Source organism: Grus americana, chromosome 1 (assembly GCF_028858705.1).
Source record: "Grus americana isolate bGruAme1 chromosome 1, bGruAme1.mat, whole genome shotgun sequence".
NCBI classification, from domain to species: Eukaryota; Metazoa; Chordata; class Aves; order Gruiformes; family Gruidae; genus Grus; species Grus americana.
This window is the reverse complement of record NC_072852.1, coordinates 41304455-41448633: the sequence shown is the minus strand read 5'-3', so window position 1 is coordinate 41448633 and position 144179 is coordinate 41304455. Positions and strand designations below refer to the sequence as shown.

The 144179-nt window shown below is 40.1% G+C and overlaps 2 protein-coding genes across 3 annotated transcripts; both read right to left on the bottom strand.

The window, feature by feature from the left end:
• Positions 1–41267: 41267 nt before the first annotated feature.
• Positions 41268–90957, bottom strand: TPH2 (tryptophan hydroxylase 2). The gene is made up of 11 exons (XM_054843474.1): positions 90848–90957; positions 87444–87596; positions 84448–84631; positions 84239–84339; positions 80996–81063; positions 75507–75703; positions 74280–74415; positions 68646–68772; positions 48692–48787; positions 41530–41663; positions 41268–41442 (listed from the first exon to the last, which is right to left on the bottom strand). The coding sequence occupies exons 1-11, from the start codon at positions 90950–90952 to the stop codon at positions 41268–41270; spliced, it is 1476 nt and encodes a 491-aa protein (XP_054699449.1). The 5' UTR covers positions 90953–90957.
• Positions 90958–102543: 11586 nt separating this feature from the next.
• TBC1D15 (TBC1 domain family member 15) lies at positions 102544–139466 on the bottom strand. 2 transcript variants are annotated; one of them, XM_054802435.1, is made up of 17 exons: positions 139332–139466; positions 128314–128412; positions 127985–128059; positions 127101–127239; positions 125285–125495; positions 119473–119575; positions 118325–118522; positions 116691–116819; positions 114601–114704; positions 114212–114306; positions 112663–112779; positions 109753–109853; positions 108943–109042; positions 108487–108584; positions 104228–104344; positions 103574–103660; positions 102544–102908 (listed from the first exon to the last, which is right to left on the bottom strand). In XM_054802435.1, exons 1-17 carry the CDS (start codon positions 139353–139355, stop codon positions 102702–102704), a joined length of 2004 nt encoding a protein of 667 aa, XP_054658410.1. In that variant the 5' UTR covers positions 139356–139466; the 3' UTR covers positions 102544–102701. The 2 variants fall into 2 exon arrangements, with proteins under 2 accessions (XP_054658410.1, XP_054658487.1); XM_054802512.1 differs by lacking the exon at positions 139332–139466 and adding an exon at positions 131691–131801.
• Positions 139467–144179: the final 4713 nt, after the last annotated feature.

Below are 144179 nucleotides of genomic sequence, written 5' to 3'. Positions count from 1 at the left end.
TCTTCTTCTCCATCAAACAGTGATTGTTCTTGAGATATCTCCCTATCTCAGGGAGATCCCCTGTTGCCATTTAAGCCATCTTCTTGTCTAACATGCAGAGGACAAATCTGAGGCCAAAACTCCTCTATTTTTCAATGTAAGATAAATATATAACTAATTTGCATCAGCAGTCACTATATGGAGCAGAAATTATTTCAGATTCCTTTAGGAATTCTCCAAGCCTAAGCCTATCAGCTCAGCAAGGTATTTGGACATCCTAGCTTAAAGTATATGAGCTACCCTAGGATTTCGTGTGCTTTAGGTAACTTAAGTTCACTTACTGAATCAGGCTGGCATAAAACACTAATCCTTCTCTTGCCTGCCTCCAACATGTATCACTGTGGACGGTAGGTACCCTGTTTCATAAGCAGGCACAGAATTGCGACAGTAGTTGTGGCTTTCAAGGTCATGGCATTAAAAATGATGCTCAGGAAGAATTTTACCTGTTGCTGCATTTAAAATGGGGACATACAGTTATATGATTAATACCTAGTGTAAAATTGTACATGCATTGCGTGTTAGTAGAAGAGATCATGTTCTCTAGCTATTCAATTATGAGTCACGTCAAAAGACCTGCTATCCATCCAGTGTGGACTGACTGCCTCAAGTTATCCACAGAGATAGCTTCAATTTATGGCTGAAGCAACTCTTAAGACCCCACTGTTTTGGTAGATCCCTTAGACCACAGCCTTGCTACCTTTTTTCTTTGGTTTTCAGGTTTGTTTTGGTTTGGGTTTTTTTGTAGCAATTATGCACCAAGCCCTCACTGTACTGATACCCACGGAAAAAAGCTGTGATGACGGGCGCAGGCTGGGTGTGCCAGTAGCCCAGCTGTGGTTTCTGCAGGCACAGCATGCCTGGGGAACTAGGCTGACATCTAAAAGGTGAATGATGCTGTCACTGGGAGACTGCTGCCTCCTCACCCGGCCTGGGTGTCAGACAGGCCCCTCTGGGTGCTCAGGCTGGGACAGGCCAGCTGAGCAAAGCTGCAGTTAAGCAGAAATATGGTTTTTTTGCAGGGGTGGGTGGCCCTCGCTTATCACTATATTTAGACACCTGTTTCTACACATCATTTTTTGTCTATAACCTGTGCCTGCCTAAAGGTGTTATCTGTAGGATATTCTTGAGGTCATTAATGATTAGATTTTCTTGTGCCCACGTATACCCACTTACCAGCCCCTGCTATACTACCGTGTTGTTAGAAATCTGGAAGACGTGCAAACTAACATTCCCCATGTGTGATATTTTATACTATGTTTATCACAGCATCAGCATACCAGCTGAAATAATACTGAGAAAAATGAGGAAGAATCATAGTACACCTACTCCATCTCTGTTTGTGCATTAAAGTATTAGAACAATATCCCCAAAAAGGCTAACTGCCACTGACAGTTTCTCACTGTGCATTGGAGGCAGCAACCTCCAGTCCCTATGAATGGTCTGTTCTACTGCGACAACTGAATCTGGCCCAAGACCTGATCCTGTCCTCTCTCTTGGGATATTGAATTGTTTTGCCAGCCCTGCTGCCCTCTTTCCCTGTAGCCCCACATCATGTCTTCACATGGCCAGAAGGAAGCACCTTCACCATATAACAAAACACCGAGGCTGGCTGGCAGGTGCATGCTGCACTCCATGGCCAGGACTGCTTGGTGTCCTCTCATCTGGCTGGAAACACAGCACAAGGTAAGGAGAGTACATGGGTGAGGTTCAGGTACCTTCCTGTCACATGGGGAGATGACCACCAATGTGCCCACATGATGGAAACATCCTGGCCTGTGATGACAAGTGGCTGGAGTATTCCCCCCGAAAACCTTATCCGACCTGCTCCAGTTGAAAGATTCCTGCCAGTGATGCAGATCCTGATGTATTTTTTATTCTGTTGTCAGCTGCTTCCAAGCCACTGCTTACCACATACTTAATATATGTTCATCAGCTTGATCCGGCCCTCAAAAGCACATTCTTACCTAAAAATCCTTATTTAGCCATATGGGAATCACTCACACGCTCAGTTCCTTGGGTGAATGAGATCAGTTTATTCACAGAATGGCATGACCAAGCCCTACAGAAATAGATGTCCAAGTCACCCTTTCCAGCCTTCCTCCTCCACCCATTTGTCCACATATTTGCGCCACAAGTGGACGGGCACCTCTTCTCTTTTCATCAATGGACATAGCACTTAAGCAGAATTCCACACAGACCACATGCTTCACGCCATTCCCTTAACAAGCGCAGACCACTTAATGGGAGAGTTTAAAGGATAAACTAACTGAAGCGAATTTATTAAAGCAAAAGCACAGAAATTCCAGTTAATGATGGTTGGCATCACACGAATTGCTCCTTTTCTGAAATACACGCTAAAAAGTGTCTTCAAAGGAATTATTTGACAGTTTCATTTATACATTTCTATAATTATAGCCCCCAGACTTCTCTCTCAACCTTCTTTATTTCCATTCACACACACACAAAAAAAAAAAAAAAAAAGGTTGTAGAGCTTTTATTTTCTGCAGAGGAATAGAGTTTATATCTCAGAGTTTATTTTGACAGAATAAGAATCAGGGCAAGCCTAGTAAACAGTACAAAAGAGCCTTGGGTTTTGTTCATAGAAGGGGAGGAGGTTCCCTTGCTAAAAAGTAACGATTATACACCACATGAATATATTGATTCTGGACACACTATGTACATCTACCTTGTCAGATACAAGTTAAGTGCCTGCTTCTTCATGCACATGAAAATCTTAAAATGTTCACTTTTAGCAAAAGAAAATAATCTTGCTTCCAAAGCAGGTGGGCTGTGGTAGTCTAAAGTAATCTCTAAAGCAGAAAATGCTTCAGTATTAAGTCTTTTGTTATTCCATGCATGTGCAGTTTACAGTATGTACTAAGTGCATAAATATTTATTATAGTTTTATAATTGTGCTTTTACTATGTGGTTCACTGACATGGGGCTTAGAAGCTTTCCCTGTTTCTCGGTTTTGCATTTAATAAAATGTACACCAAAGTACAATCCTCAGATCGAATAGTGCCGAATGAACTGAGATGTACAGACACTTATGTCTGGCTGTCCGTGCACTACATAACATTGCCAAAGTGTATTTACAAGACAGAAAGAGAGCATCTCCAAGGAGCTACTCTCTCACGTCTTCTAACAACGCTGCAGATTTGTTTCAAGTTGAAAACTTCCTTGCTTGATACTTCTTCAAGAACTGTAAATATAAGCAAACAAGTTTATGACAAATGTTGCCTTCCAAATTCCAATCATATCTGTTCTTAGTTACAGCAATTTCTACCAAAAAAAAAAAAAAAAACCCCACCACAAACCATTGGAGCTATTTAGACACTTATCATTTTTAAGACTTAGAAATACAGACCTGGAGTAAAGCCAGTCACTTGAATTGTGGAGATGTCCATTCCAAGTATATCTTTTATAGCGATCATTGCTGACTTGTCGTCAAGATCTATTGGCCTTCTCCAGTTTCTTTACTGCTGAAAAATAATTTTATTTTTCAGTATTTATCCTGATCCTTTTATAAGCTTTCTGCTTTTGTTCACAGTATTATTTAACTTGTCCTCTTAAATAAATCTGGAGGAAGCTTAGCCTCAAAATCACAATGCCAATTTTATCTCCTTTATCATCCTTTCAGCTGGAGTACATGCTTTCGGACCCAGTGAGTCAAATTCCCAAGTTTCCCGTGGCACATTGAACCAAAAGTTCTTAATGAATCTCTTCACCAGCAAGTGAAAAAAGGACTTTAATGCAATCCACTCTGATAGGTATTCAGAGAATAGTGACTGTGTGCGCTCACTCAGCTCAGAACTGGTCTGAAAAAGGAACCTGAAGCGCATTAAGCAGCTTCCAATCTTTATATCTGAGTCCGACAGTTCGTGATTAATGACCAGTTGCAAAAAGGCCTCTGCTTTGCACCTGCAAAATGACAGCGAGCAGGAAAGTGTCCAGGCGTCTGGCTGCCGCTGCAGTAGCAGGAATGCCTGCCTTCCCTTACAAGTTATAAATCGCTAAACAGTTAAGTCTCAAAATTACTCAGTGAACAAGAAAAAGGATGAGGAAATGCAAGCGGGCGCGGTGGCGGAGGATTGATATAGATTGGGACTCCTGGAATGTGGAGTCCATGTGGATGTTTAAAAATGAGAGGCTTACATTTGCTGTAAGGCAAACCTGTGCATGGAAATTGCTGTTTGCCAAATACAGAGAATATATCTTCAGCCTCTGCCTTGATTTTCTTTTAAATTAATGGAATATATTAAGAAAAAAACAGAAAAAGAAGTAAAGACTTAGGGGCAAAATACATACACTGCATCCAGAATGCTCTTAAAAATTAAAGATTTACTAGAAACAAAATCATAGCAAAGCAGAGCAACAAAAACTCTCAACTCATTTTGAAAAGTTTATCGACCGTGGTATCTCCTTCCATGCAAATACACCTACTCCTCCTGAGAGGGGTCCTGTGTCAGTGAAGGAGCCATCCTCTTTGACAAGCCAGCTATATTCTCGACAACAGCGTGTCAATGAACATAACTTGCTCAACCTTCTTTAAACATTTTTATACACAGCTTTACATTTAGGCACTGTGTAAACAGTGCAAATGAATGATTCCTCTGCAGAGGGGTGCTGTGATACTGCTGGAAGTAGTACCTCCTTTTGCTCTGCAGCCCCAAATCCACTAATTTCACTTGAAGTAGCATCCAATCCAAAGCACACAACTGGTACTTATTCCATAAACCAATTCCATCTGGGATGCTGTCCACAACTCAGAAAAATCTCCAAAGGCTCTGGGTATTGCAAGGTCTGTTAGGCCAGAAAGAAGGTGCAAGATGGGGTGTGACAGTGGAGCCATGCAATAATGCCACTGCGGGAGGAAATTCATGGGTTTCATGGGCTCCCACACTTTTTCTTTTACCCTATCTTTGCATGATACACAAACTGTCACCCCCTTTTCTGTGCACACAGGTGGAGAATAGCAAGTGGGCCAAATAACACATCAAAGACAGAACACCATATAAAAGGCAGGTACAGATTTTTCTCTTCCTTCAAAAGTTTGTAAAGCTAGGCAATGACTGTGACTCTCCAGGAGATCATTAAATCAGACTACAGCCATTAGCGCAGCCTAAATAGACTCCAAGCAAGTTCAGGGTAAACAAAAAAAATACAGGATTGAACCCAAAGAGAGAAACTAGGCTGCAGGAGTTCGGGTGCCATCAGCTACGAAGAAAGGGAGCTCAGCTACGATGTCCCAAAGGGAGCACAGCTCCCACAGTGCCTTAGCCCTGAGTGGAGAGCGACACACAGCAGCTGGATCGCCTTCTCTCTGGCTATAGCTGACTATATATATAACAGTTTGCTATACTAATTTCCTGCAGGTCCACCTGGATTTTATCAGCTTATATATTTTCCCCAAAAACATTTTTTACTTTATCTGTTTTACTAACATTATGATTTGCAGCAAGTGGCTTTGTTTTGATCTTGGGATTTCTTATGGTCTTAACTTTTCATGCTTCCTCAAATATAGATTCAGTTCTACAACTGAATAAACATACAGGGAGTGCAGCTTGTGGTCTAGTGATTGTATTGTCACAAAACTATTTCTAAAGAAAACAAGGAATCACTGAAATCATCTTTTCCCTTTGGAACCAGTTATTCTTTCAGCTCTGCTCAACCCAGCAAAGAAAGCTTTTCTATCTAACATGAATAAAGTACGTGCAAACAGCATGAGCTGGCCATGCTAACTACGTTTTTCACTGACATGTGATTACAGAGGGCATTTTCATCCCTTCTCTCTTTCCTTAGTGTTCTCTAACAGTCTTGTTCAAGACTAGCACCAACTTTACTTCAGTAATACTACATTAAGAAGTAAATGAGAGTCCCACTCAGTGGTAGAAAATTGATGTGCAATACCATCTGACATGTTTATAGCAGCATTTAATTATTTAATCAATTTAATAACAGAATATTTAAACCAGCATAAAAAAAAATCACTGGGCATAACCAATTCAGTCTATAAATCAGACATTTTGCTCTTCTATTTTCATTCTTCAATTACATTCTGAGAACTTATCGGCAATACTTGATGGGAATATAGGATGTAGACAGACTATAACAGGTGGAGCAGTCAGATCTTCACAAGAAAATTAATTTGTACAGCCACTATTACTCTCTTATACACACACATTCAGATTTGCACACACAGCCAAGCAAACAGCCCTGAGTATCGCTAATTGCGATTACAGCCAAATGTCATAAAACACATTTCACTATATTCAAGGGAATGGTAGCTGTGCTCATTCTTTTACCTCTTTATTTTCTTTGACATTATCTTTGTAATCTTGAGATATGCTTTTCTTGGTTTTCTTCTTGATTTCCGAACAAAATAATTGTCTTGTATCCCAGTATTCATACTGGGTTTATGTGAACTTCATTAAAACCATTCTGTTAATTTCTGAATTGAATAGAAAGTATGTCAAAATGTCTAACGATGGTTCTTATGAGACACAATGAGACACTTCAGTGCGAAAAGTAATAATAAAATGTTTATAAGAATATTCCATCAAGACTAAATTTCTCACATCATGTATCCTCCTTTCAACCAGCTAAAATTCTTACTTTCAGAAAAGGAAGCAATTCTAGCTCTGGGAAACTCTGTTAGGCATTAAGATTTCCTCTCTGGGTGGGGTGTTGTCTTTCTGAAGCCCCCAGATGCTTCACGCTCACGGCAGGTACACCGCTCGGCTCCTCCAGCAGGAGCTGGAGCTGGTGACTCTTACGGAATCATAGAATCACAGAATGGTTTGGGTTGGAAGAGAACTCAAAGATCATCTAGTTCCAACCCCCCTGCCATGGGCAGGGACACCCTTCACTAGACCAGGTTGCCCAAAGCCTCATCCAACCTGGCCTTGAACACTTCCAGGGATGGGGCATCCACAACCTCTCTGGGCAACCTGTTCCAGTGCCTCAACACTCTAACAGTAAAGAATTTCTTCCTAACATCTAATCTAAATCGACCCTCCTTCAGCTTAAACCCATTACCCCTTGTCCTGTCACTACACTCCCTGATAAACAGTCCCTCACCATCTTTCCTGTAGGCCCCTTCAGGTACTGGAAGGCCACAATTAGATCTCCCCGGAGCCTTCTTTCCTCCAGGCTCTTGCCCATAGATGGGACCTCCTCCAGCAAACATCAAAGCCTGGCAGACCCTGGCCTGTAAACGGGGCTTGGGAGGGTTCAGGGAGCTCAGAAGAAAGCCTGTCCCAAGGCAAACTATAATTGAACCTCTTTTTCAGAGAGCTGTTAAAATCAGCATACGAAAGATAGTACCATGTACAAGGTATCCCGTGCTGCATTTGCTGCTCCTGGGGACCTAGACTTCTTAATGAGCTGAAGTGGGAGTTGAAGGATTGTATGGATTACTTAAATTGTAGGGATGACTTTAGAAGCAGAGTGTTTAGTTAAAGCACCTTGAGCGCCTGCTGCGGGCTGGCTCCTCAGAAGTTCAGCATGAGGAGCTGCCAAACAGCTGTTCAGCATGGAATTAACAAGAACGCTTAAATCTCTGTATCCTGAATAAAAACTAGATTTCTCCCTTGCGCGGCATTGCTACTCTGGAGCAGAGTTGCAGCAGAAGTCTCAAAGGAAAGAACAGATACAAGGTGTATGATTGCAGCCCAGATGAAAGGACCGGAAGCCACTCATGGTATCTAACACCCGCCGTCTCTTGTGCTCCCAGCATCCCTTCTCAGCTCATCCACGCTGTGCATCTCCCACCCGTGCGGGGACTCTCTGACAGGAGGGCTCGGTGGGACTTGCAGACACCCAGAGGGACAAAATCCTCCACATCCTGCGTTTGGATACTGTTTGGTCCCCTGCATCACCCAAACACGTCTTGTTTTCTATTTATCATCACTATACTGGAAAGAAGGAAGCATTTACCTTGTAACTGGCTGATTGGAGAACAAACAGCCACATCATTCATCAGTTCTGTATTTGGTATTCCAGCATAGTTTGAATCGCAAGACATTGCAAGACACTCTGGGGCTGCCTTTATTGGAGTTTATCTTTCATTCTTCCTACCTGCCATTAAGTAAAAGAAAATGGAGGGATACTCTAATACTCTGTGGGCAGAAGGAAAAAAAGAAAGCAACAGAAGGTGGGTGACCAGCACTCCTCTGACACAACAGGAGGAGCAGGAAATCATTTGCAACAGAGCTGGGAAAAACCCAGCCCCTTGCCATAGGTACGTGCCTGTCCGAGTTCCCAGCAGAGTAGGGATGTGTCACCAAAGGGGTGGGGGTGTTTCCCACCCAACTCTGAAAGCTCTGCTAGTTGGTAGAGGTAACTCGCATTCAGACACAAATTTGTTACTGCCATAGCTCAGCAAGGTGCTCCGTCTTCCTCTCTCCCAAGCCACCCATTTTGGCTGACATGACTGACATTTCCAAAGCAGTCAGAGCTACAGACAGAGCCTGGCTGGTAGTCGGCTCCACTTCCCAGAAATACCTGTGCTGCCGAGCACTGTCTCCCAGAGGGTACTTCCAGTAGGGCCTTCTCAGCATCGAACGTCACTCTCCCATCATTTGGTGGTCAATAGTTCATTGTCCTCCAAAACATAAAGCAAAGCCCATACGTCCACTGTCAGCAGAAAAAAAAAATTACAGAATTCTCTGGTGATACCATCCAGATCACATCCATCCTCGTGACTATTTTATAATACATGCAGGTTACTTGTTAAGAAATAATCAGTTTTTATGAATACACTTATAACAAGTGGTGGAGCACCTACAGCAGAGAATCGGGGCTGTCTTTGTTCATTTCATGAGTGTGCAAAGGCAAAGGAATACTTCTGGAACCTGAATTTACAGCAGCTGCAATAAAGGCCTTTTGTTTTCACTTTCAACTAAGCTCAAAAGGGGATGCAGAACAGCCAAGCTAACTTGCTAAAATAACTTTTGTACTTAATTAATAGCAAACAGAATGGCTGCAAGTGATAAATCATCCAGAGCCAGGAATGCAGAGTGAAGTTTGACATGGTGTTTCTGCTTCACACCATTAAGTTTTTGTCACAGCTTTGGGGGTTAGAGACAAAGCATCAGTCTTAGCTTTAAAATAGGAAATGTGTCTCATCCTTCATATTGTTTCGGTTTAGCCTTTATATTTAATTGTAGATTACCCTTCTTATGCAGAGAGCTTATTACAGTTTTCATTTTCCCTTGTTTACATTTTGATATCAATTTTTTTCCCACCAATCTGCAATTTAGAGGCTGCTCAATGACACTAATGTTAATGGCATATATTACACTTCTGTTCCACAACAATGCGTGTTTTTTAAAAACATGAAGTGCCCATTTTGCAGATGCTCTGACAGTCTCATACTCTTATCCCTGCCTCCACTCTGCAGTTATACAGAACCTTGACTTACCCAAAAGGGACGTCAAGAGACCAAAAATATCTAAATTAATTCCATCCAAGGTCTTCTCTCACAATCTCACTGCTCAGACAGAGAGTGGTTATCCCCAGTCCTGTCAATGCAAACAAACAACATCCAAAGAGCTAAACAGACATGGAAGAGCAGATGTAGGCAAGAGAAATTGTTCCCCAATTTGTCATTGGGGAACTGTCTGGTTTCAGGATGTCATTGGAGATCACAGTGGGGATCGTGAAGGGGACAAGATGTAGGCAGCACATGTGTCTTTGTAGCTTAACGTTCAAGCACGGCCAGGTGGGGAGGGCTGCAGTGTTTTCAAGAATAAGGAGGTGCAGGTCTTCCCTACTCAACCTGAGTTGAGTGTTTTCCCTAAACAAGCCTGTGCAAACACACAGCCGGCAATCCCACTGTGCTTTATACACCAGAGTGAGGGCTTTTGTCAGGCGCTCACAAAGCGTTCTGAGAATTCATAGAAGTCATTTCAGAAAAGATCCTCATTTCATGGGATTTTTTTTAAAACCTCCATATGAGGCCAATACAAAGGGTGTACCCGGTGCTTGCTACAGACAATAACAAGGACAAACGTTCATCTGTCGTGCTAGCAATTATGGGAGAACCATTGCTGTTCTTACTGCTGAGCAGGAAGATTGGGCCGGCTCACGCTGAGAAAGTATTCAGAACCTGTTCCGAGGAAAATGGATGTTCACCTTTATTGTTCTTTTCCTGGAAAAGTAACTTCTTGCGTTCTCCAGCAGGAGTGGTCACAACTGTTGGTCAAGCTTTTTGTTCCTTCACAGAAACTTGAGTTTCCACATAGATGTGTGTAAAAGGGTGCGGGAGGGAGATGTTAGGGGCTGTTGTGAGGAAGAATGTGCCAATATTTTAATAAAACTGTTTTTCATTACAAACTTAAACTCCTTTATTTTGTATCCAAAACACTAAAATAAAAGGTCCATTCTTCTGTCCATGCCTTCCATAATGCCTTTCTTTTTTGTCTTATCTTTATAGACTACATAGATCTCTCCCCTTCCCTCCTGATGCTCATCAGAATAAATGGGTCCACAAGAGACAGATTTATCCCTTGGCAGAGGAGATGGGATGCAGTTTTCCTACTGCTGAATCTGGGAAACAGTTTGTCTTATGTCATTTGTGCATGTCACCACTAATATGGGGTACTTTGGCTAATAGTAGCTAATTACTCTCTCAGAAATATGATTTTTTTTTTTCCCCTCCCATGAGGAAAACTAGTGGATTACATCAGTGGTTCAGACTGTGACGTATAACACTGTGGGGAAAGGGATGCTGAGTGCATGGACAGACCAAGTGTTCTCCAAAGACTTGGTCCTCACCTCTCATGAATGAAAACAAAAGATCCCAGCTGTGCTAGCACTGACCAGGTCAAGCAGGAGAAATGCTATTTACTGGTTTACTGGTTCAGTCGCAGATTTTTCAAAATGTTGCTTGAAGTATGAACAGCTGCCTACGTACATTCACAGAGGGCTTGACTCTGTTTCTGAGTTTTCATAGCTACCTGCAGCTGTGGAACACCAAGCTACTGATTTTACTGTAACTTCGCACTAAACTGTCCCCTTTCATCCAGGCTGTTTCTCACTCTTATTTATTTTTTAATTAGTATTGAACTTGATGAAGCCTATTAGAGGGAATAATTAAGATGGTCTTATTTTAAGGTTACTCCAGATAACTGGCAGGATTTTAGTTCTTTTAAAATACAATTCCTTGTACTACTACAGTTGAAAAAATGTTTACTGTCCCAGATTTTTTCAACCCTCCATCTTTTTTCTTGTAAAACTAGCAAAGGCAAAGACAGGAAAGTGATATAGTCTGGTCCACCCACTACAGCAAGATATAAACACTTGATTGTGTCCTGCCGACACAGGGCTATTTTAGGCTTTAATCATATGAGTTGTCCTTGCTCATTAGCTGTATACTACTGAAGTGCAACAAAAGTAAGTGATTCATTGCTGACACATGGCATTTCATGTGCAGCCATTAATTAGCGAAGTAGCACTTGGATATAAATTGGCGAAGATCATCAGTAAATGGAACTTTAATCAGGATCTCCCTTAACCCTCCTCTTCTCGCGCGCCTCTGTGGCGTTCAGTGGCCGAGCTCCCGCAGAAGCGCAGCGCTTCCCCGCAGCGGCACAGCGCTCACCGCCGGCCCGGGCCAGAAACCTGCCAAGGTGGGGAAAGCACACCCAGGCAGGAAACAGAGTGTTTTCCTCTTGAAATCAAGAGGAAAGGAAGTTTGTTCCTAGTCTGAGACCCTGCAAAAGGCCTTTGCGTGAGCGGAGTTTGCAGGCTGGGTAGGAGACGTGCAGGGGGTTAGCCTGCTGCACGCGGGGCTTTGCTCCTCCCAAATCTATCTGAAGGCAGGCAAATGTTTTCATTCCACAACACTTGGTGTGTTTGCAATTTTGACACAGAGTGCATTGAGTTCAATGGGCGAGAACAAGTAGAGGTGTTTATAATCTACCTCTCTAGGTTCTTTACAGCTTGTATAACAGTCCTTTAAAAAAAAAAAAAGTGAAAGTATAAAAGCGAGAGCATGAGAAGTGGGCTTTCCATGCTATGGCATGTAACCTTTTTTGCTAATACAAATGGACTTCAGTTTGATAAACTTCGCTGCCGTGAGAATCAATGGAATTAATGATTTGTCGATTCTGCCACAAGGCTAGGACAAATCTGTATTTTATTTTCCAGTCCCAAGAAAGGGAAAATCAAACTTTTACAACAACAAAGCTTTGTGGTCCCCTCCCGGTTGGTAAATGAGGCATTTATCCACATGACAGATTACAGAACTGGAGAATGGCATTTACTTGAAAGCACTACCCTTTCAGGGTATGTTTTCAGAGCACTTTATAAGTTCATGCGGTGATTTCTATGTATTGCTGTAGTGCAAATACCCTTCTTAGGAGCTGTACTTACAAGAGAGACGTGACACTTGTGCTGGTTTCAGCATAGGCTGATTATGTATTCAGGATATATTTGCAGATACCTAAGGCTGCTGGCTATTAAACCAGAAGAGTATAAAAATCAAATTCTCTTTTGAAAGTTACTGTTATTTTTCTCAGCTGGAACATCAATTTAACATTTTAGGGGAACTGCTTTCTTTTTAAAGTGATGCTGTGAAGAGAAATTTCCGCTGGTAGGTGACTGAGAGCAATTTATTCATCCTGTCGTAGCTATGCTAATTTCTATCACAGATAAAGAGTTATTAGACATCAGATCCAGGCGACCCCCTTCCTGGAGTGGTCCTACAGTCTCTGCAGGAACGTACCTGAAATACTCTACCGATTTTACTCATGAAGATGTTTTAGAGACAACTTATCACATAGAAAATCTCAGAAAGACTTTTGAGAGGAGTTGTGAGGAGCAGGCATTCCTTTAGAAAAACCTTCAGGTTCCACTAAAACAACAATAAAACCAGGAGAAAGCTCCTAATTTGTGTAGGGACTTTTGGTGATTCCTGCCCTCAGCCTACCTGTACACACTACAGTATTATTCTGGACTCACAGGGGAGAGCAGAAAGTATTTACAGGTACCACAGCGTACTAAGTCTACCGGGAAAGAAAACTTCTGTTTGTTATTTGAGAATTCACACTTGTAATGTTAGGGCCGTAAATGTAACAGGAGGGCTATAAAGCAGGGATACGCAATACGCAGTGGCTCAGGGGTGACAAAGGCAGCCCCCGGGGGGCATTTCGGAGGAGAATGCGATGTCCAGGAAAGGTCAGAGGTGGTGAGGCCTAGCTCCATTAGCTGGATCAATTCAGATTCATGGCAAAGTTTAGCATTCACCATGAGATGTGGCCCAGCCTGGGGTGCTCAGGGGATCGATAAGAAAATACAAAACCCTTTACCCTCAGGCAACCAGTTAAATTCTTGTTCCAAATATTGCCATCAGTTGACCCAAGCCCTTCATTTGCCTTCTGAGCCGGAATGAGGGTGATTTGCATTCAGCTTCACAGACAGCTGCAATGTCATGGCTGCAGACCCTGAATGGCAATTGTAAGACCGAGGCCATCCATTTAACAAACACAAAGACATTTCACCTTCTATAGTGGATAATGAAGAATAAAGGTGAAGTTTATACAGCCAGGCATGGATTCAAATTGGGCTTCCTTGCACTGTTACCTTTCTTTCCTGAACTGTGTTGGAGTACAATTTCTCTTTTCTGGATGAAGAGAACAAACAGGCCTCCGTTGATAACTCTCCAGTATCCCCTACGAAATCCAAAGCTAGATAGGAAACACGGGTATGTAACTATGCAAGACTTTTATTTAAAACAAACTGCCTGAAGAGTGAAGTTGGATTACTACACATGCTGCGATGATTCATCAAATGGCTGCTATTTACTGGTATGCAAGAAAAGAAATCTTCATTTTCTTGTGTATTATCAACTTTTAAAACTAAATAGCATGCAAGAAAAAGATACTTTTTTTCTCCAACATGATGATCAATCCTGTGAAAACCTGGGGAGTGTTATCATTGGAGTTCCACATTAAATGAAAAGTGTACTGCCCTTTGATATAGCCTGAGATATATTTAAAACATTAATAACAGAAGACTTCATTAGTCTCACCACTAAAACAGACCAGGAGTACGATCAGGTCACTAATTATTTAGACAAAGTAATAAAAAATATACAATTTAGAAGACATCAGAACAGGTCAGTTCTAAATTTGCACTAAAATTTTAACAAACAGCTAAGTTTAAACCTCCATGTTTTCTAAGAAGGACACAGAGCAGCCTTTGTAAATAAGAAATACACTATATACTGAGTGAATTTTTGTGCACATACGTTACAAAGTCTGTTAGTTTATGAATCTATCATTTAAAATCATCCTTAGAATAGCTCTAAGAATATTTCTACCATTCAGACAAACAAATCAATTCCAGACCTTTTAGAGGTGACAACTGTCTTGCTTGCTTCTAGTTTGTATGGGCTTCTAACCCATGCTGCTAAATTATATTTGTGTTTTGTTCTATGTTTTATGTATTTCTGTGTCACAAGAACCAGAAGACATTTTATAAAATAAAGACGACCACAGAAATTCAGCATTTCAACCTGTAATTGAGGCTAAGCATGTACCACACCATAAAACATATTCTTTATAACTATGTAAGAGTGTTATGCTGAACATACTTAAGGACAAGAAGTCAAATACCCTGCTTTAAGGTCACGTAGATCTCTTTTGGAGACTTGGATGAAATATCATGTGGGAGCCAAGTCCCACACCTGTTTGCTGCAGAATTGCTTCACCTGCTTTTGAAGTACAGGACACAGGACTGTAAGTCTGCTCCAATGCTCTTATGATCCTATGAAAATCATGAATAGATTCCATAGGCGCAATGGATTATCTTGTTATAAACCAGTCTTCAAACACACGCACGCGCTAAACCGGAAACATTCTCATATTCTGCCCTGGTTGGTTGCTAGCCCTTTCCGGCAAAGACGTGGCAGGATTGTCTCGCATTTAATTATCTACCAGAGAAGTTCAGTGCAGCTCCAGTTCCTATTGCAAACATCACATGTGACCTTAGGGAACTCATTTACTCTGCCTGAGTTTCAGTTCTCTGTGAGACTGAACGCAATATCCCACACTGACACCTGGAGACTACAGTCACTTAAGTGCTGTGTATATTATGAATATAAACATGAAACAGGGAATGGGTAGATTTCAATCATCCATTGCTCTAAAAACCATGATATATTTTAATAAAACATATTAGAAGTGTGAGTTTTAGGTAAAGTAGGATATGCAGAAATGATCAGCTTGATTTGTTTTTCTTCTTTTTTGGTAAAATTTATGATTTTAAGATTCAATGCATCAGTGTCTAATCAAATACTGTAAGTTTTAAATCTGTGATTACAACATAATTTTTCTTTCTTGACTACACACGGTGACAGTATTGCTGCACTAAAGGTGAGTGTGCTGCAATGGTCATCGGTGTGATGGTATAATTGAGCTGCAGCAGCACTTGGCTAATGTTTGGAAGCACCTCTAAGCAAGAGCCCTGAATGCTGCCTCAGTTTAGTATTTCTTTGCACTTTAGGGTTCGTGGTGGTGTCAAGAAATGTACTTGGGCAGCCTTAATTCTCAGATAAAACTGTGTGCACTGCTTGTCTGTCTGCAGCAGTTTGATCACGGATGAAGTTACGGGTGACCCAGCTCTCCGTCCGCAGTCCTACGGAAGGCATCAGTGCACAGAGGGACTGCTTCTCCAGAAGATCAAATGAAATGAAAAGAAAAGCTGCCCATATCTAAACGTGGCACTTAGATAAGTACATAAGCCATTGTGGCCACGCTCCTGAAGTTAGCTGATAATAAACATAAACAGGCAGGTGGACAAATATGTCTGTAAGAGCCACATTTTGATTTCTAGACAAATGGCTTTAAAAGACAACTCCTTCATAAAATTTTGAAAGGTATCATGCACATCTTTGCTGAAAAACTGGGCCAGAGTCCTTGTACTCCTCGCTGACATGTCTCCCCCAGCCCCGCGGAGGATGAAATGATGTATTAGCTCTGCGCTCGCCGTGTCTCGAACACGGTGAACTCTGTAGTTACTCAGCCCAAGCTCAAGCCAGAAGTCACAGCAGGTGGAGAAGGAGACTGAAAATGTGAAATGGGATGAAATTACAATGTGAGCAAAAATTGTGCCAAGAGTTCTGCTTCTGAAACGTTCCTCATCCCTATGTCTGAGCTAAGGATGGTGAATTTCAAAGGGAGAAGCACAGCTACTATGAAATCAAATCAGAGTAAACCCCAAAGAAAGGAAATATGAGACCTGCGCTGATACATTATAGATTTATCTGTTTTATTTCTCTGATGGAAAGCTGTATTCCCTGAATGCATAAAGTATTTTTTAACTTTCTTGCAGACAGCTGATTTGGATTATACAGAGGTCTCATGGGTATATGTATTGTTTCTCTTCTTTAGTTTTGATGTTTATATCCTTATTTTCATCTGTGATATAGGAACTTATGTTCTGAGAAGCCAGATTTGCCACTAAGGGTCTATATATTTACTGGCCATATCCTAAGAAACTAGCATATATTCCCCCAGTCTCATATTTAAGAGTGATTGAGTATGTGTTGTTATTCATTGGTCCATTTTGGTTTTTTCCTGTTTGCCTATTTTTATGACATTGTTTTGCTAAAAGAAAAAAAGGATACCACACTCTTCCAGCAGTAAATCATCTGTTACCATTTACATATACATAGTATAGCAGCAAATATGTCTTCCTTTCCCTTCTGGGTCTCAGATTTTATCTTCATATAACATCTGTACATTCTGAATTCAAGATACAACATGACCTTTATTTTCTTAGTCTGCTGTGACCTCTGGGATAGAACCAATGGTCTTTTTTTTCATAAAAGCAAATTCAGATGTTAATTGAGCTGGAATCAGCAATTGGCCAACTCATATAAGTGAAGTGAAAACACATAGCGCTCAGTCAAGCTCATTTTATGAGTTTATAAAAGAAAAAAATATGAAAAGAAAAATTACACGTCATCTACTACTAAAGCAAGAACTGCACTCAAGCAAACAAGTACAATGAACAGATTGGATCCCAGGTTTAGGAAATGTCCAGATCCACCAGACATGGCAGTCTATCTGGAAGCTCTCACCACTGGCCCACAAAAAACCTGACAGATGCTCATCAGAATCATTACAAAATTTTCTGGCTAATCCCTAACAATTTCAAAACAGATGCTAAAGTCCCTACTTTAACTCACTCTGAATTCAACAACTGAGGACATCATAAAACTGGATCAGGTGGGTATTTTTAAGTATAAATCATACATGTCAAAGTGCTATTTTCCCAGCGATAAGAGAATAGAAAAATATAATAGCAGATAAATGGGCTGTGTGGGAAGAAGATACGACACACTGTAGCCAGCTCTCCATAGGTGTTAAAAATTAAGGGCATCAAATTTAAAGGAGAGACAGCAGAAAATGTATCTTAGAGGGTGTAAATGGCACAGTCCAGAGACCATTTCATTAGCAGTTTTGAATTATCCACAGTTCTTTTTGCCAAAGTTTATGACTAAAAAAAAATAAAAATCATTTACGAAACCATTATTAAAGCATTTCAGCTCCTGAAAACTGCTTTTCCAGGGTATCTCTTTTTTTTATTTTATTAGACCATAAATATATCAATACAATTTCATTAAAGGCATAATGAAAGACATTACCAGCAACGGTGGGAAATGGGTTCATCTGACATCTGCAAAACAAGAACTGTCAGTATTCCTCCAGCTTTTCCAGATGCTGCTTCAGGCTTCGGACTACCTCCCCAGGGGAAAAAGCAGATAAAATGAATAAATGGCTTCCCCCCAGAGATGTGAGAAGTCTATTAAATGGATCTGTGACTGTGCGCTTTCTAGGAACAGGCGCTTGGCACAGCGGAAGGCGCCGACCTCTTCTGAACTAAACCAGGTCGAATTCAGGCCAAAAAAGGGGCTCAGTTTCTGCCTCCTCCCCCTTCAAGGGGGAAGCACAGCAGCACATTTCTGAAGGCATGAAAAGCTCCTGGGTAGGGTCCCCATGTCGGCAGAGGAAAGGGGGGGTTGGTGAGGGACTGCGAACCCGAAAGGCAGGTGTGCACAGGCAGAGCAGCTCCAGGGGAGGAGAGATGCTCCCTGCGGCGTAGGCAGAGCCCCGGGGAGCTGGGTGCTGGCACAGCTCCCTCGGGGCTTGTTCGGTTTCTCTTGCTCTCTCCCCAAGGACCTGGTGCCAGCCATTAGCAGAGATGGGATATTTGGCACTCTTCATTTCTTACCACACCATGCCTCGGTAAGGCAGGCTGTATTTTTTCTGTCTCTGAATCCAGAAGCCATACGGCACAGCAAAAGCGGCGCAGAATTGCTAGACGACGTATTTGAAATCATGTCTATTGAATCTATTGCGTTTCAGGGGTCTTAGTTTGTCAAGAATTAAAGAGCATTTTGATCAAAGCATCTCCTTTTCTAAATATACTCCTTCTCCCCACTTCCAGTACACCCCGAGGAGGAACCAGTCTAGGATGTTAAACCACATGAACTGAAGCTACCGTATGGATATACTTTTTACTACCAACAGAAGGAAATGAGAGGAACACATATTAATTCACAATTCCCTTAGGAGAAATAGCTCCAGCCCCAGCCTCCCCATATATACTATTACTTCAAAGGTTGTCTTCATTAAAGAATACTTCCACTGTAAACAAAAAAGTCTGTATTTCCTCAATACTGAAAAACCACGTTTTAGCATTGGTTTAGTTGAATTCTTCTGCTTGCTTCTAACCAAAGGAAAATCAAGCAAGAAAACAGCAAACAAACAAATCATCCTTTGTGACCTTTTACACTACACATTTTAATCTTTCAATCACCAATTTTTTGAAACCTGCCACATGATTAAACACCACAAAAAGCCATGCAGGACAAAAATATTGTATCAGTAGAGTTATGTAGCTCAAGCACAGTCTCACAAAGGAAAATGTTTTTTCAGCGTTTGCTGAAAAATCCAAATAATTGGATAGCCTCTACAGTGGAGCTGCCTCTTTCCCTGCTGGGACTGAACAAACCTCTTCCAGCAAAGAATTACTTGGTGCCTGGCAGCAGGACCAGCAATAGTCTCTCTCTGTGTCATTATGACTGAGATTGGACACGGCACTCATGTTGACACATCTTGGGTTTGAACTCCTACAGACCGCAGTCAGGCAGTTTTTGTGTTTGAATTCATTCATGGAAAGCGCAGTTTGGGATGGTTTAGGGTTTTCTTTATGAAAGTTTTCTATTACCACTTACTATGAAATATATAGGAATTGCCTCAGTGCTAGTCAGATCGTTAAAGAATTGACTGTTCTTTCTCCATGACCTTAAAAGTGGACCTATTTTTGAGAGCTTTTCTGGTCACATGCAGGGTGGACATTAAATGAAATTGGAGAGCCTATCTGAAGTGCCAGCAAAGAGGGAATGTGAGCACTTAGATTGTGCGAAATCTTGAGAGGGGCTTCAGAATTTTTTTAACATGCTGTCAAAACAAAAATTAGTCAAAAAATACCACCCTCTGCAGCCTGCAGTGTGCCAGTCAATGCATCTCAAGCTTTTGCTTGACCCAACACAGCCCTCTGAGATCAGTCATCCTTACTGCTGGCACACCTGCCCCAGGCTGGAGATGCTGGAAGCTGTGTGGTCCCTCAGCTGGAACCAGTCTTCTGGTGGATCCCCCCAGAGCCTCATTTGGTGGCAGGCGCCAGCATCTGCTCAGGGAAATTGGCATCGCTGCCCATTTGTGCTGGAGGTGGCAGTAAAAGTGACAAGAACATCAGTCTCACTGAGCTGAAATGCCCTGTCCTGGGAGCTTGTCACTTGGCACAAAAAATTTTGAAATCAGAAAAATGCTTCTACTCCAAATAACACTGAGATCAAACCCAGAGAGGGAGGGGAGGTTATTTCATATTATGGAAGCTTCTCTTTTAGGGTAGCTCTTCTCGAGGGTGACGAATAACTCCACAGTACCTGTGGTTCCACAACATGCCTGGCCCCAAAACTGCCACACCATCTTGCAGTTCCACCTTGCTTCCCTCCTCCAAGGAGCCAACAGTTTTCCAATATGTCATAAAATCAGTCTTGGCTCTTCCAAATTAGTTTGGGCACAATGCATTTCAATTAAACAAAGCTTCCAATAATGTATTTCAAGGACTTCTGATTGAACACTGCAATGAGTAAAAATGGTTGGGAGGAATGACAGAGATCTTCTTGGGGAATTTCTCCTGCAAAGGAAATAAATAGAAGGTTGTTAGATACTTTTGTGCTGCATAATCAGTTTGCACTCTTAGTATCCCCAGACAGTAGCATGTGTATAGAGGGTGCTGCAGCTGGGATCATTTCTCCTCGCCAGCAACCGCTGCAGCAGCGTCTTTCTGACACCAGTTTCCTGCAAGAGACCCAGAGGAAAGAACAGCAGTAGACTATAAAATTGCCATGAGCATAAAGTTACTGTCCTCTCCCCAGAGTCGGACCTCCACTAGCAAAAGCCCCCTCCCCAGGCCCTGAAGGCGCAGTTAATAAACTTCAAGTCTCTGTCCTGCTAGTGAGAGTGCTTTCCTGGAAACGGGGACCTGGATCCTACCCCAACTCTAAGGACCATCCACAGGTTTTGCATGAAACAATCATTGGGTAAAACACAGAAACAGCCAGCAGGCAGAATGATGAGGTGCCACCAGCAGTGAATCGCCAGCAGTCCCCTCTCATCCCCACACATCTCCCTCCTGCCCTGCAGAGTAACAAGGATCTCCCTGCTGCTTCCTCCTCATTTCACTGCCAGTTTTGAGCCTCCTCCTCCCTGGGAAGGTCTCTTCTGCTATCATACCCCCTTCTGCCAAGCTCCTTTGGGAGCAGGAGGTGGCTCTTACAATGAACATGTGCATCCTGAGTCCGTAGGAAAAGTATCCATATGCTGTAGCACAGCCTGAGATTTCAAAGCAGAAGCTCTTTCTGCGTCAGAGTTGAAGCAAAGCTTTGGAGGCTTTTCGTGGCGCAAGATTCCCCACTAACTGGAAAGCACAGAATGAGTAGGAGCTGGGTCCGAGTCTTTTACCAACATGCAGCAAAATGAAACCTCTGCAGAAATATTCCAGATCTATGATGTCATTTACCTACCTTTGAAAACTATTCCCACTTCATGGCATTTGAACTACATCTGTCTTCATAACAGAGACTTCCCCATCTTCCACATCAATACATTTCGTTCTTTAGTGTTCTGGTGTCAGTAAGGTCATTGTTTAAAGCTGTTGTGAAACACATCAGTAAAACATATGCCCATTACATAAACTTATATGAACACAGTGGAACTAAAAGCTGTGCCATTATGTTAATACTACTGAAAACACACATCTATGTGTGTAATGTGTGCGTAGCTATATCGATACAGTAAGTGTATGTGTGAAATCCAGCCTACTGCTTTCAGTAGCAAAACTCTCTGTGGATCCAAAATTATGTAGAACTTTGTCTTATATAAACTAAACAGATTTACAGGTATTCTAGCTGAGATTTTGAAGACCACCAGGAGGATTTGGCATCCAAATTCCATATGCAACTTCAAAAGTCTTTGCTTTGCCTTGAAAATTTGTGTCTGTGTAGTCAACTGCATTAATCAGTTGTCATATACAACTGCAGGTTGCTATCAAATTATTGTTTATTAGCTGCAAATAATTGCATGTGCACAGTTATATGAGCTTTATTTATGAACACGTTTTCCCAAGAAGCACACCTGTGGGTGCAAACGTGCACATCGCATCCTGACAATTCAGTCCTTATTCTGTACCTGTTATTTACTCCCTGAAAAAAAAATAATCAAAAAAACCAACTAAACAAAAAAAGAATTAAAAAGGTTTTCCCCAGACTTTCCCTGGAGCAATATCCAAAATATACTGTTGGTTTTATCCCTGATGAAGTCTTGAAATAAAACAAGCAAACCCCTCAGATGAACTCCCCAAGCCTGAGAGGATTTAGTTTAATTTGCCACAGTCCTTTGTGGAGCTGCTGTTCCAGGGAAAGCAGCAGGTCTTGATCTTGGACTCTAACAGATGGCCCCAACAATATGACAGTAATAGCATCTGACATGTGTTGTTCCAATGATCTCTCTAACTCTCGGAGAAGTATGCAAGCGTTACATACCGTGTGCTGCTTCAGATTGTTATTTTTGGCATGCTTCTGCTGGCATATGTTATGATGAACCATTCACAACATCTTACATTTTCATCATAAAATAAAGGGGAAATAAGAGAGTAGCTTCATAAGCTTGTCATTTAACCTTGTTCCTGAGGTAACATTTCCTTTGCATATGGGTCAGCTCCACAGAACCCAAAACCCAAATTGCATTTTGAGGGATTAGCTGTATCGCAGGAAGTGGAGTCCTGGGGATGGTAGCGAGACAAGTTGATGGAAATATTTATGGCCCGGCTCTCGGAGTATTTCACAGTGACACATAATCAGAGTTTTCTACAATATGCATTACACAGTGGCAATCTACAATCTGAATGGCACCTGGTGATTAGGGAGCTGTGAGGAGGAGAATCAGGAGGGACTGCGCCACATTGAGGTGGAGCTTTCCTGCTAATTGCAGGGGTAATGAACACATCCCCTCTCAAGCCCGGAGGATTTTCCTAAGAAACTTGTTAAGCCCGGCAATGAGTAAAATCACAACACAGGATTTCAGGCAGTGAAATGCTTTCAACTGCAAGCAGCAAAATCTAGCTAAAGCAGAAACATCAATGATTCTCACTGAGTGCAAGTCATTGAAATGTCTTAGCTTCATAAACTACTCTTGATTGCTTTTTCACAAACGAGCTGCTGCCAAATAGAGGACAGACGGCAACAGGGAAACCCATCTCAGCTGCTTTCCTCCTCAATTTGCAGTTACACCCCCTACCATTTTTCCCCTTAAAAGCTTATCTAGCTCCTCATAAAATTATTTATTGTTATTGCTATGTGGGTTGTTTATTCAGTCGATGAAGGACAGGCTCTGGCAGCCCTCCCTCCCCATCCCTCCAGGCCCTTACCTCCCCTTGACTTCGGCCGATGCTGCCTTTTTCTCTGGCGTGGCTCAGCCTCGCTCAGCTCACGTAGCCCCATCTCCCCTTCACAGTCCTGTGCCTTTTCAACCACCTCTTCTCCAAAGAAGCAGGGATTCCTTTTAGTGCATCTGAAGGGGCTGTTAAGTGGAGAGGTGTGAAAAAGCTACAGCACAGAAAGAGAGGTGAAAAAAAAATCATGGGGTTTGGTTGTTAGGTTTAAAAGAAAGCCAAACATTTTGCAGCATAGCCTTGAATTTTCCTCTACATGAAGAGGAACATTCATTACGTGCATTTGTTACAAAGGTACCAAAGCTTGAGCACACAAAGCTACAAGTATTTGCACCAGAAGTGTTAGAGAAGAGATGTTTCAGGAGTCGTAGCCTCCAAAGGTGGCCACTTCTCTCTCATTCCAGCTACAGACCATGGGAGGGGCTTAGAAAAAAGGGAAAATAAATATAGAGAGTCCCATCCAAGTGACATGGAGAAGAGCAGCCTACTGCAGTTTATTGAAAACCCACTGGGAAAAGGCAAGGGGAAAAGCAGGGAAGAACGAGGAAGGGGAGCTCTTCTGCAAAAGCACCTGAGCAGGGAAGGAGCCACAGTGATGGAGACAAGGCCAAACGCAGACTGGTGCTCTTTGGATACAGAGCAGACGGCAGACTTGAGCCTCCACGGAGCTGCTGGGGTGTCAGTGCCGACATCTCCAGTTAACAGCACGCAGGATATTTACACATACTCACCTGCACCGGTCACCATGATGGCTCAGATTACTTCAGTAGAAGGAGTGGGACAAGGCAGAAGGACAAGAAGCAATCAGCCTGCTTTGCAGGAGGGACAATCTCAGCTGGCTTTGGGAAAGATTTCCACCTTTGACAGCAGTGCAAGACATGAAGGGGCTGCCCTCGGGGCAGGTTGCAATGGGTGAGCCGGCCAGAGCTCCAGCTCCTCTCTGCTCTGCGGTCACCACAGGGGCCCAGTCCATCACCCACATGTAGAGGACAGCTGATGCTGCCTTCCTTTCTGTATCATTGCTCTCAGTTCCTGTGCTTTTCCTTCCCTGCATGTCCCAGCCTGTCCCTTCCAAACCTTCAACAAAACACTCAGCAATAAAGCAAGTGGCACTGACATTGAGTGAAACCAGGGAGTGTGAAGTTGGCACTTCACTGAGATGAATGGGGTTCATGGAAAGGTTCACGCTTTTCTGTTAAGGCTGTCTGCAGACTCATACAGACAACACTACATTAATTAGACTTTGGGAAGATTTTCTTGGCAAACAACACAGTTCGAAATTCACTTGTTTTAACAGAAACTTAGATTTGGTACTCTATGACGCAGTCATGCCAGTTTTGTTAACTCATCAAATAGCTGAGTCTTGGACACAAGGAAGTTATTTTACATGCAATTACAGAGAAAAACTGCAATTTCTCCCTAAACAAAAGGAACTTTTCCAGACAGCTCCAATCCATGCTTTTGTCTTTACAGTTCAGTACCCATTTAAGAACAGTTCTAATCTGAGGATTATCTTTGCATTAAATGGCACAGTCAGACTCCATATTCACAATTTTTCCAGAGACTTCCAGATCAAGTCACCTTGTGAAATGTAAAAAGAACATAATTTCTTTTTCCCCCCACACTACTTGTCCTCCAAATTCAGCCTGGAACCTAAAATTTTTTTAAAAAAGGGCTACTGGAGCTTCGGTTTTCCACTATTTCAGAAATCATCATTAATAAGTATCTAAAATATAGTCAGGAGTTTTAACCATCTTAGTCATCGCTGTGGTGCCCCCAGGGTATGCAGGAAGACTGCAGCCAGCCTGTAGGTCCTTACTGTATGGTTGCAAGGGCACGCGTGTGGTCCCGCTGCTGCCACTCACCTGTTAGCACACGTGGTGCCTGGCACAGGTAGAACCATGGAGCCTGCCCTATCGACAGCCACGCTCTTTTTCTCTGACCCTCAGAATAAAGGGTTACACCTTCCTCCTTCATTCCTGGCTGGTCACAGGGTGGGCTCACCCACCTGCCAAACTGCAAATATCTCCATGAAACTACATACAGAATTAACTTTTTTTTTTTTTTTTAAATCAGGGTAAGTTAGCTTTCACGCTAATATCAAATTCCCACTGTACCTCTGGGAGGAAGGTACACTGCTCACTCTAAGCGGTGGCAGCTAAGCTAAAGGAAAATAAGTAAACCCCAAGTAACTACATCCTAACACCAGGCTTCATCTTGCCCCCTCTTGATGCACAGAGTCAGAGATGGGCCGTGCATCAGTGGCTGGGATGCCTAGCCCAGATGAGAGGTGCTGGGCTCTCTTCTTTCAGGCAGAAAACCTCTTATGTCTTTGGTCAGTTCTGCTTCTAGCTAGCTACTGTATTTTGGAGAAGAGGGAAAGGACTTTCCCTGCCTGAGTTTTAAAAGGGAGAGATCACACACTCCTAATTTTGTGAAATTAGTCCTCCTGGTTCCAATCAACTTGTTCATGACTTTCAAGAGACTTGCTCTGATTTCCTGATTGGAAATCACAGTCAGGCGTAAGCAGTCGCCTAGTTCTGACAATGGCACTTCTGGGTCTTTCCAGAGATTTAGGCACTGGGAGATGCCAGACTCAAGCCGTGTGGGGCACTTCTTAAGGAATTCAAATACCTCCAGGGTGCAAGTGGGAAAGGAGCTGGCATTTTCCATGCTTCTCGACTTAGGTGTCTACACTTTGCCTAAACTACACTTTTACACCCTCTATTTTGGCACTGATACCTAAATTCAGGAAGAGGCCCGTTGAAGATGCAGATAGTCTCCTACCAACTGGCTACCACTTTAATTAACTGCTACATGAACAGAAAATTGACAGCCTGATGTCACGCTTGATGTCAGTGCTGGTGACATTAAGGTTGGCAGCAAGTGCCTCTCCATTCTGTAATGAGACTGATACTTTATTCAGTGCCTGGTGAAAGCCAGAGAACAGGCAAGATTAGGCTGGTGGAAGATGAAAATGTTACTGGGAGAAGCAATCAAGGAACATTATAAACAATGTTTGGGTAGAAGGATCATTACTTTGGTTTGCAACTGAAAGGGCTTGGTTAGATGCCCAGCCAGCACCTGACAATCATGTAGCTGCATTAGTTGGCATGGGGTCTCTCAACTCCAGCTGGTCAGGAGCTTGCAAAACTACTGTCCATTACATTTATTATCTCCTGATTATTCTATTTACAACACGCTCTCCCCAGGGAGTCCCCCGGAGCCCACCGGATGAGCTGCTGCAGAATCACCGAATGCAGCAGTTGTACTGTGGAGGCTCCTACTGTAAGCACACGCCTTGGGCACTCAAGAATCTGCACTGGCAAGCTGTTAGTTTTCACCTATAATTACCAAAATGGCTTGGGATCTGCCTGTCTGCAAGACACTTATCTCCCCAGGTGATCAGACTGTCACAGTGGCACTCAGCGGATGCGCTCAAGCTGTCACCTTGCCAATTTAAGAAAGAGCAGGACCTGCTTGCAATGATTTTACTGAAGAGGGCTCCGAGCTTTGAGATATTTTCCCTTAGCTTGAACAGAAAGGTAAAATTCCCTGGAATCTCTGGACTTTTACAAATACCCCATAAAATCTAACAAAGCTTTTGCAGTGGTAGCAGTAGTAAAGAGGGGGCGTGCAATCAGTATGAGTTGGACAGATTATAGTTTATCTACATTTCACTATTCAGCAATTAATCTGTAAATAAAAAGGACACCACTGGATTATGCATCCAAATCAGCAAAAATGAAGGACTGTATCTTTTTGGAGAACTTTAAGGAGAGTGGGGGAGGAAGGGAACACAGGTCACTGATAGAAATAAACCAAATTAACAGTAAAATTTGCACTGGCAAAGAGATTTTACATTTCAGAGTGGGACATGAGAGCCCTCCACATTTTCATTAACAAAAGATCTCACGACCCACTATTTCCAAACAATCCGCCCACAATGTTCAGATCAAACACCCAACTATCAACACCGTGAGAACAAAAAATGTAGCTTGAGCTTAATTTGGTTAATTTTTTCCTTTGTAAAGCACCACACATCTCAGCCTGATACTCATTTTGCCTACAACTCTCTACCTGATTTATATTCACATGCCAATATAGCTGCTATCAAATTTGCTCACACCATTTCCTCGTAGACCCCAAGAGCTGAGCATAGAAAGTTAATGTTGGTAGCTTCATGCCTTGAGAGGGAGAATTAAAAGCTGTTCTCCCGGCATCAAATTAACCCCAGCTTGTTTGAATATAAAGTATATAGCAAGGGGTGAGTCCCTTGATCCTTATCAGAGGGGTGAAATATGCCCACATGTGCAGAGATTGAGATTAGCATGAATTTACATAAAACATTACAGACCTGTGTGGAAGAGTGGGCTGTGTAAGGGAATACAAGTGTGCGCGTGCGCGCACACACACACACACACTCTGCACGTGGGCAATCGCTATTCAGTAAGAACAGTCACGTTTGTTCCATGTGATGGATGAACAGCAGATTAACTGACTGTCTTTTGACACTAATTTTGGAACAGAACTTTGAAATTAGCTGAAGTCTAGATAATGGGCTCAAAGAGATTGAGGATATGAACTTATGGACTCCACATAATTTTCTCAGTTTTTACCCCATTCATAAAGCCATATCCTTGGTGTATGACCTACTTCATCACCTCCAGAAGTTCAAGAGAATGAGGTCCCACCTGTGGCTCTCTGGAAGCTGCCTTAACCCAAGAGATTTCCAACACCTTCAGAGCAGGGCAAAGTAACCTGGTCTTTGGACTTTGACACCCAAAGCGCTAAGAAAATTCTACTAATCTTTGTCAGCAGTGACAGATCTTCACAGGATTTCTTTGCTGAGCTGTAGGGGCTGTTAGACTCTTAATGAAGCTGCCGCTCACTCTGAGTTCTTAGAGGAATAAGCCAGCCACAGGCTTACAAACTAAATGAGCTACAAGTTGCTGCCTTCTTTTGCAACATTGCGTTCCTCCACGCAAAACCTTGTTTTACTTTACCTGCTTAAGTTTGCTTTAGCCCATTTATGGAAGATCAGAAGAGATCTTATTCTGTCAGGAACAGAGCTTACTGGTTAATGTCTCAAGCAAAAGCATGGAATATAGTCAGAGAAGAAAACATTATGCAGACAGCACTGTGGACCCTACTGCAAAAATAAGATGCAATCTGCAAGATTATCCACATTTGGCCTAGGAAGAGATGGCAAAGCTTCCGATGGAATTATTATCACAAAGTATTAGCAGCATTTGTGAAATGTCCTGGTCACAGTGTCTCCCAGCTCCCCAAGATGAGCTTCCCGCCTCCTCCTCCTCCCTCCAGGACCACGTGGCCGCCAGCCACCAAAGCAGGGGTGTCACCGGGACAGGGTCGGTGATCGCTGGGAGACACGCTGCGCTGGAGTATGAAGGCATCCCCACGAGAGGGAGGAGAGGAGAAGGAAGTCCTGGTGCCACCCTGTGCTGTGGCACCTGCCATGGGTGTAAAACCCGGCCTCTCCTTCCCCTTCCTGCCTGACCAGACCAGACAGGGAGCAGGAGCTAAACGCCACCCCTCTTTCGTGCGGGTATGGCTGTATTTGATGGTTTCACGATACCGAAGTACAGCCCCTGGCTCTGCCTCCTCACACTCCCGCACACGCTTCAGCCCTGAGACGCCACTTGGGCAAATACTTTCCTGGCCTTGCCCCGAGCCGGTGACTGGCCTCCAGGGAGTCCCCCCGGGACAGCCCCCGCACGCAGCCCGAGGACACAAACCGCTCCTTGTCATCAGTGGTTCCCTCGGGTTAATTACCCCTCCTTTAACATAGCGGCTGTAATTTTTTCAGGATTATATAAACAATGCCTGTCTCCTTATCTACTGAAGTTCCAATCTATCCCCTCATCACCATACTTTCTGGGCTGTAATTATAACATTATTAATGGTTAACCATCCTCTGTGAAGTAAAGTAATCTTGACTACACCAGTTAATCAATACTTGGACAAATGAACTGAGCTTTTCCCTGGGCTAGGACAAGTAATTGTAATTATGAGATGTGATCAGCTAGTGAAGTACAGTTACTAACGCATGCATCTGGCAGGAAAGTGAAGTTTTAAATATCTATCAAAAGACTCTGGTTTCACAGAGACAGTATTTCTTTAAGTCTAGTTAAGCACTTGTCAGAAACCATTAGCTTCAGCTAATCAGTTATCGTCCTTCCGAGGAATGACAAGCAAGAGTCTAGTGGACTGACTGTTGAGATCCCTTGCTGGCACCATTGTCCATCTGTCCGTGCGAGCACTGAGCAGAAGGCATTGCATTCGCAGCGAGGTCACAGGGCATCAAAGGGAAAAGCATCAGACGGCAGAGTGGATACGGACCAAAGGAAACAGTAATTTACTGCAAGTCTTGAACACTTTGAGGCATGTGGTAGTCAATATGGGTTAGTTACATTATGTTTGCTCTGTTTTCTGCATGAGAACCACACGTGCAACTTCGCAGAACCCTGGGCAGCAATTACGACATAGGAGACCATAGAAAAATCTGTTCGGAAAATAATCTGGCCTCTTTTTAATTTATGTGTACATACGTACGCACACTGAAAAACTGTATTGCCTAACTGAGGAGTCACACACAAGCTTAATTAGGGCAAATGGTAATTTAAACACAGAAGGGAAGGAGGGCAATAAAATATCTGTTTTCTTGTTTGCTTTAATCTTCTAAAAAGACTAGAATAGGTTAGGTTTTGTTTAGGGCTTTACAGATCCCAGTACTGGGAAATGTCCAACGGTGAAGGACGTGCGGAGGCTGCAAGCACTTAGGCAGATGTGTGAAAGTAGATGTACTGTCTGTCATCTTACCACAAAGCATTTTTCAGGAATTTGCAAGAAATAAAGGTCCTTTCTGCAGTAGCAAAGATGAAGCCATCTTCTGAAAGGGAAACATGAGTCACTTTTCATCATGCTGTAGTGCCTCAGGAAACTGAAAATAAGGTTGCAAGAGGGAATCACAGGGAACAAATGCTGTCTACAGCAACTTCTGGTGTGAGAATGCCAGGGAGGCTGGAAGTGGAGCAGTCATGCTCTTGAACTTGGTGGTGCTGGAAAGGGAAGGTTTCTGTTTGCACCACTTCCTTACCAACAGAGGAAAAACATTTTTTCCCAGTTTGTGGTTTCTTTCCCATATGCTATGCCCAGTAGAAAGCAGAACCTCAGGAATTTTAAGGAATCCAGAGAAATCTGCTGTAGCTCCCCAGTCACAGCAATGGCTTTGTGCAAATTCTGCCCAGACTTACTTTAAGACAGCCCTGGGGCCACCATGTTCTATGCTTCTTAGCTCAAAGAGTTACGTAACAGCAAAGGACCATCACAGCATGGTAACTCTTTGGGCAGATTCCTCCTGCTCCTCTAGATATGTGAGTTATTCCAGAGCTAAACAAAATGGCAGGTTTCACTTACATTCAGACCACTGCCAAGGTTTGCCTGGAGCATGCTAAGGCCAGAAAGACACAGGGTCAGGGTCATGCAACAGAATGGAGACACCTTGCAACGCTATATTTGCAATAACTACCCAAGGCTAACTTTACAGAGAAAAGCACTCATGGGTTACATTTCATATCATCCTGAAGTAAACACCTCATAGGAAGAATTTGCCCCTATTGCCCCATATTCACTCCTGCAATCCAAAGGGAATGCTGCATTTCTCCATTTTACAGGGAGTGGATTAATCGTACCACTGCGAATCCCAGCCATGAAGCCAGTACTGCTGGCTTACCCAGCAAACCCAGGCCCAGTGTACTGCTTCCAGAAAGGGCAGCAGTAAAATCACCTGGAGACTCAGCAGACATTTAACTGGGCACCTCTATCCCATTGAAGGAGTTAGCCCTGGAACTGAGGATTCTCCTCCTGTGCATGGACAGAGGTACCCATAGCTTAGAATTTATAAGAAACTAACAAAAAAGGGCATTTTTTTTCTTTAATATGCTAAGATTAGGCAACTCCAACTCATCTGCTATTGATAATCTTAAATCTCTCTCCCTTGCGTGACCAGCAGGTCAAGGGAGGTTCTCCTCCCCCTCTACTCTGCCCTGGTGAGGCCACATCTGGAGTTCTGTGTCCAGTTCTGGGCTCCCCAGTTCAAGAAAGACAGGGAACTACTGGACAGAGTCCCGTGGAGGGCTACAAGGATGATTAGGGGACTGGAGCATCTCTCGTATGAGGAAAGGCTGAGAGAGCTGGGTCTGTTTAGCCTGGAGAAGAGAAGGCTGAGAGGGGATCTCATCAATGCTTATAAATATCTAAAGGGTGGATGTCTAGAAGAAGGGGCCAGACTCTTCTCAATGGTGCCCAGTGACAGGACAAGGGGCAATGGGCACAAACTGGAACACTGAAAGTTCCATCTGAATATGAGGAAAAACTTTTTCACTCTGAGGGTGACTGAGCACTTGAAGAGGCTGCCCAGAGAGGTTGTGGAGTCTCCTTCTCTGGAGATATTCAAAACCCACCTGAATGCCATCCTGTGCAACCTGCTCTATGTGTTCCTGATTTAGCAGGGGGGGTCGGACTAGATGATCTCCAGAGGTCCCTTCCAATCCCTACCAATTTGTGAATCTGTGAATCTACCAAAGTCATGCAGGCTGTTTTTGTCTAACCTTCTGCTCCTTTTCCATTACATCTATAGGAAAAAGGCAGATACTTTTTCTCTGCTATGCGGAGTTCCCATTGGGTCTCCAGGAGCAATGTGCAAAATGGGTTCTATGAAATTTATGGTCTTCAGTTGTGCTGAAGCCACCGACGGGTGCCATTCCCAACAAGGCAGGTCCCCTCCGCTGCCCACCCGATCTCCTTCAGCAAGATCGTAGATTTCAGCACCTACATTGACTGCTGCTGCTGCCATCAATTTAAGCTGCTCTCAGACTAAAAGCATTTTTAGCATCAATTTTATACTCATCGTTTATGGTGAGCATAAGGGGTAGACTCAGATTCTCCCATGAAGTGACAGTCTCATCACCATCTAGCAGAAGGGACTACAACAGGTAATTGCTGCTACCGACTTCTTTTATATATATATATTTTAGCTATGTAATTTGAAATAAGACTCCTAAATCCTCAACTATGCAGTCTGTTACCCTTATTAATAGCCTTCATAGCCATCTTTATCGCCATCACCTTCTTCCACCCAATTCACTGGAATCCAACTCTCACTGGATTTGAAAAGCTCTACTGAATTTATACTTTGCCCTTTTACAATATATTTGTCCAAAAGCTTCATCCAAATAGCCCTGATAAGCACTAACATATCATAAATAGTCAATATTAATTACACTCTTCTGGAGGGCTGTTCCTAGATTTGCCCTCGTTCAAACACTCCGATCCCCCGAGCAAGAAATGTATGCAGTCAGGGCTGGCTCACAAACCTTTCCAGATTAAAAACTGAAACTCCTTATAGTCCAAGTGATTTCTATTCTCAGTAAAACTGGGGTTAAAGGCAGAAAAATGTCATCCTGTCTTGTAAAGCAGCTTAGCACATTTACCAAACGCCTCTGGGAGAAGCATCGCGTTTTCACCAGAGCTTTATGTGGCCAATTCAGCTGTAACAGTTCTGGCTACTTTGCTATTGACAATTTGACAAGTGGACTCAAACCGGAAATGTTTTGTGATTTCCTTTCGCAAACCTGGATGGGGAAAACATTAAATAGAAATTGCAAACCGAGTTCCGTTGGCATTTTTCTTTTGGACCTATTTTCCCAGGGAATTTAACTTCATTTTTAGAGGAGTGTTCCAATAGACCTCTGGAAAGATAACACTTGCTTCATTTCCCTTCCCTCCAGCCTAAACAACCAGGATTTATACAGTTATTTTTACTCTTTTCAGATACCGCAGCCTCGCCTGTTTATAAAATATAAGAGGTAGACAGATAATTGTACTATTTCACTAGTAAACAGGGAGCTGAATATGAAACTGAGCTCAGAATTGGAAACCCTGTCAGAGTGTTGGTGAATCATTGTATGAAACAAATTGTTCACTTTCTGTTCAGTCCATTAGCTACAAGGATGGAAAGAATTGCTCTCACAACGCATAATGCTGCAATTTCCTATATTCACTTAGCACTTCCCCTTTCCCTTCTGCAAATCAGAGGCATTACATTTGAGATTTAATTCTCTCCCTCTGAACACGTTTTCATTCCCAACTCAGACAAACCAAGCTATCACTCGGTGAAAATGCAACAGCTTTTACATAGCATTCATGAATACCGTGCTCTTCCTCTCCTTTGGAAATAAGGTAATGGCAGGAAAACACAGAGAATTATAGAGAGGCCCCTGTGCCTATCCATCTGCAAACAGCCCCTCTTTTGATTTCCTTGAGCTTTTTGAGAGATGGCATATTGAAACTGGATCCCCATGAACCCCATGTCGTTTGTATGCCAGATTTTGTGCTGACATTGTGATGGGAAAATCAATACTTGCCTACATGGTTGCCCATGCCCTTTCCTTGTGTTTGTCTGGGGGAGCTGTTGGCATTTTCAATAGTCCCCAAGTGTTAAGCTTCCTAAGCAAGTTATTTAAATCAATTCTGCCTCTAAAGTGGGGCAAGAAGATCATACCAGTACAACTGAAAGCCCTGACTGTCCTGGAGGGCTTCACTCCCGCAATGAGGCAGGGCTTACCGTCCCAGGCAGAACTGTGTGCTACCACGCTGCATTCATCCTCAGGCCTGCGCTGGGCTGCCCACCTCTGCGTGGCAATGTCGTCACGCACCCCTCCAGATCCACCGTTCGCTATCACTGGCCTCAGAGAAGAGGGGGGCTATGCTGGACAGCTGAGAACGACCACCCGCAGAGTTTCTGCAGGATGACTGCCGTGGGAAGGAGGCCAAGAAAGGATGACTGTGTCGTCTGTGCCTGGTACTTATAGGGATGGTGCTGCTGGGTCTCTGTTACACCTTTTTTTTTTTTTTTTTTTTCAAGTAGAAGCCAGGTATGAGAAGAAAATATTTGAAAGGAAAGCTATGAAATAAAATTCTTAGCACTTTTCAACCTCTTTTTACTACCTTTCCTGCACATATGACGGTGTGTGTTAATTGATCCTGCTGCACGGACAGCCACAGAAAAAGCCTCAGGAGCTGCCCTGTAAAAAAAAGTCACAGAAGACAGTGGTTGGTTGAGGCCACGGTAGTGGGAGCTCTTCTCTGGGACTCAGGTGGCTTCTTAACTTCTGCCCCTGTCAATTAGCATGGACCATGAGTATTCCCCTGGCTGCATTAACTGTGCTGACCAACACGGGGAGGAAGAAATGAGATCTCAGAGAAGATCTGCATCTTCTGCACACTGCATTTTTATTCTGGAGTTAACATTGCAAAAGAGGCTTTTAAAAAATGCCTGCAAATGAAATAAGGAACGAACCTTGCGTGCCTGACTTACAGCTCTAGCTCCTGCTTTAGCAGACACAGACCTATCTCAGAAAACAGTGGCTGGATTGAGACCTGGAGGTAAAATGTAGCCTTTCAGTCCAGAAACTATCAAATCTATTTTGAGCTACTTCTAATTGCACTGACTAGCATTGGCACTAAAATGCATCTTGGAATATGTGCTGGTTTTGCAGCAGTTGAGATTTTGACTCCCCGGTTCCCATCTGGTGGGACGCACTTGGTTTTTCATAACTTTACCTGCAAGTGATCTGTCAGGGGCAATCATTAAAAGGGAATTGAACCAAATTGATCCTCTGGACAAATTCTGCTAGAGTGGCAAATCCACTGTGTGCATAAACTTATACTCATTTACCATCACTTGGCCTTATTCACATCTCTGAGGTTAGCAGTTCACTACAAGGAGGGATGGCGGGGGAGGGGAGAATTTTAGGCATACCCATCAGTTGTCAAGCCCTGGGAAATGACAGCATCCCATCTTCAGCATTACTCTACTTTCATGTAAAGTAGCAAGACTGGGTAGGGAGTTTGGTGACAAGAAAAGAACAAGGCAGAAAGTGCTAAGAACATCAACCATTCCATAATTAACATATCTCTTTATAATCCTACGGAAAAATAAAATAGTAACGCGTCTCAAAAGGTATTTTGCAAAACAAATAGAAAACAAAATTGGTTTAATGGGAAATAAAAGTGATCTTATTTGTGCCATGCTGGTATCAAATCACCCACTTCGTCTCCTGTGGGGAAGCAGGGCTCTTTGGCTCTGGAGTGCTTTATTGCTGCTCTGTTATCAGAATTTTATTCATGCTGGAGCTCAACGACGTCAGCGTATTTGTTTTGTGTTCTGTGTTTCAGGTCATGTGCCAGTTCAATATGGACTGAAATCTACCTCCTACTGCTTTGCAAACTCTTTTCCTCCAAAGGTGGAGTGTGGCAACAGCAGCTTCTTCTCCATTATTTTTGCTGGACATTTGAAATTTCTGATTACATTAAAAAAAAGTCCACCTGAATATCCATCACCCACTTGCATTTCAAAGCACGTGACTATGTAACCCATTTCACACTTATTCCACCTGAACAGTCCACTCCGGGCCAAATCCCAAGATGCTAGCACTTATTTTTAGTCTCATCTTAACATCTCAGCTGTTGGCAAAGATGAATTCTTACTCTAAGATGTTGGAGGACCTTTTTAAACTAAATGTAGTTGTTGCAAAATGTTTTGAATAGACATCACTGAATTCTGATTATTTTGTGTTTACTCACCTTTTCTCTGGAATCCGATATAAAATGAAACAACAGAGGTTTCATGGAGTATTTCAGCTGAGGAGGACAGCATTCAGCCTCCAAGCTCAGTTAACTATTTCAACTTAGAGGGACTCGTTACTAATAAATATTCACTAGTCCAACCAGAATCTCTTAGCACCTTGTATCAAATGTACTTCAAAGCCCAGAAGAGGAATCTGTCGCTGTGGACCTGTTCTTCACTGAGAAGGCAAGAATTTGTCTGTGAAATGTCTCCAGATTTGGAGTGACTGATACCGCAGAGCATGGCCATTATGTAACAATACCAGAATTACTCCCTTTGCAAATTATTTGGAAATACAGAATCACAGAATGGTTTGGGTTGGAAGGGAACTCAAAGATCATCTAGTTCCAACCCTCCACTAGACCGCGTTGCCCAAAGCCTCATCCAACCTGGCCTTGAACACTTCCAGGGATGGGGCCTCCACAACCTCTCTGGGCAACCTGTTCCAGTGCCTCACCACCCTCACAGTAAAGAATTTCTTCCTAACATCTAATCTAAATTGACCCTCCTTCAGCTTGAACCCATTGCCCCTTGTCCTGTCACTACACTCCCTGACAAACAGTCCCTCACCATCTTTCCTGTAGGCCCCTTCAGGTCCTGGTAAGCTGCAATTAGATCTCCCCGGAGCCACCTTTTCTCCAGGCTGAACAGCCCCAACTCTCTCAGCCTGTCCTCATAGGAGAGGTGCTCCAGCCCTCTGATGAGCTTTGTGGCCCTCCTCTGGACTCGCTCCAACAGCTCAATGTCTCTCTTGTACTGGGGCCCCCAGAGCTGGATGCAGTACTCCAGGTGGGGTCTCACAAGAGCAGAGTAGAGGGGCAGGATCACCTCCCTTGACCTGCTGGTCACGCCTCTTTTGATGCAGCCCAGGATACGGTTGGCTTTCTGGGCTGCAAGCGCACACTGCCGGCTCATGTTGAGCTTCTCATCAATCAATACCCCCAAGTCCTTCTCCTCAGGGCTGCGAACCATATGATCATGGTTCCTACTAAGACAGAAGGGAAACTGCCAAATTTCTAAAAAGGTGTAGACTGTCCTGCTGAAACAAGAAGAGGAGTTTCCAGGTTGGGGTGGAAAGCTGATTTCCTGAGCATTGCATTGATCCTTACCCTGGCCGCTAACATGACACTGGGCTGAGCAGCAGGTGTGCTCCCCAAGTTTCTGACCAGCTACGTCAGGGGCCTGAACCAAAGCTCCCTTCTGGATTACACCAGTGGGTTTCTTTCCCTTGGAAACCAAGGGGGTTAGAGAGAACAGACCGCTCCATGCCCAGATTTCACCAAGACACAAGGTTGATGCGTGGCTGGAGTGCTCAGGCACAGGAGCTTGGAAGAGCTCCAGGTCCTGCAGATTGTTCAAGTGAGCACAGTCTTCCTGACAGCACAAATGCAGGCACAGATAGGATGAAGAATGCATTTCTATTTTGTTTATAAAGTTGATCAGCTTTAAACCTTGTTTACAAAAAGGACAAATGCTGGCTGCTCACTATCGGTCTTCTGCCTCTGGGTAGCTGTAACTAGCAGGTAACTCGCACAAAGAGCTCTCTCAAATGGCCTATGAACTCAAAATAGAGCACCATAGTCAGCATTTAAGGCTACACTCCAACTATGGATCCTATTTATTCCCTGAGGGAAGGCATGAAGATGAAGAACCACTCTTTGGAGCTGGTCAAAGACTGAAGGAGGAGGCAGGGGCACAGGTGATGTACAAATGCTCCGCAGTGGTGGCCGTTGACCACAACTGCTTTTGTGAGCCGGCTGGAGCCCTTTCACAAGCAGGGCTGAACCCTTTTCCAGGCAGTCACCGTAAGGGACTTCAAGACGTCATATAGCCTCTCCCCTCGCCTCAAGATGGGATCAACTGTGCCAACATCATTCCTGAGAGACAGCAGCCTAACCTGTTCTCTTAAAAAATGATGGAGGCTCTGCTGTCTCCCTAGGCAATCTGTCCCGCACGTTTCACTGTTACATAACTTAATGCTCCTTTCCTGCAATTTCAGTCCATTAGCTCTTGAGGCTGGAGAACAGTTTGTCCCTTCCGTTTTGCAGCTATTTCTATGTGTTTGAAAAAGGTTATCAGGTCTCCCCTCAGTCTCCTCTACTCCAAACTAAGCAATCCCAGCTTCCCAGTTCATCACACAGTAGCCAGGCTGCTGCTGGCTGGTGATAGCATTCAGTAACTGCTGACGGGGCTGGATTTGTACCAGCAGCCCGCAGGTGAAAGCCTTCAGCAGCTTTAGCTCTCTGAGCCAGGCTGTCCTTTCAAAGATGTGAAACTTTCTTCTGTAATCCATTGCACCGTATCAGTAAATATACATTACAGTACAGTAAATTTCTGGAATTTCCTCCATCCCATTAGGATATGATAACAAGAAGAAAGGAAAAGACACCCTATTTTGTGGAAGTGTATTGAAGGCCTAAACTTAAAACAGGGCTCTAAGCAGGTCTTGAAGAGTAGAGAGGGAAAACCCAATATATTGTGTTAACACCTTCCCCACTCCATCCCCTCTACCGAACAAATGAAATGAAATGCATGAACCATCCCTTGGTTTGCAAATGAAACTTAGTATTTGTATTTGCTGCAATGTCTTAGAGTGTTGTTTTTCATTTCAGACTTTGCATGGTAGTAAACACTGCAATGCTTTACATTCATTAAGCTCGGGCCCATTTACTCTGTGCAGGCAAAGCAAGTGCATATATCTCAGACCCATAAAGCATCAGTTCAGCATTACACAGGAAATAAATGAGCCTAAGCCAGAAGTCCAATTTCCAGAGTCCAGCTCACTAAAGCTAAACAACCACCTTAGATAAATATGGCTTATTTTAAATGAAACGTTAGTGTAATTTGATAACTGTCAATAATTCCCTCATTATGCCTAAATGAGCTTGTCATCCAAGGAGATTGCTGCATGGCTGATCTTAATTTGCTAATAAAAACCACAGAGAAGAATTTCAGCTAAGCTGGAACTATTTGATTCATAAAAGTGCAATAGTGCACTTTTTAAAGCGTTCCTTTGCAGTCCTGGCTCCTCACTGGCTGAAGCCCAAAGCCAGTTTGCTCTGCAGCCTGTAAGAAGGCAGCTTTGCTATGTAAGAACAATGAGTAATTGTCTCTCTAAATCACTATTATTCCTTAGCCCATTATATTTAATTTATTTTTAATCATGTTGTATAATAGAAATAAAATCATTGGATTAAGCATGTATCTAGCAGCAGGAGCCCATTATCCTTTGACAATGTTCTGTTTCATTGACATTATATCTTCATTGTAGACAGTTTCCTTGCCATCATTAGTCCTAAAATGACTATTGGATTTCAAGGGTTTCTCCCTAATCCATAATAAGATTTACTTGCTAACAGCACAAAACAAAACAAACAAAGATATGCTTCTATTGTTTTACTGCTGTGGAATTCTTATTTTCAGCTATTCAGAAAAGTCAAGAATAAATCCAGATAAGTATTTAAAGTTTTCCTACGTAATTCTGATTCAAGGGAAAAGCTCAGTAACTTTGTAAGCTTTGGATCTTTGTTACTCATCATGATTTTATTTTACTTAAGCCAGCAACAATACTTTGTCCGTTCTTGAACCAAGTAAGATCTACTATTCCTTGCACAATGATTTTTTTCAGACCAGTTAAAGCACATCTCATTACGGTCCATTTTCTCCAGAAAGGGCTATGAGAGGTTCATGAAATTCCATGGGAAGAAAGAGGGAGAAGCTTCCACGCCAAGGTTGCCAGCGATTCATAAGTGCTAGCTAATGGAGTCAGCACTAATATCAGGAAGTTAAAAAACTCCCAGCATGATGATCCCCATGGGATAACTCAACAGCTCTTCATTTGTACCAACAGCAGTCACAGTTAAATCTAAAACTACATTTTTCCACACCCTATTAACAGCAGCATTAGAATGCAGCAGGGACCATCCGGAGAGTAGAGCGTTTTCTGTTATCTCATAGTTATCTTTGAGGAGGTGGCAGATTTCCCTGTGAAAATTATCTTTATAGATTGCCTCTTATTTAAGGATATGGTGGTACTATCAAGTGGTGCTCCTTTTATGCTGATATTGCTAGCAACCCTTAAGAGTATCTGTATGACTCTCTTAGCTGGGAGAGCAGCTTCAATAGATACCTATTTTCCATATATGTAGACAAGCTATGACACTTTCACCCACACTGACATGATCTGCATAAGCCATGTGGTTCCCATTAGGAAGGGTCCATACAATATAGTCAACTCTCCATTATCTTGGCTAACAGGAGACTAGAATAACCCAGATAAAGGAAAGACATGCATAATTATTGCTTCCAGATAAAAGCCAGCTCAAATATTTCTGCACTGTGCTCCCCAGACAGAACTTGTACTTCTGTCAGAGCTTGCTAACTTAGAGTTTATTAACTCAGGCATTACCTGCATCCATCTGGTACAAGCTAGGCAGCTTGGGTGTCTCCATGATTTAATCACCCCACAAGTAATTTACTACCTGATAATCATCTTGGCTATAATTAAATAACAACTTCCATATTCACCCTTTTATATGTGCTGATACTGATACAGTGTAGACCCAGTCATGCATGGCCATGTCAAGGTTGAATGTGGCATAATGAGGAAAGGCAAATTATGCATGAAATGCAAGAGGAGTACGTTCAAAAGAAAAGGGAACGCAGAAGGCACACGATGATGTAGAAGGGCTTTATATTCACATCTAACAACCTGGAATCAACACAAGCACTTCCTCTCTTATTCCCAGATAGCCCTCGCAGAGGAAGAATGCTCAGGACTGTCACAGGTAACACATGAGTGAACTAGAACTACCCTTCTACATGAATTGTCAGAGTTTGTTGGGTTTTTTTATTGTGTTGCAATTACTCAGCCACGTTGAACATTTGTCAGCTGTGAGTTCTTATAACCTGTAATCTCCACAGACCTTTTAGTACTGATACATAGCCTTCCTGATCTCAGCACTGGTATATAAATTGTATTGTTCAGTCACAAGAGACACTCAGTTCTGTTACAGATATATGGGCAAGACATTGTCTTCACCACTACAGAAAGAAATACAGATTCTCTTACAAAGAAAATGAAAATGTTGCAAATAATTTTTTCTGGATTCTTATGGGAGGAAAGGGATTATAAAGAAATAAAGTCAGACTTGGTGAAATCTCCAACACCATTTCTTATACATCGAAGTGAATCATCTTATGGAAACCAAACCATTGCCAGGCAAGTTTTTAATGGTGTACTTGTACATGACATTGTGTTGAAGAACTGATGATTATATTCTGCCACATTCCATGTTGCGTTTACAAATCAGCATTGCCTTGGTTTGTCTGCACATTACAATTAGACAGAACTACACAATGACACAAGCCACAGGCCACGCTGTAAAGGGAAAATTGATGGGTTTGAGAAGTTAGCCATATCATGTGATGTTACTAAACTGGCTACAGAAAAAGCAGCTGACAGAAAGGCACAGTGCCACACATCTCAAATCCCTAAATATCTGTTCATTTTGCTTAAAGCATCACATACAGTGTTTAGATCACTGCGGAGGTCCTGGACGACATTTTCTATACTCCTGGTATCCTTCAGAATCTCAATGCTCTGCGTATATGGATTGAAATACACAGAGAAGGGACGATTGATTGATTTGGCAAAGTCCCTGAAAGAAAAAAGAAAATTAACACCTCTTTTTTTCAACCACTAAAGAGGAGAAAATTAGATTTTTGAGTCAAGGGAAATAATTTACCTCATCTTTTCTTTGGCTTCTTCAAAACTTTCTGAAACAAAGTAAGCTTCCTGGAAAGTAGTGATAAGGCATTCTTGCAAACAGGTTGTCTTTGGATCGAATGTTTTCACATTTGCCTTGTCAGAGAGAGCATGCTGCAAAATACACCACAGGATCCGTTAAAACATATTTTGATACTGCTGTGTATCTATACAACTCTTCATATATACAGCTTTTATATCGCTGTGCTGTATGTTTACCATTATTTGGTAGCCTCTCTTGTTTTACATACAGTGTTTTTTCAGTTTGAACAGAAGAAATAATTTGTAACTTAAAAAAGCTCTTTTTATGAAAGTTATTTTTTGCAAAAAATAATTATTAAAATAATAAATAGGAGATTAGAAATGCACCTGCCATGTAGGCATACAGACCTAAATCTTCAGCTGGAAACAGGAAAGTCATCAAATAACCACTCCTGAAAAATTATCTATACAACTACAAATACGTATGTCCCAAAAATGTCACTTAAGTAGCAGAATTGATCATTGTCTTGGTGGGTGAATTGAGTCTGACCAAACCATTCATATAATCTGTGCTTTACATTTTCAGGCCAAAATCATATACTATTTTCCTGACAGTGAGTTTAAGAGTGAAATGATATATCTGAAAACCCATTAAACAATGCCCACTTATTGTGTATTGATGAAATGTATTACCCTTCTGTACACGTACACCTGAGCAATAATGTTCCATATAGTACTGCAAGGAAAAAAGTAACTAAGCAAGCAGGCATAGATAAGTACAGAGCAGACACTGGGCAGATGAGGCATCAAATGCTGCTACCCAGAGAAGAGATTTCCAATCAGACTTTCTCTTTATGCGAGTGGCACAAGCCACTAGAAAGGGCACAGAAGTTTCAAAACTGAAAATCAGGTAGTGAGACATTTTTCAACACAATCTTTTTCTAGCTCCCCTTTCCACTTGAACACTTGTGTTAGCTTTTGGATCTACCTTAACTTTTAGAGCACACGTATTTTCATTTTCAGTGCTCTGTAGAGAAGTACAAGTTTAGGAAGCAGAGTATATTTAGGTCAACTTTCAACCTTCTTTAGTCCCTTAGTATCTATCCATAGTGAAGATGTGCATGAAAAGCATAGAGAAATGACAGGGAGGGAGCAGATCCCTGAGGTCCGAAGGTGCCTCTTATTTCTTTACTTTCTTTCTGCATAGACATTCTTTATAGCAAAGTAAGGTGTTAACCTTAAGGTATTCACCACGCCTTTTATCTGAGCTCTTGCTTATGCTCATTCCTAAATCCCTGTGAAAGGCTCTGAAAATAACACACTTAGCTCTCAACCTGCAGTTTCCAAATAACAGGACACAAAACTGGAACAAGAACCTCTTCCTCCCACCTCCTCTCTCTCCAAAAATAAATACATGAAAAATTAATGCATGGAATCTTAAAATGTCAGGGAATTAACTTTAGTGCATGTATTTTTTTCCTTCTCACAAGGTTTGCTGTTTCTAGCCAGCCATCAGTTAAACGGGTTTGAAAACAAAAATCAAAAATGGTCTAATCTTAACCAGAATCCTCTTCTAAATAGATTGCAGGAACAGGCTCACCTTGTTTGGCCTCCGTCTATACCCTTGTTGTCACTGTCCACTTGCAGAGCCATGATGTGGTTGAGTGCCTGTAAATTTAGGCATTTACCTCCTTCTATCGAAATGAATTTGTTTATCTTGACTGGGAATTATAATGGGCTCCCTGGGTGGTTAACTACAGATAAAAACATCTCCTCTTAAGGTGCCTTTGTACTTCCGGGTGAGACTTGATGCCTCAAATATCTAAAGCACAAGGTTTTAAAACTCTGAGTGGATTGAGTGAAGCCCTGTGCAGGGAATTAAGAGAGTGATACTGGCGATGTTTTCTTAGGAACTGAATCAGCAAGTGACCACTTCTGGCCCAGGGATTCTCTCCTGTACTGTGACAGCTTCAACAGAAATGGTGATGGTGGTGTCCTCTCCTCCACTCACTAATGGCCTCTGCTGGGACAGGCCCGCTCCTTGGGACTGAAGCCATCAAAGGCAAGAAGGGGTTCAGCCTGTGGCTCCTACATCATGAACAACTGCTCTAATCACTAATTTTATAAAAGGGGACAGTTTAAAGAGAAGCGAAAGCTAATTCTTTATCATAGTGGATGTCCTCCAAGAAAGCCTTTCTGGTTATATGAAATGACTCCTAATTTCTGGATCCCAGTTTAGTTTACCCATGAGCAGAGCTGCTGCTTCACAGAGCAACTCGGCCAAGACTGGGATGTGCAGGCACCAGGAAACACACAACCTGGAAACAGAGGGTAAAGAATTCAGACATGCCTTCAATGTTAGCTGACAACTCGTCAGTTATTCTTAAGATTGCAGTTTGGGAATGGAGTGCCTAAATTCTGATGAATTCCCACCCAAAATGCCTACCTCCCTTCTAGGCTATGGTCTCTTGGCTCTTGGATCAAGTTCCCAAAGCAATGGGAGATGTCTTTACAAAGCTGGATGGTGTTTTCAAATTCTGCAGCCTGGCATCTGTAATGTCTACTATTGAGTTGATATGCTGACACCAGCAACACCAGAGTTCAGCAACTGAACTGAGCCTGCAGACAAACCTTCAGATAGACCACAACCTGTTTAGTGTGAACTAGGATGGTCAGGACACTGCCTCAAAGCTGAACTAGAGTTTTTCCAGAAACATCACAGCGCTCTAAAATGTTGGTCCTTGGCACTCTCAACATTATGAAGTGCAGAATCTCAATGAAAAACTTTGTCCGGTGAGTCCAAAAGCTTTCAAGCTCAGGCCTGTACTTATTTTAATGAGTGCTATTCACTTATGTTTTGGTTGGACATACAGTTCTTCAGTAAACTCATTTGAGTAAGTATCCAATATGGATTTCTCCATCACAAACCTCTTCAGTTATCCACTTCCAATGAGATGTCAAGGCTAAGAATCATATGGAAAATAACTCTTGGTCAAAGAGAGCATCTTACCATCTTGTGGACTTGTGATAACTGTCTCTAATGGCCCATTCATACACGTTTCTGGAGTAGCAGAATAGTCAGATATACTGGGGCAACTCAGACGGCACCAAACATTTACACTGAGTAATCGTGAATCATTTCCTAAATGACCACTATCACTGACACATGAAAAAAGAGTTTGGTCTTGTAATTTCTCCTTTGAGTACAAAAAATGGGGTGCAATAATACAACTCGGCGCTTTTCAGTTTCAAAAAACCAAAACAAAACCAAAATACAAAAAAACCCCAAACCAAAAAGCAAAATCTTTAGCTAGCAAGGGGAAAACTTGAAGTGAGCTATAAATACTGCATTGTCTGAGGATTATGGGAGGGCAGAATAAGAACACAGGTGAGAAGTTACCTGTGTGCCAATACTTATTTTATTGCCTTGTTATTCTGTGGGAGAACACAGAGTCTTGAAAAACCTGCTCTTAAATGTTTTTCTGCTTATCTACAACACAGGACACTTTCAGATTTGCAACCTGATTTTACCAGAATTTTTTCATGTTATCAGTATAATTTTTTATACTTTTTAGACAAATAGAAAAAGACTGTCTATTTTTTAAAGGCACTAAAATGAGCATTTGGGATCCAGGAGCTGTTTTCTCCATCATCTTCATCCTCTTCAGAAAAGACAACCAAAACTTGTATTTGAATCTTTTTCGTTATAAAGGCTAATGTTGCCTCTTCTTAACATAAACTATCATTAAAAAAAAACCTCATGACTGGATAATGTATTTGACTTAAAAAATCTCTACAGAAAGATTTGAAGTCTACCTCTGTTAAATACAGAAGCATATAATGGATATAAGACTTGATCTACAGCCAACTGAAGTTGATAGGAGACTCCTTTAATGAAAGGGTTCAAGAGAGCATCATACAAAGTAAATGGATTAAAGTTTCCGAAGACATTTGGATTGCCTTTTAGACATAGTTTTAATAATTGAAATGTACATTATTTCTGCCTTATCTCTAAGCCCCAAATATATACTGTGTAATAGTGTTAGCTAGAGTTAACCTGACTATATTAGGCAGAACATTTTATAACTACTTACTGTATTATTCGTTTCCCCCCCAGGCTTCATTTTTAATCATCTCTTTCTCCTTATTTTGTTGTGCTTTTACATTTTTTTACTTGATGCTTCCATAGCATGCACATCAGGAATTGCATTTTTCAGTATCTGAAATTTGAAGTCTAAATGCTGAGTGGGAAAAAAACTTGAAGGGAATCCTACATTGATAGGCTGGCACCCACATTTCTCTAGCTTTTATAGTTCTTTGTTGCTAAAGCTGTTGACCAGATTTGTAGAGTGGAACAGTGTAATGTAGAAACAGAGATGACTGAACAAGCCATTCACTCATCTGAAAAGCCCAAATACTGCTGGCAACTTCCACCCTGCAAATAGTGCGACTCACTTATTTTTAGAAATTTCTAGAAATTATACATAAAATTGGCTACTGTTGTGTTTCCTGTGCATTGAAAAGAGAACTAAAAGGGAGGGCAGCTAGAGAAAGGCTTTTCTTCTTGCTGACAAAGGAATATTGATACCAAATGCCTGTAAAGTCAAGGTAGCAAAATTCATCATTGAAACAAGATCTACCTTCCTACTGACAAGGGTAAGTAAGTATTTCAACTTCTTCACAGAAGGGACTGTGGGCCCAGAATCATCATTGTCTTAAGAATGGCAGTAGTTATTTCTGAAAGAACTTCTTCACTCTGACCCCTATGAGAAGTATGGGGGTTGCACACATGAGGGTCAGACTTCATGGCCATGCAATCTGGTCTCTTATTCATCCTCACTCACCACAGAAACAGCCAGTATTGTTCTCTTCATTTTCAGAGTAATTGCTGCCATCCATTAGCATTTCAGCAGCAATCAGGATATTGATATCATCAAGATTTCAACTACAGTCTATTATATTAGCATTATCTTTCAGATACCTTCAGGTCAAGGAAGAAATTTTCCCTCCCAGTGGGTGCTAGGAGATAAGGGCGGAGGTAAGGGAGGTTGCTTTCCCAGGAAACATCAGAGACTGGCAATGGCTTGATGCAAGGCTGTGCACCAATGTCATGAGTGCCCAGGCATTCTCCTTCCCGAGCACCTGCCTGGTGTATCTTGTTGACAAGAAGCACACTCAATGCCAGGTTTCTGGTCTAGAAAGAACTTCTCCCATGGTCAGATTAGCAGAAAACTTAGTAGGTTTTTTGCATTTTTTTTCCTTACGTTTTACCTTCTTTTTAACCCTGGAGCACAGTTCCACAAAGACTTCCCGGACATTTTTTACCTTATCAGTTCTTTCATGGAGACTATGGCTATATGTGGTATGGTGCTGTTCTGTGCCTGCAGCACACAAGTGCTTAGTATCTCAATAACTGAAATGTCTAACTTAAGTCCCTATGCTCGGTATATGCAAGATCTGGTGAAATTTAATAGCTTATGATACACAAGAGGCCAAACCAGATGATATAATAGTCCCTTCTGGCTTCACATCTATGAAATATATATGTAGTGTAATAGAAAAGTGTATAATATTATTGATTTATGGTAAAATTATTATGATATATGGCTGTACCTTTGAAGCAGATCAATATAGTCCATTAATGTGCACATTATTTAATTTTTACTGTTGCTTTTCAAAAGGATTATTCTTTGCATTTATACTCCGAGATGATTGCTGAGTGAAGAACACAGATTTGGGATCACAAATGTGTGGTAACAAAATATGCGCTCTTGACAAGAATAATGTGTTTGTTTATGACATTGATGGTAGAAGATTTATTATGTTCTTGACTATTCATTTTCTCGCTTTTATGCCCTTAGATTTTGTAAATGACGTGATAGGCATTTTCAGGGTCATCACCTAATGACCATAACTGTTAGTTTAAATAAAAGGCCCGATTCTCTGCAGAATCCTGCACAGAGTTTATGGCTCAGCACTGAATGTTGTTCGGTCAGAGGAAAACAAGTGGGACATGTTCATTTCTTTGCGTTTAACCACCTTTGCATCGTGGGTATAAAATATTGCCAGGCTGATACAGAATGCTTCTGCGGCTGAAGTATGCAATGAGCGTAGAACAACTGTAATGCAATCAAAGAAAAAATATTGGAGAAAGTAATTTTCTTTGACCTTTTTTCTACTAAGAAAGAATAGCAATTTGACTAATGAGCTTCACCATGAACACTCTCAGTTACAGGTGAAACAAACAGCAAAAAGGGACTGAGATACTGCTATTAAACTGCCAGGTAGTTCACTGAAAGCTAGCCCAGGAGGGTGGGAAGATGTGTAAACGCAAATAAACAGCAGATATATTGCAAAACAGTTTGTAAATACTATTCTGTATATGCTTTCTAAAACCAAATGTTTACCTGAAAAGCCACCATGAGTTCATTTGGGTCCCAGAACATGGTACTCCCCACTCTCCTTCCCCTTCCAACAGAGAGATGCCTTATGTCCCAAAATATTACACTTGTAACAAAATATCTTTTGTTTGTTCCCTATGTTTTCTAGGCATAAAAAGAGGCAATAAATGACCCACTACAACTACTCACACTGTGCAAGGTTAAACACTTTCACCTTTATAAGAACAGGGCTCTATGTACTGTCACCTAGGTATGTACTTCAAATCTAGCATGAGTTTGTATGCATTCCTTAATTTTAAATATGATTAATCTACTGAATCAGGACTTTAATAAATGTTGTTCTTTTAATATTAATAATGACTCCATTGAAATACATTGGATTACTTATAATAGAATCATGTCTGATTTCAAAACAATTTTTTGTGTGTATTAAAAATATACACTTTTCTTCCGAACAAAGCTTTCAGAGCCCAAGGCACCCTTACCTGTTAGAACCTATGAGCCTCCTTTTACAAGAAATGCAAATTCAAACAGAAATAAGTTTTGTAGTTTATAGTTGCTTTGGTACTTCAGTCCTTACAAATCCATTTCATGCTTCAAGTACTAGCTGATATTTCAAACAAAGCTTTTAGGTCAATATCATATTTTTAAAGGAAGCTTTTTATCTTGAGAACTTTAACTGTTATTTGAAAGTCAAAATATTTACAACCAACTATTATTTTGTTAAAAGAAAGTTGATTCTGCTTTAAGGGCACATACCTTTAATTCGCCAATAGAAGACAAAAGTCCTGCCCCATAAGCACGTAGTTGTCCTTCTTGCTTGCAAAGGCCAAATTCAATCGTAAAAAAATAGCACTGTAAAATACACAGATATACAGATACATATAGCGTAGTTGCAAACAGGCACTTCAGCAATGATAATCGGTACCATATTCACTTGATTGCCCCACTTCAGAATTTCATGTCTTTAATATAGATTTGGATAAAGTATCTTGTTACTGCTAAGCACTTTAAATGTCACGTTCTGCAGTAAGGGAGCTTTGCACAAAAATGTGAGATTCTGCTTTTTGTCTGGGCACTCAAGCAGTTCACAGGAATGGCCAGTTAGGAACAGACAGGCAAGTTCATTTAGGTATCAAAGGCACTGATAGTAATCTGCAGAGATTTTTGAAATTTTCTGAAATAAATGGGGTGCCTTAAAATACAATCCTACAAGGTAGTTGGTCCACCTGTCTAGGAGCCTCTGAAGATCTCTGAGATCTAGTTCAGAGCACCCAGGTGTAAGCTCAAGCTGATGCCACTTTAAAGTCTGGCCCATATTTAAGTGCTGTCTTGAGTTAGAATTAACTTACTTATGTGTATGTGCTTAAGAGCCTTCCTGAGCAGAGGCCTTAGTCTTCACTAGATTTTACTCTGTCATAAATGAAGAAGTAATATGCCACTTGGCTTCTCAAATTGCAGAAAGAAAATTACAGTCAGTCAAATGAGTTCACTTGACCAATCCATTACAATTGTTTTTTAGGTCTACATTCAATCAGGTAACATATCTGAGCTGTAAAACTGATGAGAAGCTGTGAAAGAGATATGCTAAATCAGTTTTACAGTACTGTACCTAACTTAGCTGTATCCACCCAACAAAGTTAAATGTTAGGAATACCATAAGAAGCACAGATAGGCAGCCCACTGTCCTCTAAATGCAAAAGACAAGTCACTTCTGCTCCTATGGTACTGTGTTTGGTTTTGTTATGACACATCAAGATTGCTTTCTGATGTTAGATCAAACAGATGAGATTAAGCTAGCAACTATTTCTACATACAAAGGGTTTAAGTTGATTCCTAATTTATACAAAAATACTGCATACACATATATATACACACGTACCTGACAATTTAAGTTTTTGTGCAAAGGACATAACTCCTCTGAACCTAACAGATTTACATGTCTTTGCAGAAAATATGAATTTAGGATAAGAAACAATCCAGTATTTGGTACTAAATCTTAAATTTTTCTGAATAGCTTGAGAATGGATCCTAATACAATTTTTCTCATCCATTTCCTCCTTAAACCCCAATTCTTCCAGGCTGAGTATCACACTAAACGCAAAAGAGCAGAAATTAACAGCTCTTTTAAGTTCAACAAATGTTTAGAAATTGAGAAATGATTCATTTCTCTGCCTCTCATAAAAGTTCCTGTAGAGCTAGTGATTCATGCAGCACAGCACTATGTAGAAGGGTGTAATAAAAAAGAATAAAAACATGAGCCCTGTGTCTGATCCAAACCTGCTAAGTCAGCTGGGAAGAAGGAAAGGTTGCAGTGACTTCAAATGTCTTGAGTCAGATTTCATCATAGCAGTCAAAGGCAAAGATATCCACAAAAGGAGGTGAAAGCACAACGTTGTCAAACAAAAAAAATCAAAGTTCCACCTCTGGCTTTGCTATTGACTCAGATAAGTGGAGCTGTAATAATTGTTTTCTTTAGATGCAATGAGCTGATTGTTGCCACTTAGAGGAAGGCCAAGACAACTGGTTTCCAAAAAAGACGTCTCACGAACAAACAGTCAGATACACATAATGACAAAGGCATCACTGTAGGAGTAGAGTGAAGCTGAGAGACCTACCATCAAGAATACAAACTTAGCTTCTCTGCCTAAATATTTTGCCAGAAAAACCTTCAGGGGGCTACAGTCCTGGTTCTGCCCCTGCTGCCACTGTCAGCAATGAACCACTCAGCTTCACACTTAAATCCCACTAATATCTTTGAATTTGTCGTCCCCCCCTCAAGTCTCTTAAAAGAACCCATTTGGTAGTAGTTCTTATCTTCTGAAAATGAACATCCCGACAGACAGACAGCAGGACTGGGCTCCTGAAAAAACACAGTGATCACAGTCATTTCCATTCTTAAAACCAACAACAGCTAAAACCAGAGGGGTCTGGTGTTTGTCTGTTATAAATCTGTAAGAGCAGCCAGGGCTTTGTCCCCATATGTGGGACACCTTTACTGTAGACCTTCCCCATGTTGAGGAGGACCAAACCGATGTCGTGTGGCTGCCAGGAGAATGCCCACTCGGCAATCTAAGGATGTCGGATGGAAAGAAGAGAAACGCTTTCCATTTCCCTGAGGATGTGCACTCACGGGGAAGGAAGGGGCAGAAGGCAGAGCTAACACTGGCACAGGAGATAGCAATCCCTGCTGCCCAGAGGTAGGGTGCTCACAAGACAGAGGGAGACCTTGATTTCACTTCTTCTTTAATGGACAGACAGCACACAAAGAGGGATCTTTTTTACTTGAGTTGAAAAAAAAAAAATAATAATAACAACAACAATAATATAAAAGGAAGTCATATTTATGAGCCAACACTTGCTGATGAGAGCCTATCTTCAGTATTGATAAGACTTGCACTCTCAGTATAACTAACTCAAAATGCAGACAAAATGACCAGATGATAAAATACGTCTGCCTACTACTAACTTGTGGTATTAAGCTATAGCATTAAGAGAAGTCCTTCAAATGAAAAGCTGATTTTTTGATAAATTTGCTATATGCAACAACTACAATTTCTGTATTTAAGATAGCTCTGCTTAGCTAAGAAAATGAGATAACTCACCCAATGCTGCCATCTTCAGATCATTAGTCAGCAATACACGATTCCCCCCACCCTCCCACTCACAGGCAGACACGCAGAGGCAGCTTGGTGCCTTACAAGACTCTGCAGGCTTTGGCAAGCTGCGGTCTCAAGTCTACAAACATCGAGGCACACTGATAAGGAGGTTAAATGTTAACTATATAGAGACACTTTTTATAGACCAGATGCATAAATACCTGCTCTATGCTTCTTTTTGTATGGTAAACTATACTAACTGTGGTACTCTATATTATATACAGGATAACTGTACTGGAGTGGGAATGACTGAACAAAGAAATGGCTGTTGAGGTGAATAAATTTTTTAAAGCCTCACCTGAAAGTAAATAGCTGATTATGATGATGTTATGTGTAGGTCGCTGAACGCAAGCACAAATGGGGGCATGCGGGCTCCCGTGTTCTGATTTCATATTTTGGACCTGTCCCCAGCATACTCCCCAGCCTGTGGTGCCGAACGTGTGGCTCCTCTACAAGCTACAGCAATGTCCTGTCGTGTCCCTTCTCTTCCAGTTCCACTTCATCTTTGGGGTGAAGTGTAGATTTGCTACAGCCTATAGGTAGGCCCTTGAAGTGGGAAAGGTGTCTTTCCACGTTGTATAAATTCTGTAGTTCTTGAAAAGCCTTCCACTAAAATGTTGCTCCATCACCCAAATAAGCAAAATAAGATGAAGAATCAAAGTGCCAAATGAAGGACTAAAACTAATTTTTAAGCCAAGAGACATCAGTGTAATGATCAAGACTAGGATAGTAGGATATGATCTTAATTTCTTTCATTTAACTGAAGTACATGAAAGATAATTTACAGTCATGCTCATGAAACACTGTCTACATGCGCTCAAAAATTATTAAGTAGATCCATGAAAGAAAATCCTATCAAGGGATATTAATTATTAATATAGCAGATCTCTTCCTTCAGAGTCCCTGAATCAAAAGTCATTGGCAACTGAAGTAGAATACCAAGCAAATATCACCACCATATGGCTTTAGACCTACACTGTTCTCCAGATGTCTGCAATTTGCCAGCGTCAGAGACAAGATACTGGTATAGCTGGTCTGGTCCAGCATATGTGTGATTGTAAGAGTCAGATCAGTTGTCCTACTACTGACTGGAAAGATAGAGAACAGATCAAGCCCTGGAAAACTCCAAGCCTGTTCTCCAAGGTAAACACAATGTCTGTTCTTCATGTTGAGGCACTGTCCTGCATTATAAACTGGACTACCAGAAGAAAAAGAAAAAAAAAATCAGTGACACCTATGACAGCTAATAAAAAAAACATTGTTATTCAAGAGTATTCAGAAATTTTCAAAGTCGGGAAAAAGGTCTGATAAGCTCAACTCTCCTCATCTGACTGGTTTCTGAGGCTTTGAAAATCACTCCTTACATCATGTCATTTTGCATTTGGGAATCTCCCTCCTGGGACCTGTGTGAAGAATTTGTGCAGGGTGTTGGGTGCTAACGTCACAGAGACAATACTTCAAAATCTGACTTGTCCATAAAAACGCCTTTCAAGCCATTCCACTTCGCTTAGTTTTCTTATGCTTAGAGGCCGATATTTGTGTTCACTTGGCAATTTTCAGCATGATGTACAACGTGAGATTTTATCTGTTCTCTAAAAGTACCTTGTAAAGATGTTGTCAGGATGAGTCCTGAGAACACCAACCATGTCGAGAGCTGATTCACTTGCCCTCCCTGTTGCAAGGGGGAAGGAGGAGGGATTGAGTAACTGCATGACTGCACCCCTAGCACATGGAAAGGAATATCCATCACTATAGGAACTGCTAATGGGATGGGGCTACAGCCCCAAGCTGACACGTAGTAGCACAATCGCTTTATAAAGTTGCACTGAAGACAATACAACTACTAATGTGCATAAATACTTGCAAGTCCAGTGCCAAATAAATATCCTTAAGAAAACACCTTTACATTCTTTCTACTGGATTTATTATTTCAAAGGATATTTGAATGGACCGCTCAATTCAGAGGTGTGTGATATGCTCACAATATGCAAAGATTAATTCCTTTTTCTTTAGACCTTTGATATTTTAGCTCTAAAATTATTCACCTAGAGATTACATCTCTCATATAGTTGCAATTATCTCGTAAGAAGATAGTAATATACAACTGAAAGACTTTCAAAGATCCCATTGTTAGAAATTAATCCTAAAAATTAATGAAGTAAAGGTGTTTTCTTTCCCCCGTAAAAGTTGCTCAAATTGCAAGCAAATGTTGATTCAGAGATATCAGTGACCCCATTTGTGCTTGCTTTTTTCATTCAGAGCTGGCAGAAATAAAGTTGTGAATAGTCGCTTATTTTTCAGTCTCAGAGATATCAATAGTCACTAAGAAAACAGCTGGCATTTCACATTTGACTGAATTATTCAAAATTCACAGTCTGTTGAGTAGTATCAGGAATGCTCCGCTACAAGAAACAGATAGATGTACCACAGGTAACCCAGGCAACTAGCCAGGACAGCCCAATGTTGGAGTTCAGACATCAAGCAATACCGGCTATTTGACAGCTATTCATGCAGGAACATTATTGAGTAGCAATGCAGGGAGATTTTTGAACAACAAATAAATCTCATGATGAGCTTGTGAATAGATCAAAAGCAGAAAAGAAGTAAAATTCAATGGCTAAGTCTTTCATTATAGATGATTCGACTACCTCCAACAAAGGCAGTGACCCTATTCAAAGCCAACAGCATTTCTAAATAAGAAAACAAAGTTTAATTTTTCAGAGTTACCTTCTTGAAGTATTTTGTTTAGTCTGCCACTTTGAAATGTATTTAGGCTCACTGAAATGAGGTTTCCTTCAGGGATTTCAAAGTGTATATATTTAACAATATTCTCCTTTTTCTCTCATCTGTCTGCTTTGCATTCAGACCTTTCATTAAGGGTGAATGCTTGGAACAATCTCTTTATAAACAGAAGTTTGAGTAGATGTGGTGCCGCTCATTAGAGCACTCGGGGATAGACGCACACCAGCGTTCATATTTCTGTTGACAGCCATAGCACACTGTATCACTACATGCAAATTCCTCTAATGCAGAGGCTTGGCATGCTCAGTGAAAGCATGCACTGTAGGGAGCACAGTGGGGCTTAACCCCTTGTGAATACTTTGAAATTATATGTTTCTTTATTCAGGAGTTTCTGGAGAAAAAACTCATAATGGTAACCAAAATAAAATTATCATCATGAGTTTGTAAGGAAGCAGAAAATGTACCTCAAGCAACACAATGCTACAGGGGTATCAGTAAGGAGGTAACTCCATACATACAACACTGGGGAGCCCAGACAAGACTGGTGCAGCTGCTGCTGCTCCAAAAGAAGTTAGTTCCCACAGGGTTGAAGCCACTAGATATCCCATTCCACGTTTGCATTACTTCTAAATAATCTGAGTTTAGGCTTGCTCCACACAAAGATGACATCTATCCACCCCTCTCATTTTATCTCAGTTGAAAACCTTGGAGACCCTTGGAGCTGCAGAATTGGGAACCTCAACAATGAAGCAGAAAGTGTTTCTGTGTAAAAGGCTGGTGTTTCCTGGCAAGGCAGCAGTTCCCCTCCACCAAAGCTAGTGGGCACAGAGATGATGGGAAAAATCAAGCCCACAAAAGCACACTTGCTTCAACTCGCTCAACACAATCGGAAAAAGAACTCCTAGTTTTTTCAACATAATTAACTAATTGTGTTGAAACTTAATATGCAGCTAAGGAGATGAGACCATAGAAACTATGAACTGCTGCTTAGATCATTTGTTAAACATAAGGCATTGAAGCCCTAATGCTTTACCCTTCCTATTTCCCCTTCCCTATCATTTGACTCTTATCTTGAACAACTTCTAAAACCTGAGCTTTTAAGGTTTATTAATTTCATATGGAGTTATTAAGAACAAATGATGTGCAATAATGAGCCATTCCCTTTCCACTTTATTTTACAACATGTAACGTGAATTCGTGTTCAGTGCTCCCTATGGTAGCTGAAGTGAATATTTGCTCATTTCTTTTTCAAGCTGTTGCTTCAAATCTCAGCCGTCTAGAGCTTTCGCACAGTTAACATAAGAGGCACAGTCAGGTCTTTTGACACGTTAGCTGGGACTCCAAGCGATGGGGTTGTCTGAAAGTCAAACTAAAAAGAAAATTTTAAAAGCTGAGGAAATATGTGTCACTGCTGCCCAACCATACTCTTCAGTCTATGCTGCCTCATGTGACACACTCAGTCCACCATGATTGTTCACAGGCTGCAAGGAGGGTCGGTCTTTAGGGCTCTGCCATTCCTGTTTTCCAGATCTTTGTCCTGCTACTCTTTCAAATGAGGACTTTATGTTAAAAAAATCCTATCAAATCAAGAACGATCCTAATTTTATACGCTACATGGGCAAGGGCTGGCATCCCAGAAGTGCTCCCTCAGCATTGTGGCTTATACTACAGCTTGGAGAATATGACTCCTCTAGCAAAGGGCCAGGGACTTGAACACTGACAGGTTGGCACGACCCAAGAGAGAGCAGAATTTGGAACAACTACGCATACAAGAGATCATTTAGCTGTCCTTCATCTGACAGCATTCCCATTTTATGAAGAGTCATTGACTCTAGGACTGTTGGCTCAATTATGAACTGCATTGCTTAGAAGAATACCCAAAGAACAGACAAAAACAACCTCAGACACTTTTCGTCCTCTGGCATCCAGAGCCAGCGTCTCTACAAAAGCCTAGCCTAGACCTCAGGACCTCTTTCCCACAATTACCTGGAGACCTCAGCACTGGTCCAACATAGTTTCCCCTTCTCAAAAACGCCTAACTTCCACTCCCCAGCAAGCACGTTAAGAAAGAGACTCGGAAAAGAAGGCATAAAGTTGCAACACTCCCTGAAATACCAAGAAAACCTCTTCAGGCTGGGGAGACAAAGTCTGCCCTTTTTAACATGCTGCAACGCTCTAAGGAAACTGCATAAGGGAAAACTGGCACTGGAGTCTCTTCCACTTCTCCAGGGAGAAGCTCTTCATAGACTGGTAAGGTAAAGCTACAGATTAACAAGAAGCAAAGGTGCAGCAACAAATCACAGTACAGGCAATCCTCATTTTATAAGCAGAGAGTTTACTGAATCACTGTCCTATGCCAGTCCACTGTCAGAATGAATTACGGCAGGCTGCAAGGCCTCTTTAATAACTATCCTTGGCCAGCCCAGAAACAGACCCACAACATCCTCCCTGAGGCATTCCCTTGGGGAAGGCACCAGGCACACGTGGTGCTTCTCACGATGCCATTCTCTGCAGCAGGCTGTATCCCACCTAATTGCCAGGCCAATTAATGCATATGGCAATCGCACTGCAGGGATTGACACAGAAGAGCCACTGAGCCTCCCGTGACATTTTAGCTGAGGAAGGGTATGAGGTTCTTGTGTACATGATCAGCAGGAAAAGTCCTAATGTATCCACTAACGAGGGGAAGTCGTATCTTCAGAAAGGGGAGCAGCCTCCTGGGCCTGGAAGGATCTCACAACTTTTGCAAGCCCTGGAATTGTGGGGGCAGAAACACCATGCACAGACAGGGACAACTGGCCAGTGAAGTTTTAAAATTCTTATTTCAAGGAAAAAATGCACTATTTCTTCACAGTCATATCCACTTCAAATTTATTTTTGAGGAGCAAAAAAGGGTAGGACTTCATTCCAAAAATAACAGCATCCACACTAATTTTCTAAACATTTGAAAAAGAAAATTAACTTCTTGCATCTATTTACTGAAAACTGATTTTAATAGCTAAGACTTGTTTTCAAACATCACAGTTTCCAACAGCAACACTGCATTTAAACTCAATGTTCTTTTAATCACATAAATGCAAAGGGACTCTCAAAAGCTTTTGTGGCTGTTAATGCATTTGCTTAACCTGCCTTGCAAAAAATACCAAAAAAAGATAGTAGGCATCAGCACAAAAGTGTAAGTTCTATTCATGTCAAGCTGACAGACAGATCAAAGAAGAAAAGTAGCTCAGGGAATTTTAAATATCTATTAATTTTGCTACTAAAAATATATCCAAATTGAAAATGTTTTTCACAGCCCCAAACAAAATCTTTTTCAAGTATAGTTGAGCATCTCCTTGTAGCTCCCTGATTTTCAGCAGCGAGGGCATGTAGAATGAATCTATCACAAGCACAGAGTAGTCGACTGAGTCACCACTGAGTTACCTGCCAGCAGTCTGTAAACACAAAGCAAATCATATGAACATGTATTCAGCAAGGTGGAAAAAAGTTACACTGAGCAAGTACCTGTAAGCAGAGAGATCACAGCTCTTCACTGTACCAAAGTCCAAGGAACTTACAGTGGCTGTGGTCTAGGAGTGACTTACCAAATGTGAAGATCACTCTAAAATGATCAGACTGATATGCAAGATTTCTGTGCTTGAATAGGTCCTAAATTCATTGCAGATATATAATATGGATCTGTTCATAAGCTTGTATGTTTATTCAAAGTTGAAAAATTAATCCTGTAAAGGTGTTTGCATTCTAGAAATGTAAAATGTCTTGTTAAACTATAATTTTAGCCACTTTTATATAGTCAAACTATATAATTGTAACAATTACAGCCTACTGATTCAAGGGAGGGAAGACAAACCTTTAGAAAAAAGAGTAATATGTTTTATGGGGAAAAGAGGATAATCTGGGAGTACCCACTCTTTCCAGCATGTCTTTAAAAAGCTCTGAGTTCAAACTGGTTTATCTAACACTATTAATAGACAACATCTTTATCAATAACACAATGATGATCTACAGGAAGTTCTCTATAATGTACAGAAAATACAAAGCTTACAGATGCTAACTGAAACAAGGTTATCTTGACAAAACTAATGCTTTGTCTGATGCAAAAGCAAAATCCCGAACCGAGCTTGAGCCTAACAAACAGATTGATGGTGTGGGGTGTTCAAACTGTGCCTGAACTAGTACCATCATGTTGATGTTCTGTGACCTTGCACTGAGACAACTTCAGCCACAGCTGGAACCAAAGCAACGAAAATTAACAGACACAAAGCCCTTCTCTGTAAACTTTTCTTTGGTTTCAACAATGCTCTCAGGTTTAGAATATTTGCTTTAACTTTCCAAAATTGTCAACAAATCAAAAAGCTCTTTATACAATAACATCAGAAGGCCTGCCAGCACTAAGAAATAGCTAACAGAATTTGTTGCATGCTGTACCATGTGAGCTTGGTACAGGGAGGGAGACACAACTGCAAAATCATGCATCATCTGGAGTCAATTCTTTCCCTGCAGAAACCCATATTCCTAAATAACAAGTTTTGGCAAGTAAAGCATTAACATTAATTTTACAGTAACAAATCGTACCTTCATTTGCATGTGTACAACCACATTGACTTTTAGGAGACTGTATACATGGAAATGAAGGTAGTATTTAGCCCACAGACCTAAACTCATTGAAAGCAATGCGAAACCTCCCCTTGGCCTCCTGTGGTGTCAGAGTTGGACCTATAAATATGTAATTAAGCTATACTTACAAAATCGTTATGGTAGATCACCCAAAAATATCTCAATTAAAAATTTATGGAACCATATTCCATCCAGCGCTTTGATGCCATTTGATAGAAAGATGACGACAGGCACAAGAACTACTTCCGAAGCTGCAGCATTGAGTAATTAAGCCTTAGGCATAGTTAGCTCTTTATGGATACCAGCCATATTTTGTCTTACTTCTGTACTTTTATCTGTGCATACAAAGAAAATGCCCAGGAACGTGCTGGGTGAGAGAATTAGACTGAACACATGCAACATGTTCAGTCCATGAGCCAGTATTTAAAATGATTCACATTAGTGCATAGTTGTGAATTTTAAGTTAGAATCTTTTCAGCTCTATACAGACATGAATTTTAAGACTCTTTCCATAAGAAGATGGTATTTGGGTTATGCATAATAGCTACATGTATGAACGTCCCTTCTGGAAGCAAAATTATTTACTGAGATATTCCAGACAATAAAAAGGTAAGTGCATGGTTTGAGGACTTTCTTCATTAAGCATAATTGGTTTTGTTTCTGCCTGAAAGCAGAATCTCCTTTCTTCTCCAGATGGGCCCACTGACCCCCAAAAGGAGAGACGGGCTTGCAGGGTCACAGCCATAGTTGCCCTACACAGTGCAGCAGGGTGCACAGATCCCTGAGCAAGGGGAATGTGGAGCTGGCCCACCCCAACAGCATTGCCAGACCCAGCCAGACAACTGGGCAGCTGCATTCAGGGGTCTGCTCCCAAGAGAACCCCACCTGCAGTCATCAGAACTTTTTTTGTACAGCACTCCTCAGCTGCTCTGGCTTCATGGAAAGCATGGATAAAGCCAACTCCCTCACCTGTGAACTCAAAGCACAGACATTCCCTCGGTCCTAAGTGAGACCTAGACATGGTTGAAATGAGTTGCCACATGCTGAACTCCTTCACTTTCCCCTATACCTGTGTGCCACTGCCAGAGGATTTCCACGTCTTGTACAAATGACTCAATTACCACTCTATGTTACAGAATCTTACAGATTTAAGTAAAAATAAATAAATGCAATAGAAAAAACAAGTAGCATTATACAATTTACTTCGTTAGTTTGCTGTGACGCCTATATATTCCTCTAAGAATACTTCTTAACGTAGTATGGGACATCCTACCGTACACAAATAAAGCTCTAGTAGCATGAGACTCCCGCAGTTCTGAACTGTAGATGAATACATTTTATGAGTGAGTTTCACATGCATGTGCTACGACCAAAGGAAAATGAGTGTAGCAATGTCACTATGAATGATATCTATGCAGAGCCTAGGATTATCTCTTTCCTTCAACATATCGGTGAAGGCACAGGGGCAGTTGGGAAGAGCAGTAGCAATATATTCCAAACTTTTCCTCTTCTGCTTTTTTCCCCATTTTCTTTATTTAATCCTTTATTCCTGTAATTTCCACCCTTTAGTTTGTAGTTATTACCCAAAATAATTGTGCAATTGTAGCTCACTGAAAGCTTTTTCTGGGTCCTTCCAGTTACGTATGTTCTATAAAAGACACTTTATGCCTTTTTGCTAATACATTTCCTACTCTAGGTCAAAAGAAAAAAAATATGCAAAAACCCTATCAAAATTCATAGACTCCTTCCACCTATTCCTCAATCTATCTCAACTGAATCCAACAACAAAATGGTAGATGCTTGCCACTTGCATGCACTCCTAAAACCCACAAGTTCTTCCTGAGCTTTTATTTTAAGGCTCACTTTCATTACTGTTGTTGCAGAGCACATGTTCAGAGTGTGAGCTGTTGAACTACCAGCAAAGATTACTATTGCAGAATCTGCAATTTCTTAATGAAAATGAAATTGCTTCTGAAAATAAACAAACGTAATTAGCAAGCCAGTGCTGTGTGAAATTTGCACTGTTCTCTTGTTAACCTATATGTCAAAATGTATTACTTGTGTGCATGTAAATTTGCATTTGAAGTTCAGTAACCTCACAGATTATGATCTAACCACTTTTGGAAACATAATGCTACAAGAAATAAAAACAAATCCAGTGTCTGGCTGTAATTTGTTATTTTATTAGAAGTTTTTTCTTTAGTGTGTCTAACTGCTTAGGGCTTGATCTTCATAAACTGCATCCTGTCTAAAAGGAGCTCTCTTACTTCTACAGAGAAATTTCTAATTCCTTCCCTGCTCCCAATTAAGTCAAATTAGCTCTCTCTTGCATCTAGCTTCCTCATTACAGGGTTGGGCCCAGGCATACAAACATACAAGCATGTTATAGAAAAACACTATTTCTAGTTACTTGTAAGTGCAAAATTTTGTCTGTTAGGGCAACCTGAGATCTGCTCAAGAAGCAGGTTACTGGCCTGACCAACTAGGCACCCTCACAGCAACAGGCAAGGCCTCCTGCACATTCTTAACTTTGAGTGACACAGTACAAAGCACGAAATGTTTCATTTCCAGATGTAACACGTCCTATGGTGACCTACTTAGCCCAGAAACTAGTTAAAGCAGGAGGTTTGTATTTAAAAATGTTTTTAAACCAGTATTTTATACCTCTACAAATGAAAAAAACCCACCACAGTTCCACCATCAGTAGTCCAGCTCCTCCCTTCACTGCAGTGGCTGACACATGATTTCTTCACCATCTAAATTACTTCTCCCGTGCCCCCACAGAATTTGCAGCAGCAGAATCACCCCTTTGTATCTTCTGCTGATCAGAAACTGCAGGGACTTGTATCCTTGAATAGTGATGGTGGTTGATAAATAAAGATGGATCCACTGAATTCTACTTCCCTCCTGCACCTGGATGCAGCTCATTTCTCCCATCTCTAAGCAGCAAACCATGTCAGCTCTACAACATCAGGCCCACTCTTCCAGCCATACAAAAGGCTCCCAATTCCACAGCAAGCACATCCAAAACTGGCTTAACTCTGGAGTGCTGCTCTTAACCAAAACTCAGATTAGGGTTCGAACTGCTCCTTTACCCCACTCCCTAGCATGGTGATTGAGATATCCTCTCTCTTTTTTTCCAGTTCTAGCTGGAAAGGTGGAAAGAGTTCAGGGAAGCAATAACATGCTCAAAGTTACAGAGCATCTTCCACATGACAAATAACTAAACAAACAATTGATTTTCAATCCAGAAAAGGAGACAACTAAAGGAGAAAATAAAACAGTTCTGTAAAGTCATGATGGCATAGACAAAGCATATAGGGACGATCTGATTGTTCTCTCTTCAAATACAAAAAAGCTAGTAGGAATCAGGTTAAAAACAACAGAAGGAAATAGTTCACTGGGCAGTGAATAGTTGAGCCATAGAGCTCTTTGCCAAATTTACTGCAGGTACTAAAAATTTACATGTCTTCAAAAGATAAACAGCTGCCTCTGGACAGAAATCTATTCAGGATAATTAAATACAGAGAAACCGCATTTGGCTCAAGAGTTCCTCGAGTTTCTGAGTGATGAGAAACTTGAAAAACGTTTGAAGAGAATCAGATATGCTCATCCTGCTCTTACATCCCTCCTAAGTAGCTATTAATGACTGCACTTGGGCACGAGGCACCAGCCACGTGGCCTGACCAGCACAGCGTTCTTACAGATCCGAACCTGGAAACAGACTCTCTCCAAACCCAGAACAAAAGCCTCAACAAAGTGTCACAATTCCTGCAGAAAACATTGAGCATTTGCTCCCATTTCAGCAACAGAACTCTTCAAATTCTCCCTGTAGTAACTTCTCTGGAGTGCTAGCTTATTTTTATATAGTACAGAGCCATTTCTTTTGAGCTACAAAGCTAGTTATGTATCGCTGCTGAGATTTTGTTCTTGTGCCGTGAATCTCTGACACGATGACCATGAAAATACACTGCAGGGGAACACTGCAGTATTCTAAAATATTAAATATTGATCCCTGGAATCTACAAGTTTTTTCTCCTTTAGTCTGTTTCTGTGATATATATACTATCTTTTCTGCTCACCTATTTGATTATGTATACTGGAGGAAGGACTTGACATCAGTGCTTCAGCTATTTTATCAAAAAGTATTGCGGAAAGAAACCCTTAAAAAATAGGGACCATTACCTGTTATTAATTCCTTTAGAACATTATGCAGAGCGAATCACAAATTAGGGCATGCTTTTAGAAGAGCAGTCAGCGTGCCCAGCAACACCTCACCAATCAAAGGAAAGTAATCCATCAGTAAGTTATCCTTCTCTCCTGATTCAAACAGGCCTGTATGACCTTGTGATGATTAAGAAAGCCACAAGGTTTCATCAGCTTTCTCTTCTACATCGTATACCAGTTTCAGGTTTTGCACTTGGGCAATTTCCAAATACATCCGCATATGGGTGTTTTAGCCTGGTCAAAGTCAGGAACAGAAACACAGCCCAAGCCATCTACCGATGAACAATACAGATCACAGTATTTCTAGTCTCGTGCTGTGTGGCAGGACGATGTCTGGCTATAGAGATCTATCATACCTGATTTCAGCTTCATAGTCTTAGCTTTTACCCTGGGAATTGGCTCATCTTCCCTAAGTGACACACATCCCAAATCAGAGTCATTTCATATGTCTCTCGTAAGTCTGTCAAAATTTACTCAAGCATTACTCCTGCACATTAAATCATATTCAGTCCCAGCTCTTCATGCTACTGCTCATTTATTCATTAACTACAGGTGTAGCCGGAAGCGACCCCTTTGCAAGCAACTCCATTATGTTACCCCTGGACTTAAGGTACTCACTGTGCTCACTCTCGGCATTCATCACACGATCATGGCACACGACTGGGATACAGGAAAAAGACCGAGCAGAGATTTGGATGTTAAACTTCAATATGCTCAGTGAAGGCCATAGCTCTTGGGCTATAATACCAGGTTTCAGTTGGCCAATACATAATTATTTTTATATGGTAGAATAACTTCAGCAGGGGAGCTGATCACAGACTTATCACAGTGGTTAGTTCACTGTCTATCATTTTGCAACTATAAATGAGAAACATGCAAGCAGTCTTGATTTTTCAGATGCACGGGGGGAATGTTTGAAATCTCAAACATTTTCATGGTTATCTTCTCAGTTCCATTTGTTCATTCATGGAGGAAGACAGTAATCCAGTTCACAAGCTGTACTTACAGCCTAGCACTATCAAACAGCCCCTCTGGGAAATCTAATCTGTTGTTTGTGAGGATGAAAGACTGCAACAGTCTGCTCTGTCTAGTGAGACCACGAACACCGCATCTACCCTAAGTTACCAAATGCAACTCAGTCTTTATCTTCAACGCTTCTGTTTCTTCCATTCTGGTTATCTCCTCAGCAAACATAACGTGTCATTGTCCTGAATTATGTGCCAGTTGTTCAGCGTGGGAGAAGAACTAGAACAAAGCCAACAAGACCAGATAACATAGATCCTGATGGAAGACAGGCAAGCAAGCTCACAGGAATTACCACTGGCTTCTCCCAGAGAGACAGTTCTAAATGTTGTTTTTATCCCAGCACGTATCTTTAAACTATTTTGTTTGTGATACATACACAGATAAATTAAATTCAGCTTTAGGAATAAACCATTGGCCTCAGTCATCATCCAGGCATGGAAAAAGATTTAGATTCATAACAAGCCTGAAATGCATTTACAAGACCTCATCACACACAATTCCTTCAAATTCAGAAGCAATTCACTATTGTGGTTTTCTGCATAAAGGATAGCAAAACCAAAAGAAATTTCTTGATTTCTGCGGTCCCATGCTGTTAAAATACCAGAACAAATATTATCAAGAAAGATGAAAAGGTGACAATTTTACAGTTCTAGAGAACTGAAGGTTTAAATGTAATTTCCAGTAAGAATCAATTGGAAAAACACTTAGTGTGACTAACTAGTCCCTAACGACCAAATTCTTGGGTACAAAGATTTGGTGATAAACTGCATACAAGCTATAGACACTCTGCTAACCTTCTCTTTTCTGAAGCACCAGTTAATGTACCCCACTGAAATTTATATACACAAACACATCCCATACACACTGCCTGACGAAGGGGCAACCTCAGCTGCGCTGAAACAAGTCAGTAGAAGCTGGGAGTCATTTCTGCCATTAGCAAGAGAGACAGGATCCTGCTTATCAACTTGTAGCTTTGCAAAGACAGCTGCTCTCTGGCTCCCAAGTCCACAAATTACAAGGTAATGCTGAAATGTAAACTGAGGTATATTTTTTGTACAATTTTCCTGACAAAACCTTACGTTCTGTGCTGTTAAATGTGTTGCAAATGATATATTATATAAATTAGTTGAAACACCTCATGTCAAGTCCTCCCTACAGCTTATGGTTTGATAGGTAAGCAGAAAAGACAGTCTTTGTTTATTTTTGTACTAGGTGAAAGTAGAAAGACCAGGAATGCTTGAAAAATCAATGCAAAAGCATTTTTAGAAAGTCACACAGAATAGCACAAGACATTAGTGATGATGACGATAATAATTAGCACCCAGACATGCATGGCCCATGTTGTATTTCCTCAACTAGTAACTGCATTATACCACACTACAAGTGAGGAGAAAAAAAAAAGTGGATTCTGCAAATATTTTGCCTTGTTTCAGTAACCCTACTCCCAGTCATTTGTTTTTGCGTCTTCCCTCTTTATTATTCTCTTAAAACACTGTAAAGAAACAGCATGTCTCAAAAAAACACTGCAAAGACAGTCTTTTGGCTCTCTCAATATTCCACTCATAGTACGAACAATTAAGTTTAAAAAGGAGCAAAAAAGCATTCCTTTCTTCTTGCCCTAATCTGACTACCAAACTCAAAGAAGAGGATGAGGGGAGCTCGCATCCTTCCCTTTCAGCCCTCTTCCCCTGAAGCCATCCTTCCCCCTCAGCTGGCCAGCATCAGGGCCTTCGCAATGCTCTCCACTTTAATCCTTGCCCTCCGTGGGGCTGCACAGATGTGACTAATTGCAATTTAGCAAACAATTCTAGTATGACTAGGGACCAGGCTCCAGCTTGCTCTACATCTACCATGTCAGCTCTGCAGGGACAAAAACATCAGCACGTTTCCTTTGCAGCTCAGGACTGATGGGGCACAAAGAGGAGATCTATCAAGGCCGATACGCCATGGCTTTTGAGAGCAGAATGAAGTGAAAGATTACAAAATCACCTGCAATAATTCTTCCCTTACTGGTCTGAATTCCTATGAGGTGTTTTCCTCTCTTCCTAAAGCCATTGTCCTCCTTTTAATGGCTCAGCTGTTAATGTCACTATCTTTTGAAACAGGTCATGCTAATGGCAAGCTTGCTTTGGGCATATTGCTTCAAGCTCATTAATATGCATGTTCTCTCTCTGTTCATTTGTTTCTCTATTTACTTTGAAGTTGCCTCGCTGGAACCTGCGCTGCTTTTCTGCGTTAAGACTCTTGGCTGGCATTTCTCAGCTTACTGCGTCTCTGGTTGTTTTCTAGGATGGAAATGGGACCGAATGTTTCAAAAGTCAGTTAATAGCACCTCAGGTGACATTCGGTGCCCAGCTGAATGAATTTCTTGGCCTCCTCACCCTCACTGCTGAGAGATGTTCTTTATACTTGCTCTCAAGTTGACTGTTTACATTGCAAATTTTAGGGCAAGGAACATCTCTGTACTTGTCAAGCACCTGTCCCAGGGGAGTACAGCCCCTCATTGTGCTTCCATGAAAAATAACACCAGCTGGGTTACCTTAAGTCTCTCTCTAAATGTTTCTTCCACTTGAAAGAGCTATTTCCAGCATGGGAGGAGAAATCAACTTTGACTCAGATATCAAATTCTCAGTGTGATAAGAGAAAGTGATTCAGCTGTCTTCTTTTATTTTTGGCTTTGTGATTCAGGAGCAGCTCATTGTTCGGATGACACAGTCAGTCATAACTGGGAACTTCTGTGAGGGGGAGGAGTAAAAGCATTTATATAATATTCAGAGGTCACTTTATATTAATTCCTCTCCCCAAACAGATCAGTGCCAACATTGTCCTCTGCAACAAGCCTGTGTCATCCAAGGTTATTTTGGGGTGAAAGACTTGGACATACTCTCTTCCTCAAAGTACCTACAGGGACAGCCAGTTAGCTAGTTTTTCTGGAGGCTGCAGGTTGTGACAAGGTAGGTCTGCTTCCTACTAAGTCCCTTCCTAGCAAATGTGTAAACAGACACACAACTTTCACAATTCCTCCATACAAAAACCAGTTTCTTCTCAGTAGACATCCATCAGAAAATGAAGGAACACATCCTGAAGCATGTGAGAGGAACTGACCGTGAGCAAGACATCAAGCCTGTCTAACTAAGGAGTGAGGCCCGTTTGATTAAATAAGTTTGGTGGTCACTTCTGGAGGGCTACAGGAGAAAAAGCTAACAAATAGGTACAAACTCCTTTTTCAGCACATGGGACTCTAAGCCACTGCTAAGCCAGTTCATCAAAATTATCACAGTTTAATTGAACCTGGTTTGAATCTGCCTTCGATAACTTCATCCAAGTTATTTCTAACCCTTTAAATCCCCACTGCACTTCTCGTGTAGAAAAGCAGTAGTATCCTGGATAAGATTTAAATAACCAATTCTTTTGCTGGTTGTCACAGAGTTTTTCATGAGATAAAATATTTAAATATAGAGTTGATTTTTAATACAAAATAGTTCATTAAATTATTTGCAGCATTAGTTTTAACAGGATCCACAAAAGGAAGCATACAACAAGTTAAAACAACTGAACAGAGCAAGTGGTATAGACCAGGGGTCACCAACCCATGTCAAGATGCAAAGGGCTGCGTACAAGTTATTTGGAAATGGCAATACAGCAGGGCTGACAGGTGGGCAGGAGCCAAGAGTCCTGGCAACTTGACAGGGCCCTTCAGTGCAACCTGAGGGTCCCTCACACAAGGGCCAAAAAGGCTCCAGTTGGGTAGTCAGTAGCATCTAACATCTTTAACACACAGTCTTCCAGTCTAACATCTTTAACACGTCTTCCAGTTCACACTATCTACTGGCATGTACCTCATTTGAAACAACATAAAATCCATCTCACAGCCACTGGCTGAGGCACTTGACCTAGGTCTAGATCTACTGCTCCACAGCCTTGGCTTAGTAAGTACATATTCTCCAACAGGAGCAGTAGCAAGGATGCAACATCATCTCAAAATCCATCACACACTACAATACAGTGAACAGCTGCAAAACAGAACAGCGAGTACAGAAATAGCAGTGCTAAGAGCCAAAGTGGCCACCTGTGGAGGAGCTAACAGTGTAGAGCTGAGAGCACACACCAAAATGTGCTGTTGTTTGTTTGGGGGGGTTTTCCAAAATTACCTTGCTTACTTGTTTTCAGCACCTTAAAGTAGACAAAATCCATCTCAGCTAGCCCTGAAAATTGGTAGTTATTGCACAAAAAAGTAAATCTGACTGCCTGAGGACTGCCTGTTCAGCTTTGCTTTGCTCCGATTAAAAACAATGGAAAAATACCTAAAGCTCTCTGATTGTCACAGCATAGTCACCTACAACCTGAAAATGCAGTCAGCTCTAATAAGACAATGCATGTCACTTTGTCAACCAAAGAGAAGGATAGATGAGAGAGCAAGCCACAAAAAGATTTTGACTCACAGTGGCTAATTTCTGAACATCTTCATCAGACGCTCCCAGTGAAGCAAGTCCTATCTCTTGTGAAAACTGTGCAAACTTGGGATCAGCAAGTAGAGGTACGTGTCCCAAGAGTTCATGGCATGTATCCCTAAGGGAAGGGAAATGAAAAGAGTCGTTACAGAAATTAATACTATAATCATTCCATAATTAATTTAACATAAACCATTTTACATGGGTCTGACCTCTGCTTTAAAAGTCTTACCAGGAAACAGGGTTTTTACAGTGTAGTTCTTCCCTGTGTATGGTTCTGTAGAAACATACAGGTTTGCTTCTATTAAATGGGTTGTATGTCAGTTAACCCCATTAATTCCGTGATTTCCCCATCATTTCCAGATTGAGTGGGAGGGCCTGATCACTGCTGCCTTCCAGGCTTAGTACCATGAAGACTGAACTGCCCAAAGGAAAGTCAGATGTCTCACAAGTACAGTTTTCAGCATTTCTCTCCACATGAATCAAGTCCAATATCCAACACATTCCCTTTTCCTCTTCTCCATTCCCCTTTCTGCACCTGGGTACAGCTCCACAACCAAACATTTTGCCACTTGCCACCAGAAATTCAGGGCAATATTTGCAGAGGTTTCTGTGTGCTTAATTTCTCATTTAGTCCTGGCTTCCTACTGGAATTACTGGGTACTTTTGTTATGCAGTCCACTTTTCACCAAGCAGATTTCAGAAAAAGCAGAGAACCCGAATCGTTTCAGAAAGAACTACTGTCCACACCTGTAAGTGCACTATTAGTCACAACAAAGTGCAGATATAAGTGTACAAAAAACTGCTAGCCAACCTAACGAAAGTGCACATGCATCATCTACAAAAGCTCTCAAACAATTCTGAAAGTTTTGGTGCATTTGTTCACAGAAAATAATGGACTTGGTAGTAAAGTTCACTTTAAAAATCGGAACTGACATTTCCTTTGCTTTTGTCTCTTCAAAGACATTTCTCTCTTTTTTTTTCCTAAGCTGTAAACAAATGTTTTAAAGGCAGGGAGAAAGCATCAAGTTTTCTGCCTTCTATCCAAAATCATCCAATTTGTCTTTTCTAAACTATTTTTGTTTGAAAAGACACAGAACCTGACACTTCAGATAAATCATGAACAGAAAAACAACCCTCTATATAATTTAAAGTCTCCTTACTCAGTACTCTTCACCAAGAACCCTGCACCAACTGTGTCTAGGTAGACAGCAGCAGTTTCTGAATGCATGCAAATGAAGATCAGCATTTTTGGCATTCCTGGTTTGCCTCACCAAAAGCTTATCAAATATAGTTCCAGTATTGGAGGGTTACATATACAAGTCTCTCTTCTCAGCCCAGATGGCCTTGCTGACAAGACTCGTACCAACATTTGCTCATGTTATATTCATACTTTCTGGTGAGACAAGCACCACTCTGAAATTGTGCATGACAACTTTAAGCCAACCTCATATATGAATAATTCGTTCAACAGTAGAGAGGAATTACCAAATCTCCTTTCTCTTCCTTCATAAACATACATATTTCCCAAAGCAGCAGAGGAGGTAAACAGATACTCTTGTGCCACTTGATGAAACAAACATAGTCCACGGACAATGACTAAGAGATCTAGTTGCAGAAATATAGGCTGAGCACTCAGATTTACTGTATGCCAGTATTTCTAGTCAACACCTATGAAATATGTTCGATATGGACAGCTGGCCAGGAACAGTATCAGACATCATACTTACATAAGGAAAATTGTTTGCATTTGTTTTCCACTGCTTGGTAAAGCTTGTCCTTCCTCCTGAAAGTAAGATCTTTCCTCCTTTGTTTCCACATCATTGCAAGTCATTTCAGAGCCTGGGAAACTCCTGATTTCTCCTTGCCTGTTCTTCTTCAAAAGCAGCTGGTAAGAAGGCTTTCCTTTTATGATCTCCACACCCCTCTGCTTGGTGAGGCTCTGAGTCTTGCAAGATGATCAAAGTTCCCTACCACAAGACCTGTAGCTTAGATACTACTCACTTCCTCACTGGAGCTCAGACTTGAAAAATTGGCTGGCACTGCATGGTATCCATCTCTTTGTTCAGGAGATGGTTAGCATCACTTGAGTGGATAATCTTCAAAGGTTAATGACCCTTCTTTATTTATTCAGTTCCACTGACAGCAATTTCTTCTGTCACCTCCTGAAAGGTTTAGCTTGTTGACAATACAAAGGACAGCAGGGAAATGGAGTTTGCAGCCTGATAGGTCCACCCAGAGAATTCCCAGTACCAAACAATTCACTGGAGGAACCTGACTGCTCCAACCATCACCTTCCAACACAGAAATGGGCCACAAAGCCCATTCTCTGGAAGTCCAGAGCTCTAACTCCACTTCCCATCTTCACTAGAGAAATCAATACTGATTGCTGAGCTTCACCTAGGCTGCATTGCATCAGTCCAGATATATTTAAGGTAACTTCATATTGGTAGTTCAAATAACAACAGCAAAGAAGATATAGTGGGACTGGCTTCAAGTTCCTGGCTTCAGGTAAGCACGCTTGTCTCCAGGCAGGCTTCTACAGCAGCATCACCACTATTAGTATCTGAGTGAGTGTCTACATCTCTGTTTTCCTGTGCTGAGGTAACAACTCCCAGAAACAAAAAAGTGAAGACATGTTATTTCTAGTTCTGCACTGGGACACAGGCTCTTTGTGTCACTTCCATCCTTGCAGACAAAATGAGAACAGACAAAGCCAAGCCCCATTAACTTGTCTCTCCTGGCAAGAGGAGGAGGATGAGGAAGCAGAAGATATTTCTCTCATGCCTTTAGCTTGTAGATTCTTTGATTAAAACTATGCAAAGTAGTATTTTGAACATGCAGTTATAAAGAAGGGAGCTTGAAACAAAAACATACGAACAAAACAAACAAACCCCAACAAAAAACCCCCAAATCTTCCAAGCAGAACCATAAACCAGCATTTGGGATAGTCATTGGAGTCTCTTAGATTTCCCTGTCAGTCTGGCCCTTTATAGATAGTCTAAACAATATAATTATTCACTTAACTACCAAGGCTTGATTCTTTTGTTTTATTCAGAAAATAATTAAGTTCCTTTAATTTATTCACACACATTGCTCAGAGAAAATAAGATTTTTGTAATGCACTTTTCACAGCAAAAGATTTTTTTTGGAGTAAATTAGTTAGCAGAGCAGAGGAAATCTATATAGCTCTGTGAATGTAGTAGAAACATAATGAAAGTCAGGAAGAAATGTTTTAAAATGCATATAGTAGTGATACAGATCAAACCAAATGAACTCTCTAATTTGTATCTAGCTCTATAGCCTGGGTGTTAAATCTGATGGAAAGCCCACTGAAGTCAAAGGGAGTCTTTTTACCAGGTTTATATCATTGAAATGCAACATTCACCAAGCCAGGGACCCGCAGCAAACCTCATTATGGCCTCATCTATCAACTAGCAGATCTCAGGGCATTGCAGCTGCTGCAGAAGATGAAGAGCTGTCCCCACTCAAGTCAATTTAGCTTTGCCATTGATTCAAAAAAAAAAACAAAAAACCCACAACCACGATTTCACTCTACATTTCTGGTAACACTTAGTATATCCTCTATCTTATGAAAAAAATTAAACACATTTAAAAAGGAATTTTCAGAATTTTCCTATGAAGTTCCTGATAATCTGTACACATTATTTAATTTATGTGAACAAGTAGGTTTGCAAGAAGAGAGTAACATCATTAGAAAATGACAACTTAATTCCTCTATTAGTCATATTTAGAGGTGTTAAGACTATAAGCTGGATTTTTAAGTTGAGCCCAAATAAGGAATGAAAGTCTTCATTCTAACTGAACTACTATTACTACACAGTGACTTTCAAGACACTATGACCAGAAAGGGTACAAAAAAAGGTAGTTGTCGTTACTACTAAGAATCAGCTATGATACACTGCATAATTCTGAATGTAGGCAGCATCCTTGAAAACTACAGGGGTCTCAAATATAGAAATCAATGAACCAGAGAACATCAGCAAAAGCATAGATGCACTTAATTGTTTCCTGGAAGATGTTCCTTCCTTTGTTCCTGTTGGAGTTACGTACCTAAATCCCCTATCAATAGATGAAAGTGTTCTTCTAGTTTGTATTAAGTTAATAAGTGTTGTCATTCTTTTGCTGAACATTGGCAGGTGCTGCAATCTGAGACAGTGGCTTCCCACAGGAGAGGAAATCATTGGTGCAAAACCTGGTACTTCCTAAGTATAATTTCTTTTTTTGAAATATCTACAGATAGTTTTGGATAGATCAGAAGAGGTCCAGCATCACATATCCAAGCCCTTCTTTCAGAATTTTACATTGTAGCAATTTGCCTAAAACTTGAAGAGATTAAAGTTCTAATACAGAGGTTACAGAAGTGAGTGAATTCCTTCAGGGATTACCACCTGCTTCCCAAAAAAACCACGTACACAAAACTAGCCTCATATAATTTCAAGAAACGCTTTGCCCAGTTCAGATGCTGAGGAAAAGAGTAAGTAGGTAAGTGTATAACAGCACCACCTGGTGACTCCTGCCAGAATGATGTTAAAGCATTTTTAGATACAGCTTAATATGTGGTTCCATTAATCCTTTTATATTCAAAAATATTACTGCATGGTTTCCGCAGTCTATTCATGAAATCAAAGTTAGGCATAGGTCCAAATGTATACAGGACTGGAGCTGAATATATGTGTATGAACTCTCTGTGTAAATTTTGGCAAAAATAAAATGCACTCAAATAGTCCAAGCTGACTAAACAACAGCTACAATTTCATGCTAACCGCCTGATGACTGATTCACTGTGAAAATGTCATTCCTGTGGTTACAAGATCAGCGGATGCCTTTGGTAAAACTACCTCCATATTATCTAACTGACATGTATTGTTCTGTTATTACTGCACAGAGCACACCATATATAATACAAGACAAGAACTACAATTGCTTCGATCTTTTTTTCCCCTCCTTTTCATCAAGAGACCATATGCCAAAATATTTCATCCAAACTCACAATATTCTGTTTTGGAAAAGCTGCAATGCTGTCCCTTGAAAGTCATAATTAAAGTGGCTCTTATTTCTATCATGTTCTCTATAACAGGCTTCATATCTAATATCCTCTCTGGGTGAAAGAATAGTGCCTCATTACTCGCTTGCGTTGTGTTATAGAAGAGAAATGAAGTTCAGCTGTGGAGTCTGGCCCAAAAAAGATAAATGGGGACACAAGAAGGCCAAATTATAATTCTAAAAGCAATTTTTTTCGGGGGATTCAGGGCTTTTTCTCCAACTTCTTTCCTTAGTTGTCCAACAGAAAATAAAATTTTAGACACTTTTTCAAAATATTTAGTTGAAAACTCCATTTTCCACTGAAAAATAATCCAGATATAGAATTTTTTGACCCACCATATAAATAACTCAGTTATTTAAGACCCTTGTAAAAAGTCCAAAAGAAGCCTTTGAATCAAATTCTGGCTCACCAATGTGAAGGGGTTTGTCATCAATGGTGCAAGTAAATTTTTACATTTGTAGAAAGGTTCCTCTTTTCCATCTTGGCAAATTCAATTGTGTCTTTTAAGAATCTAGTGAGCACATTTTTTCAGCACTAAAGCAAATGTAGGAACTTACGGTTCTGGTGTGTAGAGAGGATCTGAGCCATGTCGTATGTACTGAGTACAGTGAAAAACTCTATATGCTAAGCCAGCTAAAAAATCTCGGGGAGACAGGTATCCAGCAACTGGTCTCACTGTGAAGCCAGACCTTTCTGAAGTGAAGGAGATAATAAAATACCATATTATATATATATATATCACTATATCAGTTTCTGAGGACAAGTAATGATCTGCAGTTAATTATTCTAGCAGAAGCATGACACATAGAATCTTGGCTACAGATCACCACGCATCATTTTCACCCATTACGTAGAAGAACTATCTTGCACTGCTAGCATATGTTTAACGAAAACAGCTTGAGGTATTTCAAAGTTGGTTTGAATACCTTTGTCTAGAAAAGATGGTAAGGTACCATAAGTGATGTTCTCAAGTGAAAGAGCATCTGATTTTTATGTCTGGTGCAAAACACGAGAAAATTTTCCAAAACACAAGATGACTTCTGTAAAATATATTAAAAACTAACAGAACAGAATAGGATTAAATCAAATCTGTCCTTATTTTTACAGATAAAATACTGTTTGTGACAGTAAAATACAGACTTTCACAGCTGAGGTCCTCATTTAAATTTTTAATGAAGTGTTCCTTTGTCAGATTAGTGCCAGTGGGGAATAATTTCAGACTCAGTGACTTTGAAAAGCACATTTCTCTCCCAAATTCATTCTTTCCTCTTTCCAAGTATTTATAGGAGAATGTTCCAAGTTTTTTCTCCAACAGACACTAGTATTTAGTATTGCTGTATTTAGTCTGAAAACATATTTCTGAAAGAAATGTCTTCTTTAAATTCAGTTATCTTGACATTTTATTCCCTCTTTTACCTGCCTGGATATTTGGGGGCTGCTCCCTGTGGTTATCAGAACTCCCACCTTGTGGCAATGTGAAGAGCAAAGCTAACTCAGCTCTTTCTTTACATTGTACTGAAGGACTTTTCTCCCTGTGCAAGATAACACCATGTGATACATGTTCAGCTGTTTAATTCCTCTCAACTTCATACCTGCAAATACTTGCATAAAACTGTCTTGACTCAAGAAACACTCTGCCATGGAGAATGTCAAAAACAGAACAACGCTTCTCACTAAACCAAATGCTGGGAGTCTTTTCATTCAATGTGTTTTGTATTTCATATTAACAGAAAAGAGTGTTTTCCTGAAACTGCATGTATTGAAAGACCAGATATGACTCTTACCTTTAAGAAAAATAGAAACATCTTCCAACTGAGGCACATTATCCTCTCTGTATCCACAGTACTTGGTCAGCAGAGGAAAGTTTTTTAAATATTCACGACAAGCGTGGGTGGGATAGAGTTTACTGAGTTCCCTAAATACCACCCCCCATGTTTTAATTTCTTCAGCTGTGTACTCCACTCTGGGAATGGGTTGACCACTGTAAAAAAATAAAATAATACAAAATACATTTGAATACACCAGATTCTAGAAAGATTGTGGATGTCAAATTTCTAAGAAAAGTATTTAAATAAATAAAAGCAGACAGAGCCCACTAAAACTATTAAAAAGTATTCTTAAATTACAGCTAGATGCTTTTTTCTTAGAATTACTTCTTGATGTTATGTTGTACATATTGCATTTATTCCTTAAGAACTGTATTTCTTATCAAGCAATGAGATTCTTTCTTAATCTTTGTATATATCAGAGTAGAAAGATGGATTTCTTATATGTCATGTTGCTATACCAGAGTAATATTTCTCTATTGCCACTGATGCCTTTGCAAGTGGTTAGCTGCACATCCTGATTCAGTCTAACTTGTAGATTCAGTAAGACCATCAGGAGACTGCATGCTCTAGGCATTCTTTAAAATGCATAATGTTCACACAGCATCATTACCTAGCATTTTACAAAGTGAAGATTAGACAATTACACAGATGTTCAGAAATGTGTGGAACCAATTAAATACATATAATTATTGTGTAGACTGTTGCTCACATGTGCAGATGTGTTTGGAACCTCAAATTCATGCAGGACACTATCATGAGGAAGCTCACCTCAGAGCCAACAGCCTAGCCTAGGTGAAACTAAGCCTCTAAATACATCTCTCTCCTTTTTTTTTTTTTTCTCCCTTCTGCACCGTACCTCTGCCTCCTCCTCCTTACACAGATGTACAGAAATTGCAAAGCAGGAGCCTTCCAGGGTACCTGCTAATCAATCTCCAACATCCAAGATTTGCCTTGAGTGCTTACAGCTAATTCAACACCAACTGACAGTATGAAGAGTGTGAAGGGCTCCTTCCAGTTTGCACTGCCTTGCATTTAGCTGTAAGGAATTTCCCATGCCATGGTCATGGGCCACCATCTCACCTTATAAATTCCCCCTAGAAACTTTGTAATCTTTCTCTGGATTTAATGTCCTCAATCTATAGTATGTAATCTGTGCAATCTGCCTTCTCCTCAGGTACCACCTTTTCCCGCACTGTACTGAAGTACAGATTGGCAAAGGGATTCACAGGATTTCCTTCCACCCCACCAGCCCCTATCTCCCACTCCCTTGCACAGGGCTGGCAACGCGAGCAGTCCCAGCCCAGTGCTGCGACTTCCCCAGTGTCGCAGAGAGCAGCCCAACGGAGTATCGGGCACAGGGAGAACTGCAGCGCTGGGCTTTTGCTGGGGTTTGGCTCTCCATTCCGGCCGTCGCCTGGTTCATAATCCTGTCTCCACTGCATGAGGTAACAAGGAATGAACCCTCATGTCACGTGCAATTGCTGCTATGCAGTTCCTACATGCACAAGAGAAGAGTATCCACCCTACATTCGTCGTGGCTGTCGCCTCATCCTTATTGAAAACTTAGAATTCAATCCCCTTGCCTTTCACTATATCAAAGTATTTTGATCCAGGGCAGTATGTATCAGTCAAAGGCTACTTTGTATGAGGTACTCATACTTGTTAAGGACTCACTGAACATCCAATATATCCACTAGTTCCCCTTCAGCCACTCGTTTGCAGACATGACAAGAATTGCAACACATTCAGTGAAGCATTTCTCACCAACAGAAGCTGCGCTGGGTCTGTGCCCATTCTGCAGTGGGAGTCAGTCCTTCAGGTCTAGTATCTGTCTTCACCTTTACACTTTATCAGCCTTAAGCTGCCTGCCAGCTCATGGAAAGCACAACACAGCTATTCTAAACTGTACCGTACATGACAGATACAAGCAGGTTGCTACTCCCTCCACCTGGGGTTGCCAGAATACCGTGCAGCAGCCTCATCCCTTTTCCTTAGGCGTGACCTCTACTACAGATACTGCCAGTATGGGTCAGTACTGGCCCAGCAAAGAGGAAGAAATGTGTGCACCAGTGGAAAAACTCAGGTTTCTATTTAGCCTGTCACTAGAGAGATATAAACACAATCAAGGACCTGAAGCTTGTTCACTAAGTTTATAAGTTGTTTCAATTAATTCATCGGTACTGAAGTAAGGTTCACTGAACATTAATTCCTTAATAGGATTTATGCCTAGGAGAGCTGATCTTATTTCCAGCTGATGATGATACTGCTTTCTTTATTGAGAGGACCAAGGCAGCCAGACTTGAGGGAGGACCTATGCCATTCTTGCTCAGCTCTACAAATCTCATTTTTCTCACCCTCTTACTTCAACAAGCAAGACCCACCTTGTGCTCAAATTTTCCCATAAATCACAGGAATGGCCAGCCTGCATAGCCAGTTTTCTTGTGGCTGAGAAAGATGACTCTACAAGCTAACCTATCCTGAATTTTTATTTTCCCTTATTAAAATAGGGTCTTTCAATTTTGCCATGGTGATGAGCTATCAACTCATATTATGAATTTCTTCTTAAATCTCCTATTTTTCCTCCAGATTTAATTTTCTCAACACTTTTGCAATCCCTGATCAGTCTCAAAGGACTAATTAGCAAGATTAACACATTTTCACTATCTTTAGGATAGAAGCTAAGCAAAGGAGGGATGAATATTTTTTTTTCAGTCCATTTATTTCATACAGCTGATCCTCACTGCTGTGCTCTGTTAACATGTCTTTAACACCGAGCACCAGCAGATATCTACTCCTCCAAGTTCATTTCTTAGTGTTTTTTTCTCTCTCTCCCCGCTACAGAAGCCTCTTTATGTTCAACCAAAGCAAAACATCTACCACTATAGAACAGCAGCAATTCATAAAGGAAATGCTGATCCAGGATTTTCAACTCAACAATTTTTTTTACAGAGGCAATTCCTTGCAGCCAATTCTTTGCAGTCAAATCTCTTTGTTATTTTTTGAGGAAACAAGTGTTGTGGCTTTTTTTTTTTGTACACTGGAAAATGAAAAGTAGAAATGCATCAAGCCTCAATAAATGACTAGGAAGGTCACTTACCTGAAAGGCACTCAGAGGTTCAAGACAATGCTCTCAATTTATCCTTAAGGGAAGTAGTTCTTACAACAGAGCTGTTCTTTTTGTATAAATAAGTAAATAGTCATTAGACCACAGAAGCAGGTGTGATGAGACTGCAATGTAGTGTTGAGACACCTAAATTAATTGTGATCTCCCCAGCATCGGTAGCAGAAACAGCTTAGCTGTAGCAGCACAGACTCCTTCCTCCCTGAGCAGATTTACCTTTCTCAGCATGGCTTCTGCTGAGCTGTAAACATCTCCCTAGGCTGTTTCTACAGGCATACCCGAAGAGAGACTGACCGTGCAGCCCAGTAGATATGGCATATCCTTGGGGTTAAGATTACCACTGCAGCAGATCTGAGGAGTATGGACAAGGTTTTGCCACATCTCAGGTAGTTGCCCTAATCACTGGCCTCCCAGCCATTTTGTGGTCCCTGGCTAAAAATATTTGAAGCATCTTGTTTTCCTTCTGGTGATAATAATAGGAAGATTTTGAAATCTTTCAAAGGTTTGAAAAGATCAGCGGGCTGAAGGAGTAGTTCTGAGCAGTTTTGCTGAAGTACAAGATCTGGGCCCCAAATAACCTCTGTCTTGGGTTGTTTGATTTTTGTAATGTGCCTACAGAAATGGTTCTTGATCCTTCAAAAGCTAAAGAAGGAAAAGGTCTTTCCTTTATCTGGGAATATGCAGGATTACTCTATGTGATTTTTGTGAAAAGACATTTCTCACTGGTTTCAGGGCGAAAAAGAAAAAAACTTTGTAGCAGAAGACCAACCACTGCTTAGTAAGCCAGCTGCATGATCTTTCCAGCGCTTAGGCACCTGAGAGGGAGAAGGGAGGAAGATATTTCCAGCAGCTTAGCAGCTGTGAAATTCATGGCACTACTGCTACCGTCATGGGTAAATGGAGAACTATCCAACTTACTGAAAGAGCTCTAGGAGTCACACAGTCTGCCCTCATCCACAGCTACCTGCATTTCACACTGCAATAAATGCTAGGCAACAAGAACTAACTCCACAGCAAGCATTAGAATGAAAAACAAGATAATCAATCAATCAGCTGTAAACAAACAAAAACTCCAACCACAAAACTGTCTCAATTTACATTTGAAAACTGTTTAAATTTAGGACTTACGTGGTCAGCCTATGAGGCTTCTCCACTAACCAGCACCCTGCTGCCAGGGGCAGCATCCAGCAGGCAGCAGCACAGCATGCTGGATGAATGTCATGAGCACCCAGCTAAACAAATGCCTCCATGGGCAGAAAAAAGGGGAACCAATGCTAGCACTTACGCATTTATTAGACTGGTAATAGCTTAACAACAGGAACAGGACAAAAGTAAAGTAGAAATATAATCAGGATTATATGGTCACAAAGCAGAGTTAATCCCCAGCCTTCTGCAGCCTGTATACTAGCCTTATATCAAAAACAAACAAACAGAATTGAAAAACCTTCAAAAATCCATTTCTGAATTGCTCCCTGACAAGACATGCCTTCTACAAAGGGAGAAAAAATTGTTGTGTTTTATATTCTTTCAATAACGTAGGCAGAAATCTCAAAGGAGAAAAATGAAAAACCTGAAGAAGTGTGGTAAAATGGAAAAGAACGTGAAATTAGTACGTTCTTTCCTTCAAGAATGAGGGCTTAGGCCTGTTGCAAATAAAACCTAGAGTATGATTAGAATTAGTTGAATGCTTCTGTGACAAGAAAATTGCAACACAGTGGGTATTTGTAGGTAGCACAGAAAGTTTTCTAACTGCCAGGGACAGTAGCAAATTGAAAACACTGACTTGACATGGAAAAAAAAAAATCAAAATGAGAAAATGTATACAGTGTATTTGTGCACAGGCACCAGCTCCACTCCAGAGAAATCCACTGACTGAATTCTGAGAAGTTTAGAGCTGTGTTGGCAAAATTGATAAATGTCATTTTGCAGCATCCAGTATAGTAAGTGCATGAAAAGAAATTAATAATTTTGGTTTTTAGTGAGCTCATCCAACTACATAGGGATGCAAGATATGTGCAATTCAGCAGTGCATCAGTTTGTCATTAAGACATACAAACATTTGTTAAAGAGTTTCTTAAGTTTAAGCAGCTATGAATGAAATGCTGAAGAGATAGTGCTTACCTTTCAAATGCTTTGCTTGCCTGTATCTCTACTGAAAATGTAACAGGATTTCAAGCATCAGGTTTGTCATTTATAGCCTAAACTAAACTAGTCAAAGTTTAAAGGCTGACTTTGTCTACTGTTAAATTTCATCCTACAGAATTAAGTAGAGCATGAATTCTAACTAGTCAGCAGCACAGGAAAGAATTCTGACAGTACTTACTATTTATAGCTCATGGCAACATCCACAAAGTACTTTCTTCTCTGTCGATAGACATTGTCTTTAAATCCCTAAAGTAAGGAAGAAGACAGCACTTTACAATAAGGGCAGAATATTAGCTGTAAGAATTATAAAATAAATCATTAAAGTGTTTATTTAGTACCTAACGGTTTTGTATTTTGATTACAACTATCTACTGGACTGCAAGAGAAGATAAGGATTTTTCATTTTTTTTCCCCCCAAAGTTCCACGGCAGTTTTTTCAAGACAGGTTTGCGCATAGGTACGCTCATTCATCCAAGATTGTGAAATGGAAACTTTTTCCTTGTCAGTTCATCTCACTCAGGTTTTCATTAACCCAAATGGAGATATACACACAGGCACAAAGCAGAGTAACTGACCTATCCTTAATACCTCTTTCTTCACTAAAACAATCAAGCGTCCAGAGTTCATACACAACTCATTTTGAAGACGCTACTTCAGCACTTGCCATCTTAACCAACATATTAGAGACTGAACCATCAGCCTCAAGCAGTAAACTGCATATTGCTTCAATTTGAGTTACAGAGGAAGGGCTCATGGGCTACAGTAGGCTCATACCTTTTGCATATTAGGTGCAAAAGAGCTGTATAACACATACACACCAGCCAGTTACAGCCCTTTGAGCTATTCAAAGCTAAAACAAGATCTCTTCTATACCTATAATAGATGTAAACTTCAGGTTTTAGACTACAAAAAGAGTTATCTATTTTCAAGGTACGACTGTCAACCTCTTGAGGATGAAAAAGGGTAAAGAGTCTATCTAAGTTCCCCAGTTAATAGCCTAGAAAGTGCATTTAAGTTTCCCCTAGCCACAGCTGAAAAGTAAAATGCATTTTTTCCTTATCACTCACATACACAAACACAAATCACTGAAGGGAATGAAAAGATAACGTTGTTTGATTTTAAATATTTGTATGAGCTTCCAGAAAACTCAGAAGGCATTTTACTGCCCCATAACCAAAGCTGCGCTGCTGGGGCAGAGTAAGGGAGGATGTCAAAGGACTGCAGAAAACCTTGGAGCCTCCACTCCTACACAGAAAAGCCTTTTGACTGGCAAAAAAAAGTGCTGTAATATGGGGGTGCCTCCTTGTCTGCTTAATACCTTTTGATGTAAGCGTTGAGTTACTCAGCTGCAGACCATTCAAGAGCTGAAAAGTGATGGAAGACAGCACAGGGGATTTAAAAGCCTGTCACGTGTAGTGAAACTGAGACTGAAACCATCAGCCAATATTGGAGTAGGTTAGTAGCCAATATGGAGTGGGTTAGGTTTATGCTGCTGAAGTGGTGCTACGCTGGTTCTGTAACAGGGTAATTCTCTTTGGTCCTCTGGCACCTACACACCACCGCTAAGGAATAGCGAGGGCACCAGAAGTGGCCTTTGAAAGCCCAGTCAGAGATTTTACAGGTTTTTTCCCCATGTCTAATAACTAGCATGCTGCATAGGCTAACAAATGGTGCATAAATTACGTTTATAAGAGTTCTCCCAAGTGTAAAATATATATTCATATCATGCGAATGTCTTTTTTCATTGTCTGTAAAACCGAAGGCAGATTTTCAGCAGAGCACTCAAGTATTTAGTGAAGGCACCAGCTCAGAACATAAAACAGTATCAAAAGGCTCGTCACAGTCATCGACTTAAGGCTAGAATGAGCTGCCACTACAGCCTCTGTTTGAGCCAAATTACTGTTAATGGTTGCAGGTAATCAACAGACTTTTCCATTCTGAAAAAACACGAGATAAATCCTCATTTGTCATCAAGAAGTACATGGCAGACACCAGGATCCAGGAACGCACTCCCCAGCCTCGGGCCCACAGCGTGGCAAGGGCTCACGCGTGGTAGAGATGGCTGGGAACCAAACGAAGCGATGATGCTAATCATGGCTGATACACGGGCAGGTGACACCAGGGACAGGAAAGTAGGGCTGCCAGGGGACATTGCAATGACATGTGCATGAGCATGAGGGTCTGTGCCTGAGCCTCCGCCACGGCACAGCCATTGTAGGAGCTGTGGAGCAGATCGGACAGAAGGCAGCGGTCTGAGTGCCATTTCTGCGCTGACTAGAGCCCCTTACCCAGGGCCACCAGGAGTATCTGCCTCTCCTCAGCCAAGGCAGTCACCAGGGAGGAGTCTGCACAGGTGCTGCAGTACCATGGCATAGCACGGCTGCATCACTAGAGAGTCCCCTACACTGAACTGATCTTTCTGCTGTCACTTACAGTCTCTTTGGGGCCATTTTCCACCACCTTGGATAATACCAAAAAAAATGTGTGTGACAAAAATCAAAAGGAGACTAATGACTACAGCTACAGTTTAATCTGATTCTATTACAAGACAATCTTATGGTTAGATATCTTAGTAGTTCATTACCTACTTCCTTTCAGCTGGAAGTTTCCTACAATACCAGTTTAATCCAGCCTATATTACTTTGGAGTAGGAATGAATACAACTAGCTACCACCAGTATCTTTCAGCCAAGTGGTCTAAAGGTAGAAACTTGGATTTATAACAAGTGAAAATGTTGTAACACAAATGCTTGCCATCGTTTGCCATTAGAGACCCAGAAGTTAAGCATTTATGGACATTATCCAAAATAAATAAAACAATAACACATCTATTTTTTTGCCTTTCACACTGAGCATTTCGCACTACTGCAGATACAGCTTGTGTGAAATGTCTCCTGTCACCAAAGTCAGGAAACAATGTGAGACACCTTCCCATCTGCTGCATTCATGCAGAAACAGGAACGTGTTGCTCTGATTTATTTTGCAATTATCTCTTGAGTGCCCAAGGAAGTCTTCTTTCATAATTCTTTCTTCTCTGACACCTAGGTTAATATCAATTCTTACCTAAGAGCTGTGACAGAACTGAAGGTCACATTGTTCTCAACTCTTCAGAGTCTGAAGGCTTCTATCAACTAGTTAATTAAAATTAATAAATAAATGAAAGCAGTACAAAAGGGGACATAGTTGTTCAAGAGTGAGTAACTTTTCTGGAGGACCTCCTTTTTGGGTGTCCTACTACAGAAAAGGAAAATTAATTCACTGGAAAGGAAAATTAATTCAAACCATTGAAGAGAACTAAATCCCCATCTTCTGAAAACCATATGCTCAAAAAAGTACTCAGAATCAGCAGTCAAGAGGCTTTTTGTTTGACTGGCAAGTAACCTGAACAAATTATTTACAACGCAATTTTATGTTATACTTACAGGATGATCTGCATCCAGCTCAGATCCATACATCAAAACTCTCTGTGAGCATTTATCTAATTCAGATATCTTCCTGGGGAACCAAGGGACACAGTCGAGATCTGTAGAAGACAGAATGTGAGTTGAATGTACTGGAGTGTAAGATTATGGAGATACCTGTGCAAAACATTTGTGAGTGTCTACACCAAGTGATACAAAAGCAGCCTTGCCTTCTTCATCAGTCCAGATGTTTTCAGGTGGATTGAGAGATACAATATTGGTTTGAAACTTGAGCAACTGGATTAGTTCATTAAATTCTTTCTTACTGCAGTCACAATCGACAAAAATTTCCACCTCCGAGTTCCTTCTCTTCGATTTTCGTGATTCAATATGAACCATACTCACATGTTTCTCCTGTGGAGAGATGAAATAGCGTATGAAATGCAGACCTACCAGCTAGAAGGGGAATACTGATGGCATGTTCCTCAGGAAAGTCCTTCCCAGTTATTAAAAGGTGTTTTCATTGAAAGTACTCACTTTGGACCTACATAACTGGTTAGTGAGGCTTAATAAATAATAAAGACAAAAAAATCTGTATACTGAATGTAAACATAATACTATTGTATTTAATGAAGAAAGTTAACCAATTTTTTAATTTTATCTAGCAAGGCAATCTTTTATAAAGGACAATACTACTTTATAATTTTTAGAAAGAAAAAAAAATTGTAATGCAATTGTATATTTACCTTTGTTAAATATTAAATGCAATTTTATTAGGCAATATGCACAATAATACCGTTCATCTAACTGGATTTGAGTGTGTTTACTTAGATGCTATTAAATGTGTACTACTTCAGCATCTCTTATAAACACCAGGGAGAAAATATTTTTTAAGGATAACCGTGTATCAGTCCTCATCTATCTTTCTTGCAGCAATTATGAATTACCTGAAGTGGTAATAGTAATAAAATTAAAATCTAATTAAATTTATTCTCTATTATAATGTCTCCATTAAAACTGAACACGAGTGTGTAAATAGTTCTAGTGTTAAAATTTTCCTATGGGGTATTTCTCCCACCACAACTACTGGTCTGCCAAGGGTGCCATACAATGACAGACAGCCATAATGTGTTATGGCTGACCTGATCTAATGTCATGATAGCCTTGCTTCAAAACAGGAGGTTGGACTAGACAATTACCTTCAACCAATATTTCTATTGACTCTGATTTTTTCTTTTTTTGCCAGACATAATCTGTTACTTTTCACAGCTATCCTTTCACTTACTCACTGAAGTCAATAAAACATTTTTTTACTTCCAAATGGGGAGAACTCTGCGCTTGTACTTCCACCTACCTGTTGTATTTTTCAGAAATGTCCATTTCAGGTGAAGGTCCCCTCTGGTACAGCCAACCAGCAGTCTCTGCTTTTACACCTCTGGATATATGTACATCATTCTTTAACTAGCATGCTCCATAAGGTATGTATATGGTGTATCTCTTTGGATAACCCATTCACATAACAAATTCACAGAATGAAAACCCTCCATCTGCTGAGGGTTTTGAATCTGCTATTTGTAAACTGGCAGATTACAAAGCTGAGCAGCATCATTTTGATCATCTACTCCTGAATAACACAAGCCACAGGACTCCCCTGGGTGTTTTCAGCTGACACAGAGCTACCAGTTTCAGGCATTCTCTTGGGAAATTGGGCAAGTGGCTTTGATCTACCCTAGGCTGAGAAGAGAACAAAACTCTGCGCTTCCCCTCACAGTACTCAAATCGTTAAGTGACTCCATGAATGTGGGTGACACCTCTGCAACGTCTTCCAGGCTGAGAGAGTTAGGATTGTTCAGCCTGGAGAAGAGAAGGCTCCAGGGAGATCTAATTGCAGCTTACCAGTACCTGAAGGGGCCTACAGGAAAGATGGAGAGGGACTGTTTATCAGGGAGTGTAGTGACAGGACAAGGGGTAATGGGTTTAAGCTGAAGGAGGGTAGATTTAGATTAGATGTTAGAAAGAAATTCTTTACTGTTAGAGTGGTGAGGCACTGGAACAGGTTGCCCAGAGAGGTTGTGCAGGCCCCATCCCTGGAAGTGTTCAAGGCCAGGCTGGATGAGGCTTTGGGCAACGTGGTCTAGTGGAGGGTGTCCCTGCCTGCAGCAGGGGGGTTGGAACTAGATGATCTTTAAGGTCCCTTCCAACCCAACCCATTCTAAGATTCTATGTTTTAAGAGACCAGAGTGAGTTATATGCCCATTCCCAGGAAGGGGGAGTTGATGTGTAAATCCAGGATTTCAGGTATGAACCCATTCAAGCATTTAAGCCAGGGCTGCAGTGAGACACAACCCTTGGAGAGAAGCTGCACTGAAAGCATGATTCCTGCAATTCCTATCAGCCTGCTGTCAAACACTCTGGTTCCTGGCAGCCACCCTCCTGGGGGTCTAACTCACCCCCTTTTCCTCGGCTGGGGAATCTAGGTATCTACCTCAGCCTTGGAAACCTGCTCCCAGAGCCAGCTCCTGTGAGTTGGGATTGGTAATGCCCAGTGCTCCCACACTTACAGCTCTCTGATGGTTTCACCTTAGAAGTAGACCCCAAGCCACCTCCTAACCTTCTCTTCACTGCACAGACCGAACAACCCAAGACTTTTATCGTACTGCTTTGCTTTAACTATCCTCAGACATGCCTCCAAGCCCTTTTCAATTTACTAATAAGGCAAGCAGACTACGTGCAGTACCAGCACTCTGACCGAAACCCACCAATTGCACAGGGAATTTACGTTCTGGTTAGACACATAAAGCCCTGACCCTGCAAGCACTTGAAGGTGCATTTAACTTCATGACCAAACATTGTCCTGCAGCAAGGCTGCCACCACCACCTGATTGTATGTAATTTAGATTCTGAACTGCTCTCAAAGTGCCTCCTTTCATTGTGACCTGCACAGACAACTTCAAATCTAATTTACGGTGTTGAGAGTCACACGTCAGAAATCTAAAGCAAATAGTGTGAACATCAGCATCACTGTTAAACTTTATTCCAGAAAGCCCTTAAGGAGTCAAAAATGCTTTGTTGAATGGTCTATAAAATTTTAAGTTACTTTTATTCAATTCTGCAGTGTTACTGCACTCTATTCCTTCCACCACAGTCCATTAGATTTATACCAACAAACAACCTGACCTCGGTAGCCTTTCTCAGTCCAGTCAGCGTAATGATTTGTAAGCTTTACCTGGAAGAGTCGGAGAGCTTTAACCAATCCACCAACTTCATTCTTCAAGGAAAACACCACGGCTGTCTTTCCACCTTCAGAAACAGATTCGCCTTTCCCGTTTCCCTTATTCCCTTTCTTTTCCTCATTTTTCCCAGAACTCGATCTGTTTAGCTACAAACGGACAAAGAACAGCATCACCTCAGATGCAAATGGGCATTTCCTAAAATTAAGTCCTTTTATGCAAAGAGAAATTTTTGTTAGAAAATAGGTGAATGGAACTCATCCAGACTTAATTTAAAAGGTAACGCATTTACTTGAAACCAGAATCCCAGGTCAAAGGCAGTTGTTAGACAAGATTGTGTGAGAGGCCAGTCCATAAAAAAAAAAGGTTAAGGAAAAGCATATGAATGTTTGGGATACAAATATGATGCTATTTTTAGGGCAATGCTATCATTAGTAACAAATATGAGTTAAACAGAGATGGTCTGAATTACTGCAAAGCTTGCAGTGATGCTATTCTAACCTGTACCAGTCAATTTATGATGATTTACACCAGTCTATACTTTTGTATTAACCATTAAATTTAAAACATAAAGTTTATGTTCTCTGTTGTAGTACGATTAACGTTGTCATGCAACGTCATTTTTCCTGAGAAAACAAAACCTTTGTTGCTTATAAAATCAAGCACAGAAATACAAGCCTAGACTGTACCTCCTGTAGAAGATGAGCTGGCTGAGGAACTCAATAAAGTACAGAAAATCACACCATCCTTAGCCACTCCTACATTATTCTCTCAACTTGAGGGTCTAAGACTGCTCTAAGCCAAATTTCAGCCAGCGTTTTCCAAAAAATCTGATTTTATCAGCTTAAATCTTGCCAAGATGCCAACAGTACAGTCTTTATAGACAACTGACCATGATTTAAAAGGAAGAGTCTGCATTTTCCAACACCCAGGTTGTGACTCCTGGGGAAAGTAAATCTCCAGTGAGATGCTAACGGCTTTTTTATTATCCACAATATAGCCACTAAAAAAACATGAAGATAGAAATTAAGAATCATAAACAACTATTCTACATGGATTAAATTGTCCAGCAGCTTACAAAAAACAACCCAAAAATGAATGACGTTTTTAAACAGGTCTCATAATACTTGATAAAAGCCAAGTTAAATCTCTACTCTTATTTTTTGCTTGCAGATAGGTTATCCCACTTGCATAATGTCTGTGGACCTGCAATGATGGACATTAGCAAAGGGTCTCACTGTGCTTCTATATTTTTCAAGATTTTATGAAGGGCTTTGTGATGCAGCAAAAAAATAGTAAGCTTCAGTCTGATTCCTTTTCAAACTGAATTGTATAAAATGGTTCTTAAAAATTGATATCGCTGACAGTGACAAGGTATTTGGAATACATCTGTCTTAATGCATTCACACGGTTCATGCCCAATTAGTTTACTTTTTTATCCAATCCTAGTCCCCTCTGAAATATCTCCCTCTACTGAATAGAGCACTCACAGCTCTCAAGCCAGCTCCCACTGGATCTTCTGAGATTTTTTTTAAGGTACAAAAATATGCTGAATTAAAAAGAGGGCTAGCTAAAATGCATAATCTTACCAAAAGCCACTCTTTAAATGGCACAGGTTAAACCAGCCACCCTTAAACTAGTTACTGGACATGCTAAAAAGTCTCTGTGGTCTTTCCTCATCGTTTATTCAACTACACAGAAAAGGTCTGGAAAAGAATTATGTTTGCAAACTGATACATGAAGGGTTTCAAACATGTTTATTTTTTAGTAATTGAGCTTACATGATTCTGCTCAGTAGGAGGTTTGCTCAGGAATAGTTTAGGGGAAGGTCACTTTTGTTTTAACTTCAATAATATTTGGGATTTGACTGAGGCATTTTCATGTACATCAAGCACACAACCTCCACATGAAGTAACAAAGATGCTATTTTCATAGCATCCAGGACTTTTCACTGTGTGCTGCTTTCTGGAAGCTGTGTACCGAGGATCATGTAGTCAAATGAGTGCCTGAGAATCTGAATACCATCAATTCCTCTGGGAAACAACAGCACTTGGCACTTTCCAAGACTGCCACAGGTTCCCTAATAGTCTCAAATGAGTGTTACCTGAAGTGATGACTGAAAGACCCTCTCAAGCATATAAAAACTAGAATACCTATTTATTATGAGCCCAGTAGAAGAGGCTATGATATTGCAAGAACTCAGATCTTACCAGCCATGCTCATTAGTACACATCCTAATTAAATAATGAATAGCAGATCAACTTTCCTAATGAAAATGAATTATCTGGAGCAAGCGCCAAGTACTCAGAAATAAAAGTCAACTATAGCAAAACTCAGTGAAGAAAGTAACTCAAATATAAAGACAGTAAAACAAATTTATCCCATTTAATTCAATATTTCCAATAGAAATAAAGCATGTATAAACAGGGATGCTTCTCATTTTACTATAAAGACAATACGCCAGCTCACAACTGATACAAACTTGTGCATTCTGTTGGTTTTACTCAAGTGATCTGAATCTTCATGTGCTGCAAAATTTTATAGGAGGCAAAGTCTTCATGATCCTAAATATTTCACGTATTCAGAGCATGTAATATTACTGGTACCTATTAAGATTCTTCATTCTTATTAAAGTACACCTATTCAAATACATTTCCCTGTAAGCATGCAGAAGTTTATCCCGTGCCTGACACCACCCAACCACCCGTTGCACCCGCACTGTCACCTTACAGAGATTGTTTCTCCCTCCTGACAGGGTTTTCAACAGGGAAACTGCACATCCTCTATATGATGCTCCCACACGTTCTCACAGCCCGGCTAGCTGCCTGAAGCTGGAAAAACCCCGAAGCCAGCTGCTCAGCAAAGAAAGTGCCACAGGCACCAAGGCAGCATAAATGCATGTCACTTGTGTGTTGCCAAAAACGTTTTACACACCGTGCTGTGAGGTTCTAAGTGCCTTAAAAAGGCAGATTCTGCTGACACAGCACTTAGTGCACACAGTTGGCAGGACTAATCACAGACTTTCAAAATTCAAGCGTTTAAAAACACCTGAACTGGACCCCAATGCTTTTATATTCTCCCAATAGCAATATGGTTAATTTCGGTAGTAAAAGCTTTAATTTCTAAAGAAACTTTCATTATTGTTTGAAGGCGCATTGAAGGCAGCGTTTCGAATGAGGACCACTTAGACTGCAAAATGAGTTTCACCGGTCCCCGTACCTGCTGAGAAGCTGTTTACATGCCCCTCAGCCCCGAGGGGCTCCCCTCGGCCTCCCCGGCACCGGCCCCTCGGGCGGACCCGCCCGCCTCGCAGCTCCCCTGGCCAGCGGCTCCCACCTCCTGCTCCCGCCGCCGGGGATGGGCCGGCGGAGAAGCCCCGCTCCCAAGCCCCGCCACTTACGGTGAGGCTGCCGACGGCGGGGCGCTCCTCCGGCAGGGCCGAGTCCAGCGAGAAGCCCCTCCGCGCCCAGTACTTGCTGGAGAACATCATCATGGCGGGCTGCATGGGGCCGGCCGGGCGGGCGAGGGGCAGCGCCGCGCTCTGCCCGCTTCGCCCCGCGGCGGCTCCTTTTATACGCCCCCGCGGAGACTGATGGAAACCCGATTAGGGGAGACCCGTCTCCGGGTGACGAGAGCCGCCGGCAGATGAACGCCCACGGTCCCCGCTTACCTCAGCCGCCGCCGCGCACCGCCAGCGCCGCCGGGGCGGGACGGGACGGGTAGCGGTGTCGCCTCTGGGCGCTGCCCAGCTTCGTCGCCCGCGCCCCGGCAGGAGCCCCCCAGGGCCGGGAGGGCAGCGGGCGCCCCGGGGGAAGCTGTGCCGATCGCAACCCGCTGTGGAACGGCTCCCCCCGCCCGCCCCCAGGGCACGGCAACACCTTCACCTTCCCCTCACACCGCTGCCCGGCGCGGCCCCGCGGTGAGGCACAGCTCTGGGCCGGCAGCGGTCACTCGGCCCGGCCGCCTAACTCGGGCAGGGTAACACCGCTTTGAACCCAACCCGGGGCAGCCTGCCCTCTCCCCGCCACCGCGGGCAGCAGGGCCGGGCAGGGACCTATGACGGCCCCAGGAGCTCTGGGTGGCCCTGAGGAGGAATAGGCCCAGCCAGGACACGGGCAGAACACCAAAGAACAGCAGGGACTGAGTTTCTACACAGAAACGTTGCGGTGCGATTCTGACATGAGAAATTCTTCGATGTAGAAACTCATCTCTGTCCCTTTTCTAGAGTACTCCTTTGAAAAAAACTTAGGCTGGTTCAGAGAAGATCTATTAAGGGATGGGAATTATATCTTGTAATGAAAGACTTAAGGTACGTTACATATTGAAGGGTAATTGGCGACATGCAAAGAGCACTTCACTGAAGGAGAATGCCTAAATGGAGAAATCTTTTCAGTCAAGACAGCAATGACTGTGGTTTCTGCCTGAGCTGTGCAAGGGCCAGACTCCCATCGTAAGACTCTCTTCTAACCACAACATCAATAAAGCAATTAATCACCTATGAAGGTAAAACAATCACATACAGAGCCTGGAGGTCTTTTATATTTATATGTATATGACAACTTCACTTGTCTCTGAAATACTCATGTCTCTGGGGTAAAGACTTACTTATTTTTAAGAATTTGTTTACTACTTAATTTCAGACTACTACAAACTCAGAAACAGTAATTGAGCAGAAGGTAACTTCAGAAACAATAACTTGACTGCAATGTTAAGGTAACATCTCAGTCTCTTAAAATTACTTGTGAAATTGTTTTAGGATTTTTAATTTCTCTTCCACTAACATTCTGAGGTCAAACACTCGTTTTGTCACTTTCTCACCCTATTATTTTCCTCCCCGCATCTCGCATTTCCCAAAACTTTTCCATGACCTACTTTGAATAAATAGGTGCCCTTATAGAGTGTGGGACTGAACAACGTTGGATTAGGAGCACTATTGCAGTAAGTTTCCTTCAAATACACACACCGTTTTCTCTCTCCCAACACACCAGGCGGGAGGAAACGTGACTGCTTCCCCTTGCGAGTTGCCAGTGGTGTTTTCCCCTGCCTCCTCCCCCGACAGGGGCAACCTAGCTGAACGCAACATCGGCATCATGCGGCCTTAACTTGGTACACATATAGATCACATAGATTGAGAGGAAGAAGTTTAAATCAGATCCACTGAAGCAGAGACACTGAGCAGGGAGCTGCAGAAGGCAAGTAGCAGGAAGTATCACTCATAGTGCTGAGCTTGATGTCACATCTAACTCAGCTGCAGAACGCCTCGCCTCAGAACCTCAATGCCTTTAGCCCTGCTAGACTTAGCATCTTATAACTAGCATTTACGTATCTGCGTCATTTTAAGAGCAAGATGAATTCTGCAAAGAGACCAACATAGAAGCACAACAGAAGATTTGAGTCTGTTTCATAGCTTCCATGGAATATCAGGGAATCGTACCGTTTATCACAACTAACAAAAACCAGCAAAAGCTTCCAGTCTAAACTGGCCCTTGCCAGTCAGATGAGCCCCTTCTTAAAATGGGTGGTCATGTGAGATGTTAAGGACCAGGACAGGTTCACAGCTGCCTCAGAACTCGTGGGAGGCCTGAAGCAAATCCTTCTAGCCTCACTTTTCCAGAGTTTCCCATGAGTGAAGCGTAGTGAGTATCCTTTCTTCTGCTTGACAAAAAGGTTGTAATAAAATTTGGTTCCTCTACCTGCTCTTGTAATGCAAAACAATCATCTTCATTATGCTAACACGCAAAGTTTTACTTCATTGTCCCAGTTCAGGGAAGGCATGTCTGTATGTGATAACTTAGAATACAAGACTGAACTATCAAGAGATATTCTCTCTCATGTTTATTCATTATTTTAAATACTGGGAAAGCAAGTTGGAGTCTTTGGACTTTTATATTCCTACCTGCTACGCCTGAGATATCTAGACACAGTTCCTGCAGCTGAACAATTTATGAGAGTGAGATCACTTAGCACTCTCTGAATGCTCCAATGACAAAACCAAGCTCTACTGAGCAGGCTTTTCTGCTACCGGCATGGCAGAGCACGATTTTATCTACTGGTAGATGCTAGCTCTACAGCTGGGACATCACACAAACCAGTGACCCTGCAACCCAGTAGCCTTGCTATCTCTCACAGCTCTGTGTGGTAACCAGAGCATGGCAAAGGTTTTCTGTCTGTCATAGCCTCTTCAGGATGACTCATGAATGCAAAGCAAACAAAGGTACATTATGTTAGCAGGTACTGTGTAACAGGCAGGGAAGACTCAAATGATGCAATCGTAACCATGCTGCCTGCCTATGAATTCCACAGGGAGACCGATTCTCCCTGGAGAGGAAGTTCTTCTTTTGCAACTTGTATTTTGTAGGTGGACTTCCCCATATCAGTACCAGATTAAAGGACACACGTTTATGGACTGAAAATGTTTGTTTCTTCTTTGTTCTAGCTACAGTACAACAGAGCTGGTATATGGCTCTGGGATTACTGCTAAACTACAGGTTTTGTTTAGAGTTTGACTATGGTTCACAGTGCCATATACGCAACACAAGTGAACACTTAAAATCTCTGGCCAAAAAATTGGAAGTTCATTGAAGCAGCTATTCAAAAGTATCTGGTTTAGAACATATGTCAGGGTGCCACACGACAAACTTACTTCACTTTGGGAGATGGTGTTAATGTTGATAGAAATACAGGTAGCTGTCTAGCACACAGACATAAGCTTACTTTTATATCTAAAAGGTATCTTATTGACTATAATCAGGAACTCTAAGATCTTCTTTAGTTTACACACATTTGTTTTCCTCTCCTCCTATGAGAAAATAGAGTCACCGTTGTCTGAACTCCTAAGCTACACACTTTTTAAGCTTAAAAAAATGCAGAATTCTCAAGTGGAAATTTAACTCTAAATTCAAAGCAAGTCTGTGAGATGTTTTCAATGTTTGAGTCACTTTCCCCTGTTAGAGATACTGACTGTCCATTTCAATATAGTTTTCCTTAAAACTATTTGTAACATTTACCATAGTTTGATGACATTTACTAGCAACCTGAAGACCTTCCATTTGATTTTAACAGGAGGATAAAGTTCACAGTGCAGAGTAACTAGTATACACCAAGAAATCATCTGAATTTACCTCTGGCTCTCCTAGATCACAACCAAGTCTTTGTCTCCAGGCATGCTACAGCAAGGAGAACTTTCAAGTCATAGTGTGGCAGAATGGGGAAAGAATTTGAGCTATGGAAAGTATTAAAAAGCATGAAGAAAGGTGGACTTCACAAGGATCTAGAAATGAAAAGAACATTCATAGAATCATAGAATGGTTTGGGTTGGAAGGGACCTCAAAGACCTTCTAGTTCCAACCCCCCTGCTGCGGGCAGGGACACCCTCCACTAGACCACATTGCCCAAAGCCCCATCCAACCTGGCCTTGAACACTTCAGGGGCGGGGGGGCATTATTCAATGTAAGGTTAAAAAGGCAAGGAGGAGAACAGATACTCTTAATGCAAGAAGCGTTGACACAAACAGAAAACAGAAGTCTTGATACCTAACCAAATCATCATGTATTTGGTAAACCAAGGACTTTGTGAAATACTTTACAAGTAGACTAGTCAAACAGGCTTCTTACAACAAGGAAAGATGTACAATCTGTTTCCAGATTATCAAAGATACACACACCAACGCGAAAGTTCATTTCAGAGTGAGATAGGTCTGCTGAAAAATCTGTGATGAGAACATAGACCTAATTTTTAAGTCTGGAAGATACGGGAAGCACAAGTTTTTAGGAAGCCAGCAAAATCATCCCAAGTTCTAATAGCACTAAGGGGATTTTAATCAACCAACAGCTGTTGGGAAACGATATCTACCAAATGATAGACTGGCTAGGAAGACGTGGGAATACAAATGATAAATTTTGATCCAGGATTTGGAAGAAAACAATGAAAGGAGAGGCTCCTGTAGATTTGATCAACAGAGAGGAACTAGTTGAAAATACGCAGAAGGTGGACTGTATGAAGAAAGAACATAAAATGAATTCACGATCTTCAGACGAAACAGAGTCAGAGAAGAAAGCAGAAACTGACAATTTCAGAAAAGAGGACTTCAGCAAATTCAGTTATTACAACATCCAAGGGGAGGAAACCTAGTGCAGAAAGACAACTCTTTCCTTGCTTCAGAAAAAAAATAGTTTCATCAGGAAACTGTTTCACTGTAGAGGAAGTGTAGTGTTCTACTACACTTTTACTAATAGTATAAATCATTAGTTTGTCATTACCTTCAATTCAAAAAAGCGGCTTACAGGAGATGAAAACTAGTACCGAGCTACTAAATACAGGCAGCATGGCAGATTAACACATAGACAAAGGCGGTAGTACAAAATTCAAAGTAATTACTACAGGACATCAAATGCAATTTTTTCCAGCAGCCAGAAGAATTGAAGTATTAGACCATTACTGAACATGAGGAAAGGACAAACCAGAAAAAAACTTAAAATGACATTATCTAAGTATTTAATGCCTTTTTTTCTTTTCTTTCATCATTCTTTGTTGAAAGAATCAACTGTGACCAGGGGTCTATCATAATTAATAGTAAGGGGAGAGAGGTAAGCTCTTAGCATTTAACAAGATAAAACAATGTTGGAGAATACTTGGGTAAGTGATCATAGCCAATGTTTTGGAACACAAGCCACACTTACAGAGCAGGCTCATTAAATCTCTGCTATCAATAACTATTTTAAGAACTCAAGGGATGGACAAGTGACAAAAGACTGGGAAAGGCCAAAATTATGTCCATTCTCAAGAAGATATTGGGGAGGAAGAAGGCCTGAAGAATTATGGACCAGCCTAATTTCATTTGTTTGAGAAAACAGAAGTACCGAAATTATTTGTAAAGACCTAGAAGATAACAGATGATTAAACAGTCAAGATGGCTTCGCTGAGAACAAATTGAGTCAAGCAAATCTCATTTCCTCTTATGACAGTGCTGTGGACCAAAGCAAAGCAATCCATGTCATTCATCTTGATGGCAGCGAAGCATTTGGCATGGTCTCTCATAACATTCTCACAAGACAGATAAGGAAACCAAGTCCAGATGAAACAAATAGATTGGACAAAGAGTGGGTTCACTGTTAAATGGCAGGGGACAGAGAACGGGAGAGCCACAAGCATGTACTCTCACTGCTATACTATTTAATAATAGCCTAAGTGACCGCATAGAGACCGCTCGTAAACTCCCAGACTGTATCTACCTCAGAGATGCTGTAACAGTTACAAAATTTAAAAAGATCTTGGTGGGGGGGAGGACTACCTATAGATGACCAGCTGCACAATTACAAGATAAAGCAGAGTTCACATGAATGGAGTCAGAAGTTACAGAAGATCACCAGCTGCCTGTGACCATTCAGTCTGCCCTGGAAGTCTACACCTGTAAAGTGCTTGCATAATAGACCGTGGGATCTACAAAGGTATGCTCCAAACAGATTAGACAAGCATCTGGCAGAAGACAGACATGCCTTCCAACAAGAGATAGTCTAGCTAGTTTATTATTTACGAGCTTTTAAAAATGCCTTCCAATATTGCACATACATGTTTTTAACAAACTTGCTGTATGTATATACTTAGGTATATACCTCATGGTGGAAAAAAAAAGTGTGGTATGATTGATCTGGCTAAAAGTGAAAAAGTCTGAAACTTATCAGCTCCTTTATGTGGTTCACCATACACTGCACAAATGAATCATACCAGCATAAAAGATGTAGCGGCACAGGGCAGAGAACAAGGTAGTGCCACTTTTGGTAGCAGTAGTTGTACTGTTTTGTTGCTTGAGGAATTATCAAGTCCCTGAACCCGAATACCTGTACTTTAAAGACTTTCTTGATCTCCTGCATCAGTTACTTTAACAGTAAAACCTGAAGAGTGTGTGGAAGCTCTCCAAGACCAATGCCCAGAGGAGCACGTACCTAACCAATTACATTGGTCCCACGTAATCTGGACCAATTCATACATCAAAAGTGTTTTGGAAGAGTTTCTGGTGTTGCATCTCATTGAACTATGACAAGCAACAGAACAATTGAAGTTGCCCAGGCATCTGCCTGCCGACGGGCAGTAGTGAACGAAATCCTCTTTGTGCTTTGCTTGTGGGAGCAGCATTTGCTCTCCCTGTTAAATTGTCATTGTCTCACTCTGTGAGCCTTCTGGCCTTCCTTCTATTTTCTGCCCATCCCACAGGAGAGAGGAGCAGGCAAGAGGCTGGGTGGGTGCCTGGATGCTGGCCAGGGTCAACCACACCACACACAGAGAGAACACAAGTGACCACCACTTGCTGAACTAATAGCCTGGGCAAAAAAGTCAAGCTCTACACAACGTGGCTCTGCTGTTAGTTGGTTAATAACACAATGCATACGTAGAAACAGTCTAAGAACTAATGTTCAGGTAGGGTACACATAGCCTGTACAATCAAAATATATACTATAATCGAATTCCTTTAAAACATAACCCATCTAGAAGACTTCATTTATTTTAATTACATGGACAGTTTGAAATATATATTTGATTCAATTTTGAAATTCATTTTGAATTAGGCAAAAAGTGACATCCTAACAGCATATTTTTGGTTTGCAATTCATCAGAAAATTCGATTTGTGCCAAAGACATAGTTATTCGACATCAAAAAATAACACATTCTTTAAAAAAGTTTAAGATTAGAATCCCCACTTAAATGAAATTCAAGCTTAATTTATACGAGGCCTGCACTGCAATAAGATCACTTAATTGAATAGCAGACGTTATCAAGCCTCACTAAACATGGAGCATAATTCATCTTTTAACACCGTAAAAGGTATTTGAAAGCATCATTAAATCAAATATAATAGCACACATATATGAAATCTGTCTGTGAAGTGCTCAGTTACGTATCTGTGTCTCTTACCACCTTATTAATGCTCATATAGAGTCATGTTAACTATTGAGCTAGTTACAGGTACATAAATGCACGTTGAGAACCAAGGGTTAGGATTTCCTGCTTTAATCCCAGCCACTATAGAGCAGCTCATGGAATTTCTCCGGTAAGAACAAGCACTGACCTCTCTGCCACAATTCTTTCACACGGACAGAGACAGCACCAGCCACTGACTAGAAATGATCAGAAAACAGTCAACAGATTTGAAAAATATATTAAGATATTTAGCCAGCCACAGACAACATTGTGTTACCAGCCACTTTTCTACAGGCCGCAAACCAAACTTGAGTTTTAAGTTGCATCTATATAAGAATATTGACTAGAACCGCATCTGAGGAACAGTTAACACATTTCTTGAACAAGGCTGAGGAATAGTTAACGCATTTCCTAAACAAATGATTACTCCTGCACACAGCCCACTTAATTATTGTTTTCCAATCACATTTCTAACGTGAATCAATTCTCAGATGCACTTTTAAAATTTCACTAACCTCTTCAGCATTGTCATTTATCTTGTTTAACAAGGAACAGTTTGAGGAGAACATAGATTTTCCCTACAGAAATTCAATCCCAAACTTGGTAAGGCTTCATTTGCATCACACTAGGATACATGGATCGTGCTGGCAGTACCAGAACTTGTTCACAATCCAAATTCTGAATGCTGAGTCATTTACAATAAAATCTTTTTTTCAAGTTAGGCAAGAGTCTTGTAACTGAAAATTATTTAGCGAAGTGAGGAAAAAGTGCCTTGCTTATTGTGAACTTTACCTCAAAAAGTGGAAGCTAGAACACCACTTTTTACAGCTTTTTGAAAAGTTTCAACAATGGAGGTTTGATTCGGTGCTCAAGAATATATTTGAAAGTAGCGAGGAATCCGATTCCTCAGTGCTTTGTCTGACTGGGGCCAAAGAATTTTGTAGAGTAATGTGAGGAAAAACTAGAGAATAATTGAAGAGGCACCATCAGCATCTTAAATTTGTCCACTAGAAAAATGCAAAAGTTTTAAGAAAAAGACTTGTTAGCGACAAAATTGGCCTTACTGAATATTAACACCTTAATTTTAATTGAACTAGAAATCAAAAAAAAATGTTGCTAATAACATCACAGTATTCCCACCTCTGGTTCTTAAAGCAATCAGGACCTGTTCTAACACATATGTAGCCTTTATATTCTTTAGGAAGATTACCTACAACAACAAATACAGAACCTCCACACCCGACATGGGTTTGAAGGCCACTGGGGGCAAACACAGGCATTCCAGATGAACAGGACAGATGCACATCTGCTAAATATATTCAATTTAACTGAAGCGTTAAGGGATTGCTATGGGCAATTTAGTATCATCCTTTTATAGTTTTTTAACCTCCCAGTATCAAAACTAGTCTTTAAACGTTCACATTGGTCCAAACTTCTAAGAAGCTTCAGCCAATTCTCCTTTTTGTAAGCTATCCTCTTGCCCTCAAACAGAAGGAAAAGAACCTCAGGAATGTACTGTCAAAACAAGTAAAATTGCCCAAAGAGGCGAAGTAAGAAAAAATCTCTCTTAAGGAGAGACCTACATAAATGTAATTTTTACCTTGGAACAGGTAACACTGGAATACTGCTACTATTGAAAAGTACAAAGTTTTACTCGCCCCCAAAAGATAATTAACTTCAAGTCAAGCCTTAAAAAAACCAGATCAGGTTTGCAGGAACTAAACAAGGATTGCCCCTTTTATAGCCTGACTACTGTAACAAAAAATGTATTCAAGAGTTGGTTCATATTTGTTAATTCTAAGCTATCTAAATAATTCACATACAAAAAATGTACACATCTAGAACCCCCAACCCATGGCATTTTTTCAGCCATCATGATCCTGATTAAAGCTTCTCATGGCGTTCGTAGTCTCAACTTAGACTAAATCCATCCCTAACAATCAGGAGTAGTTTCATGGAGGACGAGGTTGCTCTTGATTGCAACTCTTTGCAAGGCTGCCTGGCAGCAGGAAGGAAACTACAGATAACACTGTAGGGGCATTTGATCTTATTGTTGGGAAGCAAAGTGAGCCTAACTACTCCAAGCCTTCCACAGCAGCTGCTCACTGTTAATTTGGGAGCAACCTTCCCATCCTTAACATCCAAGTGCTTAATACAAAGGGAAGAGGATCAACAATTATACCTAAAAAACAAAGGCAAACTTTACTTTAAGGGCTGGTAGTATTCCTTAGCAGCCATAGCTGTAATTCTAGGAAATGAGAGAATTCCACTTAAATATGCTTTTCTTAAACATTTGAATATTGATGTTCAGTCAATTATGATTTTCTTCAAGATCTTAATAGGCTGCATATAATTTTTTGTGGCTGCATATCCTGAATGACCCAGAACCTCACACAGTTGACAGACTTGCCCATTGCATTTCTCAGTTTTAGACATTTCCCTCCCCTCTTCCACAGTTTCATTTTAACATAATTTTTGACAAAAACATTTCGCAAGTACACTTCAAAGTGAACTAGGTGCTCCAAAAATACTGAAACTAACTTGCTTAGTACATTTGAACCAAAACATTGATTACCTAAGTTCTACTGCCTTTATGTATTCTATGCCACGTTAAATGAACTGCAAAGCAGCACAATGCTCAACAGCTAACAAAGGCATGATGCTTCACAGTAATTTCCTGGCCAGGAAATGAAAGGCTATAGATATGCCGAGCTGTGAATCCTTGACTTTCATCACATAAGATTCCTCTTATTAACTGATGAGAGATAGCACATTGACGATATTAAAAACAAAAATCTATACTGATTCAGCTCTCCAGCGTTCATTCACAACTGGTGAGAGAAGTTTAATCAGGCCTCAGATTATTGTAACAACTTGATTTATCTATTAAAGCCTTTTTGTATTACTTGTATTTGCTTTAGATGGCACACATAACATTTGTAAAAGTAAACTGCTCCAGAAGAAAAGCAAGCTCCACCATATCCCACACATCAACTGCCTAGAGACAAAAGGCACGTTCCACTCTGTAACAGATATTCCCACTGCTCTTCATGACTCGCAAATACGTACTATCGATGGACTAACCGTTGTTAGCTATCCCCCTCTATCTCATGATCTTATATCAACAACCAGACAACTAGATTTTTTTCTCTAAATATGATTTAATTAAAAACACTAGATCAGCTTTGATTTTTATTTTATATATGTACAATAGTTACCAAATGAATACACTGAATCAGTTATGTTAAATTTCACATAACGTCAAAGGACATCAGCATGGCATGGAATAAACTCACACTGCCTTTTGCATATACAAAAAAAAATGCATTAGTGTTAATTGTGATTACTGTTGTGGTTTGTTGGGGTTTTTTTAATAACCTGCTTATTAATTCTCCAAATAATCTTGCCATAAAAAGTGTAAGTAGTTAATTGCTCAGTTAATATATTAGCAAAGAAACATTAGTAAAGTTTGCATGAAATCAATTGCAAAATTACCTCAAGTGTAGGACTTGAATGTATTCACATGAAAGTTACCTTCAGTTAGAAAAGTTTTCAAAAATAGCCCAAGTTGGAGCTGTGCATTAATTTGGTCAAACTGATTCATATGAATAAACAGTCAAGTTTATTCAGATATTGAAAATATGACTATCCTTTTTAGTATTCACAAACATTTGTGTATATAGTGTGTGTATGTGTGTAAATATATATATGCATATATAAAGTGAAGATATGTTAATGTAAAAATATACTGTTCATCCACTCCCAATTACACAAAATTCAGTATTTGGACATTAAACTGTCAAAGTATAAATGTCCATTTCAAATCTACATTCAACCAGCAACAAATACTTAGAAGTATTTTTGTAAACATTTGAGATAGGGAAAGCCCATTCATTTACAAAACGATCCTCCTTTAACTCATCAGCATCTCTTCAGCTTGAAAGTTTTGTATAGCAGCTTCAGCTGGCCTATTGTGAATCTGCTCAAATCAAAGAGCTCACACTGTCTTAGATCAATATGTGTGAAAGCTCAGCAAATGCAGAATTTTCAAATTCATTCTTCATCACCATCCATTTCCAGTTCACCAGCAAAAAGAAAATGCACTTGGCTACAAAAATATTAAGGAATGTTATTGAAAACAAAAGGCTATTTTGGTAGAAGAAACTACAAAAATAGTTAAGTTGAGTCATGTTGTAAAGCTTTAATGCAAGAGCATTACAGTACAGATTTTCTTTCCAACCTTAAAGCTTAAATCAACACCAAATTTAAATATCCATCTCTCAAGTGCTTGAAAAAAACGTGCTCAATAAAAGTCTTTCTTCAATTTAATGAACTGTAATTACGCAGGTGTCAGGCTCTGAGTCTCAGACATCTGTTGACTGCTGTCTCTTGTTCCATTGGCAGCAATTACAGGTGTTGAGATACTCTCATATGACGACTTCGGACAACTCAACACAGCTCCACTTTCATCCTCTCCAGTATCTGAATCTGGTGTTACAGAACTGCTTTCTATCCCCAGGATCTCACTAACTGCTTGAGGCAATTCCTAAAAAGGAGGAAGGGGGCAAAAAATAATTAAAAATCACTGTCATTAAACGAAAAAAGTTAAAAACAAAGTTGCCATCTCCCAGTCCTTCCCCCATCCCCAGTAACCAGCTATTCATCTGAATTTAGCTATACTGAAAGCATCTCTCTCAGCACTAGTTCCATTAATGTTACCATTTTCCGTATCTGCTTTTTGAAAAGACAGCAAAGGGGACAGGCTTAGGAATCAATTCCTGATTAACAATATAATCTTCATTACAAAAATAAAAGTCTGAACAACTATTATAATTACACTTCATGTTATTGAAACTAGTTTTATTGAGCGAGCCATTAGTTTCTGCCAAATAAGTCTGGTATGCTTTCAGTACAATGCACCTTCTCACCTCGTTTTTCTTGAGCACACTGAACATCAAATTACTTGTACTGAGGTTATCTAGTAAGAGTTAAGAAATCACAACCAAAAGGCACACTCCAGCTTTCCCCCAGTGAGCAATACTACTCAAAAACTAATCATTCCTGCTTACAGACTTTTAGAATAGATACAGCACATGCTTTATCACACCTAGGCATTTAGTTACTTTCAAGTCGTACATGTACGCTTACAGCCAACTACATACTTTCACTGTCTATAAATGCTCACAGTAGATACGTTCAAAATATCTTTACCTTGCAATTCATCATCTGCATAGAAATGGCTTCTGCTTTGCAGAGTATATATTCCACATCAATTTTCATAGACAGTTCATTGATATGCTGAAAATATATTCATAAAGAATAGTAAGTGTGATAAATGGTAAATAAGTTTTACTGTAAAATACACTTAATACAGTATTGCACTGCTAATAACTATCACCTTATAAGCTTGCCCCTTAAGCTATGGAATGCTAAACATACTCTATTTGCTTTGACAAATGGATACTGAAAGATGTAGTACACAACAGCTGGCTTTCACCAGGATCCAAGATCTCCAAGAGGAATCTATGGTATTTCTAAATGTGACAAACTCCTTGGTATCCCCCAAGCTCACATTTTCAAAGAGCTAACAAATAAGATTATAGAACAAAAAGCAAAAATTAAAATAAAAATACTAAGCAGTAGTCTAAGGGGGAGAATCGTTTTCCATCTGTTAATAATCTTATCACTAAACACAGTCATCAAATAAACCATTTTGAAAGCATGGAGGACAGACATTCAGTTCACATTTAACCATTCAGAAGATAGTATGCACCTTTTCCTCTCCTCAAACATATGAAATACAAACATATCGCATTAACTCCAAGAAGTTAATTAATATTTAAATAATGCATAAGAATTCAGTACCTTTAATATTTCATTAAAGCCATAGTGCTTGTCCATTATTTGCTGTTTTTCAGATTCTAAGATAGCACAACAAAGGAGAAGATGAAAATTTTGGCAAGGCAATTCTGTCCACATGACCTGTTAAAATATGAAAACCATTTTTTAAATGCTTATGCTTTTCCTCTGAAAAGAAAAACAGTTCTTGGAAAATAAGTAAGGCCTCAAGCCAAGTGGCTTAACTAACAAGAAGCTACTTTTGAAGGCAACTAAGTGTTTGTACTGTTATTTGAAATTTTTCTTTTGGCCAATTAGTGACAACTGCAAGTCTGAGTCACCAAATGCTTATCTAGTTATTTAAGACTTTGTGTCTACCAGGTTGTCCACTATAACTCTATTAAGCTGCTTGAGCTTGCAGTCTTTTCCATGTGTGTGTTCTGCTCATGTGAAATTCTCCTACTCAAAATTACTAACTACAAAGAAGTAATTAAAACTAACAAATCATTTCTGTGGCTTAGTGTGTCTGCATTAAGTGTGAATTGGTAGAAGCGCGTCATGCTCAGCAATCCCTCCAAAAGGTTCTAAAATTTATAGATAAGGTACTAAAATTGTCCCCAATCCCCTCGCTACAAGAGCCCAAATACATGGACAGGCAGGTGTTACTTTCTGACTGCAGCACAGTGGCTTTTGGTCCCACGGAGGCCACAGATAATCACTCTTGAGTTCACTGGGACTGAAATGCGCAACCTCAGTATTAAGACCCTATTTTAGCATGTTCATGAGAGTCAAATCTTAAAAAAAAAAAGTATTTGAAGAGAATGTGTGTGGTGGGCAGAAAGCTGGAGAACCATTTTGACAACAAAAAAGGAAACTAAAATTGTTTGCGTAAATTATTCTGACAAACACAAAGGGATAAAATCAATGAATTTATTCTCAGAAGAGGCAGGTAAAAAAAGCAGGCTCATGAAGATTCAGTCTTACTTCACTAGTAAAAATTTTCTTGCTTCATTCTTCATAGAACACTGCCTTAAAGCACAACAAGAGCTTATGCCAGAACTTTTATCACTAGTACACATAGCCTGTATACAGAATTGCATAAATCTGAAAGATACCCAAACCAAGTTCACCCAAAATAAAGTGCAATTAATCTTGAATGTTTCAATTAAGATTCAATTCACTCTGTCCTGAATTAAATTTTGTTATCTTTTTCAGGTATCCAATATTCTGTTAAAGCACCCTCTCACTCCAGGAAAAGAGCTGGAATGTAAATAGGCTGATGAACAATAACAATCATATGAAAATGCCTACAGTCTACCAAATACAGTCTGTCTACACACTATTGTTGGGTTTTTTCCATACTTTTTGCTACCATTTTTGATACACCTTTTGAAGTCTGGAACAGAGCACGCACTTAACCTTATGTATGTAAATGCATAACAGCAGCATCGCAAAGTGCTTGGAAAAGGATGACAGAAAAACAGCATTTAAATTAAGAATACAAAAATATACCACCTAAGTGCGGTCACTCATCTCCTTGTATTTCTTTCTGATAAAGCCATGTAAGTAAGGACTCATTTGTTCTAATGCTACCTCAGCATCCACGAATATATGTAACAAATACCAGCATATATGTGAAGTAATTTATCACTAGGTCACTGTGAGCTGTACTAGCATAACACTGGAGGTAAGTGTGAGCTAGCTGTATAATTTTGTTACAGCATTTTTCTTTTGGGATTCTTCTTTTTCTACCCAGTCTTCCAGCACCATCTTGAGAATGAAGCAACTTAATGAAGATTAAGAGCTGGCTGGAATTACAAGGTAATACTGTCTGTCCCTCCAGTGTGAAAGAGGGACTGAGCTGCTCTCAATTTTGGGACATCTAAGCAGTGGCTCAGTATGCTGCCTACCTGGGCTGAGTTAGAGAGACTGCTAAAAAGCACTGTAAATAATCCCACCCACAGACAGAGCAGTTTAACTTGCATTCATATTTCTGTAAAAAGGTGTTGCACATAGCATTGCAAATAACTGCAATCACACAATGTGTCTCACCTTAGCCACATAAGGTGGAATGCCATCTCTCTAGCGCGTGCACTGCCTAGCACACTCTGCCACGACATGTGGCAATGAGATAACCACCCACGTTTTCTACCACAATCTGATTATTATGGCTTTTGCTCAGGAAGTGGGAGGGCTTGGTTTTAGCTTCTACTCCAGCTGATGGGGACTGGTATCTCCCATCTCTAAGCTGAATGCCTAATAACCAGTCTAGTGAAGAATCTTCTTCCCCTTTTTTTTTTTTTTTTTTGAGATAAAACACTGAAGTCATGAAGCCAGTGGGAACAGGGGAAAAACTATCTGATGCTACCTTGGGGGTGCAGGTAACTCAGAGGACAGAAATGGACGTCCTAAGGAACATCCTGAAATTCAGAGATTAGACAGAAAAAGCCCAAGAAGTCCTGGAACTTGGGACTGGAATCTCAGATGGTACCTCCTCTTCTTCCCATTCTACCCTCTGCAAGTGAATACATCACACGGTAACATCGTCTTCAAGTGGGTTCCCTCAGGTCATGTGCTATTACAAAACAGCACGTGAATTTTGCTCAGACTGAAATACCCTAAAAGCAGTTCATTTCTCTCTACCAATTACAAAGAGGAAAATGGTCTCCTGCGCCTATAGCCTGCCTTTGTAAATCCCACATACAAACCACTGATACCAATGAAGCTGCGTATCTACAAACAGGAAAAAAACCTGTTTTAAGCTGGACTTCAACTGTGACAAAGGACACACTAGCTTTCACACAAAAACATCAACATAATACCTTAATTAGTTTGTTTTAAAAAGGAAAACAAGATACACGCTTTCCAATTCCATATCTCCTAGCAAAGAAATTGAATACTTGTAGTAAACATACATTACAATGTGCTAGAAGGAACCTACAAGACTATCATGTATCAATAGGTTTCCATCATCCTTCTAAGACAGAAAAAAAATAAGAGTTAGAAATATAGCGTGCTGCTTTTCTGCATGCACACATATACACACATTAAGGCAGAGGTGATAAAAACATGCTAGCCTAGGACTATACACTATAAATAAAAATACTGTTGTCATCAATTTAAAAAGAAAAATTAGCCTTAAAAAATACCGAGAAGAGAACATAACACTGAAGGGGGGGGGGAACCAAACCCCGAGATGAATTTTTTTTCCCCCAAATCATCATCATTTTATCCTTCGGAATAAGAGAATTCTTTGGGTTTTGTACATTTTGGTTCCCTTATTTATGAATGTTATTCATAAGCTTTTTAGTCCTCTTCAGTTAAAATACCACCTCAATACTCTATGATAGTAAATTCCACCAAATGATGATAAAAAGCTAAAAAAGATTTACTTTAGGCAGTTCTAAATAGTAGTCCTCCTCTTTATGTGACTCCTTTTTCATTAGTGGAAAAAGTGAATAAAAGCATCAACACTTTTTCATTATAGTACAAATTTTATGCATCTCAGTCCTGTTCTTTTCATTACCCTTCTGTTCCCCAGCACAACTCTATGTGATATTACATCCTAGAAAATACTCCTTCCATTCATCTGAACGTTTATTCTCCTGTTTGGGAATTTTCAGTGGATGCTGTGCACTTGTTAAATGCATCTTTCACAATAAACCTGTACTGTTGACACACTTCTCAATTTTCTGGGAACAAAGAATTAAAGAATGTTCAACAAAATGTTAGTTCATCTTAATTACCCCATCTGATCCCAAGATCACCTAAATCAAACCAGATCTCATTAACCTGGAATTATCAGAACTTCCACATTTTGATGTTTTACATTATCTTGGCATCATGAGGCATCAGCAAGAGTAACTGGATCTTCTGGCCTCATCCTCTTTATAGTTTTGGCTAACACAAAAACTAACCTGCCAGTGCTTCATTCCACTTAATCTATAAAGTACTACCAATATCAAGGAACTAAATCAGACACATACACAAATGCTATTTCTTCTAGCATAAGTTGTTTTCCATAAGAAGTTAACTGATACTCTCCACTTACAACTTTAACCTAAAAGCCTCATCTGAAGGATCCTGTCCAAACCTTTTTGAAAAAGTCAATTTATCCCCACTAGCTCTTATATTTTTTCATTAACGTACGCTAATATGTCCTCAGCTCATTGCACTGAATCAGTTAAAAAAAAAAATCTTAGAGTATTAGTCACTTTGCAGAATGATCCATGCTTTTTGTTCTAAAGTCCAAAGATTGCTGGAGTTTGTGTGATGAAATATCTTACCTCCCAGAGTCGAAGAATATCTTGAAAGCTAAATTCCCTTTTAAATCTGATAAGAAGCCATCGGAAGCAAAAATAAAGGTAGCCTGAGTCTTGAGATTCTAGGAATAAAAATGTTATATTTTATAAACACCAAATTTGGTTAAGACAACACTGGAATAAAAAACCCAACATGTTTTACAGGTACACAATCATACCACTGATTTTTAAGATGGTAGTCCCTTTTTAGAACCAATGATATTTGCCAGAGGATGGCGTATTTTTAAAATCAGTAACAAGATGACCCTGTTTTTCAATAAGCATGAAGCAATTATTGAAATCTTTTAGGCGTTATTCATTTACAGGTCCTGTATTCATATAATATTACTGTGGGACTTCGGTTTAATGACTGGTAAGAATAGCAATGCACACACAATGCAGTAAGTTGTTTTAGTTATTGTGCATGAATAATACACCTACCTAAATAACTGCAAAATCCACTGTCTAGTAAACGAAGCAAAGTACTCAGCTGAATTAGTTGTGTCTTCATACCCTGCATCTGTTCTTCAAAATTCTGATGCTGGATGGAATAAAATATTAGTACTGTCATTTTTATTAACTCAATGACAATTTTGAGATTTACAGCTATTTTTAGTTTTAAAAAAAGTTTTGTTATTGCAACAGTGGTTCTCATCCTTTAGGTATTTAACATAGGGATATTTAACTGTACTTCTAACGAAACATCTGCCTTTTACTGAAAGCTTTAACTAAAGCAGTGGAGTGTTTCTTCGATAACACTTTTATATGTAATAAATGATACTGTAAATCAGCATATGCTCTGCACCTCCAAGCAGCACCACTGCACTCAAACTAAAAAGACCACTTTTTTTTATTTGCATACCAGTCACATACTGTTTGGCTACATGCACAATTCATAAAAGCTTCAGTTTGTGTAAAGTCTAAATTGCATTTAACAAATGCCAAAAGGTAAGTACGACAGGGAGCCACTATCCTGAACAAAATCCTGCTAGAGGACACCTGATTAATACAAATTTGTCTGTGATGGCTCCAAGTTACTTTGAAATTTCTAAGGAGCCGAGTTTGTCTGTATTGCACAGTAATAGTATCAGAAACCGACCATAACCTGTGTCCATCAGAAAAAACATACTGACTTCAAACATAAGATGATTGCTTTAAAAGGATTTTTTTAAAAATGAAATTTATAAAATTAACCTCAAATGCTATCCATAGCCTATCTGTTTATGCAGGCTAAAAAAAGCCTTATTTTACCATTTGATCCATGTATGATACAAAGCACCAAAAGGCATCTACTTCATTCTCCATAACATACAAGACAGGTGAAAGCAAGTCGCTCATCCCCTGGACATAACCTTGATGGAGAAAAAGGGAAAAAAAAAAAAGGCAAATAGTAATTTAGTTAAACTCAGCAGTTAAACAGTAATTCTTCAAGTGTGTTGAATGACTTGAGTGAAACAAATGTTTGCATTCCACATTTGCACAGATACTACAACTTTCCTACTCAACCACCAGTAAAGACATTTTTGTATGAATAATAACCAACATCCAGCAGATTGAACAAGATTTAGCTGCAGTTTCTGCAAATCTAAAGAGAACATAAAACAAACGCATTGATTCTGTAGTTAAAATACGTGCAAACTGAGCTGACACCAGAATAGATCCTTAGCAAAAAAGTTCCCATTTAGAGCTTAGAAGCATATATTGATATTTTTAAGATTAAAAAATGTATACCTAGCACCATCACAAATACAGACTCATACCTACTCTCCTCCTCAACTGTAATTGGTTGCTTTCTTCCACACATTTAAAATCTTTTAATGTCTTCCCACCTTTTTGAAGATTTTCTTTTCAAATAGATTTGAAGAAGAGATGTTGAGTTTTAATCCCAGGAAAACATATGGTGCAATAGCTTTTATAAAGAAAATTTCACACTTAGCATTTCTTTTTTTCTGGCACTGAATATGTTTTAAGGATTCCTGTATTTAGGGAAGTAGGGACTGTTCTGCTTGGATGGTATTTTAAATACACTAAAGCCTAAGACCATCTATGTAACCAAGCACTCAGCAACAAAGACTACTACTACCTAATTAAACTGCCAAAGGGGATTAACAGCAAAGTATTGCTTGTGAGAAGCATGAAACGCACACGTATCCAGACCTGATTCAAGGAAGTGCCTTTGGGTTTCTGTGCCCAGAAATGGTGAATCAAGTTCATCTGCCCTAAAAAGCACTCACATGCCTTAGAAGAAAAGCTTACATTTAACTGGAGAATAAAATGCCCATTTTTAGAGCATATTGTTTTCACAAATAGCTAGAAAATTTAGTTGTATACATAACATTTCCAAAATGTCATAGCTTTTTAATACTTCTTCCAGCTTCCTTATTTGTAATTAACAGCCCAATTAAGAAGAGTAGAAGACAAAGATTTTTAGAGCTCATTTTTCCCCTTCTTCCTGACTCTTCCAACTACCTTACCGCTGATGCTCAAGTCAGCTTATCTACTGCCCTATTGCTGCTGACCTCCCTAAGTAAGGGAGAACATGATTTATGTGTATGTCTGTCATCTGTGGTTGGTTCAACATCACATGACATTTCTCAGTTAGGATCAAGCTTGGCTGATTCCATTTCTTAACGATGTAATTATAACTGAGTAACTGAAAAGAGGATTGGAGTCTATGACTGCAAAAATATGGAGCAGGTGTGAGAAGAAAAACAGATCAAGGAACAGAAAACAGGTAAATAATTAAAAGGTCAGAGAAAAAAGTTTTATTCCCCACACATTTAATACTATAGCCAACTAAAAATAAATGCAAAGAAAATTCTGTTCAAGACAGTTTAAAAGTCTCTTAAAGACTAAAACCAATTTCATTAAAGCAGACTTGAGGAATCATTCAGAAAAATGTTGTATTAACAGCTGTTCTGTCCCCTCCCCTATCTGGCAGTTTGTGGCATTATTGAGACCTCTCTACAGCTGCTGTCAAAGGATTAAGAGCAGCATTGTACCAGTGCTTGAGTAGCTTAGAAGGTTTGGACAGATACAATGTCAAATGTACTATATTTCCATTATTCTTGCTTGTTTCATAAAACAGAAGACTTATCCACTGCATACATTTAAGTCATCTAAACAATGTTTTTAATAGAGTGGATGGTGAATGTGCTTTAATTTCACCCATATGTCACTGTGTGTTAATGCAGGTTGAAATGTGGAAAAACATGTGGAACAGAGCTACATGTTTAAAGTCTCAATCAGTTTTAGTTTTCCCCTTTGTTTTCATGCCAAAGATCAAGTGTCTATAGATGTGACAGAAAGGACAAAAGCTGACAAGTACTACGGCTCTGCAGCAGGTTTGCTAGGTATTAAAGATTTGTTCCTACTTTTTGTCTTCAAAATCTGGCACAAAGTGGGCTTTTAGAATCCCAACACTCTTCTGAGACAGAACACAAAAAACCCCAAGTACACAACAGCCAAACATCATGCCAGGGGTGGAGGGGGGAACTAGCTAGAAGTATCTTTTCCCTCCCTCCCTTCCAAGACAATTAAGAGAAGCCAAGACTTAGACATCTTGTGATTAAAGCAAGACATTATATGCTCTTCCTTCTGGAACAGATGCATACACTAAAGCGTAATTTTTGACAGTCTGTTAAGTGTACTCCTCAAGAACCAGCTTTTAAAGTATTTATAAGAACACCCGTGTTTACAAACAGCTGGTTCAGCATGCTGAGCTTTAATTACAGCAGTGGCAGCTGGTTTATCATTTTTATTGATATATATAGTCTTAAAAATAGGTATCACACTCAAGCTCCAAAGACCCAAACCCATTTAAAACTCTAAAAGCAAACTTGCTTCAATTCTAAGAAAAATCCCACCCAAACAAAAACCACCAAAACACAACAGCAGGGCTGTGGCAAAGACAAACTACCACTTAATTCCCAATCCCACCTCAGCTGATGAATTCAGATATCTGTGATGAGCAGACAGAAGAGAGGAAGAAATAGGATGAGAAATTGAACAAAATTATCTACATTATTAAAATATAAATCTGGACATTTACAAAAAGCATTGTAATCAAGGCAAGTTCAATTGTATTAACAGGCCTTAACACAAGCAAAGCTGCATATCAGAAACCAAAGAGGCTTTTACATTCAGAGGAACACCACTTACCTAAGTCAAAGTCATACATGCAGTAGGTCATCAAAATATCATGAAGTAAAATCAATCCTGGATTATCTTCGCCTTCGTAGAATTTATTTGTTCTATCTGTCCTGTTTACATCTTTTTCTAAGAAAACAGTCCAGATTTAAAAACATTTTCAAAAACAAGTTCTACAAAGCCAGCATCAAATTAATTCAAAATGGTTGTAAGCTGCTGATTTTTTCCTCAAACACTGTTGCAAAGCTTTGAAGTGTTTAAGACAACTGCATAACTGAACGTCGTTTCAAAATAAAAAAATATTTTAAAAGAAAGAAAATCCTTTCTGTCTGCAATAAAAGGATTTGCTTATAAACAGATTTTAAAGCTTTTTGCCTTTTGTTTGTTAATACTTTTTATGGAAAAATTCCTCATTATAATTCAGTGAAGATGTTTTGCACTTACAGGGATTAAAAACAATTTTATGCTTGTTAGCTAAGCAATGCCATTTCTGAATACTTATGTGATGCAGCACAAGCCATAGCAGGAAAAAGTTACCACATGATCAGTTCAAAGACACTGTGATAGTTCAGCACAGCATGTTTATAAATTCTGAGTAACCAGTTCCTATAACTCCTAGTGAGCTGAAACTGCCTGTTTCATCAGGCAGTTTTCATGCCTCAAACACACCAAGCACACAGCATACTCTTCAACAATGTGAACTTTGACACTGATGTATTGAAATAAGCAAAATTTTGAGTGCACTTTAATACAAGGAACAGTTTGTAGTTTTGGATCTATTATACAACATAAGCCTAATATTGTCATTTACATTTCAAACACTTAAAAAGGAACATAACTGCGTCAACAAAACCAAAACTTCAGCCTTTTTTTGAACTCCAAATATTATTTTTTTCCTGTTCACACACGCACACTCTAAAAAGGTAGTTTACTAATCTACTAAGATTAAACTTTCTCAATCCTTTCAGCATGCTTGTTGAGTAACTGGTTGAAATAAGTTTAGTCCATGTCTCAGAATAACGCAAAAGTCTTATCTCATCTCCTGAAATAACAATTTAATAATATTAAACATTGGTGCCCAAATCTCACTACCAAAGAGAATTGAGGATACAAACTGTTAATAGTCAGACCTTGATGAAATTTTTAAAAGTAGGGTAAAATTCTGCAAGTCAGAATGAACACGTACAAATCCTTGTAAGAAATTTTAAAATATAAACAGACACATTTTCACATTCTTATTGTATGTCACCATTTGAATGACATTCCCAGTAAAATTACATCATGAAATAACATAAAATAAAGAGCCTTTGTTATTAAGGAAGTTAAAAAACCCAGCCATTCTGTAACACTAATGTGTAAAAGCTCTGAGTAACTCTGGTGAAGAAAGTTTTAGTATTAAGTATATAACAATAAGTTTAGGCACTTCTGAAAACAACAACATGTTACTTTTTAGTGCCTCTTCATACAGGTTACTCAAAAAGTTACATTTTTTCAACTTCATATTGAATTGTAGAAGTGTGTGAATCTGTACAGTTAGGTATGTTTCTAAATCTAAATTTACCTATAAGACTCCGGTAATCTCTTAATCTTGAATTTCGTTTCTCCTGTTCCTCACTGACAGATTTCCACTGCAGTTTCATCCTGAAATACTCATCCCTGAAAAAAAAAATTTGAAACAAAAACATGTTCAATTATTACATTTCTTTTTTATTTAAGCATTTATTCATTCCATTTGTTCTTTGGCATAGATGGGATAACAACACCCTGTTTATATAATATTTTTACTTTAGTATAACGATAATTTTTAAGAAAGTCTCACACACTTCTTTGCATTCAACAATCTTTAGCAGCTGTTTTTCAAGTTTCCAAAAAGCTTTCTACATCACTATATGCCTTAAGAAAAAAACAGTTTTTAAATTTATTTTCTAACAAAAAGCCCGCTGTACTCACGTTTTCCTTTTTTGCAGATTTGCTCTCTCTTCTTTAGTGCTATTCCAAGGAAAATACCCCAAAAGAAATTTCCATGCCTCTTTTCTTAAAGTATGGCAGAGACCCTAGGGAACAATGGATATGAAACATTAACAAAAACACTATTTCGATTTTGCCAGGAAACATTCCTATAGTGATACAACACTTCTTAAAGTTACAACTTAAGAGCATTTTTATCAGTAAACTTCTTTTTATATTGTAGACAAATCTTATCTAACTAGGTATCACACATGGAGGAAATGGGAAGAAGAGAATATGATTAAGCAGAAAACTGTAGAAACACTGGATTCATCCTTAGAAAATAAAAGAGAGTTTTTTCTTCCCATATTTTTGCTTCACTGCTGGAAATAAAAATCTTTACAGGCATCACAGGCTTTAAGAAGCAAAAAAGTACCTTTAAAATTTATATATTTAAACATCATGCTGCTATTCAACTGCCAAGCTTCTGGTCTCAACACAAACTGATCCTGAGGACTAGATTTCCATTTACTTATTTTTAAACAAATATTAATTTATAAATATAAATTAAATATTATATTAATTTATAAATATAAATTAAATATTAATAAACAAATATTTTCCTCTGACAATACAATATTTTAATCTAACAAGAAAATATTTATTGATTATAGATTTATTTTTATCATAATACTATTCTTATTTATAGATGAAAATTCTTATTGATTACATGCAGATGAATCTTCCAAGCAACCAAAAATACTACTGTCCACTCAAAGACACTGTCAGAAATCTTTCCAAGTAATGTTCATCATTTGTAGGTGACAAAAACATACTAGCTGAATCATATCCCACTTTCATCAAAAGAGTTAAAAGAAACTCCTGCAATATAGTCATGAGAATGAGGCACTTCTGCTATCAGACTCCAGTTTACCAGTCCGAAGCCACCTTGATTCCTCACTGTATTTCTTCATCTACCATTAGACTAAGGTGAGGAGATGGTACATCAAATAGCATCAACCACTGCAAAAACAAGTAGCAACCGGAACTTTTCCAGTAACAGGCAAACAGTTTGAGAGGGGCATTTTAACTTCCCCCTGCCCCTTTAAAGAGGACCTGCGCTTAATGTACTGGAAGTTACTGGGATCTTGAGTCATAAATAAAATCGAGCACTCACTCCTCTGGCAATGGACAACAGCAATGACAGGGAAACGGGCTACTGAAGAAAAGGTTTGTAGTAATTACCTTGATTGCAGAAGGGTCCTTAATTGGGTACTTCAGGCACATTAAATAACAGTCACAGAAAGTGAAAAAGGCCTCAATTTCACTCTACCCCTTCACAGTATACTACTTCATATGTATAGGTCTTTAAAAACTGTACTATCAATGTTATCATTCTTTACTTCTGCTCAAACTCCAAGAATGCAAGACTGCATGTTTGCAAACATGCATCAACAGGTGCACAAAGAATGCATTAAGGCAGCTTGATTCCCACCCCCCCCAAAAAAAAAGATAAATACTAAAGTAACATTAGGTAGAATAGTTACAGGACATAACTAAAGTTTTCAACATTTTCACCACTAAGACCATATTCACATTCATATTGCAATAACCCTCAGTTCAATAATAAATATCAGCAAAAAGTGTTCAGGACTGCTCTGATGAGGGCCAAATCCAGGTAAACTGCTAGGCAAAGAAGAGAAGCTTTTGTTGGAGAAGAATAAGAAAACACCCTCAAAAAGAAAACAATAAACCCGATATCCTAACACTGAAGCACTGGTGTTTTCCTGAAAGGTACTTTGATTTCTCTTCTTTATCACTTAAGCCTTTGTGTTTAACTCATTCACTTTAGCCAGCCACCACAACATCTAACTCCTTGTAAAGTGCTTTGTATGGTTGCAAGACTTGAGATATTTGATTAGAAGGAAATCATGCCTTATGAAGTCTCTCCAACAATACTGACTGGCTTATGCTCAAAATCCTGCATGGAGCATTACAAGTGTAATGAAAACAACATAACCATGGTTTGGGAAGGAAAGAAAAAGGGCCAGAATCAAGCCATAGGTCTTGATGACTTTAGAAAAACAAGTTACCCCTTTGAATATCAATTGCTTTATGTAGTCGACATTTAGAATTCTTCCTTCGGAATCCATATTCTTAGTCCATTCTTCAGCCGACACAGGCTCTCTTCTACTAACTTCAGGCTGCTTTCCTAGATCGATCTAAAACACAAAGATCTTATATGAATCCCACTGAAGTGCTTCAGTAGTTTTAAACAATTGTGCAAATAGTACTAAGCTTGCCAGTTTGTTATATTCAGTGCAACTAAATTTTCATGCGTGCACATCCTTAGATCTACACACATGAGAAAGTAGTGTGGACTAAACAAGCAGATCTTTAAAGCAAGACTCTCCGTGCTGAGGACCTGGGTACATATTAACACTTCAGATTTTGGAGAAGGATGTGCATGTGTTTTAAATAACCTTCTACCCCCACAAACACCTCTGAACTAGATTCCCATGGACTAAAATCCTCTATGCAACTGGAAATGTACTAGGTATGTGCAACACAGCAAACAAGAACAATAGGGAGCTTCACTTCAAAAGCACATTCCTGATACAGACTAGCACATCTGAAGAGAACTGAAAAATTACTTGGGTTCAGAGATGTTATGCTCACACAGACTGCACAGGGTGACTGAAAGCGATTTAAGTACACTGCCTCTTAAAAAAACCCAAGACTATATGTGCTTTCAGAACTCCTAACGCCCAAAGTTTCACACTTTGTAGTTAGTCTCAGTTCCCAAATTGCATGTTTAAGCACAGCAGAATTCAGCAGACAGTAACTCCTTACTTTCTAAAAATATTTTGATGATGGTAAACACCAAGTGAATTTGTGTTTCAACTCTTTAGAAGTCTAAGGTATTTGCCAGATTAAGACATATAGTTCAGTGTTATTTTTAATATGTAACATTCATTATACTTTTTCTCATTGATACGTTAACTGATTAAGCACTAGGCAGCAAGTTCTTAGACTGATATAGTTCACACAGCTACTGCTAAGTTGTCAACACTATTTTGAACTCACAGAAAAATATAACATTCAGAACAGTTTAAACACTCTAAAAACACGTGAACTGCTTAAATAGTAAGTCACAAGCATTTAAAAATAAACTTTTTCCACCTATCTGTAAAAGCCCACACAAAGTGATTCATGATCCAATTACAAGTTCATTCTAGCTTTGGTTCAGTCATACATAAATCTGTACATTTATACTCCCTAAACATTAATCATCCCATTGAATACTTTGTTTTAATCTTAGCCCTCTTAAAACAAATTGAAATGTTAAAGTGATTAGCCAAGAAAGTTGGTTATTAACCTGCATGCCCCAATTTTACTTAACATAGCTCTATGATCACAGAGGAAACACTAAACATGAAGTGGGTCAGTTTTCAGGCTAGTGACTCTAAGATAACAATAATCCTCATTTCAGTAATGAAAAACTTTCTTTCAAAGCAAAACTCATACTTGCAGGCATAAAAATGACATAGGCTGGAAGTAGTTGATAATGACCTTACTCTTAATGAGCTCACTCTTATGCTGGTACGGCAGCATACACCACAACTGCCAAGCATAAACCCACCAAGCTTCAAGTCCTACCATTCTTTTAAAGGTGTGCATAAAAAAAAGATCAATGCATCTGTATCATATTCATTTACACACTCACTCGCGTAATGACTTCAAATCCTGGTTCTTCCTGCTGATTTATCTTTAGCCCTGGAATAGCATCATTGAGAAAGTCTGCCATTTCTGATGGTGGTCGCCTTTGACTTGAGGGGTCACTTAAACGGAAGCTGTCAAAAATATAGTTTGTGACTTTGGAAAATCTTCCCATTGTTACTGTGTATGGATCTTTCTTCAATTTCTGTGTTGTAACAAGGAAAACAAGTAAAATACAAAAAGCCTCCGATTATTTGTAATCTTGTACTCAAAGAAAGCAAAACAACAGGAACAGTACTGTTGGTCTGAAAGTTATTGAAGTTTTATGTATCAGTAGTTTCATAGAGTACATTCATTACATGATTAAAAAAAGATATCTTAAGTATTAAGATAATACTACTGACTGATTTGAAAGATTGGTGTGCTCAGTAAGCCTGACCTATATGTAAAACTGGAAGAGATTTACTATTTTCTTTCCAGTGATTAAAGCATCTTCCTGATAGCTAGCTTCACTACCTTCATAGAGAGGACACACCTTGAATCATCGTGTACTCTGCTAGGAATCTACGGCAAAACTTGTTTTGACAACTAAGTCCAGAAACTAACATAATTATCTGATGAAGATTGTCTTTAAACAAATCAGTGGGTCAAAACTCCGACCTCATTCAAACTACTAGAAATTTTGCTGACTTTCACAAGTCCACAAACCTCACCAAATGATAAAAATGTTAAGCAGTTTTAACAAAAAAGTGCCTCTTTTAGGCAATATTGTGCTCTTTGCTGCTCTATTTCCAGCATCCCTTCAAAACTGTCAGAAAATATCAAGAAAAAGGATATTTCATCAATAAAAAATTAGAAGATTCTAATTAATGTGTTTTGGTAATGCCTGAATTTTTTTCCTTCTTCCCCTTTCTAAAACTATCTGTACTCAAATGTATAGAATCACAGACACCACTAACTTGAATAGGCCTGTAATAGTAGCACAGGGAAGTTAAATTATTAGAACACAGAAACAACTTATAAGTAAGTGTACTTATTATAGTAAGCATTTGTTTTAGGATACAGTCAATGTTTCAGGGAATATGTGTATGACATGGTAGGATGGGTTTTTTTAATAAATGTCTTCAGAATAAAAAATTCAAAGGTAATACATACTTGTAATAAGCCATATGATGGTTCATCAAAGAGATTTTCAAAAGACTGAGACAGAGACTTGTTCTGAGAATTCACAAGAAGAATCCGTTTATCCTGTGGAGATCTGCAATAAGAATTTAAAAAGGGTTTCTGTAAGAACCATCAGGTTTTCCTGAAAATGTTTTTAGAACATTTACTGTTTTTTGAAGTCACAGTTCAGGTTTTGTGCAAAGAAAGCAGGTTTGAGGCAAGATCACTCTTAGTTCTTGGCACAAGTTCACAAGCTAATACACTATGACACAGGATTTTTTTCACAAGATTAGTCATCATATTCATTCTGAAATCATGATGCTTTTGAGAAATTTATGAGAGATTACTCTGGAAGATAACTTTTGTCACTCACATGTAAACAAAGTTCTCTTCAACTATAGTTTTCTATATTTGATAATGTACAAAGAGGGGAAAAAAAAAAAAAAGAGGTGACAGTAAAGGAAATTTAGTGAGACACAGTCAGCCTCAACACACATATGCTGAAACTCTTAACATAACAGAGGATGTGAAAAGAGCCCATGTCACCATATACTTAAGGAATTCTTTCTACCAATTAGCAAATCTTACATTAAAGCACCCTGTAAAACATTACATAAAGGAATACAAACTGCTTTTCAATGAACAAAAGCACATCAACAAATTTCTAACCAACAGTGTTACAACAGCTACTGTCAGAATAATTGTAAGATTCATACTGATAGTGCTAAAAAACACCACAGCCATTGTACTGTGGAACAGAACCATCTCAGTACAGCCCTGTAAATTGTTTCTGTGTAGACTCCAAAAGCTAAAATAACACAAACTCGATTTGGCCTAACTCACTGTATTTCTACACTCTTGTTCTTCAATATAACATTTGCTTCTCTGACAGGCTTGTGCAGGCAGATGAAAACAGTAACAACAAAGACAGTGGAACCGTGCTGCTCCTAGGATTTAAACTGTTCTTTTGCTCTCACCCGCCACCCAACACCCCATCTTCTCCTCTCCTCTAGCACAGACACCCCATCAATTAATTCACCAGCTCCTGAATCACCAATTTACGGCTCGATATGCGACAGGAGAGAGAACAGCTCAGAAGCCAGGTTGACATTTAAGCCTCAGAGTTGGTAGCCAGGCAGAGAAAAGCCAAGCACTTTGCCATCTGACTCTAATCCATCACACACATTTATAAAACACCTCTCTATTGCTCTCTCCCAAAGTTTAAATCCACTATTTCTAGTCTTTGAAAGAAAAATTACTTTTATTTTTATTAGTACCTGCATCATCTACCATGTTATTAAAGTCAAAGATAAGAACTTTAATAAGCCTTATCTCTCTCCCATTCCAACAGGATAGGACACTGTTAACACCGACGGATATGAAATGCAACAAGAGATCTCATTTTGAGACAGCCAGACACCACAATCATAGTTCTGAGGCAGCAACAGTTAATGAAGCTCAACTGGCTTTTGGTAAAAAGCAGCACAGGGGCAAAGGCTGAGTCATGTATTATGTTTTCCTTAACTAAAAGAACAAAAACTTTCTACCATATCTCCATTCCAATTAAACATTCTCTCTGGACAGTCAGTTGGGTATCAACAGCTATTTGGGTAATGTTCAAAACAAATTTGTGAGCAAGACACTTTATTAAACACTTACTCATAATACTGCAAGTTAGAAAGCGTCATCCATGCATGCAGTGTTTTCTCAATATTAGACTGGTGTCGCCAAACTAAGAAGCACTTAATCTTTAAAGCAACAAATTACAAATATTTTGTTCAAGTTTAGTCACTTTACACACACTGATTTCAGCAGTGACGTGAAATTTTATAAGGAACCTTGAATACCATGTTCAGTTTTGGGCCCCTCACTACAAGAAGGACATTGAGGTGCCGGAGCGTGTCCAAAGAAGGGCAACGAAGCTGGTGAAGGGTCTCGAGCACAAGTCTGATGAGGAGCAGCTGAGGGAACTGGGGTTGTTTAGCCTGGAGAAAAGGAGGCTGGGAGGAGACCTTATTGCTCTCTACAACTACCTGAAAGGAGGTTGTAGCCAGGTGGGGGTTGGTCTCTTCTCCCAAGTAACAAGCAATAGGACAAGAGGCAACAGCCTCAAGTTGTGCCAGGGGAGGTTTAGGTTGGATATTAGAAAAAATTTCTTCACGGAAAGGGTTGTCAAGCACTGGAACAGGCTGCCCAGGGAAGCGGTGGAGTCACCATCCCTGGAGGTATTTAAAAGATGTGTATATGTGGTGCTTTGGGACATGGTTTTGTTGTGGACTTGGCAGTGTTAGGTTAACAGTTGGACTTGATGGTCTTAAAGGTCTTTTCCAACCTAAACCATTCTATGATTCTATTAATGGTGTTAGAGAAGGGCAAGAACTTTTCAGGTAATAAGAACAGAGGAAGAAAACACCTATGACACAAAGATATTTTAGAGAAAAGCTAAACTTTCTGCCTTAACATCAATATCCCATGCATTATAAACTAGAGGTTGGGAGAACAAGTAACTGTGCTGCGAAGTATTTGCTTATGGCATCCAGAAAGCTGAGTAAACATCTTTTCCTAAAAGAGGTTGTGAGCTTAGATACATCATGTACTACAGCATAAATAACCATTAGGAAACAACAGAAACATACAGAGACTGAAGTCTTCGATTTCCACAATTTATGTGGCATATTTGTTCTTTTTTGCTTTCCTTGGAAAAAAAAGATAAGTCATCATAATTCATGACTAGACCACAGAAAAGAATTTGGTGCCAGAAGCAGAACTTAACTGGAAGAGAAAACTTGAAGTAAGAAAATTAAAACTGTAGGTTTCTGCTCAGCTCAATGCTTAACTTTGTTCAAATCTGATTTCCACAGCAGCCTCAGCTTTTTACTTTAAAGTTCCCAAAGTATCTGCTGTTGTATTCGTCAACGCTTAGAACTGTTTGAGGTGGCAATACTAAGCAGCTCAGCATGTCCTGAACACTTGAAGTGTACCTGTTTTACCTTAGCAGGGAACTCCTGATAATCTGATAAGCATTCCTGGACACCTGCCAAGTCAGACCGCACAAACCCTATGCCTCTGCCTTCTTTTAAAATTAGACACATGAGGACACAACTGTCTCTCTTCATACAGTTTCTTCCCCATCTGACAGCTACTGTTTTGCACTGTCCCAAGAGGAACGTCCACATCACCTGGCAAGAGGCTACAAAGAACAAGAACTAAGAATCCACTGGGTTAAATAAAGGAAGAATTGTAAGCGCCCTCTCACTCACCACAGACAACTTGAAAGAGAGTGTTTGAAACAGGAACTAAAATCACTACCTGTTTCATTTTCATTCAATGACACACCAATAAGCATTTGTTTTACATAGCAATGTGGGGTATAATTTTTTTGCAGCACATGACTCAAAATTGGAAATAATGCCTGTTAGTAAAAAAAACCTGTCTAACATAATGTACAGTAGCCAACTGACAACCAAATGCTGGGCAGAACCTAGATGTCTGACTTAGAGGAGCTTAAGTGTCCAACTTCATAAAATGGTTTAAGGTATTCTGGTATGATAGTATGATAGTTTAGATTTCTGGGTTTTTTAAAAAACTTTCAACCACAAAGTCAAAAGATACAAAAACCCTCCTGAATATGAAAAGACAAAATAACTTGTTACATAGCAGTATCTTGTTGCAAATATTTTATGCCTTTGAGAAAAAAATACTAAATATAAAATTAGTCCAGATGTCTCGACATTAAATAAATGGAATTCCACGAAAATTAATGCAAGTATAACTACAGATCTGTACTTGCAATACTGCATTTTAATTATCAACTCTTCTGTTGCTTATTGCTTTTTATGTATATGTATGTATATGCACATGCATATATATTCAAATAAGCTCTTTAAATAGTGGCAATTAAAAAACCCAGCAGCATGAACTCATTAGTTTTAAACTGCTTTTGTTAAAGCCTCAAATGGACTAACCGGAAAGAAGGCAAAAGGGCAAATCTTCTACTAAAATTTTAAAGTTTCTAGTTGGTAGTTAATCACAAGAGCAAAGTTTTGATTAAGTCAATGCAAACCAGTTTGCTACTCTGTCAAATGCACTCACTAGGCCTACTTAAAACTTGGTCCTGTTCATTCAAGACATGTTACAGGAATCAGTTAGAAAATCTGAAATATATCGTCACAGTACACAGGCAATAGATCACATAGATAGGGTATAAAGCTTTCAGCGACTCACCATACAATACAGGTGCTTCTCCAGTCTTTGCTACATAGGTTTCCTCAAAAACCTGCCCTAGCCTACCACCAACTAGTCAGAAAATATCCACAAATAAACACAGCAGTATGCTCAAACAGGAACAACTTCCTTGGGGGAAAGGGGAGGGAGGCGTGGGGATGGCAGGCTAACAATATTCCACTGCACCTGCAGAAGTAGTGAAATTAGGAAGTGAAATGAAAGGAGGTTTAAGGAAGAACTTAAAGGGAACCTAGAGGAAGAAACTTGGAAATTAACATGAAGTTTTGATCCAGGATTTCCTAATTTACAGTTGTATAGAGAATATTCCTCCTTACACCTTTATCTTGGCTCCCAAATAGCCTCTCCTTGGGTCGTCTTGAATTTTCCCCTCAAAAAGCTCTGTACAATGCTACAGCCAGTACCATTTCACTAGCTGGTCATACTGACTGTGCAACCTTCTCCAAGCAGTTGACAACTTCTGATTATCATAGACTCCAACACCACATCTTGACACTGCCGAAGCCTTTCACAAATCAGTTCGATGAATATAAAACTCTCCTATCCTATCAGCTTGCTCTCCAGCCTAACAGCATTACTTGGTGAAAGCCTTCCCTAATTGAAGGCAACTCTGACCTGGTTGATGCTACCAATGTGAGAAAAGCCCTCTATAAGGATTCCCACAGCCATTTCACTATCCACCTTCAAATCTGTTATCAGAATATTATGTTACAAGTGATAACAAAACGCTTTTGAAAACAGAGTATCTGTGACACTGATGTTACACCTGTTAAAGGCGTACCTGTTACATTTCATTGTTTCTTCATGCTCTACCTACTCTTATTTACCTTGTTGCCTTCTTAAATTATACTTATGCCTACACAGTGAGAGCAGAACATTTTATTTTATTCTGCATTTATGCTATGCCCATCAAAAAGGCTTTTATCCAAGTGAAAAACTTGGCTTTTGTTGTGTATTTATATTATATTACCTCCAAGTATTTAACACCGTGATAGGATCTAACTATGTTTACATTCAGAAAATTGGTTTGAAGAGTAAAGATCAAGTGTGAAACATTCCCCACAGCAACAAGTTACAGGGGAACAGAATTCTGCAGAAAACATTCATATACAAATTGATTTAGTTGACAGTACTATAAATTACCTGACACGCTGATGTCAGTGCTCACAGGTATTTCACAAAAAGCAGATAATCTCAAATTTTAATACAAATTATCCCATTTAATAAAAGTGGTTCATGAAGAAGGATTTAACTCTACACCAAGTGTTCATGAGAAACTTCTGTGCACACTAGAGGGAGCTACTGAGGTATCATGGAGCTACTAACACCTCAACAGATTGTAAACTAATTCATAAACTGATCCAACAATTTTAAAAGTTCAACCTATATTCCAAACCCATACATGAAATTACAGTTTCAGTCAGCTTGAAAATTGATTCTACCAATAAAAAGGGAAGAGAAAATACATCAGGAAGTGTTAATCTGAAATTCATTACAGAATTAAAAAAGTAAACTAATAATCCATATTTTAAATCAGGACTAAGAGTTGTCTGATACTTACTCATTCAGCACAACATGCTTTTCAAGGCATTTAATCAATAATTTGCTATCTCCATGATGGAAGTGAAGAGCTGGAAGCTTCACATCATCCTTCAGACAGAACACCAAATAAGACCATCCCATGCCTTCTTTGTTTTGTTTGATTGATTTCAGATCTGTCAAACTGAACAGGAATGACCACTTGCTTTCTCCATTTGCATGAGTTGTAGCATCTTAAAAACAAAATTACCACATGATTTTAGTTTCACTTTCAGTGTTAGCAATTACAAATGCATCATATCTGTCACTGTTCCTAAAAACCAAACTCAAAACCAAAACACAAAACCTAGCATTTGTTCTGATAATAAAATGTGTACCATAAGTACTGTAACTGCTATTCCTGGATTTCTATTTGTGCCTCCTCATCTTCTACAGACTTCTAAAATAACGAGCAAGTCCATCAGAGTGCTCCCCTAAAGCTGCACCTACAGTTTTCAAAAAGTGATCCAGCAGTTAAATATACAACTGCTGTATCAAATTCCAGCAGCAAGGTGAATCCCACAAGCATCTCCACCACTACTTACACAAACTAAATGTGACATACATTACAATGCTGTATGCTATACATTGCACACAGTATTAGCCATGTGCTGTAACATTTCTACCAAAGTAAGGGAGAAGGAATTGAAAATCTCCCTGCCCACCCCCTTCTCCCATACTGCGCAAGCATGTATAGACTCTGTGTCAGACAGCATACATCCGAAGAGAATGGATTAAATTTTACTCTACCAGAGGACACAAAATTGCCAGAATGGCTGGAGCAAATGTGGCAAGCCCCCTGGCCTGCCTCCATCAAATTATAGCAACTGGAAATAAGCAAGAAGAGGCAAAAAGCATAATCCAAGTCAGTACTGCTCACTGACACTCACTTTGGATGAAGAGGTACTCTGACGCCTGAAGATGAAAAAAATCAATACAAACCAGTGATGTAATAAACCATCCTATGCCTGACAGAGATGTTAGCTTTAGCTTTATGTCGTGCTAGCACCAAAAGTTCCTCTCAAGCACAGTATTCTAGGAGCAAGGACCGTGCTTTACCCAAAAACATTCATAACCTTAAGTCTAAACCCTGCACTCATACGTGACATAGATAACATTTAAAAACATCACAGATATGGTGAAGCAAGCACAAGGGTCCACAGTTATAGGCTGAGAAATAATACAGGGAAAATAAGTATTATAAAGAAAAATACTACAGGACAATAGGAGAAAAAAGATTACTTGAGAATCATTGTCCTTCCTCCTCTCCCCCCCCCTTTTTTTTTTAACAACGTATCTACTATAACAAAAATGATGTAGCTATAAAACTATCTTGCCAAAGTAAAAAAGACCATATAAACAAGACCCATGTACCACATAACTATATTCCATCTCCCCCTGCTGTTGCAGTATGGAAAGGCATTTGAACAGTAAACTTTTTTTTTATTTTCCTTCTAACATGATATCTAGTTCAAATTCCATTTGTTTGAAAGAATGCAAGAGTCCAATGCAGATAAAATTGCTCATCATCTAATAATGATCGTCGCAGCAAGAAGTTATATTTAACATTTATTTTCAATACAATTCTCCAGCAACTTAAAGAAAAAGTTAGATTGGAGGCAGACAGCAGCTATTCCATTGTGAATTTTTTCCCACAACCAGAGATTCACGTCTGAACACAAATGACTCCCAGCTTTTCAATTCCTAATAAAATCCATTGCACTGTATCCAAGAGGCAATTCTTCAGTTACAAGTTACCATAAAGAAAACAAAACACCCCACGCTTATTTTTTAAGTACCTCCATTTGAATGAGGTTTCTTTTTAAAAGAGACTGTGGTGATCATGTCCCATTCTGCTTCATAACTACTTGGACGGTCTGCTCCTCGGGAACATTTGTCTTTAGGAGTTTGAGTCCACTCCACAACAGAACTGGAATCCTAAGCATAGAAAAAAAAGTGACTATCAAAACACACATGAAAATGGAGCTAGTTTCTCAGAGGAATCTTGTGAAAAGAATAAGAACCATCTTCATTTTCACAGATTAAAAGAATCTGTAGTATTAAAATCCTAAGAAACATGATACAGTTCGATACAGGACATTTGGACTTATGACTAAGAAAAGAAGTTTTACTTAATAAATTCAACACGGTACGAAAATACCCTAGCCTCTCTTGCAGACTCTACAGACATAAACTTTTTATTTAAATGTAAAACAAATCTTTCTTGTTTAGTGACATCCTCTTAATAGTGCTTAAATACCGCATATCACTGGATCTTGGAACCTCTATGCACTTCTATTTTTATTTTGCATTAAAACAGTAGCTCTCTGTTTTGAGTCTAATTGTGAAGAATGAATCACCAGACTACAACATAACAGATGCAGGGGAACTGGTGACTGTGATACACTTGCACTCATTTGGTCTTCACTATTCACATAGATAGTCCCCTTCTGTTTTATAGATGAACCAAGTAAAAACTAAATACAATCACCCACACATGTATCCCAATAAACTGAACTGGGCTGCAGTCCACAACTATGATTCCTACATGTAGCTATTAATACCAACAATAATCACATATATAGATTTTGCTTCCAGTTACGAGATCACCTACACATAAGTTAACACAAAATAAAATCACTGGAGAAACAGAATTAAGAACACTAATAAGTAACAAACATACCTTTCCAGCACAGAGGATATTAGAAGTATCCAGAGTATCATCCAATGGTCTCCAGTCTACTATTACTTCATTTTCCTACAATACAAACAATCATAACAAAAAAAAATCAGTACTACACAACAAAGTACATAACTCCCTATTTACTCATGGTATGATTATGGTACAGCTTACATATATATATATATAAATGATGCAGACGATGTCAAACATTGTGTGATGTTTGTTCATTTACAAAACCTATACTTAAAGAGACATTTAAGATTTGTCAAACATGTTATGCGCTTTGCCAACAAATATATGAAGTTTCCATATAAATATTATGCAAATACCTTTTCTATGACACGTAGTACTCCTGATATCAGGCTGTCCTGGTCATCATTTTTTCCACAGGATGAATGAATGAAAACTCCTTCTTGCTCATATACAACCTATAACAAAGTGGGTAATGAAATAAAAACCAAGATTCTAAACTTGTTTCTCTTTCCTGTTGTACTCATTATCATTTTGACTCGCCTACATAAGTTGAAGTGAACACCTCTAGCTTGTCAGGGGTTTTATTACCTTTCCTTCCTCCCCACCCCCAAGATCTCAGTCTTTCACTTACTTAAATCAAGAAACAATAGAAAATGGAACTTGTTCAATTTGCTCTCTAAGCAATATACCAACTATTATTACTTCACTAGTAAATGACAAGAAATGCATTCAATATCCACTATTTTTTAAATCAGTGGGCAGATGTTCATATGGAAAAACCACACGGCTTTTAAAACATTAAAAAGCTTTCTTACATAGTCTGCCTTTTCCCCACTTGCCATTTAAGCATGTTGAAATTATAACCTTAATTTAAATTAAAAATGGACAGTCTAATGTACAAAAGATGAACTCCACAGAAATAAAAAATTGCAGCCTTAGATTAAATAATGGCCCAACTCTACATTCAAGGTGAATGGCAAAGGTTCCACTTCAAAAGTAGAATATGTGACAGATAAGAGAGGATCGTAGGAGTACACGCTGCCCACGTAACTTCTGCATTTAAGCATTTACAAAACTCTTCACAGAATTCTGATCACGCTCTTAAAAAGTTAGAGAATTCTTGCCTGTCAAAATTCAGCTCTTCAAAAACTACATGCTATACATACTCTTAAAAGCTCTATAAACAATGTAAACGGCTTGTTTTAAACAACTCTCTAGAAGAACAGCAAAAAGTCCCTAACATACCTAACTTAGACTTTGTGGAACTGAAATACATCAAATAGTAACAGTATTTTTTTAATAACCGTGTTCATTTTCAAACCAAGCTGCAAACACTGCCTTAAGAAATACATGTTTTTAATGGCAAAACCCAACTAATTCTTAACTAATCAGATATTACATTTCTTTGGTACTAAAACATCAGTATCTCTTTTTATCAACTTACTCATTTGTCAGATATTCAAAATCATCACATTTGCAGTCAGGCCAGTAAACTAAAAGTTTAGGTGTGTAAGCTTAACTACCCAAGAATAGAGAGCTTAAAAATAGCAATAAAATTCATTTAACTCATCCTTTCTGTTGTAAATGTATTCTTTAAACTCTCTTCACTTTACGCAAGCAAGAAATTTCTAAATTGTCAAGTTTAATCATAAAAATATCACTTGAAAGAGACCTCCAGAGGTCACTTGGTCTAATCTCCCTCTTGAAGGATTACTGCCAACACTACTCAAGCTATCTTTCAAATATTGGAAGCCTTCCTTCTTCTCTATTACAGGTTGTTTTTTTTTCCTCTTTTCTATAAAAAAAAAAAAAAGTCCTCCATTTCTACCAAATATCTGTTTTTAAATTCAGTCCCTGTTTAAACAAGGCATTTTGGAATTTCTTAAAATTTAACCTTTTAGCTATTTGTACCTGATCTATCGCCATAACTAGTCCAAAGTATGAACCAAAGTGTTCAATGACTGGAACAGCTGTTGCATTAAGAAGCTATTTCTATCAGAGTTATACTGGTAGAAGTGCATTTGTGCCAATAATGTTAGTAAGTATCACAAAGTATACCTCCTCAGTCTACAAGGTATACAATCTAATAATTGGTTTTATTATTTTCCACCCATTAATCTCTTAGAAGGACAAACATTTCCTTTCACAGGAAAAGAAAACATGTTCTCAATGCCACCGTTGTCAGGCAACTGAAAAATTCTACATTGCTCTGCATAACAGATCCTGCTCCCTGCCCTGTGGTCCACCAAAACAGGCAATAAAACTGAAGAAGTGAGAACATGGTCAGAAGTTTGGAGGGCATCCGTAAAACGGAGGACTCCTCACAGTGCAAATTATTTTCCTCCTACTGTTACTTGAGAGAAAAACCTCCAAGTTTGAAAGGCCAGAAGGCCAAACTGTTAGGATTTATTCTTATCCAATAACAGGTGCAATCTTGTATTTATTTTTTTCCAACTGTTATCAAGTCTAACTGATATATTTAACATAACTGAGCTTAAAAAGTACAGGTTTTTTTATATCATTGAAGAAAAATTTTGAGTCATACATAGATGGGAGTCTAGAAAACGCAATAATGTAACTAATTTGAAGAATACGGCATTAATCTTACAAAAGATTATCTAGGAAGTCCTTTAACAGCTTATCCCACTGCAAAGCATTTTGGAAGTCACCATCTTTGAATTATCTGAAATATTCAGCTGCTCTGTTTAGCAGACTTTGTAAGATAACTCCATAACTGAATTTGAATAAGCTGATTTTGGGAATATGATTTTAAAGTGGTAGCACCTGAAGATTAGCTACACTGGGCTGTATTTCATACAATGTTCTTAGCAAGCTGAAAATTCAAAAATGCTACTAAATATTCATATAGCACCTTGCAGTAAAGTGTAGTTTGCGATAGATTTTTATTTTCTGGTGTTACAGCACTGCCAAGCTATTAGTCAATTCAGTGAGTGAAAGTAATGTTAAATTACACATACAAGTAATAAGTACTAAGGAAAGTATCAACTTGAAAGACAGTATACCAATAGTTAGATTTAAATAAAAAAAAAAAAATATCCATCGGTAGACAACTGCTGTAACACCACGTAGCTCAATCCCGTATGCTGTGTGGCCCACAAAGGTGTTTGCTGAGAGCCTCCACAGCCCAATCATCAGGCAAACATCTGGTCTGTCAGCACACACAGATCTCTTAAGCAGCCAGGAAAACAGACATTTCAAAACCAGGCAATAGCAGCATACACTGCCACTTGCCTAAACAGCAGGTTACTGCAAAACATATGAGTATCTTGAAATACAATTGTGGGAGAACAGACAGCAAATCTTGGAGGATGATCAGAAGCATCATTAAAATACTAAGGACTTGTGTAAGGTGTGTACACAAAATCTCTGTAGTGAAATTCTGCTACGTATGGAAACAGCAGAAGGAACTATGTATGAGCACGGCAAGATGAGCCTGTTGTCCCCTTATTAGCAGTTAAAGTAACTGTAACCCCCCCCCAAATCCAACCAAAATCTGCATCAGTATTACCGGTCAACACCCCCTGCATAGGAAAGCAACCCAATCGCCTTTAAATCTTGATAACTTTTTGGCTTCAGTGACAGAGGTGTAGAATCTAGAAAGGCCTCATTATCTACTGCATGAAAGAATTCAATAGTCTTAAGAACGTCATCTGTTCAGTTAGTTGATTACGCTGCTTGTACTACAAGACAGAAAAACAAGCTACTAGCTCACCTTATTTTTGGACTACTCGTTATTTTATATATTTCATCATGGTCTCTTCTGCAAAGGTGAGAAGTAGGTGGAGTCAAGCTCAATCTTTCATTTTCTTTTCATATGATTACTCACTCTTCCTCTAAGTCTACACAATATTAATAAGCCCATCATGAAAAAAAGACAAGTTTATGTCAATAAGTGCACACCACAGGTGACCAGATAAGTCGACACGTCCCTAGGATTTTAACAAAACTCAAAGGTATTCCTCACCCCAATATTACAGTCTTTCCACCCATCTACCCAGTGAGAAACCTGTGCTCTGCACAGTCAATCAACTGGTCACAAAAACCAGAACCCCAGGGAAGAACAGTACCCTATGTTGCTTAGATGCTTGAGGCCAAAAAAGTTGTCCAGCCATGAAAGGCCTAACCTGAGATTTAAACAATGGTGGTTTTGTTTTCTTCTATAGCTATTGGCAAAAATCTGTTGAACTGTCCAGAGAGATGCATGTTCCTCAGGTTTAGGTGTTATTACATACATGAAAGTCAGACCCTCCTGGTCCCACAACAGCACCACAAATGAAAAAAAAAAAAGAACAGATGATTGTTTGTCAAAAGCACACACTAACACAACCAAAGCAAATGAAGATGTAATGTGACAGGAGCTAAACAACTTTGAAAATTACTTGTTTTTAAACAAATTTTCAATCTGTCTTGTAGCTGTACGTATATCAGAATTACTCAAAGGTTTTCAGACATCTTACTAGCTTAAAGCTAGTTCTATGCAAAACAGTTTCCAGATTTATCCATCTATGGTATCCTTAAGTTTCTCAAATGCTTCAAATCATAAGCATGACTACCTAAGGAAACTTATCACTGTAAAAACACTCAGTTGGCAACTTCTTTCTATAAAGAAATGATGGAGAAAGTAGGGGGGGTGAAAGAAGTTTGCACTTTTTTTTAATATAATCTTAAAATTTCAAGTTTGAAATAATATGTACCCGAGAAGCTTATGTTCATAGGTCTTTCCTGCTTGTCAAGCAAGTCCACACTTGCAGTCTGCAAGCATAACTTAGACCACATTTATTTTTCCAGATCTATAGAATGAAAACTAGACCCATTACCTATTTGATTCAGAATCCTACCAAAAGCTAAAAACTGATGCAAGAGGTTCCAAATGCTGCTAAGCCACCTTGATCTGTTTTGGGTTTTTTTTTCCATAGGCACTACAGAAGTCAAAGGCAAATGCACAATTAATTCTAATCAGTCATTAAAAGTGTTGTGCCGCATAGAGACTGCGGCTATTCCATCTCATATACTGACAGAGGGTCTGTAAAAACAGGGAACCACAGCACAAAATTCAGGAAAGCTACATGAAGGAATAGTTGTCTACACACCTACTGTAAAAACCAGAGGGAAGCAGCAGGATGTAGGCTCAGTTTACATATCATGGCATATGCTAGTTAAGGTTCTGGAAAGCTGTTCAAGTATTTATATTCCATGTCCAGCAGAAAATAACTTTCTGAAGTCCCACTGTTGTTCCAGTAACAATTTTAAGAAATAAATGGTATCATCCTTAATACTCTGGGGACACAGCATGGACAATTCATATCTCCAGTGTTTTATGCTGCTTACAATGAGAAGTTAACAGCAACGTTTATAGCTTTTTATTTTCAGGGACATACATTAGCAGAAGGCCTTCAGTATACCACATCAACAATTACAATATACACCACAACACAAGCAAAGTTTTGGGATTAAATGCTTGCCATTTGATGGCAATTTATGCCCCTGTGCTACCAACTAGTGAAAGATGACAACACTGCAGCCAAAGACAATGAGGTGCAGGCAAAAAAGAGGACAGGTAGGATCTAGGGCTACCACAGAACAGGGTGGTCCTACCCTCCTCATCCATGTATTTCCCACCCTCCCTGTGCTGGGCACCTAGCTGATGTCATGTGCACTGGTCGTTCATACGTTATACTCTTGCTCTTACCTCTGACACACACCAACAACCTGCCAAACACAGGACACTTCAGAGAATGGAGAAGCACTGCAACTCTCCCAGCTAGCTAGCCCCATCATTCAGACACTTCATACTCTCTCCCCATGTTCTCATCCATCTCCTTTTCTGCCACAGAGTACAGCTCAGGGCCAGCATCGCTCTGCCAAGATCCCATCCAGCTTCTCATGACAGACACAGCTTGCAGCACTGATACGATGAATCAGCTGCTGTTCTGGGGTCACTGCATAATTATGGCACTGTGCAAAGCCTGATTCTAACAACTTTTCAATAGCAGTTACTTCATTTCTACCTCATATTAGAGAATCAGGTAAAGGACCTCACTGTGGATTCAACAGTTGAAGCAGCAAGCAGGCATGCTCATAAGGAAACGATTGAGTAAGAAACTCTGAATGCTCCACAGACTACAAATTAAGGAAAAATGGGTCTGTCTGCAAACATTAACAACAGATACAGCAGCTGCACAGCATCTTATTTTCAGATTCTGACAGAAGGTAAACAGAACAAAAGATGCAACACAATAAGAAAACAACTTCAGGCCAATAAAATAAATTCCAATTAGGCAACAGTTGTCCCAAGAGACCTAACATCCACAAAGTATCTTAGTTTAGATTTGTGCTTTAAGTTAGAAGAAATATAACTCAATTTAAAAATCTGCATTATGCTGCTTTAATTTCCACCTCGCTCTTTGGAATAGCTGAGGATTCCCCAGAGCTTATTCACAAATCCACTGCTAAACTGTCACTGGGAACATCAAAGTACCTACTACATCAATAGTCTACTTTCAATGACCAGATACCAGTACATTTGAGTGCTCTGCAAAGCACTCACATTACTTGACCAACATGATCTTCTGTTCCACAGAAGATATCCTATAACTTCTGGCATTTGAATTTTAATAAAAATATAAAGCCATACCCTTATATATCTTTAGTTTGCTGAGCCCATGGCTCAATCTTTTTCTTAAGACAGCAAAATTTCACACCCTGCTAGTCTTAAAAGAGTAAAAATCTCACAAACATCACGTTTCTATGCAGAGAAAAAAAAAAACCACAAATATTGTTCACGTTGTGACAAATACAAAAAAGCTCACAACATTGGGAACCACATATCATAAGAAAAGTTTCCTGCCTGACAACAGTAAGTTTTTCAAGTTCTGCCTTAGGTGTACTGAAGATTTCTTGAATTGCAAAGTACTTCTGCTACTTCTGCAACAATAGTAGGGTATCAGTGAAAATACAAGATTCAGGGTACTGAGAGTGAGAGCTTGAGTGGTAACATGCTATTTCTACTGTGAACACTTGTGCAAGAGAAATCCTTAACAAATAGAAACCAGAAAGAATATACAGAAATTTCAGAATTATCAGTGAATTGCTTTACATTCAAGCATAATGAAATCTTAACTAAATTCAAAATAGGCAAAGGCAGGTACAGGCTTCCGTTCACAAAGAAAACCTATTAAGTACAATATATTCTGAAAGGATTATGATTCTGTATACAGTAAATGATAAAGGTTGAAAAAGTTATAATGAAGATTTTAAATCAACTGATAATAAAATGGCACAACAATGAATAGTATAGGAGTCTGTGCCCCCAAATTTAACTAGTAGAAGGTGCAGCAGTGCACCACCTACACCGCAGAATATATATACACCTAAATTAAATTTCCTGTATCTGTGCGTATTGGGTTTGCATGGCAAGGTTTTGGTAGCAGGGGGGCTACAGTGGTGGCTTCTGTGGGAAGCTGCTAGAAGCTTCCTCCACATCCGACAGAGCCAACACCAGTCAGTTCCAAGACAGACCTGCCGCTGGCCAAGGCTGAGCCCATCGGCAGCAGTGATAGTGCCTTGGGGATAACGCAGTTAAGAAGGAGGGGAAAAAACCACCAGGAGCAATTGCAGCCAGAGAGAGGAGTAAGAATATGTGAGAGGAGAACTCTGCAGACACCAAGGTCAGTGAAGAAGGAAGGAGGGGGAGGAGGACAGAGTCATCTACCTGCACTTGTGCAAAGTCTGATTTGATTGTTAACAGTAAATTTTCCCGAGTTTTACCCATGATAGTAATTGGTAAGTGATCTCTCCCTGTCCTAATTCTGATCTATGAGCCTTTCATTGTATTTTCTCTCCCCTGTCCAGCTGAGGGGAGTGATAGAGTGGCTTTGGTGGGCACCTGGCCTCCAGCCAGGGTCAACCCACCACACTGTGCCAACAAACTACCTGAAGGATGCAAAGCTAGTTTTATCAGCCTGTTTTTTAAATCTCTTTGCTGGTTCTGGCTATTAAAAAAAAACCCAACCAAAAAAACCCAAACCAAAAAAACCCCACGGTCAACAGCAAACACACCCCCCACCACCACAGCATTTACAACACTGTTCAGTAGTAGCTGCAGTGCTACTTGGACACTTCTAGTCGCTGAACTAGTCAAACATCTGAGCTTAGACCTGAAGCTCAGATGTTTGTCCAGTCAAAGCTCTGAAGCTCTAACTTCAAGAGCAAGGGCACAAGCAAATGAAAAATAACTTCTTTGGCAGCCCACGTGCCAACTGGTAATATGAGAAAGATGTAACAGCCCATGTGCTGAAGATACTCTGAACTCCAAGATCATAAAACAAAAATCATTACTGTCTTTAGACCAGCTGTAATAATAGCCTATACACCAACAGACTAAAACTGAAGTTTGTACTTCTCATACACAACTTTTTACCTCATTTTCTAACATGGTTTTCTGTTAAAAGGGTGAGCCCAGAGTTGGTGCTCTGAAATAAGGATAACAAACTGCTATCTGCTAAGCAGCAAAAAGAGGGAAAATATACCTCCTTTCATGCATAAAGTAAAAAGCACTGAAAACGAAAGACCTCACTGCCAAGTTACCTACAGAAAAAACTGGCAAGTCTAAGAAAGGGCAAAAAACTGAAGCTCACACTGTTCTACTGCAGATGGTCATTAATAATGAGTCATGACTCCAGAACTCAACAGCATTAACTTAAACTTTCTGGAATCAAGTTATCTAGATAGAGAAAAGCACTGAAAAGACCCTTCTGAGATATGAAGCAGTAAGAAAAAACAAATAGGACAAAAATCCTCGTAAAGTAGTACATATAGTTACATGAGGTAACCAAATTTACAATTCATATCCCATTATCATATGGAGTAGAAACCAAAGATAACATGGAATAGCCAAGTTGTGACTCCACTGATATTAATGATGTCTGGGAAATAAAAAAAACATGATAGAGAAGAGGAAGGCAAACAGGGCAAAAATATAACAGAAACCACAACCTTATATGGTTTGCTGAAACAAGATTTCATGAAAGGTGAGACAATGCAGGCTATTCCAGCTGCTTAATATATTGCCATGTACATTCCATAGGAATTACTTGGTGTAATATTTTGCAGAAAAGAACATATACATTAAAATACATTACTTTCATGTGATAAGATCTGCCAAATGAGACTAAAGCACCCCAGAAACTAATGTCTACTACTCTTTCAGAAATTTGCCATCTGAAACACCTCATTATAACACTGCACAACCAGAAGAAAAGTGTAATTAATTTAGGACACCCATAGCTTGGAAACACACAAAGTGCAAAATGCCTTAAGTAAGAATGCTGGGTCTGTACCAACTTACACTGTGCTATTCCACCTGGAGTGAAGTTTCACTAGTTTGTGAGCCCTTCTAAAATCCTGCTGCCATCCAAAGGAACAATTTGTGATCCAATGTGCTCCCTAAACCAACAGAAAGCTAACCCAGCCAAAAATAAGCACACACAGTTTGTTATATTATTTCAGCTTGCTAAATCAAATCACTGAGAGATCAAATGAGTACAGTACCCAAGGAAGCAGAAGTGCAACACACAGGTGGGGAGATCTAGAGAAGGATGTAACTTCTCCTACTGAGAGCAGTGAAACTTCAAACCAACCCAGCCACTTCATGAAGATTGAGAAAACACAACTGTCATTACTTTCTCTGTATCAAAAGGGACATAGCAAAGAACGTTACTGAATCAGAAGTTGCGTTAACAAGTTGCATTAGTACTGTGGATGTGGAATAACTGAAATGGAGGTTTGCAACACCTTAGATATTTAGTCTCTAGCAAACTTTTTTTTTAAAGAAACAAGAATACGTAGCAAATGCTCAAACAACTAATCCACAATAGTTTTAGCCTCTCATATAAGCTATGATAATATAGCTGCTTTCAGGAAGAACTTCCTGAAGAAGATCCTGATAAAAACCCATGGGGAAAAAAAAAAGCTGCAAAATGAAAATATTTACCATTATCCAATAAACTGCTGGACTGAGCTTAAAATGGACAAAACCAAAAGAATAACTTTTCTCTGTATACATGAAAACTGGATGTGCATAGCTAGAAACAGTTGAGAGGACAGTATGGCTATCTTTACATTTACAGCACCTAACAGCAGTAAAGAACTTTACTTTTAAGCTCCAGCTGAACAATTTGCCTGCTCCACCAGTTCTGATTGAAACAGATATGGTAAACCAGCACAAGTGAGATCTCTGCTGAATTTTCCTGCTAGCTAAATGCACTCCTCAGCACCCTCCAAGAGGCACAGACGTGGCTAATGACATGCGTTCCCTTATGCTGAGATCAACATCTGCTGAAATAATAATTTGATGCCATATGCTGCAAAAGCGAAACTAAAGACTACTGCACTTTAACCCTGGCTAAATACAGTCAGACTCTCCACTGAGATTTTAAATCCTAGATAAATGATCCATGTGCTCAAGAGCCCCACATTGCAAAGTAACACTTTTAGATGACAAGTAATGGAATAAAAATATTTCTACAATAAAAACATACGGATACAACTGAGATCTGTTGGGGAGGTTAGAGGCAGAGAAGGTTGCCAATACCTTCCCTCCTGTGACCTCAAACCAGGACAGACATTTAAATGAAGTCCAACTCTGAGTTTTTCCTTGTCGAGCTCTACTGTTTCATTCAAGAACACTCGGCAAGGATCGGCGGCATGTAAAAATATTTACAGTACCAAATTATCCAACTGACAAGGCTTTGTATCCACCCCGGGGCAGGTACTCCCACACTACCAGCGCGCAGGCCAGGAGAAAGGCCAGTAACGTCTACGATCACCTCAGGACACGCGGCCACGTAGACGGGACAAGTCTTGTTCCTCCAGCTCAGCCTCAGCTCCCTGGAGGCCAATCTCGGCCCGGGGGCTGCCTCTTCCCACACCAGGGCCGGCTCTCCGCGCAGCCCGGAGGCGAGCCAGGGCGGCGTGGGACGCGGGCCGGGCAGGAGGAGCTGCGAGGTGCCGCCGCACTCGCCCCGAGAAGGGCCCAAGTCCCTCCCGTCGCCCGCGACCCCCTCCCGCGCCCCGAGCCGCAGAAGGCCCGCGGCCTTCTGCCACCGCCAGGCCCGCCTGAGGGCAGGGCGGCTCACGTTCGGAAGGGTAGACCCGAGCCCCGCGAGGAGACTCCGCACCTGCGCGCCGTGGGGAGGAAAGGCCCCCGCCCGGCCACTCAGGGGCCCGGCCGCCCCTTCCCGCAGCTCCCACTGACCGGGGCGACCCCAGCGCTGGACACAGCGGAACCCCCAAGAGAGGAGAACGACGGCCACAGCCGCCCGCGCGGGACCCGGGCCCAGCCCGCCCCCGTTACCTTGCTGCTCGGAGGCGCCGCCATGTTGCCTACGAGTGTTTATGATGACGTTGCGCTCTTCACGTGCTTCGCCGCCTCGCCACAACAACCCCCGTCAGCCCCTCCGCGGCCAGGCGGACTGCGCAGGCGCACTCGGGCGGAGACGCCCGGGCAGGGAAAGAGCGCGACAACGACACGCGGAACGGCGGGGCCCAGCTGAGGGGCGGGGCTCCAGCCACGGGAGGCGGGGCGAGGGGGAGAGCCCCGCCCCCGCTGCGCAGGAGGTTCGGCGGTGGGCGGGGGCCTGTGCTCCTCACAGCGCGGTGCCGGGACGGGGGAGAGCGTGGCGGGTTTATCGCTTTTTTTTTTTTTTTTTTCCCCCCAAAGGCTGCGCTCTTCTTCCTTGGTCTCTTCGCTCATTTTGAACCCCCCGCACACAGCTCCCTGCGAGACTGGCCGGTGCCCAGCCGCGGGGAAGCGGCTTGCCGGTGGGCCGGGCGGGCAGGCCCCGCGGCCCGTCCCTGGCCCGGCGTCGCGCTGCCCGCTATCCCCCCCCCGCAGTGGTTTAAAGGGGACTCGTGGGGCTGAGAGCGAAGGACGAGGCAGCAGAGAAACGTTTATCCAGCAGGGAACTACAGAGCAGCCAACTACAGGCACCTGCCCTGCGCCCGGGACTCCTCCACAGCGATGAGCGCCGTAGGGACCCTGCTAGGTCGTGCAAGTATGGCAGTAAGGAGAAAGGAGGATTTTTTTATTATTATTTTCTCACCCTTAACGCTTTTTCTGAGCCACCTGGGGTTGTCATTACAATTTGAGGAGTGTTGAAAATTTGATATAAACCACACATCATATTCTCTCTAGCTGTTTTCTTTCTCTTCCCGTTGTTGCAAGACGTAAATATCAAGGAAATGCTGGCCCATAGGCACCGTTAAGCTGCCCTAACTATTACTGTTAGTGAAAAATACACCACTTTCAAGATGATGGCTTTCAACACATAACACATTCGTATTCATCACAGGATAAAGCCAAATCTTTATTACAACCTCATCAATATTAGCAAACATTTGGCATTCGTATGTGTACAGATTTATAAAGTCTGAGAGAATTCTGTGGATGTCAAGAGGTTTTTGTTTGGTGTTCTTTACCTGGAAATGTGTATAATGCATGGTACTAAAATAGAAAAAAAGATTAGCTTTCACCTAATGTCTGCAACATTTGATCCTGCTGAGAACTATAAATAAAGATGGGATTTAAGACATTTGTTATATTCCAACACCATATCATAAAATATTTTGAGCAAACAGTATGTCCCCCAAATATTACTCATTTGAAACAGATGAATGAGATGCTCACAGGGAAGTGATTTGTTACTCTGAAGAAGCAAAGGTAATTTGGTCTTTTCTGTCTTTGTCATAAAATGGCATAATTTGCTTCTGACTTCTCAAAAGCTCATTTGGCTAGATTAACACCCATACTGTACTTTTTAGCATGGAAAATTAGATTTGCTAGTCTCAGTACAAATACTGATTTGCTTCAAAGTTGTGAGAGCCTGTTGTGACTCTCTGTATATAAACATGCATAAAGATGAGAAAAATAAAACTGCAGTCAGAGCGTAAGTCCTTATAATAATACATAGGTCTGGAAAGCTGCAAAAATGGACATCATAGCTACAGTGGTCCCTTTCTTTGAATTTAGTAAAAGCACAACTGAGTGTTAAGGTGAATACGAGGAAGAAGACTACACATTAATAACTCATCACCATAAATTAATTGCTTTGAGAGGTGAAATTGTCATTTGCCATCTTCTGCACCCATACTGGTTTCATCTCGTTTGTTCTGCCATGTGTTCATTTTCATTCTTTCCCTTTCTTATCAGTTTCCTTTCTTTCTTTCTCCTTGCAGGATAATCATACATAGTTGCACACCCATGTGTAATCCCATTCCTCTCTCCACTTCTTTTTCATCTCACAGCTCCCTGAAGTCTGCAGTGAATGCTTGGGACTTCCTTCACTTAGCTCCCTTGCATACTCTCATTCTGGCACTCCATTGAAACTGCTTTGTCAAGGTTTCTTTCAAAGTTCCTTTCCTAGGAGAAGCTCAGAATTAAGATTCCCATCTCAGCTTCATTAGCCTATATCATGATCTACAACGAACTCCTTGAAGTCAGCTCTTGTCACTAGTAGGACTGCCATCTTTTAGTTCTCCTCTTTCTTGATCATTAGCATATTCAATCAAAGCCACCCTCTCTTTGTAGGTAATTGTGTCAATGAATATATACTTATCTTATGACTCACTGTTTTATTTCTACTACAGTCATTAATCCTGATCCAAATTAAAATCTTTTTTTATCATCTGCAGGCAGCTAACGGACAAGATGGTTTTATCCTCCTCCAGACTCTCTCAGCACTCATCATCTCACTTCAGTATCAATACCCATCTGTCTCCGAGGGCTACAGCTTGGCTGATGCCTTAGTCTTAGATATCTCTTTGGATTCTCTCTTTCATGTCATAGCTAGCTCCCTTGTAGAATTTTTCTTGTACAACAGCTCCAAAGCATAACTTTTTCTGTCTATCCACACAACTAAACATTTTTTACTTGTAACATTCTGTTTGCTGACACTGACCAACACCATTTTGATCTGTTTGGACTCCTGCAAAATGCTTTTGCAGAGGTCATTCATCTAGCCCATATCACTTTAACCCTCTCATCTGGCTCCTCCTGTCCGCCTACCAACTCTCACCCTTCTCTAGGGCCCAACATAAAATACTCTTCCTCATTTTGAGGAAGATTACCTCCCACTCACTGCCAAAGATTCACCTTCCACATCAGGTCAACTCAGTGCTAGACTGCCGATTATTTGTAAAATTTTCATGCAAGAAGTTGTGTGGAAGGCTTTTTCCTCAAGCTGACCTTCCTGCAGGCCAAAAACTCCCTTAGAAGTGCACCAGGCTGTCTCATTATTCTTCTTCAAATCCTGTCCTCTTTTTGCTAGAAAATGTATCAGAAAAATTGGGAACAAGTAGATGGTTGATGAACTAAAACCACTGCTGATGGTGTTGACTGCTACACTGTCTCATTGTTTCCTTGTCTATTCTGTCTGACTGCAGCTGTGTGTTGTTCCTTACCTGTTCTTTGATTGTTAGTGGGACTGCAGGGAGTCCTTATTTTTCATATGATCATAAAATGATTTAGGTTGGAAGGAACTTTTATATGTCATCTAGTCCAAATTATTTAGGTTGGAAGGAACTTCTGTGCGTCATCCAGTCCACCTTGCTACTCAAAGCGGGACAAATTTAGTAGTTGGGTCAGATTGCTCAGGGTCACTTTTGCTTTGTGACAGAGCATATGACCTCTTGGCAGAGTCAGGAACAAAACTGCAGAGGCACCCTGCAATCAGCAGAGAAGCGTGATTCTCAGCTGAAGGACTGAGGGACCAAAACAAATGCGTGTGGGTTAGAGGCGTGCTCAGTGTGACATGCTTATACAGAAGATCCTGCTCTGAGCAAGACAAGTGTTTTCCTTTTTCTCCACTGAGGATGGTTGAAAAATCTTGTTTATCCTGACCCAAATGAGGGTTAATGGCTGCTTTTCAATGAATCTGGTCATTTAAGGGAAAGCCAATTCAAGAGACTGCCATTCAAATCCGCTTATTTACCTGACTTAGAGGCCAAGTTAAAGAATCTAGCACAGCAGGATCTTGTTACTTTATGAAATTTTTAAGGTATTATGTAATACTACAAGTTTCTTATTTCAGAGTTTCCATTGCTAAAAACATGCTAATTAACAGGTAATTACAGTGTATCTGTAGGCTCACTGCTAACCTGTGCTCCTCTATGCATTTTCCCTTAAGCTTCCAGGATTTTCATATTTGTTTGTGCAGTCACTCAATGCGAATAGAAACACAGAGTAGGAATTGGAGAATACTAAGATGCAAACTCCATATAAGATGCAAGCAGTGAGGAACAGCTACTGTACACCCCTTGTGAGTTGAGAAGGGGTTTAACATAATAGGTTTACGTATCTATACACAGAATCAGAGTTGCTTTGCCAAACATGCAACTACGACTGTAAATAATGGCAAAAGTGCTCTTCAGAAGAAGGATGGGAAAAAAGGATCCCTTAGCCTGTCCCCTGTTAACACAGAGAAACTCAGAATAAATTTTGGAAAGAGATGAAGCTGTGAAAATATCCAGGAAGTGGTGAATTATTTCTAGACTGATTTTTTTAAACAGCTTAATCTAGATAAATATTATTTAATTTGTTAGGACTGGTTATTGTTGCCAGACTTGCAGTAAGGTAATCAGTTTTTATACTGGGGAGTTGCAGCTCAAAACCTGACCAAAGACAAAACTATCTTCCATTTATTCCTTAAGAAAAGCATCAGCTGGGGCTTTGGAGACTAGACTTGGAGAAAACAAGAGGTATAAGAAAGGTAAAATTAAAAAAAAGAAAAAATCATTGACCAGCAAATACTTGAACATTCCTGAAGCTCCATGGAGCCTGAATGCTTAGAAGCATCATGGAGTTCTGGACAAGCCTTGAGCAAAAAACACGGAAAAACAATGACCTGGCTAAACCCCTGTATCTTCGGTGCTAGAGTTGTGCCCAGCCCTACTCAACATGCAGTTCAAAATGAAGAGATTAGAATGAAGAAAATAAGCTCCTGCAGTCTTCAAACAGACTTAAAAATGTACGTGCAGATGGGGCTATCATTTTGCAAATATACAGGTACACTGCAAAAGCAACACATAAACAATTCTAGAAAATAGCTTTACAGAGAAATGTATGCCAATGGAAGAATGGTTAGAAACATAACATAGTTATCTTTATTTAAATATATTTTAAAGCTTTATTGGGAATTTCCCAAGA

Bases quoted from the DNA above. Each gene is read 5' to 3' on its own strand.
- TPH2 (XM_054843474.1), bottom strand. From the start codon at position 90,952: ATGCAGCCCGCCATGATGATGTTCTCCAGCAAGTACTGGGCGCGGAGG. The intron at 84,632-87,443 runs GTAAAGCTTACA...ATCTCTCCACAG, and splicing joins AAGCTCTCCGACTCTTCCAG to GAGAAACATGTGAGTATGGT. The intron at 81,064-84,238 runs GTAAGTATAACA...TCCTTACTTTAG, and splicing joins AGCTGGATGCAGATCATCCT to GGATTTAAAGACAATGTCTA.
- TBC1D15 (XM_054802435.1), bottom strand. From the start codon at position 139,355: ATGGCGGCGCCTCCGAGCAGCAAG. The intron at 128,413-139,331 runs GTAACGGGGGCG...ACTTTGTTATAG, and splicing joins CGGCGCCTCCGAGCAGCAAG to GTTGTATATGAGCAAGAAGG. The intron at 104,345-108,486 runs GTAAGATATTTC...ATATTTTAACAG, and splicing joins ATATTCTTCGACTCTGGGAG to GTCATGTGGACAGAATTGCC.